The sequence below is a fragment of the Mustela nigripes genome, chromosome 10 (assembly GCF_022355385.1).
Source record: "Mustela nigripes isolate SB6536 chromosome 10, MUSNIG.SB6536, whole genome shotgun sequence".
Taxonomy (NCBI): Eukaryota; Metazoa; Chordata; class Mammalia; order Carnivora; family Mustelidae; genus Mustela; species Mustela nigripes.
In genome coordinates this window covers 40,653,082-40,758,497 of record NC_081566.1, presented here as the reverse complement: position 1 = coordinate 40,758,497, position 105,416 = coordinate 40,653,082, and the positions used below count along the sequence as shown (strand labels likewise).

General features: G+C 49.8%; 4 protein-coding genes across 11 annotated transcripts in view; 2 read left to right on the top strand and 2 right to left on the bottom strand.

The window, feature by feature from the left end:
• Nucleotides 1-14,475: 14,475 nt before the first annotated feature.
• On the top strand, nucleotides 14,476-16,507 carry MYOG (myogenin). The gene is made up of 3 exons (XM_059414081.1): nucleotides 14,476-14,946; nucleotides 15,703-15,784; nucleotides 16,386-16,507. Exons 1-3 carry the CDS (start codon nucleotides 14,476-14,478, stop codon nucleotides 16,505-16,507), a joined length of 675 nt encoding a protein of 224 aa, XP_059270064.1.
• Nucleotides 16,508-21,661: 5,154 nt separating this feature from the next.
• On the bottom strand, nucleotides 21,662-70,664 carry PPFIA4 (PTPRF interacting protein alpha 4). Of its 6 annotated transcripts, none has more exons than XM_059413134.1 (31): nucleotides 70,505-70,664; nucleotides 58,016-58,635; nucleotides 54,695-54,796; nucleotides 54,174-54,338; nucleotides 53,799-53,873; nucleotides 53,480-53,569; nucleotides 52,715-52,906; nucleotides 52,263-52,409; nucleotides 51,875-52,009; nucleotides 49,661-49,802; nucleotides 49,355-49,503; nucleotides 48,994-49,056; nucleotides 48,234-48,325; nucleotides 46,073-46,181; nucleotides 44,307-44,515; nucleotides 42,579-42,819; nucleotides 42,109-42,144; nucleotides 41,760-41,893; nucleotides 41,292-41,458; nucleotides 39,152-39,245; nucleotides 38,612-38,693; nucleotides 38,151-38,351; nucleotides 37,380-37,442; nucleotides 36,730-36,756; nucleotides 34,899-35,074; nucleotides 31,214-31,311; nucleotides 30,374-30,549; nucleotides 28,146-28,214; nucleotides 24,472-24,646; nucleotides 24,230-24,335; nucleotides 21,662-24,007 (listed from the first exon to the last, which is right to left on the bottom strand). In XM_059413134.1, exons 2-30 carry the CDS (start codon nucleotides 58,247-58,249, stop codon nucleotides 24,277-24,279), a joined length of 3,702 nt encoding a protein of 1,233 aa, XP_059269117.1. In that variant the 5' UTR covers nucleotides 58,250-58,635; nucleotides 70,505-70,664; the 3' UTR covers nucleotides 21,662-24,007; nucleotides 24,230-24,276. The 6 variants fall into 6 exon arrangements, with proteins under 6 accessions (XP_059269117.1, XP_059269120.1, XP_059269119.1 ...); XM_059413137.1 differs by having other exon boundaries at nucleotides 49,355-49,486; nucleotides 49,719-49,802; XM_059413136.1 differs by having other exon boundaries at nucleotides 52,715-52,891.
• A 2,584-nt stretch (nucleotides 70,665-73,248) lies between these two features.
• Nucleotides 73,249-87,576, bottom strand: TMEM183A (transmembrane protein 183A). Of its 3 annotated transcripts, none has more exons than XM_059413131.1 (8): nucleotides 87,361-87,576; nucleotides 87,075-87,164; nucleotides 86,045-86,212; nucleotides 81,175-81,334; nucleotides 80,040-80,220; nucleotides 77,310-77,390; nucleotides 75,621-75,776; nucleotides 73,249-73,953 (listed from the first exon to the last, which is right to left on the bottom strand). In XM_059413131.1, the coding sequence occupies exons 1-8, from the start codon at nucleotides 87,467-87,469 to the stop codon at nucleotides 73,768-73,770; spliced, it is 1,131 nt and encodes a 376-aa protein (XP_059269114.1). In that variant the 5' UTR covers nucleotides 87,470-87,576; the 3' UTR covers nucleotides 73,249-73,767. The 3 variants fall into 3 exon arrangements, 2 of the variants coding, with proteins under 2 accessions (XP_059269114.1, XP_059269115.1); XM_059413132.1 differs by having other exon boundaries at nucleotides 81,175-81,331; XR_009406653.1 differs by lacking the exons at nucleotides 73,249-73,953; nucleotides 75,621-75,776 and adding an exon at nucleotides 78,180-78,340 and having other exon boundaries at nucleotides 77,309-77,390.
• A 15,235-nt stretch (nucleotides 87,577-102,811) lies between these two features.
• LOC132025995 (alpha-1,3-mannosyl-glycoprotein 4-beta-N-acetylglucosaminyltransferase C-like) overlaps nucleotides 102,812-105,416 on the top strand; it is a 5,423-nt gene continuing 2,818 nt past the window's right edge. Inside the window, exon 1 of the mRNA XM_059413951.1 lies at nucleotides 102,812-102,821. Within this exon, the coding sequence (XP_059269934.1) occupies nucleotides 102,812-102,821 (10 nt within the window). The remainder of the gene's footprint in view (nucleotides 102,822-105,416) is intronic.

The window sequence follows — 105,416 nt, the reverse complement described above, 5'->3', positions numbered from 1 at the left end:
GGTCCCACTAACAATAATAAACGGTAACTAACGCATTATCAGCCGACTGGGTGCCAGGCACCAAGCTAAGTGTGTTATTATGCCCATTTTCCAAATGAGAAAGCTGAGGCTCGGTGAAGGTAAGTAACAAACCTAAGGCTTCGCAGCTCTAAGTGATGAAGCTCTCTGTCTGGCATCCTGGCTTGTGCAGGAGAGAAGAAAGGTCAAGGGTCTGGATACCTTCCACAGTCACATCAGCCCTTAGCCACCTGAAAAGGCAAGACCACAAGGGATTGAAATCTGGACCAGGAGCTTTGGTGAGGGTGGAAGGGGACAGTGAGCTGCCAGAGCCGGGGGAGGTACCGATGGGGGGCTCTGAACGATGTGTGTGTACACGTGTGTGTACACGCATGCGTGCATGGTGTGTAGGTACACCCAGGTGATCACTCAACTGGAGACAACGTGATTCGACATAGAAGACTTTACATGTATACTAAGTGAAAGTTTCCGGGCTCTGGAAGACAAGGCAGGCAGGCTGCTGAAGTCCAATATGGCTTACCCCACCCTGCCATCTGTCCCCTTAGGCAAGTCACTTCCTCCTCTCTACTTCTCAGTTTTTCCTCTTTAAAATGAGACAGTTGGTCTGAGATTCTTCCCAGCTCTGAACATCTATGCAGCTATGGTTTCACTGGAGTTAGCAAGTGTGGGGGAGGGGGAGGGTTAGGGTGGTCAGAGGTGAAAAGTCAAGCTTCTGGCTACCAACCTCCATGGCCAAGAACCAACCCTGCCCGAGGACAGCCAGCAAGAGCAAAGCAAAAGGAAGAAAAGTCAGAAAGCTTGTCTCCATCGGCTCCATGTGGCAGGGAACGAGGCACCATGAGCATCGCCGATCATGCCAACACCCACTCCCAGGGCTGCAGGCACTGGTGCCAGGTGTGCCCGCCAATGGGTGGATGGCGTATTCCTAAATTCATGACTCTGGGAGCGAGGCTGTCTGTCTCAGAATAAGCAAATCCCCAGGCAGCTCGAAGCAGCTCACCATTTCTGCAGCAGCCCTTTTGAAGGTCAACGCGCCCGACCTGCTGTCTCAACCTGTTTACAATTCTCTGCCCCTCTGCACGACATCTTCACTTTTCCCACTTTTCCCACCGGCACCCAAAGAGCCAGGAACCCACCCCAGGTCACAGAGTGTGAAGTCTCTGACATTCAGGTCAGCCCAGAGAAGGAAAAATGGCCCAAACTCTCAGTCTGTGCTGAAGAAGGGACTTGCTTTGATGACGGGGGCTCCATTGTTTAGCTCAGCTAATCAGTAAGTATGTAGTGAACGTCTACACGTGCACTTGCCGACTGCCTACTGTATACCCACTGTAAAGGAGAGTTGCTCACCACGATCACCGAAGGCTGGAGTCTGAGGTAGTAGACATTCATGGAGGAGACCGTCCACCAAATCTGGAGTCGGCCAGGCTGGGTTCTAATCCTGCCTCCACCTTCTATCAGTACTGTTAACAAATATCTTAACCATGACTCCCGGTCTGAAAATTGAGGTAATAATACTTACTTCAGAGAATTATCGTAGGGACAAATAGTTCGTGTGTATAAAGCGTTTATCACCGTGCCTGGTAAACAGGAAAGTCCTAAATGGTGAGGTACTTGTTGATGATGACCTAGCAATGAAGTCACATTGTCCCCCTGAGTCAGTCCTGCTCTGGCCCGGGGTACTTTCCCTGACCAGCCCATGCCCACCAGGCGACACGAGATGGAGAAGGCAGCTGGGGAATTTAAGAAAACATTGCTCCTCACCCCTGGGCCAAGAAGTGTGAGCGCTCACTAGCCAACAAAGGAAACAGTCTCTTTCAAAAATCTGGTTACAGCCAAGAAAGATGAGAAAGAGGCAACTGGGGACTTGGGAAGCCAGACACAATGTTGGGAAAGCAGCCCTATTGAAAGACAGGGGTGGGGAATGCAGGCCAGTTGGGGGAGGGCAGGTGCATGAGTTCCTGTCCCAGTCCGAGCCCCTGACCCACTTCCCAGGGCCTCCACTTCCCCAGCTATAAATGCAGAAAAGCAAGGCATAGGCTGAGGGGAGCCATGGCTAGAGACCTGAAGTCAGGGCTCCGTGACCACTGTGGGGGAGCCAAGAAGGGCATGGCACGTGTGAGTTAGTGAACTCCATCAGTGGTCTGAGGGTGCAAGGCTTGGCACTTTAGGAATGAAAACAGCCTACAGAGGAGAAGTCCCTGGGCCTGGGAAGCAAGCCCACCCAACCCCACCCCTACCACCAGGAGGCCATCTGCTTTCAGACGCAGAAGAGCAAATGGGTCCTGCCTTGGGCTGGCCCAAGCCCCCACAGAGAGGGGAATGCAGACAGGCAGTATGGCTCAGGAAGAACACTCCAGGCCCGGAGGGCAGAACGCAGTGTTCCCACAGCCCGCTATTCGGGGAACGCAGCAGATGTATCTGCCCCAACTCCAGGGAAACATTTGGCTTCTTGTCTCACACCAACTCACTGAAGAGGATTGTGAGGATGGGCCTGGGGATAGACAAACAGAAGAGAAGGTCAGAGAAGAGCAAGGCAGCCCAGCCAGGAAGCCAAGCACCGATTTCTTGAGATCCTTCTAGAGGGCTCGAGCAGGGGGTGACAAAAATGCCAAAGCTGGAAGGAACCTTCCAGAACACTGAATCCAATCCCCTTGTTTGAAAGATCAGGAAACTGAGGTCTCTAGAGAAGTCAGCATAGGACAGTGGAAAGAAACTCTGGAGTCAGAGATGGGAACTCATCATTTATAAGCTGCGTGATTTGATTCAGCTTCCTTAATTTCTCTGAGTCTCAGGTTTCCCCTTGTAAAACGGGGACTCTGTCTTCACTCCACATACTTGTGAGGAATGAGTGAGGTAATGTACTAGGACCAGTTAGCACTGTGGCCAGAACAAGGTAGAGACACAGCAAATATCAGCTTCCATTTCTCAAGGCCATGGAGGAGTTAGCTGCAGAGCTAGGAATCAAATACAGATGTCCTGACTCTCAACCCAGTGAAACACCATATTCCTATCTCAGCTACAGAAAAGAGTCAAAGACAAGACATGCTTATGATGTGCCCTGAAGGGGGGAGGGTGAAGTGATGTTAGAAGGGATTTTCTCATGGCCGAAGCATGGGAATGCATTACCAAGGGTTCCATTTTGGGAGCTCATTTAAGTGTGTGCCTTGCATGGATTAAAGGCTGGGAGTGAGCTAAATGTCATCTCAATGACCTGTTCAGCCCACAGATGTTAGAATTCAGCTTACCAGAAGCATAGCTGGTTACACCACTCCCCAAGCCTTGCCCCCAAAGAAAGGAACAAATACTCATTCATTCATTCAAAAAACATTTATTGAGTATATGATGGGCCGGAAGAAACAGGTTTTCTAAAGAGCATTTCGTCTGTGATTAAAACAGTTTCCAAGATATTAAATGAATAAAAGGTCGCACAACTAGCAAGCAGCAAAGCCGGATTCAGTGTCATCTCAGGCCGTTCTTTACCACATGCCATTCACACCTCCCGTCTTCTGATGGAGAGAGAGGAATAAGGTTGTGCCGAGGGTTGATGACCTCAGTGGTGGACGTGGACAGAAGGTCTTGGGACAACTCCTGGTTGGCCCCTTCCTGAGGACAGAGGTAGCCCTTGGGAGCTATCTTGTGACATCATTCCAAGAGTTGCCCTACTCTCTCTGGGGGCCACCCTGCCCTGGGTAGGAATCTGTCTACATGGTTCCCTCAACAGGACCCCTTCATGCACCATCCTTACCTCCTGGGAGCTCCCCTAGGCCTGCCACATTCACGTCCCTGTCCTGAGAACAGAGGGGCAGGCAAAGAAGGGTCTGTGGACACAGACACAGTTCCTATTTAATGGTAGAGACACATGTTGTGTCCTTGGGGAGTCCTCTGCTCATTAGGGAAGATGGAGCTCCTCTCCCCAGAGGGCTCCCAAGATGATAGAGTGATAGAAAAAAACACTACGGCTGCTCTCAGGTAGCTCCCAGTCCAATGGAGGAGACAAGGACAGAAGGCAGGTTCAATAAAAATAATGAAGCTAAGTTAATTGAGTAGACACTAAGTGCCAAGTGCTTTATGAATATGAACCCATTTAATCTATACAAAAATTCCATGAAAAGGTCCTATTTTTATCCTTATTAAAAGAATTAATAAGTAGAGGCACAGAGAGGTCAAGTCATTTATATAAGGTCACAAAGCTCAAAAGTGACAATGCCAGGACTATAAGCCAGGCAGTCTGGCTCAAGGGTCTCTCAAGTAAAAGACCAAGAAAAAATAAGCCACTGAGCAGTGCTGGACAGTCTGAGGATACTTTGATTACCGTGGATTCCAGGCGACTAGACACAGTGGGTCTGGTCTGAGAAAGCTATCTGAGGAGCAGTGTCTGAGAGCTTGCTTGGAACGGAAGACCCGGGGATAAGGTTCCAGAAAGGTCTGAAGCAGAGAGCAGGCTCACTGAGATCAGGATGGGGGAACCAGGCTGGGGGAGCCAAGATGGGGACAGTAGAAGTAGGATCCCTGGAGGAGAAAGATCAAGAGCACTTGGAAAGAGATTGGATGGAGCATCTGCACAAGGCCAGTGAGCCTGCCATGGAGAGAGCTGGCTGGGGACGGGAGCCCCAGAGCTGAGAGGAATTTTTGGGTGGGGAAGAGCACGAAGAAACCTCCATTGTGAAACTTTCCATAGGGAATGTTCTTGAGCACTGAGCCTGGAGGTGACTCTGGGGATGGGCAGCTGAAGAGGAGGCAAGCAGCCTGTCAACAGCTCAGCCACACACTCCTCCATCCCAGGCCGAACAGGGCTCTCCCAGCACAGAGGTCTCTGGGGCATCCATTTCAAATGGGTGCCCGTCTCTAACTAGTTGAGTGTTGAACAACATAACTGAGTGCAAGCTGGGCTTTGGCATGAGACGATCTCAGTTTCTGGCCCTGGCTTTACCATTTACCAGCTGCCTACCCTCTCTGGGCTCTGGATCCTCATTGGCAAAATGGTGACAAGAGTAATGATCTCATGGGGATTATTGTGAGAATTAAATAAGACACAATTTATCTAGCAGCACAGGACTTGGCAGAAAGGGCTCAATAAGTAATGACTCAAGGGTTCTCTAAAAGTTTAATTTCCAAATATTGGGGGATTTTCGAGAAACTTCTGTAATTGGTTTCCAATTTAGCCACTGCAGTCAGAGCATATGCTATTTATTGTGGTATTTTTAAATCTATTGAGACTTTCAGTGGCCCAGCATATGACCTACCCTGGTCAGTGTTCCGTATGCCACTTACTGTTACAAACGTCAGTTGGCAAATCGATGGAATGAATGAAGACTTCTATCTCCATATTAATTTTACCTACTTGTTCTGTGAATTACTGAGAAAGGATCTTTGATATCTCTAATGAGGGCACCTGGGTGGCTCATCGGTTAACTACCCAATGCTTGATTTGAGCTCAGGTCTTGATCTCAGAGTTGTAAGTTTGGGCCACAAGCTGGGCTCCACGATGGACATGGAGCCTACTTTAAAAATAAAATGTTTTTTAAAATGAAATTTCTAACTGAAATTTGGGGTTTATCTAGTATTTCTTTCAGTTTTGTCATTTTTTGCTTCGTCTATTTTGAAGGTCTATTATTAGGTACATAGACATTCAAAAATTAATATGTCTTATTGATGCATTATTGACCCCTTCATCATGTAATGTTTCTCATTATCCCTAGCAATGTTGCTTGTCAGAAATCTGATTTTCCTGATACTAATACAGGCACTCCATATTTCTTTTTCAATTTTTTGAGATTTTTTACTTTAAGTAGTCTCTACACCCAACATGGGGCTCCAATTCACAACCCCAAGATCAAGGGTCACACGCTCCACTGACTGAGCCAGACAAGCATCCCAACATTTCTTGATCAGTGTTCCCATGGTATATATTTTTCCATCATTTTACTCTCAATTTATCTGTCTTTACATGTTAAGTTAATTTCATATAGACAGCCTATAGCTGGATATTGCTTTTTATCCAGTCCTACTAATTACATTTAATACAGTTAGAGATAAAGTTGGGGGTAAATCTACCATCTTGCAAATTGTTTTCAATTTGTCCCATCTGCTCTCTATTCCAGTTCATCTCTTTTCCTGTCTTCTTCTAGATTAACTGAATATTTTTTTAATATTCCCATGTATCTCTATTATTGGTTTATTAGCTATAGGTCTACAATTTATTTTTTAGAAGCTCCTCGAGTGTTAACAATATGCATCTTTAACTTCTCACAGTCTAGCCTCGAATAATACTATACTACTTCACGTATAATTTAGAAACCTTAAAACAGTATAATTCTATTTCCCACCTCCCATTCTCTGTGCTACTGTTCTCATAATTCTATTCTTACATTATATATCCTATAGCACATGGTTACTATTTCTGTCTTAAATAGACAACTATCTTTTAAAGAAATTTTTAAATTTCTTGGGGGTGGAGTGTCATCCTTTACATATTACTCACATGCTTAGCACTTCTGATTCTCTTCATTCCTTTCTGAAGATTCAAGTTTCCATCTTGTATCATCTTCCTTCTGCCTAAAGAGCTCCCTTTAACCCTTACTAGAGTGACTATCTCCTAGTGATAAATTCTGCCAGCTAGTCTCTGTCTGAAAAAGTCTTTACTTCACTTTCATTCTTGAGAGATATTTTTATTGGGCATAGAAGACTTGGTTTATAGTTTTTTCTTTCCTTAGCACTTTAAAGATGTTGTTCTGTTGTCTTCTGGCCTTTGTAGTATCTGATGCTAAGTCAATACTTTTTAAAAACTTGATTCTCTTATTTATAGTGTGCCTCTTTTTCTCTGATTGCTTTTAAAATTTTCTCTTTACCACTGGTTTTTGGAAATTTGATTATGATGTGTGTTGGTGTAGATATCTTTGTGTTTATGATTTTGGGGGATAAATGATTTTGATTTATGAGTTTATAGTCTTCATCCAATTTGGAAAATTTACAGCCATTATTTCTTTCAACATTTTTCTGCCCCTTTCTGGGACTTTAATTACCTGTATGTTAGTCTCCTGGATACTGTCCCATGGATCAGTGCAATTTTTTTTTATATATTATTTTTCTCTGTGTTTCATTTTGGATATTTCTATTGCTTTGTATTCAGATTCAGTGAACTTTTTTCTGCAACATCTAATTTGCTATTAATATGGGATGTATTGAAGGTTTGTGTTCTCCCCAATATTCAAATGTCAAAGCCCTTTGTGTGATGTATTTGGAGATGGGGCTTTGGAGAGGTAATTAGGTCATGAAGGTGAGTGCATTGTCTGATGGGATTAGTAACCCTTATAAGAAGAAACACCAGGAGGCTTGATATCTCTCTGTATGTACACACATGCCCTGAAGAAAGACCATGTGAGCACACAGCAAGAAGGCAGCCATTTGCAAACTGGAAGAGAGCTCTCACCAGAACCCGACCATGCTGGCACCCTGACCTCAGACTTTCTGCCTCTAGAACTGTGAGAAAATAAATTTCTGCTGTTTAAGCCATCCTGTCTATGGTATTTTAGTATGGCAACAAAAGCAGACTAATATATAATCTTATCCTGTGAAATTGTAATTCCTTTTTGTATCTTCTAATTCTCTCTTATGTTCATGTTTCTCTTTAAATCCTTAAACATACTGAGCATATTTATAATAGCTCTTTTAATGGCCCTGCCTGCTAATTCTATCCTCCTTAGTATTTCTTTAAAAAAAAAGAAGAAGAAGAAGATTTATTCACTTATTTGAGAGAGAGAGCACCTAAGCACACACACAGTGCTTATGAGAGGCAAAGGGAGGGAATCTTCAAGCAGACACCACGCTGAGTGAGGAGCCCAACCTGGGGCTCCATCCCACGACCCTGATCATGACCTGAGCCAAAATCAGGAGTCGGACACTCCACTGACTGAGCCACCCCTGTGCCCCCCTATCTTCCCTATCATTTTTTTAAAGATTTTATTTATTTATGTGACAGACAGAGATCACAAGTAGGCAGAGAGGCAGGCAGAGACAGAGAGAGGGGGGAAACAGGCTCCCTGATGAGCAGAGAGCCATATGCGGGACTCTATCCCAAGATCCTGAGACCATGACCCAAGCCGAAGGCAGAGGCTTTAACCCACTGAGCCACCCAGGCACCCCTTCCCTATCATTTCTTAATCCATTTCAATTGACTCGTTTTTCTCTGCAGGTCACATTGAAACAAAACCTTTAGAGAAGATAAGGGCTGATGGGATCGAGGGCACAGGGAGAGTTCCCAAGTTTCTGCAGTTAACAGGTGGCCAAACTATTTGCTGTTGGCAGGGAAAACAAAAGTCATCACTTCCATCTTAAAGACAGAAAAAGAAAGCCCAGGGCAAGAAAGGGACTTGCCTCAAACCACACAGCTTGGGACTTGGCAGAAGAGATCCTATCCCCCACAGCCGGCCACCTGACTTTCTATCCCAGAAGGCTCCCTTTGTCTCAGTCTAGAGGCTGGGCCACTCCTGCAGAAACCGAGGAAAAGCTGGAGGTCTGAGTTCCACAGAGGGGAATGCAGGGAGGGTCTTCCAGCACATTCTGGAAAGGGGTGGCTGTTGGGAGAGGTATTGGGGAGGAGAAGACAGAGCCAGGAGAAAAGCAAAGGCATCTCCACCCAGGCAGCAGCTGCTCCCAAATATGTCACAACTTGTCAAAGAGGCAGAAATAGAAGCTGTCCATGGAGTGGAAGGGGGTGGGGCAGCTCTGAACCCACAGGGAGGGCAGAATGTGGGGGAGTATTAGGGCATTAGAAGGGAAGGGGGCTAGGTGGGGGAGCTCAGTCTGGGGGCAAGTATGACAGATACATGCCAGCCAGTTCGAGGGAGACTGAAATGAGTCCCGAGAACCCTCTGGTTGCCTTTCAGGGAAACTGAGTTTGGGAGTAGAAGTGGAGATGGGAAAAGAACAAAAAAATCCAAGGAAACCTGTCCTCTCTCACCCTACAAGTCCATTCTCCTGGGCCAGGCTCGGTTCAAACCACTATCCAAACAGTCCCACGCTGACCCTATGAGTACTTCCTCCAGACCCACAGGCTGAGTCAGAAAAAGAATGTTACCTCTGAAGGGGCCATTTGAACCATTCAGATCAGCATCTTGATTTACAAACAGGGAAACTGAGAACCCGAGAGGAGAACTGGCAGCAACGTGCCCTGCCTCCTTATCCACGGTTCCTCCTTCCACTTGCCCTTAACTTCCCCACAGTATTTGTCTCCATCCGGAGCTGAAGGCCCAGCTCACACAGGAACATGGAATACTCATAAGAAATCCTCACCCCCATTGTCAAAGGCCCCCAGGTTCACCCAGCGACACACTGTGCTGAAACCCGGTGTGGTTATTTTTAAACCTAGCTCTGTGCTTTGTGTCCACCAATCACCACCCCCAGCCCCCCCCACCCCGTCCCTGGGGACCCATTCCCTTCCGCCTCCAGGCCCACACCTTCCCCCACCCCAAGGCCAGAGATTCTTGATAAATGAGCCTGGCCCTGAGCTCCAGATTCCAGGCAGGGACGGATTTCCCAGTGGTTATCTGATGCTCAGTCCTCAATGGAAACAATGTGCGGCCTCCGGAGGCCTAGGGCCCCCCCTGCTCCTCACCTCTCAGCTGGGGCGCCCATCTGCCTCTAGACCTCTCCTCCTGTCTCAAGCCCCCAGCCTTCCTTTGGGCTAGTGCCTTTCACTCCCTTCACCTGTCTTCATCTCTCCACGTCTCCCTGACTCTCCATTCCAAGCCTGGGGCCACTCCAGTCCCCTCTCTGACTGCCACCTGGAAATCATGTACTCACATGAAGTATGTTCCTTACCTGTCAGCCTCAGGGAGGGAGAGGAAACACCTGGATTCAGCCCCAAGGCCTAAAATCGGGCCATCCAAGAGCCGACACCCTTCAGACTTCTGATACTGGTGCTCTGTGCACCCTTGGACAAGTCTGATCCAACCTCTGGGCCTCAGTTTCCAGCTTGTAGAAGGAAGAAGGTGAACCAGCTAATCCTTCAGCTACCTCCCAGCTCTGACATTCTATGATTCTGTGATGGGTTCTCACCCTGCCATGAGGCTACTGCTCCCCAAATAATCAAGCTGATTTGTATGCCACATTCATGCATCTAGGCCCTTGAAATGTACATACATTCCTGCCACCCAACCCCCACCCAGTTCTCATCCATAACATCCAGAGACCCAGGCGAAGAAAACAAAAAATGAGGTCTGTTTGGAGAAGCCTGAAGCCCCCACCCTTTCCAGATTCTTCTTTTTGCTTCTCTATTGCCAGGCACTTGAGACTCCAGAATGGAAAACTTGCTTTGATGTTGGCCAAGCAACATGGAAGCCCAGGTCAGCCCACCTGTGAGGTCGGCAGGGACTGGAAGGGGCTAGGAATCAGAGAGTAGAACTAGGAGTGTAGCAGAGGGGGAAGGAAGGATCCGCCAGGCAGGGGAAGGGGATTTCTGGGCATTTGGAAACCCAACCATGCAGATGAGATCAGTCCAGCATGCAAACAGACAGAATTGAGTTGAGACAGACAGTGTGGGGGCACAAACAGCTTAGCCCTGGAGCCCCAGCCAGGGATAAGGGCTTCTTCTGGAGGGAACGGGTTGGATGGAGGAGGCTACGGTCGGGGCAGGGGGCCCTGTGTGCCCAAGCCAGCAGGGGTGGGGATTAGGGCCCGACGCCCTGCTGTCAGGTTAGAGTGATGGATCACCGCTGGTGGCGGAGCACAAAGGCTGTTCTGTGCTTGGCACCAATGTGTTCCCATCCATCAGAGGGCAGCCTGCATGGGGTGGGTGAGTGTGCAGGGGAGGAAGGCCGAGCCCCGAGATGCGGCTGCTCCACAGCTCAGCTATGAAAGAGGAACAAGGTGGGAACCCCCACCAGGGTTTTGAGGTCAGAGATGCCTGGGCCACCCTAGCTTCTCAGTCCTAGGAGGGTCTGTGCCCCCCAGCTGGGCCCTGACATGGTCCTTGGGCCACTTACACGGGGCAGACAGATACAAACACATCTACAGACAGGGATTCACTGAAACCCAGGCACAGAAGACCACCCTAACCTTCCAGCCCTGCCCTCACCTTTGGTTAGAGACAAACATTACACACACAAGACCAAACTCACACCTGAACCTAGGAGTGGCCACTGAGCCTGTTTCCCGCTCCCACCCAGGTGCAGCCCCAGCCCCAGGGAATGACGCAGAGTGGGCTCCTAGGAAACCGGGTTCAGCTGAGAAAGGGGGTAGTTCATAAACTCTTTCTCTGGATTATAGCATAGCACTTTTCCAAACTACTCTTCCGCCAGCAAACTTGGCCCACTCTGGTTAGAGAACTTCGTGTACCCATGTCCCTTACTCCACTGTGACTAGGCTGCAGGCACAAAGACCACATCTTATTCACATCAGTGACCCCAACATGCAGCACAAGGTGTGCGATACATATTTCTTGATTGAAAGAGTGAGTGAGTAAATAAATACACACCTGGGATGGGGCCAGGTTTTCCCCCCCTGACTCCTGCTCTTCTGGTCCCCTGGAGGCGGTGACAGCCAGGGTAATAGCCTGGGAGAGAGGTCAGGAGTGGAGAGGACAAAGCAAGGAAAGGGTCTGATACTTATTGGGTGTTTCCATGTTCCATGTTCATTACTACGATGACCATTCCCCTCTCACACATAGGCCTGCACACGCACAACATCCCTCTGCCAGCTGATCCCCACACCCTCTCCTGGTGGAAGCTATCTCCCCTCAACTTAGTGGGTTGCTCCGACCTTCAGCACCTCACTCCTGGATCACTGCTATGGTTTTCTATGGGGTCTCTTTGTCTCAGCTTTCGAATCTGCCCATGTCCAGTTGGGCCCCCTCCCATCTATACAGACTCGTTGGATCGCCTACTTACCGGAACCCCGAGAGCCACACAAACCCTCCACCCAGAGCTCCCTTCCCCTCCTCTCTTCTCTTCTAAATCCCACCTGTTCTCCAAGAGCCAGCCCAACACTCTCCTCCTCCTCAAGCCTTCCACAGAGAGCAGACTTTGGTGATTTTGACTTTCCATAAACTCCTGAAACGCTAGTTGGTGAGCCCACTCCTTTGCGATCGATCACGGCCCCCATGTTTCCTGCTGCATTAAAATAGCGCTCTTACATTACAATCTAACATTCACACTTGAGTGTCCATGCTCGCCAAATAGATAGTAAGATCCTGGAAATCAGAACAAGCCCAGCTTTCCTGCTTCCATTTTTAGAGGATGTGAACACACTGTTTAGGGGCAAGGCAGACTGCATCCCAAAAGGACCAAAGGATGCAATTTTTTGGTTTCCATAGTAACTTCCACATCACTTCTTTCCTCAGGGCTCATAGAACTGGGGTGTAAACTGAGGCAAGGTTTTTCTTTTTTCTTTGCTTGGCGGGATGTGTTTTAGAAATAGCACTTCTTCTTCAGCCCAGCTGGTCAAAGCAGAGTCAAAGCAGGGTTTAGAACCCAAAGCACCTCCAGCCCCGACTTCTGTCACATTGGAAAGACCCAGAACCCAGTGAAGACCTCACTGCTTCCCTCAACATGCTTAGGGGTTTTTTTTTTATTGCCCCACCTCCTCATTTCTGTTCCCTACCCCAAACAGACACCAGCTGGAAAGCCAGCTCCTTCAAGCTCCATGTAGGGCTCACCTCCTCTAAGAAGTCCTCTCTGAGGGGCACCTGGGTGGCTCAGTGGGTTAAAGCCTCTGCCTTCGGATCAGGTTGTGATCCCGGCATCCTGGGATGGAGCCCCGCATCGGGCTCTCTGCTCAGCGGGGAGCCTGCATCCCCCTCTCCCTCTGCCTGCCTCTCTGCCTACTTGTGATCTCTGTCTGTCAAATAAATAAAATTAAAATCTTTAAGAAGTCCTCTCTGAGTCCCCAGCACCATTATTCCACCTCTTATCGTCCTTGTCACCGTTTGGAACTTATAACATCAATCTCAAATATCAAGTGGAGGAGGGACCAGACTTAGTCCACTGGTTCCCAGAGAAGAAAACAGGACCAAAGGATAAAAAAGGGAGCACATCACAGCACAATCCAAAATCCAGAAGGCCTCCCCATGGCCAGAGCTGCACATCAGTGGAACAGGCTGCCTTGTGAGCCACAGCTGGACAATGGCCACCTGTGAGGGGGATTCAGACATCACAGGTTGGCGAGAACTAGTTAACCATCAGGGTCTACTAATGCTAAGGTCCTAGAGGTCAGAGACCCTGCCTGGAGCATCCCTGTAATTCTTCAGCCCTAAGATTGTGCTTGTCCACTGGTCTCTCAGGCGAGCCCACAGTCTTGGGAGGATTGGTCCTCTCAGACCCCAAACCCTCTGCTGAGAGGTAACCACGGACTGAGAAGCCTAAAGATGGAGTAGTCCCTCTTCCCCCTGACATTTGAGACCTACACGTTACGTGTAAAACTAATGGCTTAGATGAGAAGATGCAGAACCACGCCAGGTGGTCGAGGAGAGGCGAGATTCAAAGTGAGTCCGGCGGGCTCTGCTTTCTCCCCCTCCCACCCACCCACACCAAGCAGTCAGGAAAGGCTGGCCATGGGGCAGGAAACAGAGTTGAAGAGGCAACAGGGCAGAGAGATGATCGGGAGGGAGAGAGGGAGGAAACAGAGGGTTTCCTAGATCTTGACCTTGCTCCTCTGGGAAAGGTGGCAAGGGGTAAGCCTGTAAGTCCTCATTCTTGCTCTGCCCCTGACCAGCTGTGCTAAAGGGAAGACTTCTACCGACTCCTGCCAAAAAGATCAAAAAATTCTCCTTGCCTCCACTTCCCTGTTACTGGAGACCTATGAGATACAAGACGTCCAGGCTGCTTTAGAAAGCCAGGAGCTGAAGTCATTTTCCTCTCCAGGTTCCTTCTTACCCCTGGACGTGGAGCCCCCATACACACCCTGAATTCAAAGCGGTCTCGTGCTTCCGTCAGACGGGGGCTGGCTGAGGTGCTATCAGGAGGGGACGGACACCTTGACTTCTTCAGGCCCTTTCCAGCCTGAACCCTGCCCTTCCTTGTTCCCTTCCCCCGGCTCTCCCCCACCCCCACCGCACTTCTCCGGGACTGGCAAGGAGAAACCAGGCAGGCCGCCCAGCTAGGAGTAATTGAAAGGAGCAGATGAGAGAATGTGTGTCCTCCCCCACCTCCCCTGCCCCACAGGGGCTGCTGAGAAATGAAAACTAATCAAATTACACCGACGGCCTCCCTCCCCGTGCACAGGAGCCGGCCCAGGCTGGGGCAGGAGGCTGGGTGGGGTGGGGCTGCGGGGAGAGGGAAGGGGAGTCGCATCTAATCCACTGTAAACGTCTTGATGTGCAGCAACAGCTTAGGGGGGGCTCAGGTTTCTGCGGCGTTGGCTATATTTATCTCTGGTTCCATGCCAGCGGGGAGGGTTTAAATGGCACCCAGCAGTTGGCGTGAGGGGCTGCAGGAGCTTGGGGAACGAGTCTTTTCCGACCCCATGGAGCTGTATGAGACCTCCCCCTACTTCTACCAGGAGCCCCACTTCTATGACGGGGAGAACTACCTGCCCGTCCACCTCCAGGCCTTCGAGCCGCCGGGCTACGAGCGGGCCGAGCTCAGCCTGAGCCCCGAAGCGCGAGGGCCCCTCGAGGACAAGGGCCTGGGGACCCCCGAGCACTGCCTGGGCCAGTGCCTGCCGTGGGCGTGCAAGGTGTGTAAGAGGAAGTCGGTGTCGGTGGACCGGCGGCGCGCGGCCACGCTGAGGGAGAAGCGCAGGCTCAAGAAGGTGAACGAGGCGTTCGAGGCTCTGAAAAGGAGCACCTTGCCCAACCCCAGCCAGCGGCTGCCCAAGGTGGAGATCCTGCGCAGTGCCATCCAGTACATCGAGCGCCTGCAGGCCTTGCTCAGCTCCCTCCACCAGGAAGAGCGGGACCTCCGCTACCAGGCTGGCGGCGGGCCCCAGCCAGGGGTAAGTGGCTGTCCCACCCCGGCTGCCCCGGGGGCAGGGGGCACAGGAGACCCTGGACAGCCTCATGACCCTTGGGGGGGGGGGGGTGCTCAGTCGGAGGGTGGGAGCAGGTGACAGGTGGGATCTTATGGGCCGGTCCCTTCGTCAGAACGGGGCTGTCCAACTGACCTCTGGTGTGCCTTTGTCCTTTCCGGCCAGGTTAAAGGCAGTGGGTAGAAGCAGATGTGGAGGGGGGTGGCAGAGGACTGAAGAAGGGGATCCAAAAGCAAGTCCAGAGTCAGCCTGGGTGGGAGCAAGGGTTCATCACGGTGCCTGGGGTTGGGGTCTGAAAGGCACAGCCAAGGACCACTTTGTACCCCCACCCCACGCCATCCTGGGTATGTGGCTGAGTGGAGAGAACACCTACCCAGTGGCTTTCCCAGAGCCCCAGCCGACCCGCACCTGCTTCCTCCATCCTTATCCTAGGGTCAGGAAAACCTGGGACCCCTTTAGGCTGGGTGTCCTGTGAGGATGGACTCACCACCCTGGATGGAGGCCAGGAAAGGCCTGGAAGCAGGGGCTCTGTGGTCAGGCAGGAGCATGAAAGTTGCTGCCTATGAAGATCCTGAGGCTGGGGGCTGCCCTGGGCTGGAGCGCTCCAGCCTGTGGCCCACTGTCCAACCCCACAATGGGAGCTTTCACCCCGTGGAACTGGACAGAAAGACATCACCAAAAATGGCCCATGCTCTGACCTTGGGCCTTCACCCTGTCTTGCAGGTGCCCAGCGAATGCAGCTCCCACAGCGCCTCCTGCAGTCCAGAGTGGGGCAGCACCTTGGAGTTTGGCCCCAACACAGCAGGTAAGTGAGACCCTCCAAACCTTGGCTCAACCCCATCAGCCTGTCTCTAGGCCCAGTTGTCTGCTCCAGTCCTCTTCCCTTGGTGTCTCCAGGGAACGGCTGAACCCACGGTCCCAAACGGTGGGCCGGAAGGCCCTATGTCTCCTTGAGATCTTGACCAGCTAAGGACTGGTCTAGGCCTCCTGCAGCTCCCCAGCCCATGCCTGGGGCCTGACCTGCTCCATGGAGAGGAGAATGTCCCTGCCTCAGGGGTCCCTGGGAATCGCTGAGTCAGTCCTGCACAACGGGGCCAGCACAAGGCAGTTCCAGTCTCCCAGGAGACGCCGTCCTGGCCCCACCATAGAGTAGCTGCTTTCAAATTCTAACCCAACTAGGGGAGTTCAGAGAGGAGGCATATGTGTTCAGTGTACACACACACACAGATACACACGAGCGGGCGCGGAGCGCTGGGAAAGGCATGGGCTGGGGAGTAGGATTCTTGAGTTTTGCTCACCCATCTGTCCGGGAAAACCTGCGCCACCCCCAAAGAGCTCAGTCCCTGTCCTGGATCTCGACACCCCCTTCATCACCCAGGTAACATCCTCCCTGCTTCTCCGTACAGATCACCTGCTCACAGCTGATCCTGCCGACGCCCACAACCTGCACTCGCTCACCTCCATTGTGGACAGCATCACAGTGGAAGACGTCTCTGTGGCCTTCCCGGATGAAACCATGCCTAACTGAGACCGTCTGCCAGGCCGGGTGTCCGTGGGAGCCCGCACGCTGGCCACAGATGCCACCGCTCCCGCAGCACGGGCTTCCTAAGCCAGGCTGTCCTGATGCCAGAAAGCCAGCCCCGGGGCTGCCGAATGCCAGAATGTCCCCTTCCTCATCCATATAAGGTTAACTCACCACCCAGAGAGGGAACGGCTACTCTCCTGTAGCTGACCCCCTACAGCAAGGAGCATCCTGTTTCCGGGGAGATGAAGCAGGGGACCAGAGTGCCCCTCGTGTGTGCCCCATCTCAGGGGGCAAACTCAGGAGCTTCCCTTTGTTCATAATGCCGCCAATTCCACCCCCTTGAGAGAAGAGGTTTGAGAGCCGGAGACAGTGTCCTGGCCAGCACGAGCTGTGTGCGTCTCCTGTTCTTGTCTCTTCCCAATGCCAGTGGCTGGGCTGGGCCTGCCCTGAATCGAGAGAGAAGAAAGGGAGAGGAACAACCCTCTGTTCCCAAGTCCCTGGGGGGCCAAGCTTTTGCAGTGAATACTGGGAACCTTCCAGTGGTTTTATGTTTTGTGTTGTTTGTAAAGCTGCCATCTGACCAAGGTCTCCTGTGCACGAGCTGCCAGGGACAGGCAGGGAGGGGGGCAGGGGCTCTTGGGGTGATTTCTTTTCTTAACTAAGCATCGTGTGGTTTTGACGTTGTTTTGTAATTTTTTTTTTTTTTTTGCTAACTTATTTGGATTTTTTTTTTAAAAAATGAATAAAGACTGGGTGCTAGAAGAGCGTCTGTGATGATGGGGGCGTGCCCGCCCCTCCTGCCCCTGCCCCTCTTAGGTGCCTCCTAAGGACTGGATTTAGTGGGGCTTCAAAAGCAGCTGAGGCAACTATCTTGCTGTGGTCACCAAGTCCTGGGAGCCCTGCTCCTGTTACCCCTATGAAGGAAGCTGGGTGTGGTGCACTAGCTGGGCAAAGACCAGATCCACAAACCCCTCAAGGCCTGGAGAAAAGCCTGGGCCGCGATCTGTGGCGCGCTTCCTTATTCACGGACATGGCAACAGTCTACGTGCTCCGCTTTCAAGCCCAGGGGGTCCCACCCCTTCCAACTAATGACCATGCTCTATGCCCAGCGCTCATCCCACAGCCAGCAGGCAGAGTTGTGGAGAGGGAATTTGTGGGTTTCCCCTCCCTAATCCCTGCCTCCTCTCTGGTGTGACATTACCATGAGCCCTCCCAGAAAGTGGGAGGTGAATAAATCAGCCTGAGGGAGGTCAGACACTGCCACTTCCCTGCAGGCCAACCAGCGTGTCCCCTCGCCACACCCTTCCATCCCTCCAAGCTGAAGAGGATCCTGGCCCCTGCCCACAGCTCAGAGGATGAAGGTGGTTCTGTGGGGGACGGGGCGGGGGGAGGGCCTCACAAGGAACAATCAGCGGAAGAGAAGCTGGGGTTCTCTTCGTGGGATGTTATCTTCCAACTACAGGCTGAAGGGAGAAGGTGGGTGGAGAATTGAGATTCTGGACAGAAATTACGTAACGACTAGCTGGGGAGAGAGCAGAAGCTAGAATTTGAATGGACCATGAGCATCTACTAAAAATTTTATTAACTCCAACTGCTTTAGGCTAAATTTGTCTGATTTACTGCAAATTACAAGTTTCAGAATCATTACAGGAGTCTGGGGATTTGGAGCGTGATATATTCTAGTCCCCACTCAATTCTTCGGGGTCCCTGACAATGGGCTTTGCCCAGTTTGACCCCCCAGGCTCTGGGATCCATTCTGCACTTGCTCTGGGCTCAGCAGGGCCATCTCCCCCACATCTGCCCTCTCACCTTGCTCCTGAAAAGGGATGTCAACCCCCTGCTCCCAGAAGCTCTGCCTAAGGAAGAGAAGGGCAGAGCAGGCTCACAGACCAAGGTGAGGGTGCAGAAGGGAGCCCCGGGGCCCATTTGTTTCCAACCAGTCAAAGCTGGGCCTGCTGGGAGTCACAGACTGGCTTCATTGCCCCATCTGTGGGATCTTCTTGCGTTTGTGTCCCTGTGTTTATAATCTTACCTTCTCTGGAAGGGCCGAAGAGGAATACCTACATCATGTGCAGGACCCTCAGCATCCCCTGACTCACTGCCCTTGGAGACAAGGAAAGCCACAGGCCTGGGTGCAGCACCTTGGCTCTCGAATCTACACTCAATCCCTCACTACCCACTGAAAACGCTGAACTCCACATTCAAGGCGGCGGGGGTGGGGGGGGCGGGGGGGTCTCCCTCAAGTTCATTTCCTCTGTCCCTGCTGCCTCCCAAGCTCCCAGATGGATACAATCCCACCAGTCACCCTGCTTCTCACTGGGGGCCTAGGAGCAGCCAAGGACAAGCGTACTCGTCTCTGCTACACAGCTGACAGGCTCTGGAGTGGCTGGATATATTTTTTTAAGCTTATTCTTCTTCGCTTATCACATCAATTGGAAACTGAGGCTCTTATCCCTAGCCTGATAAAAATGAACAGTCCTCAGCAATGGCCATCAGGGTCAACATTCCCGACCACTGTTAGCGGTGGCCATGGTCTACCTATTTCTTCTTTGGTCTTTAAGTCCTTAAGCCTCCCACCAGAGCAACAAGGTGCTGGGATCTCACAGGTGTGAACAGCAAACTTTGCAAACAGAAGCTCAACCTCAGCCATTATTTGCACAGAATACACAACTGTCATCAATGCGCTGAGCCTTTCCCGGGCTAGATGCTTAGCCTTCCCAATTAAATTACAGATAAGACTCCAATTAATGAATAATGAGTGGTAGTTCTTTAGGGAAATTAGCTTAAATCCAGTCTCCAGTGGAAGTACCTGCAATGAATCAAACCCGGTTAATCAAATGTTACCTAATAATGGACTTCAGGGAATCCTCTAGAACGTAAAGATAAGAATTACTCAAGAATTGGCGTACTGGTTGTCTGTGTGTAAACAGGGACTTCTCAGAGCGTTTAGCTAATTAGCATGAACTGCAGAATGCTTCCAGGACTAGCTGTTGTTTCCAATACTATGGGTGGCTTAGGTATCCAACTTCTCAGTCATCTATCTGGCAAACTGGAAAACCTTTTCAGTGCTGCCAGTGTAGTAGCTGGTTGGACCAGCTGGAGAGGGAGGTGGAGGGGGACAATGGAGGGCGAGAGAGGAGCCCTCTCAAATCAGGTGTCCCTTTCATGAATAAACCGTATCACCAACATGCCCCATCCCCCTATCACCAACGCGTCCTATCCCTTGGACTTGTCTGACTTCCTGGCTTCTGGACTCCAGGCTGGAGCTGGGATGCCTGGTGGTACACCAGAGCTGAAGAAGGACTGAAGCTTCCAGGTTCAGCTGGAGTCTTGGCTAAGGACCCACAGCCCAGGCGTGGGTGGGAACCCCCAATCTCCACCCCACGACAACAGTGGCTGTGCCTCACCCCCCAGCCACAGGCAACCACTAGACTCAGGCTCTTGGCCTCTCACTCTGCTTGGAGCATTCCTAAGGAAGGCAAAGGAAAGTGTTCTAAGATGGAAACCTAGAATCTTCTTTCTTTTCTACAAATATTGACAGAAAGTTCAGCGTGTCTACAACTAAACCTACATTTCCCCACATGCTTGCTCCTTCTACCTTCCCCATCCCAGTGGATCCAACACTGGGAAATAGTTTTCAGTCCAAAAAAAGTTGTTCCGATTCTTTCGGATCTTATCCTGCAGCCAGCTGGTCACCAAGGCTGGTCAGTTCTACCTTTGGTCATGGAGTGGTTGGGAAGGGAACCCCCAGAGGCTTGCAGGCACTAGGCCAGCATATTCCCTCCTCTGGGTGCCCTCCCTGGGTCACAGGTTGCCTTGTCTGGCTCCCATCCTGTCCCCTGTGCCTACGGACTCTGCCACCCTGTGCCATCGGTGTCTGGAATAGTGATAGCCTTGGGAAGGATACGGTGTTTTACACTGCTCTGAAGTGTAATTTAGGTGAGCAGAAGAAACACAGTCCAAAGAAGACCATAGAAGCCAAGTGACACATGAGTGTGGGTTTGGGAAAGGGAGCTAGAGGAGGCTGAGCCAAGGGACAGAGGCTTGAGCTCACTTAAAACAGAAGCAAAGAAAAGAGAGAGAGAGAAGCAAATAACACTTGGTAGGCAGTCCTGGCTTTAAGTCAGAAGTTTTAACATATATATTGTAGTGAGGACAAGGCACTGCAGTCAGAAAGCCTAGTTCTGGAACCTACATCTGTCTCTGACCAGCTGTGGTCTCAGCCTTACAATTTCCTGTCCTGCAAAATAGCCAATAAACACATCACAGGGCTGCAGAATTAAATGAGCTAATACGTTGAGCATCCTTAAATGGGGTCTGGCACACAATAGTTCCCAGTAACTTTTACTTTATTTAATAATAATCCTCATAAAAAAAAAACCCCGAGATAAGATTGATTCATTTATTTACTCGAGTGTGTCCATCTAGGGATCACGAGATCGGTAAGACAGACCCAAGGGGCTTCCTCACAGCTCCCATGGGAACGGACGAGGAGAAAGCCTGCAGAGCATGGTGGTGTAGAGTGCCAGCGAGCAAAGGGTTGTTGCTTATGTAATTCTGCTGGGGAGGAGCTGGCCATGCCTCCCCTCTGATGCTCTACGTGGGTCTGGAAGGTTCATTGCTGCAAAGGAAGGCAAGAGGCATTCTTGTTGCCTTCTGGTGATGGGGTTGGGGGTCAGACGTTTTGGAACTCTGTGGACTCAGACTGGTGAGGGAGGGGACACTGGAGCCAAGTCACAGGCAGCCTGTCATACCATGTGGAGGGGATGGGCCTCTGATCCACAAGCAGTGAGGGCTGCTGCAGCGTGAGCAGGCGGGGATCGAAGCAGGGGCACAGTGGCCCTGGAGGCCAGGAGGAGGGCGGAGCTCAACAGTGTGAGCAGAGAGGAAGAAGAGGAAGAAGTGCAAGCCCAGCATCGGGGCTCCTCACTCCTTGTCCTCAACTCCCTTGACACAAGCAACCTGAACATAAGCTTCTCTAGCAGCCCCATGGGTAGGAAAATAAACAGAAGGTTCCTGACTTGATGTCTTTAAAACTCAGATGTTTACTTCTCGAGGGAGCACATTCCCTGAGGATGATGAAGGAAGCTGGACAGGTCTGCTGAGGTCTAAGTTGAAAAAAAAAAAAAAAAAAAGACCAGAGCCACGTGTAGGCTGTCTTAAAACCAGGTTGTTTATTGGTACGTACACACGCACACTCACACTCATCCACACCCACACACCCACTCCTGATGCACTGAGCCAGTACAGTACTGAGAGGGGTACCGACGAGATACACGAGGCTGGCGAGGGGGGCGTTCAGGGTACTGGCAACAACTTTCCAAGTAGAAAATACACTGACTGTGAGGCAAGAGAGACACCAGGACAACAGCCTTCTGGCACTGTATGTGCCAGTTCTCTTGCCCCTCACCTCCCTGCAATACTTCCCAGGACGCCCTGAATAGACCCAGGTACCTGGGCAACCATGACAGGGCGAAGGTGTAGAGGAGAAGCTGGGGCTGAGTCTCTCACTTGGCTGGTCCATCAAAAGTCCCCTGCCAGCAGTCAGATGGCCTGGTGGTCCCCACCTCCACCAATCTTAGGAATCTAAGGGTTCTCCATAATCTCAACCTCCATTACCCAGGAATTGGGGCCTTTTCCCTCCATCCCACTCATTTTCTGCTCAAGAACGCCTCCAGCTCCATTTGCAGTCGACTGCCGAGCAGGGAGGGCAAGGAACAATGAGGGAGAACAGAGCAGCTGGTGCCGTGCCCACACCCGGGAGCCCACTCGGCCCCAGCACGGGTGGACATCTTCTCTACTGAAAAACAGCTCCAAGCCCTGGCATTGCCCCAGGCTCCATCACTCATTCTGGCCAGGGTGCTCAGACCCGCTATCCCACCTGCTAGCCGAGCCCCTGCTCAGAACCCATGTCGATCAGGTTGCAAACCAGCTGCTCAGTCACCTGTAGGACGGCTCAGCACTGGCGCTTCTCCAGGAAACTGGCTCCAGCTACTCTTCCCCTCCTCTTACTGGGGTCTATCAACTCACCCTGAACTTGGGTCTCAAACACTTCCAGGCATTTTAGCAGGATGAGGAAGTGAGTGAGGAGGAGGGATTTCTTGGGAATGGCATTCCAACCAAACCGGGACCTGTACCCCCAAGCCCCGGCTGCCACCACGCTGCTGAGGAAAGCAATTAAAATGATGGAGGCTGGCAGCGGTGGAGGGGGTGGGGTGTCTCTGGAATTTCCGGAGGAGGTGGTCCCTGCACACCAAAAGTGCCCTGAACCAGCGGTAGGTGATCCAGGGACAAGCAGGAGAGTGACGGCCTTCACCAACAATGGATTTCCTCGTCCTAGGACAGGACTCACGGAAGGGAAAGCTTTATTTTCTTCCCAAGAGATCCGGAGAAGAAAGCTTCACACTACATTTTCCCAAATCCGATTTGTAGCTCAATGTCTCTTCAACCCACCCATCATGTATATTCTTAGGGGCTGGATTACTAAAGAGGTGGGCAGAGGAGGACAGCAAGGGAGGGAACACTGGGAACGGAGTGGGCAGTGCACAGGTAGCTCTCTTCTGTCCCAGAGCCAAGACCCCACACAACCCCACCCCCCACCAGCCCTGCCCCAGCAGCAACTCCTTATGGCTGGGGCAGGACAGGACACCTTCCCCCTGCCTTTGAGGCTTAAGGCTGATACAGGCACTTGGCTGTCCCTCCAGCTGACCGACCTGAACCTCTCACTGGGTGGAGGGCTGAGAGTTTCCCCATCCTTAACCTTGGCTCAAAGATCAGGAGCCCGTTTCTCTCAGATTCATCCTCAAATCACGTCTGGGTTTCATCTTAAGCGAAGGCCTGGAATCACCACCTTAGCCTTTCTCCTCCCCAGCCTCACCATCCTGAGAGAGTATGGGGCCTTCTGCAGCCCCTCCCAGACCCCAAGGAGGTCCTGGAGACAGGAGGTGCCCTGGTGGAGATGAGCTGGGGAAAGGTGCGATCCTGGGAGTACTGAAACCAGATGTCAGACAGCTGGGATGTGCACGTGGACGGGAAGGCCCCACGGCCTGAGCAAGGCAGAGTCTGAAGTGCCATTTTCTTGGAAGGGCCATCCCTAGCCCCTGGCACCGCATCCTGGTCTCTGGCGGAGGTCACAGTCCAGACCAGGCTAGGTCCAGAAGAAGGAGGATGAAGTCACACCCGGCCCTGGGCTGCTGTCTTCCAGTCCCTTCTGCAGAATCCCAAGCATGGACAACCCGGACACCCAGCCACAGCCACAAGAGACTTACAAAGGGCACACGGTGGGACTCAGGGTAGTGGGGTGCCGAGGGGATGGAGGAGTATATTCTGAGGTCCAGGGCAACTGGAAAGTCACGGACGAGACCAGGAGTTGTAAGAAGATGGGGAACGAGCAGGAGGGGGCAGGGCCGGCTGAGCCCACTCAGCTGGAGGACGCTGCCCCTGGGGGCCGTGGCTAGTCCCGGAAGGCGGAGAGCATGTGTCCGTAGAGATAGTGGGAGCGAGCTGAGAAAGAGAGGGAGAAAGAGGAATTGCGCGGTGAGCGGGGCATCGTCTCGGCCAGGGATGCAGGCGAGCAGCGAGCTTGCAAAAGCACCAGGCGCCCCGGCGGCGGCGGAAGCGGGGTGCGGCGGGGGGGTACAGCCAGGCTGGAGGCAGCGCGCTCGAGCGGGGGGCCGGCGGCAGCGGCGGCGGCGGGGGGCGTGCGGCCTGGCCCGGCCCACTTACCCCGCGCCACGGGCACACCCCCGCGAGGGCCGGGGCGGGAGGGGGGGTCAGCAGGAGTAGGTCCGCACCGTGGAGGGCTCCAGTCTCGGCGCGCCCGCCGTCCCCGCTGGCAGGAGTCGGCGGCCGCGGGAGAACACAGGGCGGCGGTTAGTGCGCGCTCGGCGGGGCCCGCCCGCCCGCCGGCCCGGCGGCAGCGTTAGTGCAGCGGCGCCCGCAGGCCCCTCGCGCGGCCCGTCACTCACCCTCCGGCGTGACCTTCTTCGGCGGCGCGGGCGGGGGCTGCAGCGGCCCCAGGCTGGCCACGCGGAAGGCGGCCGGGAGCGTCTCCGCCGAGGCGCCGAGCAGGCCGCCGTGCGGCTCCCGCGGCCGGAAGCGCTTCCTCCAGGAGGGCGCGCGTCGGAACACCTTGTCCTCGCCCTGCACGTGACACGCGGGGGCCGTCACTCCCTGCTGCGCGGAGGGCCCCCGCGTGTCGCTCCTGGGGCTGCTGCGCCCGTCCCGCCCGGGGACGGCGGGGGGCAGGCTCACCTCCCCCACTGGACCCCGGGCTTCCGTCTGTCAGATGGACCGGGAGGAGGGTGACAACGCCCAGGGGCCCTAACAGGCTCTGAGGCTCCCCGTCTCCAGGTGGGGTGCGGTCCCCGCGGTCGGACCTGTCACCGTCGGGCAGCCTCCTGCAGTTGAACTGTTTCCCTGCCCGCCCCGTCATCTCAACCTGGGCTGCGGATGCCCACGAACCCTCGCCCCCACCACTTAGCCTAGTCCGTCCCGTGGGAAACTGGCAGCGGCCAGCCCCCACCCAAACCCTCCTGCCTCCACTCTGGCTTGGGCCCCGGGCGCTGGAAGTGCACCCATTTTACTAGCTCTGTGTCCCTGGGCAAGTTAAGCGACCTCTCTAAGCTTCCCTTTCTGGAAAATAGGAAGGATGTTCTCTGCCTTATCTCTTTGACTGGCTGCCTGTCCCTAGTGGGGTCCAGTGAGATCACCTTAGGACAGTGATGGATCAGGTGAATGACCCATCAGAGGCAGGCTGCTCCAGAGGCCTCTGCGCTCTGCCAGCTGAGTCCCTAAACTCTGTCTGCCAAAGGGCACCCAGAGCCATAACCCTACAGGAGGCTCCTCCACACAGGCCTCCCCAGCTCACCCTGATGAGCCCACTTCCACCCTGCTTGGCAGCCATGTCTAATCTCCCCCCACCCCCAAACCAACCCCTGTTGTCAGAACTGGGGCAGGCCGAGAGCTGCCAGAGGAGCAAGGGACACTAACCCATCAGTTCTTGCCTCAACAGCCCCTCCCCGCCCCCAAGCCTTTGGGGTTTGCTGCTTGTGCCCTGAAGAAGCCAAAGGCTCCTATCACTTCTTGGCACCATGGACCTCTGTCCCAGCACTCACCCTAGTATCATTTTTCCATTTACTTACGATCTAGCAATAAGCTCTCCCTCTTCTTTCCCCTCCACCCTGCTCCCTCAATGCTCTCCCTCTTTCAAATTCTATGCTCCAGGGGACAGAGACCATCATCTTTTTTGTTCCAACCAACGTATCCCCAGTTGCAAAGGTAGTGCTTGGGAACAGTAGGCCCTCAATAAATATTTGTTAAATGAATGGATGGCAGCTGGCTTCCTATGCAGGCACCCCACCCGTGAGTTCATCAGGAACCTTCCTCATTGCTTCTGTCCACTCCATGATCCTCCCCTTAACCTAGCCCAGAGTGCATTCCCTCTTTCTCTCTCTCTATCTCTCTCTCGCTCGCTCTGTCCCTGCCCCCCCCCACTTCCACCTTCAGCCAACCCTAAGACACATGTCTGTATCACCTGTCCCCTAATAGATGTTCCTCCTGCTCCCCTCCTCTTTCCCCTGGAATTCTGCTCTCCATGTCAGGGGAGAATTGGATGCAACCCTTGAAGCTTGAGAGGCGGAAACAGAACCAGAACAGACAGAGAAACAGTACAAGAGACAGCTCAAGGTTGCTGAGGCTGTACTAGATGTCTGGCCAGGAAGCACTGTCCATGGATCTCTGACCTCCCCTGCACCCGCCACCACCAAATCCCACCTCCTTCCCATTACCTTGACTTTGAGCTTCCTGCAAGAACCAGTCCTCTGCAGTCCCACACCTAGTTGCATCCCAGAAATCCCTCTGTGCTGCCAAGATGACATCATCTACTCAATATTGAGCCCAATGTCTCAAGCCAGAGAGGCTGGCTAGCTCTGCATGCTTCTAGGAAGCAGCAAGATGTAGGGGAGAGAACAGGACTCAGATACTTTTGTTCCATCCCTGCTCTGCCACGCATCAGCCTGAGACAGCAGGTAAGCTACACCTTTGAGCTTAGTTCCTCATCAGTCAGTCCCATGAGGTAATAACCCATCCCCCATGATGACTGTTAGCGTAAAATGAGATGTCTGTCACCACTATACCCCTCTGCCTGGGCCAATGCCTGGCCTAGATTAGGCCTTCAAAGAATATTTTTATAAGGACTGAAGGAATAAATAGCTTTCTAATTAGAAAGCCCCACGCTAAGGTATAGAGGTGTCATTTTTCTAAGCAGCATCAAAGAAAGCTAAGATCCTAGGTGTGTGGGGGATGAGAGGAGGGTCCACACAGCAGAGGCACTGGCAAAATTAAGATCTCTGGGAGCAGGGACAGCTGGTGAGGTCTGGCAATTTATCTCCTTGACAGGAGTACATACACACACGCATACACACGTATATTATATGTGTGGAAATAACATGCTCCAAATGTCAAGGTGCCTCTGTGAAGAAAATACCCCTCCACAAATTCTGTGTATTGTTGAGTGTGTCCTTGTTACTGGAGCAGAACAGCCAGTCCACAAAGTTGGCCTCTGGCCCTGTTAAACCCAACTGAGAAAGACTAATTGATATGTAGTGGACACTAAAGGTGTCCCAAAAAAGAGGTCCAAAAGTCCAAACAGAGGCACTGGGTGGGGCAGGAGGATGTAGAAAGGGAAGCTACACAGACCTTGAAGACAGAAAGAAACAGATCTGATTGAAGAGGGAGACGTTACAAATAAATAATCTGGGTTCTTTTTTAACTGGTCTGGACCCAAGGCAGCCCAGCCCGACCTGACAGGCAAAGCCAAGCAAGGCTGGTGATGGGAAAGTAAGTAGGGAGGAAGGGAGGGGGAGGAGGGAAGGGGGGAGGAGGGCTGAGGAGGGGCCTGCCTCTTCAGGAAACAGGGATCTTCTGTGAGGCATCACCACTGGGAGGGAGCATTACAGTTCAGAACGCCCAGGGCCCTCCGGACACAGTCCAGCCTAAACTCAGGGAAAGGCCTGATGAAACCCAGGGGAAAAGGTTGGCTTTTCACTGACCAGGGGGGCCAGGAGAGGAGAACTTTAACGTGGCTGGAAGGTAACTCAAGAGAGGAACCGCAGAGGAAGCAGCACTGAAACACATCCAGGCCCGAGTGTCAAACCCCATGGCCAAATGAGCAAGCACACGCTTCTTTAAGGACCTCGGCATAACGCCGACCTCCAAACAAACACTCCAGCACGGGATGGGAATCCTGAGAAGCAGGCTGGAGTCATGCTGTACCAAAGGCACTGAGAGATGGGGTCTGAGAAATGAAGAAAAGGATGTGATCCCAAAGAGATGGCCTTTGAGGGGAGCTTCCGATCCTGTGTGGTTAGGAGCGTGGTGGGGCGCAGAGCTGAAAGATGCTAGATGAAGTACAGTACATAGGAGCCTTTAGTTTTTGTACAAGGAGGTTCATGGAGACTCTGCTAGGCCTGGCCGTGCGCCTCTCCCCCAGCTCCCTGACTTCATCCTCATCCCCTCAGCTCTCCTCTCCTAGGCCACCCCCCAATCATCAGCCCAAGGAGAGCACAACTCATGAATTTCAACCCAACGAACCAACAGTGCCTAAATCCCAAAGGCCCTTGATTCACAGCCAAGTACTCACATCATCCAGCTTCCGGTCTGTGCCCAAGGCCAACAGGTTGTTGAACTCTCTTTCCATCACCTGGCGTGCCTGGAGTCCATAGGGTTAGAGGTGGAGAGATGGAAGGGGTAGAGTTAATGACCTCGATGCCATCTTGCCCCCCGTTAGGGCCCAAGAGCAGAGATGGAGTATCCAGTGCATTCAGCCCATGAGCCCTAATACTGCGCCTTCACACAAACCTCAGCGCACTCTTGGAAGTGAAACTATAAACCTTAGGATTCTTTCATACAGAGCGCACTGGAAAACTGTAACTGTGTACAAAGTGGGACCACAGAGCGCGTGGCCTCACACTCTGTCTGTATGGGAAAAATCATGCCTTGCTCCCTTTCTGGAGGGTCAGTAAGCACGTAGATCACGGAAAATAAGGATTTAGTTTATTTAAAGAAACATATTTCATAAGGTTCCACATCAAAACTTTAAACCAGGAGGACTGCTCAGGCACAGACATTAGTGGCCCCTGGGCTGACTAGTGCCTCCAGGCCTGGGCTCGGCCTCCCAAGAGCGTAACTCAGCAGGAGATTTGGGAAATGCCAGGAACAACAAAGTTTTCGAAACTGCCACCAGATACTTTTAACCATTGCTGATGAAGAATTCCACATCGGGTCTGCGGCCACTTTCTCTAAGAGCTGAGCGAAGTGGACCCGTCAGAAAAACCAGAAAGGTCAGCAAGCACCAGAGAGGTCTCCCGCTGCTCTGTGCAAAGGCACTGCTGACCACAAAACCCGGACGCATTTAGAGACAGGAGAACAACAAAGGAGAACAAGCTCGTTTCTGGGTGGAAAACAGCAACCACAGAGCTTCCTAAGGACCGCCTCTGTCAGTCTTGAGAAGGTAATGTTCTCTTAAGGGACGGGAAGGGAGAAGCTTAGTCCACGTCCACGTACCCGGATGACATCGCTCCTCTGGGCAGTGGGAGGAGAAGCTGACAAAAACTTCAGAGAGGTCTCCCCAGGCTGTGGGAGCAGGCGAGAAAGCCGAGGAGGTCCGAAATGGGCACGCACAGAAAAACCACGGGGGACATGGGATGTCAGCTCTTCTTAGAGAACAGGGGATCTGTGCTCTCCGTGCTGACTGGTTGGAGGGGTCACCGCAGAGGGCCTACGGGACACACGGGTCCTGCATGGCGCCCGATATGCCCAAAAGGCCAACTCACCGCGCCCCCCGCCCCCCGGAACTACGAGCCAACACAGCCGACCCTCACACGAGCTAACACGCATCTGCTCCCAGAATAGCTTGCGCGGCTCTGGCGGCTGAATTTCAAGAGGCCTGACAGCTGCAAACAGTCCAGACAAGGGCAGCTAAAATGATCAGGGCATAGAGGCGCGTCTATATGAGGAAAGCCTAAAAGAATTAAGACCACTCCGTCTGGAGTGACAAAGGCCTGGGCCCTGAGGCAACACAATCAAAAGTTGATGAAATGACAAAAGGTGAGGCCGGGTCAAACCCCTTCAGTCAGGAGGAGGCAGCAGCCTCCCTTCCCCTGCTGGGAACCCCGACTGGGGCACGTTCAGGACAAATAAAATCAGGAAGTACTTTGCACAACAGGTAGTACTTCTCAAGTCCATCACCCACAGGAAGTTAGAAAGGCCAAGCATATAAATAGGTTCAAGAGAGTTTAGATAGAGTCTTGGATGGCAGCCCCATAATAACTATGAAATGTAATTTAAGGAGACATCTCATCTTTTGAGCTGTTGACAGGGAGACAGCCCTGGCACGGAGAGGCTCTGGGCCGTATTCTTTGGTATATTTAGCTTTCACAAGCCTGGGGGCCCAGGAGCAGATCCTCAGGGCAGGAGACAAAGGAGATAGTGGGCTCTCTGATCCCCTCAGACCCGAGGACTAGGTCCCCCTCTAAGAAAAAGGTCAGAAAAGTAGAGTGAGGGAAAGATAGCCGCAGAGTGTCAAATGCGAAGATGGGTTCGGGAGAGGAAGCGGGGTGCCCACGGTGTCCATGGCAGGGCTTGGGCTGGGTGGGCTTTGTATGTGAAGGACACTGGTTCTCCCTAGATGCCTTGGTTATGCACCGGGACCACTTGGAGTTTTGAGGCCATCATGATTCCCCTCTGAAACAGCCCCCCTAGAACAATCCCCCAACAAATCCATAAACTCATGCGCAGAAGCAGGAGAGAGCCAGAGAGTGGGGCAGAGCAGGGAGCCTGAGGTTGAGACTGAGAAACAAGGATGCCCACCTGGGTGTTCTGCGTGGGGATCTGGAGGACCAGGGCCAGCGTGTTGTGGTCAAAGTTCTCGTCCAGGGCCAGCAGGGCCCCGTGCACGCCGCTTTCCTGCAGGTTTCCTGCGTAATCCCGCAGCCCGATGGACTGGACCCAGTGAACCACCTGGTCATTGGTCCAGACGAGCACATCTGGAGGGGAGAACAAGAAAAGGACCAGGAAGAGGCAACAGGTTTGGCCACACCCCCTCCAGGGACAGAAATGGGGCTCCCTGGATGCAGAGCGCCAGTCTGCCGCGCTTTCTGTCTTTCGTCCGTCTTCCCTGGCTGATTCTCTTAGAGAACCAGCCCCACCTCCCTCCACCCCTGCCAGCCCATAGGATTCAAGGCCAGGCCAGCCGGCTCCTAGCTGTCCTCCCAGAGCCTTTGCCTGGGCCCTCTCCTGCCCCCAGACTGGAACGGTCCTCTTAGTTTTCCACCTTTGAAGAGTCTTCTAAGACTTGCCTCTCTTTCCTGCCCACTGCCGCCCAGATCACCAAGTTCCATGAGCGCGTTCCCATACCAGTTTCTAGCGCTGTCCTAGGGGAGTCACTGCGTTTGTCCAGTTGGTGGCCACTGCTGGGGGTAGGGGGTGTTACGGCTGACTGAGCAGAGACTATTTCTTCACCAGATGCAACATCCTTTGGGCAGGACTATGTCTCCCTCTTCGCACAGACTGGGGCTGAGGGTCCTCTCTAGCATTTGGAGCTTCCCTGAGGCACAGAATGCCTCTTCTCCCCACCACTCCCCCAGGGCAGGGAACAGCGAGGCAGGATCCTGCTCCCCGAAGGCTGCCCGAGGAGCCTGGCCAGCTTACCCTTGATCTCGTGCTGGCTTTCCTCCCGCCGTTTCTCCAGCTCCTTCCGGTCATAATTCAGCCTCTTCAGACACATGATACCATACTGAAGACTGGTTCTGCAGGCACAGAGCACCCCCTGAGCCAAAGTCTCCGTGGGGCCACATTCCTGCCACCTCGACCCCACATCCAACACCAGCCCCAGCACGTCCAGGCCTCTGTCTCTCAGCTCCAGGAGCCCCCAGCCCAACTGTGCTCCTCCTTCTCCCAGGATTTACACGTGACCCAGCCCAAGGCCACTTCCCCTCCTCTGCCCACCCCGGGTCCCCCCTTGCAGCCAGGGTATGGGTCTGACTGATGGAAAGAAAGTTCCCTGAATGAAGCAACATCCCCCCCCCCCCACTCTCTAGGCATTGGAATGGCCCTACAGATATGTGACCCATACAGATAGGACCCTACAGAAAGATCCCTATAGATATTTCTTTGAGTCCCCATTTCACTCAGAGTCCTGACAATGACCTATCCATGCTACACGATTGGCCTTGGACACTGACCCCTCTGTTCTTCCTCAAACACAGTAGGCACACTATGCCTGCCTATATGCCTCAGGGCCTTTGTATTAGCTGCTCCCTCTGCCTGGAACATTCCTTCCCCTATCTGTTGCATGGCTCACCCCCCCACCGCCCCGTCGCCTTTAAGTCTTTGCTCAAATGTCATCTTCTCCATTCAGTGGTTCCCTTCTCCACCTGATTTAAGATGGCAACATTGCCACCATGACCGCAGCTCGTACTCCCAATCCCCTTTACCCGGCTCTAATTTTTTTCCTAGTGCCTTTTATCTGTTAACATACTATATATATATATACACACACACAGTACAGATGGATGGATGGATGGATGGATGGATGGATAGATCCTTGTTGGTCTCTCTCAGTTAGAATGTAAAGTCCATGAGGGGTGCCTGGGTGGCTCAGTGGGTTAAAGCCTCTGCTTTCAGCTCAGGTCATGGTCCCAGGGTCCTGGGATCGAGCCCCGCATCAGGCTCTCTGCTGAGCAGAGAGCCTGTTTCCTCCTCTCTCTCTGCCTGCCTCTCTGCCTACTTGTGATCTCTGTCTATCAAATAAATAAATAAAATCTTTAAAAAAAAAAAAAAAAGAATGTAAAGTCCATGAGGGCAACATGTTCTGTTCATGGATATGTCTCAAACTCCTAGAATCGTGCCTGGCACACAGTAAACACCATAAATGCTTAATGAAGGAGATGAAAAAGTTCACAGAAAATACTAAGAGTACCTAACCAGTACCAGGTGCAGAGTAAGCATTCAATAAATCATAACAAGCCAGAAGGACGCTACGGAATCTGTAGGCTTGAAGAGACTCCACGGGCCACCAGCCCAAGCTCCCATCTCATGCAGACGACACCTGTGTAGAATCCTTCTGAGTAGTGTGAGCTCCTCTGAGACAGGGAACTCACTACCTCTCAAGGCATCTCATCCCACCTTTCATTAGTGTTCTTCCTTCCCTTGAACCTGCTTGTCATTCAGTCTCTCTGCGCTTTGCCATCTATCAAACATAGGAATAGACATTCCCTCCCAACTCTATTACGGAGGCCATTGCCTTGTGAAATTAAATCATGCTGCCTGCTCCCTCCTTCTCTCCCCTCAGCTCTCCCCAGGCAGCCCTGCTTCCTAGAACAAGCCCTCAAAGCTCACAGAGACCACTTCTAGGAACTCTTTTCTGACCCAAGGCAACCAGTCATTGCTCAGGCCCCTGGTTTAAGCCATGGTCCACTGGAGGCAGCAGGAGCACACATACCTCCTGATTGAAAATGCCTTCTGTCTACTTTTGATCCCACTTGCTATCATTTTCTGTCTAATTCTTAGGGCTTTCAAAGCCGTTGCATTGCATGGTGAAAATTTAAAGTCAGATCAGCCTGGGTCTGAATGCCAGCTATACCACTTCCCAGCCTGGTGGCCCTCAGCACATGGAGATGTGGCCACCTCTGTCCCACAGAGCTGCCACGAGCATCACAGAGAACAGTGCACAGACGGGCTTGGCCTAGCCCCTGGAGCATCCAGGCGTCCAGGCCCTCAGCAATGGCACCACGATCAGGAGAACATTGTTGATGACCGTGTGTGCTGGTTCTCCTATCAAAACAGCTGGTTCTCTAGGAAAGCCACTCAAGAGAACACAATGTTCCAAGGAAAAGAGCTGAGACTCTCCAGGGGCCTGGGCAGAGGGTCGTCAGGAGGACCTCCAGAATGCTGGGTGGGGCCGGCCTGACTGATCCCCTACCCCACCAGGCTCATGTCTCCCAGCTCAGCAAGAGGGTTCCCCTCTTCTCCCGAGCCCTATCCATCACTGAGGAGGGAACAGGTGCAGCAAGGCCTGGCAGCCTCCTGGACAGAGACAAGAGATTCCAGCCCTGGGAAGGGGTGGGGGAGTGCCAAGGGAGGTCACAGTAGGGAGTTCTAGCATCACGGGCTCTGCAGAGTAGTGGCAAGAGGGCTGGACTCAGTTACCATCCCTGATGCTCCTTCCTGTGCCTCAATTTCCTTCCCCGTGAAATGGGGAAGCCAGCTAATCCCTTCCGAATTGAACCTTCCCTGGTTTATGAGTCAGAGAGACCGAGAAACATCCGCAGACTCCCAAGAGAACCTTGAAAAGCCACACGCTCCCAGCCCCAACATTCATCACATTATCCTCTCATTCTCCTGGGTCTGAACACCAGCTGTGCTACTATCCAGCTGAGTGGCACTCAGAGCACAAGAGCCAGGGTCATACTTCTCCTGCAGGGTGGCCGTGGGCATTAGAGGTAAAAGACAAAGAACGTGGCTGAAATAGCAACCTGTGTGATTTGAAGCTACGTGTTAAAAAGCCTTCCCAACGACGGTCAAGCCCTAGATTTTACCACCCACCGGGCTCCCCAGCCCCAGTGCTTCCTGCAGTGAAGCAGGTCCACAGCGAGTGAAGCAGATCTGAAGACCGCGTCTACCTGCCGTAGGAGGGTGGCTGCCACCAGCTCCAGCTGGCTGTCTCCACGCTAGAATGTGTCAACACATCTTCCAGTTTTTAAGAGAAGCCAGACATCCAGAATTTTGTGGAAAATTCCCTAGTGCTTAAACACTGGCAACTAAATCCATAATCTTTAAAATACCGTGTCAGCCCAACAAAACACAATTGTGGGGCCAAAGTCTGCCCACAGGCTGCCAGTTGGAGACCTCCGCCGCAGACACATGTGAACAGGAGAACTTGTAGCAAGGGGGAGGAGAGCCTTGGATGGCATCCTGTACCAAACGGCGCGAGCTCGAAACCGAGAGGCAAGGATCCGGGATGCAAGGAGCACCAGGGTCCAGAAAGACCTTTCCTCTCAGCTTGGAAGGAAATCAGTAGACATGGAAGCGGGACCCTGGTTTCGGGCAGAGGCTTCCTAGAGTAAACAGAGAAACCTGGGCAGCCCAAAGGCAGAGAAACGAAAGGCAGACCTAGGAGGGAAAGCTCCAAGGATGTGAGGCTGAGCAAGAATGACTTCCTGAGTCTTCAGGGCTGGAGGGGAGAGGACCAAATCCTCCCTCACGTCGAGGGGGGGGAAGAGGACCTGGCTTTTGCAAGGGGAAGACCCGTTGGCACCCACACAGGCCACAGGCAGAGCCGGAGGCAGCCACGTTCCTGCAGACAGAGCCCCCGGGGCCAGGCTCCCCTGCTCACCGGTGGAAGCTGTCCACCATCTTCAGGTGAACCCGCAGGTCCTTCTTGGTCAGGTGGTCCAGCATGCGCGCGTCTACCAGGCACTCCATGAAGTAGCTGCGGTACTGGGGCAGCCCCAGGCTGGGCAGCCAGTCGTTCCCGATCCACTCGTGGTTCATGTCCCCATAGGCCAGGGTCTGGAGGAATAAGGCAGAGTGTCTGTGGGGGAGGAGGGCCTCGCCAGCCGGCCGCAGCTGGCGTAGCCTGTGGAGGGAAACGGCCCCCCAGCCGCCGCAGCCGCTTATGTTCACTGAGAAGCTGGGAGTGGGAGGAGGGGGAGGGGTTTAAATGGTACTTTTTAAGACCTCAGAATGATACGGCTCCACTCACGGATCGATTATCTACACTAATGAACAGAAGCAGCTATCCAGGCAGCAGATAATACGGAGTCCTTCGACTCAAGAATGTATTTGCGGTGGTGTGTGGCCGACCTGCCTTCCTGCTTCTCCACCGGCCTCTAGCCCACTGAGCCCAGGGGACAGGCCGAGTTACAGAGGGCAGAGCGGCAAGGAAGGAAAAAAAAAAAAAGCTGATCTCACTTGGGAAACTGGCCTCCCACATCTACCCGAGAGTTAGGAACAGACTAAAGTCAAAAGCCACAGGGGATGGTCTGCACTTGCACTCTGAGCTCTGGTGTCCACTCCAGGAATTCCCCAGCCCCTCTGTTTGCTGCTTTCGCCAGCACTCTCTGCACATCCCAGCCGCCCCCGTCCACCCGCTCTGTTGTCACCTCCCGCCGACAGCAGGGACTCCTCTGGCCACCTATTCTTAGAAAGACTTTAGGGGGGCACCCGGGTGGCTCAGTGGGTTAAGGCCTCTGCCTTCCGCTCAGGTCATGATCCCGGTGTCCTGGGATAGAGCCCCGCATGGGGGTGGGGGTGGGGGTTCTCTGCTCTGCAGGGAGCCTGCTTCCTCCCCTCTCTCTCTGCCTGCCTCTCTGACTACTTGTAATCTCTGTCAAATAAATAAAAAATCTTAAAAAAAAGACTTTAGGAAGAGCACCACTCCCTCCCTCTGTTTCCTTACCTTACTTCATTTTTTTTAGATTGAAACACTGATTTTAGCTTTTAAAAGTGAAAGCATTATACATATAAAAATAAACGTAGCATAATATCATAGTATAGCTTCGATATTAAGCATAAAGAGGAAGGTAACATCAATGGACACCAACCACACCACCCCATGGCTGTGTCTGCCCCGTGCTCGCCTTCCCCGTCCCGTCCCCTGCTGTCCCTCTAGAGGTCATTGCTATGCTGAGGTTCTATCACGCCCTTGCTGGAAAAAATGTTTTTACAGTTTTTCCAATCACCAATGTGTATTTCTCTAAAATTATATATTATTATGTTTGCTTGTTTTTGAGTTGTAGTATAAAATTCTATGAATCTTTGGGGCTTAGATTTTGCACTTGACATGATATTTGCCAACTCAGTGAATGAGGAAAAGGTCTTTGCCCAGGTCACCAGGGGTTCCCCTTAAAGGGGACGGGGTGAGCACGAGGACTCATGGCCATCTCAGTCTCATTACTCCCAGGAAGAGGGGAAGAGGCAGGTGTGCTGGGGACACGGCCCTCTAAGGCGGCATCTGCCATCCTGAGAAACCAGAACAAGTAGCTCAAGGGGAACAAGGAGGAACGGGGCTTCAGCAGGATGAGAAAACCCGTCTGGGACCTTTCATGCAAAGAGGGGACATAAACAGACTTGGACTTGGGGAGTCCTGCTGGGCAAAGAGCCCGTGGGGAGAACACTGTCCTGAACTCCTGAGAGGTGGCTCGGGACAGAGAAGGGGATCTTACCTGAGCCCAGCTGCCCTCCTCACTGTCCTAGCGGGAACGAGTGCAGCGTGTCAGGGGAAACAGGCAAAGTCAAGAAAGCTGGAAGCATGTACCCCTGGCCCCATCAAGCAGAGGGAGCAGACACCCCAGTGGCTGGGAAGGGGACGAGGAGGAGCTTGTTGGGTGGCAAGACGGAACACAAGGTGTCTGTGCTAGTGCAGGGGTCTGTGTCTGCGCTGAGGGCAGAACAAATGTGTATGCGGCGAAAACACACTCCCATACCTTGTAGGCTTGGCTGGGAGCCCCTCAAAGGGCCAGGCTCTCCCATTCCCTGTCCCCCAACAAGCATCAAGCACAAGGACTCTGCAGCTTCAGGCCCAGAGCTGGGCAAAGCACTCCCTATTCCCAAGGCCAGCTCTTCTCCACTACAGCGCACCAGTGGCCTAAGGTGAGTTCGGGGCCCCCTGGGACGGAACCCCCAGCACCCACTAACTGTACCCATTCCCACTCCTTTCCCAACCCACCACCTGAGAACAGAACCCAACACACATCAGGATATCAGTCTCGTATATAAACCGACTGCCACCCCCTCTGACTTCCCACCACCTTCCCGTCATCCTTGTGGGGGTCAACAGCCCCAACCCAGGCCCAAGGCCCAGGGCCAGACTCACTGTTTTAGTGGGTGTTGCCAGAGTTTCCATCTCTTCGTGCGTGACCCAGACATTCCCGGAAGACTGTAGGCAGAGAGGAAACCTAGCAGGTCCTGCATGTGGGTCCCCAGGGTTCCCTGGAGGCTGGGAACCCCAAGGACAAGGACTAACATCCCTTCCACTGAGTCCTCCCACAGGCGCAGCCCCAAGCCTCGCAGACTGAGGCTCTGAGCACCTCCCCATATCTCTGCAGCAACATTGCTTGGCACAGGGCCTGGCATCTCAAAAGCTTCACAAACATTTCCTGAATGAAGATGGATGAATGGCGCAGATCTAGAATACGGGCTGATTCCAATCAGAGAGATGCATGGCCGTGAGCGACTTTACTCTGAGAGTCCACGGACTAGTCTGCAGTCAGACAGAGAGGCTGGAGGACCAGGACAGAATTCACAAGTGCCCTACCCCTCTACATCCCCAAGTCTGGTAACCACGAAGAACCCCTGGAAGCCCCACCCTTGGAAACTGGGCCCGGAGATCTGCAATGGTTCCCAGAGTGGGAATAGGGGGATGGGGCCCATGTGTGGTACGCAGGGAACCAGGAAGGCAGGGAACGAGGCTGCTGGGATCCTCCTGGTATCAATGTTAGCCCCTCCTAGAGATCAGATGGAGCCCTTTGAGGGACTGGAAGGGGCAGGAATCAAGGCTGCCACTTTCCCAAAGGCCAATGGGAAACTTCGCAAATTCTACACCAGGACTTCAGAAAATGCCCTGCGTGAGGGATAGGCCACTCACGGTCCTGGAGGTGGGCGGGGCAGAGGGGCTGGTCAGCGACACCATCTCCTGGATGGCCAGCCGGAGCTTGAGCCGGTGCAGGGCATTGCTGATGCCGATCTCGCGCTGGATCTCTGTGTCCGACAGGGCCGACATGATGGCTCCACTCTTGACGTTGGCGCGGCAGGCGGCCACATACCAGGCGGGCATCCCCACCCAGAGCTGCAAACATGGGCACAGGGGGTAAGTTCAGCCCTTTCCCCACCTTCAAGAGCTTGATGATATCAAGAAACAAGGGCCAGGCCTCATCCATAGTCTCAAAAGAGCAAACACGGTGCGGAATTTAGGAATGTAGCGATGACAACCACCAAATGTCTTTCCTTCCCATTTTACAGACGGAAAAATCTACAGCCTGAGAAGGTGAGGGGATTTTCCCAATATCACATAGGTGATTAGTTTCTGGGGACAAACTATAGGCTTACCTCCAGCCAGGAGACCACAGTAGGGCCATCCCATTGGGCAAAGGGCATTCCTTTTCTGCGGGCATCTTCAAGCAGCTGGTGTCTTGCAGGAAAAGGAAGAACAGACTCACTAGTCTCCTTTTCTCCCAACCATACTTACTCCTGAGACTGCAGGATGTGTTAAGTGCACTCTCACAACCCGACTCCCCACCACTAGACTGCTGCCCCTGCTCCGTGCTGCAAGACACGGGCAGGACTCCTCTCCATCCCCAGAGGACAAGGGGCTCCGACTTTGCACATGGCCTGACCCCACAGACATTTCGGTCTGCTCTGTCAGAGATGCACAGGTCCTGGGTCTCTCTCCCCCAGACCCCCAGTCTCCTTCTTCCTTGGCTCACCCTCAGAATCACCTCCCAGTCCCGCTGTGCCCAGGTGCACTGGGCCAACTGAGTTCAGAAAGGGCCTGGCTCTGGCTCTGGCTGCCTGAGCTCAGTCCCACGGCAGGCCAAGAAAAGGACAGTGGGCAAGGGGCTGGGTTCCCCCCCGGCCTGTGGCTCTTACTTCTTCTTTAGCCGCCGGTCCTTCTCTGCCTGGGTCCCCAGCTTGGCAGGCACCATGGGCTCCTGCAGACCAAGCTCGGAGTCTGTTAGCATAACTAGAAGGAAGAGATGGCATGTGAGCCAGGCCCCTCCTTCTCCTCCCTTGGCCTGGGCCAGGATTGGGGAGCAGACCCGCAGGAGGCTCCTCAGCATTTAATAACCCAGGAGGCCTAATGGGACAATCTATCACTCCCAGAGCCTCTGCTCAATGTCCCTACATCCCGGTGGCCCCACCATGGCATCAAATGGGTCACCCGGACCAGAGAGTCTCCCCTGGGGAGACTCAGCCCTGGAGGCGTTTTCCAGCCAGATGGACTGAGGCCTTCCTACTCCTCCAACAGCAGAATCCTAGACAGAACATAACTCTCCTCCAAACCAGGGTGCAAAGGAAACCCACAGAGCCATACATGAGTCTACTCCGGGTTCACAGAGGATTATCCTGACCTGGCTGGGGGTGGGAAGACGGGCACACTGAGAGCCGTGTGCCCCTCAGCCTCTTGCTCAGGGAGCAATCTTGCACAATCCCCATGGGGGAGCATCCCTAGCTCTGTCTTCTTCTATTAAGGATCCCCCGAACAGACGCCAGGCCCCTACAGAGTTCACAGCAGGTGCCACATCTTAGAATTCATCACATTCCCGTCCCTTCACCTAGAGCAGCTGGCCGTAGGTCCGGGGTGACCCAGGAAACAAGGTGAAATGCCGTCTCAGGGTCCGGCATCACTGTGGTGCAGGGAGCGTAGAAAATCCTAAGCCTGCCCACAGAAGATCTCGTCCACAGATGAGCCCTTCTCAGCTCCCTCCCAGCGCCCTCTGCACCTGCTCCACCACCACCCCACCCCGCACCCCTCAGGGCTGGAGGCAGGGTGCTCCCCCTCCTTCCCCACCTAGACAGAGGTACCTGCTTTCCCTCTTCCTCCTCCTCACTTAGCTAGCTGGCTTCTGATTCACACCTTCTCTGAGGCAAAGGAAGGTCTAATTATGCCTCTGGGTTCAAAGGTTCCTTTTTTCTAGTTGATCAGGCCTTCCCCCAGCATGCCATTGTCAATGCCCCTGCTGCCTCCCGGAGAACTTCTCCAGGCCCTTCTGAGCCAGCCCACCGAGGGTCCACAGCCACTTCCTCCTTTCTCCCAGCCTCTGTCTCCCCCACTCTGAAGAGCCGCAATCGCATACAGAGCTTCCACTCCCAGAACCTGCCTCCCCCAGACCCCCAGACCACTCACACACAATTCTTCTTGGCTTGGCTTCTTCCCACTTAGCCTCCCAACCTGAGCCCAGCAGTTGCCTAGTAGAGGAAGCCACTGCAGGCATCCCTACCACTCCAAGGCTGAGTTCTGCATTCCAGAAGCGCCTGAAGCACACTGCTATCCTAACACTGTTCTGGAATCATCTCTTTCCCTTTTCCCTTTCTATGAGACACTGAGCTCCTGGAGAGAATGGCCAACACTAAGCCTTGTATACAGTAGGTACTAAATAAATGTCTGTTGAACAAATGACTGAATAGATGAGGGAAAGAGGAGGAAGGACTGGAAGAAAGGAAAGGAAAGCAGGAACAGGGGAAGGCGGAGGAGGACAGCTGACATTTACTGTGTACACACCAGGTGCCAAGCACGCAACAGAACTTTCTATTAGAACATTTCTATTTCTATTAGAACTTTCTATAGAACTTTCTATTAGAACTTTCTATTAGGTGGTAATGCCACTGCTGCCAAGGATTTATGCGCATGTAGTATCTATGAAGCCATCAAGAGGCATTACGACCTGTTGCATCCTGGAGGGCAGATGCACTAGAAATAAGTTCTAATCAAGAACCGAGTCCTCCCAAAGGTCCTGAGCACAGGACGTCAGAAAACCTCCGAACTACAAGAAACCTCAGAGGTCCAACCTCTCACCCCGGGCAGGAATCCCTTCCACAGCATTCCAAGAGCCACCGTGACACAGCTCTCGCCCACAGCACCTGCCTCTCCTCCCTGGAGTCGAGACCTGCGTGACTGCAGCTTCCACACACGGGCCCCCAAGAGGCCAGCGCAGGAGGCCAGACCCCAGGACTCCCTCCTGCTCTGGCCCCTCCACTTGCACCCATTCGCTAGGACGTGGACAGACACCCTGGCCCGTGGCTCCATCCCGGCTCAGCTGGATCAGCCGGCCCTTCTCCTTCTTCCCGAACAGGCGGCCGATGGACGACTTGATGCCCTTGCGCTTGGCGCCCTTGTGCAGGGAGTCCTGGCTGCTGTTGCTGCTGCTTGGGTTGCTGCCCTGATCCTCCAAAGCACTACAGGAAGACAGCCAGGAGGGGGCGCAATGAAAAGAGACAGGCTTTCGTTACACCAGGAAGCCTGGAAGTGAGACCTCAGGGAGAACTTACAGGCAAGTGTCAGAGGTTGGGGGGGCGGGGGGTGACTAGAGCAGGTGACCAAAGGAGACACGGGAATGTCCTTCCCCGATGGTGTTTCAAACAGAAGTGAGATGTTCAGACACCTGGATACGGGAGACTCTGTCCCTCCAGAGGCAGGGGGAGAGATGAGATGACCTTGGGGTAGAGGGACTCGAGGTGTGGGACCTGTGCCACTTACCTTTTGCCTTCTTCCTGGCTCAGGGCGGGATGGCCAAGCTTCTCTAGCCGCAGCGTCCTGGGTGAGGAAGGAGGAGAAGTCTCACATTTTATGGTGGCTTTATCCTCTCGGTTCTCTTCCCGAGACACTGGCGACTGAACAGACAGTGAAGCCGTCAGGGGATAGAGGGAGAGATGTGGGGCCTGCCTACCCAGCCCAGACGAGGCAGAGGAGCTTGGAGAAGTGCAGTGGGAAGACTGGGGGCCTCTCTGAGCCCAGACTCAGACTCAAGGGCCCAGGGGAAAGAAGCCAAAGGGAAGGGCCTGGGAGAATTCACCCGTTAGTACCTGGGTCATCGGGCAGCACTCACCAGCAGCTTCCTCCTATGCTTTCTTAAGTCACTGGGCTGGAAAAGAAAGTACAGGGTAAGCTCAGAATCACCCTCCAGATGCCCGAAAATCAACCCCAAAGGAGCCCAGCGGCCTTAGGAGGAGAAGGTAGGATTCAGTGGCCTAGAGAGAACACCACAGCTGAAAAAAGCCAGCCTGGAAAACTAAGTCAGGGCTCCCTCTGTAAGAGAGGGAGAGGTACGGGCAGGAGCTGAGGTTCTCGCTCTCTGCTTCTCCACAGGGTTGAGGAAGACATGACAGGCCCCAGCCAATCCCAGGAGGACATGTTGGTGACCGGACATGCTGGGGTCCGTGCCCAACCTGGGAAGAGGACACCAGGCCCAGCCGAGAGGACTGAGCCCTACCAAAGCTTCTCGGCAACCCTCAGCCAGCCCCCAGAGCAGAGCCCAGAGCCGACTGGGCTGTTCATCAACTGCCTCCAGACTCTCACCAGGGTCATGACCCCCATGCGGTCCAGGTCCTGGGCAGCACTGCGGGAGGTAAGCTTCGGCGTGGAGCGGCCGCTGAGCGGAGGGGATGCGCTGGCCAGGGACAGGGCAGTCAGAGAGGTGGGGATGGAGCCGCGCTTACGCAGCTGAGTCAGGTTGAGGGCCTCCATGCTGCCGCTGGTCACTCGAGTCTCGATTTCCTCAGCACGCAGCTCCGCAGACTCCTTCTCTTCCTGGATCATCCTGGGACCAGACCCAACCAGACACTGTGTTGGTCCCCCCACATCCTCTGCAAGCCCAGCAGGAGGGGCAGATGCAGGTACCGCATCCCCCACCCTGGGACCCCAGGCAGCAGGCAACGTCAGGGGAACCCACACTGTTTCTGGCAGGCCTAGCGGACACTGCTCGATCTTCCCCCCCAATAGCTCGGAAACATTTCTCTGTCTCAATAGATGACTTCACGTAACAGAATGTGAAGGAAGGCATTTAGTCAGTGGGAATCAAACCATTCCGGAAGGCAGAATTCTTGACCTATCACTGACTAGGCGGGCCACCCGGAGTCAGACGCTCTGGCCTCAGTTTCCCCCTAGACCCAATGTCAGGAGGGGCCCAAGCCAACAGGTCCCAAACCTGGGTCCTTTAACTGATGCTGACCCCTGATGGAGTTTTCCCTCTTCCAAGAAAAGTGAGAAAACCCATGATCATTCTGTATGTGTGGACGGGGAGGGGGTGATCACAGAGGCACATGTCTTTGTTCCTTCACACATGTGCACACGCATACATGCATTGATGTGACAATGCTAACTGTCCGTTAGGAGCCAGACTCGTCTTTATTCTGAGAGTATGTCTTTCCAGTGTGAGGGATGTGAAAATGTCCTTTCTTTTGCAGAATGGTTGTGATAGGAGACAGTAGTTACCTTTCATGTTTTCCTTTCCAGAATAAAAGCTGGCGGCCCTATGTTAATATCCTTCTTTCCAGTGTGTGTGTGTGTGTGTGTGTGTGTGTGTGTGTGTGTGTGTGTGAAAGAGAGAGAGAGAGAAAGATGTCTTCTTTTTAACTGGTCTGTGAAATCCCAAAGTGTGGAAACTGTGGAACCAGATGTCCCCTACAGCCCTCTAGGCTGAGGCACACTGGCTCAGATTTTTCCTTGCCGCTGGGCATAAACATTCATAAACCTCCTATAAAGGCAGGGTCAAGTACATGTCTTGATCCCATGCCCTGCCCCCGGTTTCTGTTTGACACCTCATTAGGGATGGGAGGAATATTACAATACATTGAGTGTAGACCTGAGTTTAAATCCCGGCCCTGCCACTTACTGTATGGCTTCGGGCAAATCACTTAACCCCTCTGGTTGCTGGTCCCTTCTCGGGACAATGGAAATAACACTGCCTCCCTCAGAGACTGTGTTAAGACTGCCAGGGGCATCTACAATGTTCTCCCCCTGATCTGGCCTCAGTCAGTGGGAGCTCCAGTCTCAAAAGCAGGTGCTGCGGGAACGCAGTCTCCCCAGCCCCGGGATGGGAGATGAAGCCCGAGAAGTCAGGCTGAGCTCTCACCCCTCTTGGTCCGGCATGGGGCCTGATGCCCCGCACCGAGTCCCTAGACTAGGCACTCAGAGGTGCAGTTAGAAGAGGCAAGCAGATACACAGAGAAGTTGTCCTGCGGTGCCCCAAGCTAAAGGGACCTCTGTCCTTCAAGGCGCCCACAGGCCCTCTGCCCCAGCCCGAACCTGATCTCCTCATTGATGGCATCAAGTTGCTCCTGCAACATCATGGCCAGGGTCTGGGCGTCCGAGTGGCCGCTGGGGGAGACAACATCCACGGAGCCCACCAGACCCCCTGGCTCATCCTCGTCCACATCAGAGATCTCGGGGTCACTGTCAAAGGCAGGGGCGGCGGTGGGGGCCAGTCCCCCAGGCAGTGGAGAGGGCTCCCAGTCCTTAGCAAAGGAGGGGGGAGAGTAGTGATAAGACACACCAGGCAGCTGAGGAGTCGGCCCCTCCCCACCTATCCCAGCAGCAAAGGCTCCTCCCAGGGACTCGTTAGAACTTAGAAGCGCAAAATGTCAAGCCCCACCCCAGGCTACACACAAAGTGAGTACCTGCACTTTAACTAGTTTCCCAGGTGATTTATTTGCCACTAGAGTCTAAGAAATACTACCCCCCGTTCAAGGAGCCAGGTAGCAGAATGGTTAGGAACAGATTCCAGAGAGAGCCTGTCTTGCTTTGGAATCTGATTATTAGCTGTGCAACAGTGGTAGAGTTGTTTAACGTTTCTGTGCCTCAGTTTGTTCATCTGTAAAATGGGGATGGTAACAGTACCTACCAATGAGGTAGGTAATCGTGAGAACAGAGTAAGGACTTTAGCACAGTGTCTGAACAAAGTTAGCACTATGAAGGCTACCCCTTTCTACGAATACAAACTCTCTAAGAGTAATTAGATCCAGGGGACAAGAGAAGCCAAGCAGTCCTGTCTGACCGGCATCTCCCAGGGTTTCAGCACGTCTCAGGACGTACCCAGCCCTGAGAGGCGGTGGTCTCAGAAGTCACGCTACAAACATCTTCGGTGGACAAAGGCCCAGAAGAGGAAAGAGCACAGAAGGAGGCTGAGCGAGCCAGAAGAGCGGGGGGCAGGAACAGAGAGGTATACTAACCCCACCCTCTAGGACCCAGACCCACAAGTTTCCCTTAAGGCTCTTTTCTAGGCACCTGCTGTGTTCTTGTCAACAGAGAGAGGAAAGGGTGAAGGGAGAAAGAGACGCCTTCAGATTGTGACCTCATCAGAGTAGGGGTTACCTAAGGGCAAAGAGGAGTCCTCCCCCATCAGACTAGGAGCTCCCTCCTCTACCTGTATCTTGTAGTGCCTTAGAGCAAGCCGAGGCCCTGGGCCCAGGGCACAGTGTGCTTAACCATTCTGGGGTTAAGAGGGAATCCCGTTTCCCCAGATAAAAGATGAGGTCAGTCCTCTGCTATCCTTTCTTTCCTGCTCCCCCCACCCTCAACCCCCATCCCCCAGGCAGCAGGCTCAGCAAGAATGCAAAGCTGCTTCTCAGAAAACGTCAGGTGCCATCCCCAGGGCCACTTAAACCTGCCATCCCTCCCTCATCTCCCCCATAAACCACAGCTCGTGTTCCAGAAAGCCGGCCAATTCCACCTCACCCCTGCGTCTCCCTCCCTGACCACCAGAAGCACACGCTCGCACCCCAGGCACACGTGCACACGCTTCAGTAGGGCCTCAGGGACCGGCTGGCCGCCCGCCAGCCCCGACCACTTGCCCACCAGGAGGCCAAGGCGAAGGGGCACAGCTGTCGCAGCTAACAATGGCCCCAAGCCCCAGGGCTGCAGCTGTTGTCCACATGGGGCGTGGGGGTGGGCCGGGAGGGGGAGGATTTGCACCACACGCCAGCCGTCTGTGAAACTGGAGCCAGGCACGCAGCCGAACTGACCCCAAACTCCCCCAGGGGAGAGCCCTCCACACTCACCCATCCACCCCTCACCTTGGCAGACTCGTCCCGCAGGGCTGAGTAGCGGCGGTGCAGGCCTGAGGGCACGTGCGTGGCTGTGCTCAGGGTGAACCGCACATCCCCTGCGCTGCCCATGTGCGACCTTGAGTGGTTCAGGGGGAGAAAAGACCGGCCCTGAGGACTGGAAGCCCCAGCTCACACCCACTAGGGCCCAAAGAGTTAAGGGATCTCTGGCTTGGTGATGAGAAGTCTTAGCTGGCAGAGAGCTACTGTAAATGGTTTAAGGGTGGCTGTATCAACAAGAGATTCAATTTATTCTCTGGTGACCCAGGTATCAGAATGATCCAGGCGAGAACATTCTAGGGGAGAGGCTTTCCATTTAACCGAAGAAGCACCTTCAGATGGTAAGATTTGGTTTATGATGCAACTGGTGACTTTTAAAGAGCTGAGCTCCCCATCAAAGAGGCATGCAAGCAACAGCTCTTGGGCCATCTGACAAGAATGGATTTTGCAAGGAAGGTCTCTAAAGGTCCTTTTAATCCCAAGGGATTCGTCCTCTCCCAGCAACTTCCCTTGGGTTTCCCCATAATCTAGACTGAGTTCCTGGCTGAAATTCACCCCAGGCAGACTCCCTATCCCCAGGAAGCTTGGGTGGGGGGAGGGGGGCTCCGACACTCTTATCAGAGACATGGACTAGAAAAACCACTTTCATGCCCCCTGGGTTTATTCCAACCCTAGGATTTTAGAATCCCAGTAATGAGGCTCTGGAAGGTGTGGATGCCTTCCCTAGTGACACTCCTCCCCTATGATGCCTTCCGAAGCCTTCCCGGTTTGAGGGGGCTCAGGGCAGAGGGACAGGGCAAGCCTTTAATGGATAAGGTAGTTGCAGGGAAAGGGGAGTTTCTGCTTATCCCCCCTTCTCTCTAACTCAGTCCCAATTCCGTGATAGGTCCAATCTTCCTATGGTCAATGCCAAGAATTCTCAACCATTAAGGAAAGCAATCAGAGGCAAATAGCTCAGTGTACTCAGAGTCATGAGACGTATTCATTGAGGGCTGGGGCGGGGGGGGGGGGGCTCTCTTCGGAGAAACCTACGGGAAGGAAGAAGTCAGAGAAATTCCAAATACTATTCCCTCTCTCTGTTTCCTGCCTGTCTCCATATGTCCTAAACAAAAATTCCTGATGAACTTGAAGGCGGTACTTGTGTGTCTACCACCCCAGACACCCACAGGCTTCCCCTTCTTCAGGTTTAACATTCCTTTCCCTAATGCAAGCCCAACCCCTCCCCACATAGATGGGCATGTACACCTTTCCTGTCACCTCTCCTCAGGGAAACTGATCCCTATTGCCCCAACACAGCAATAGCATAACTGAAGGAAACCTCAGAGACTCCCTTCTGTGAGATACTGGTTTGGAGAGAAAACAGCCCGGACCCACAGACCTTGAGGGGCATCGCCTACTAGTGTCCTCAGTCTTTACCCTGCCTCTCCAGGCAGAGAAGTGGAGGCAGGACTAAGGTCTGAGTTCAATGCCAATTAGCTCACAGAATGTGGAGAAAAATCCAGAAGTTCCCTAAAACATGGACCTAATTCAAGCATTAGGTGAACAGCGCCACTCTCCATCTCTTACAATGTTTTCCAGGACAAGGGAGGTCACAACCATGACGTGGCATCTCAACTTCCAACCATAAGGAAGTTCTGGAGCCTCCTCACGTCAGTCCCTCGTGCTGCCTTGCTGCTCCCTGCCTGCTGTCTGAACCTAGGTGGTCCTGAACTCTGAAGCAACAATCCTCCAGAGCTCTAAAGATGGTGTCTCCAAGGAAATAGAATGAACCAGACACTCTCCATGAGAAAGTCCTGTGGGACATCAGTGAGCAGCAGGTAATTCAGCACACCCCTCTCCAGGGCATGTCCTCTGTCAAGGAATCAGGAAGCACAGCCTGTGTCCCACGGCACTGGGGAAGGAGCATCCTGTCTTTACTTGCCTCTCAGCATCCCTCAGAGGACGGGTGCTCCTTCTATGCGGCCCAAGTGAGCTAGGTGATTTTGACCAAGTTCTGGGAGCCTCAGTGTCCCACCATGGATAGGAGGAGGACCCTGAGGTCCTGGGCGCTCTTTTGGTGGGAGGAAGTCTCCTTCCTCAGGGTCCATCCAGGACCCCATCCCAGCACGCCCAGCCTCCCGCGCTCCAGTACCTGGAGTGGACGCCATCCACAAACGGCCCCCCTCGACCCTTCAGCTGGTCCACCTCTTGGCGCAGCTTCTCAATCTCTTCAGACAGGCGGCCCTGTGCCAGGCAGACCCGGGGTGGGGGTGGGACCAGGGAGGGACGGAGAGGGGAGAGAGGGACAAAGAGGACAGCAGAGTTGGGGAGAAGCAGAAGAATGTACTGCAAGTCCAAAGCCAGGGGCCCCCGGCCAGGCCCACAGATGACACCAAGAGAAGAGGTCCAACTGGAAAGTGAGCAGAAGGGTCGGCAGCGGGCAGGCAGAGGGGCAGGGCCAGGAGAGGGTCTGTCTTGGTAAGGATTCTACTAGAATAGGTCTGATGAGCCCTCACCACTACATAAATGCATGGCGGTGGAGGCTCGGCAGCCGAGGGGCGCGGGGTGCCCGCCCAGACCTCACAGACGTAGCTGAGCCAGGGCCAGTGACCAGTCCTCCCAGAATCACTGGACTCCTGCCTCACCTGGTTTGAGGCCCCATCAGATCTTTCCCTGGGCCCTGCCTCTGCTGCCCCCGCTATGCCCTAAGCTTATGGCCTCCGTTTCTTCTTTACATGTGGGTGGTGACGCATCCACCGTGAAGGGCTCTAGCGAGGATCAGCGCAATCCCGTCTGTACACAGACTAGCGTGGTGCTGGGTGGCAGAGCAGCTGCAGGAAACACAGGCGTGTTCCTTCCTCACCGCAAGCCCGGCCCTCCCAGGCTGGCGGGGCGGCCCAGCAGCTGGGTACCTTGTGATGGTGCTGCTCCTCGATCTGCCGCTGGGAGCTCTCCAGCTCCTGGATCAGCGTGTTCTGGAGGAGAACAGCTGGGAGCTAGCGACCCCGCCCTGGCTCCTCCACCCGATCTGGCTGGCGCCTTCCCCTCCCTAATCAGCCCCCATCTCCAGGCCAGACCCCCCCCTCCTCGCCCCTCCTGCTCCTCCCTTCCCCAACCTCCCCGACGTCTGTCCACCGAGGTAGACGTCCCAGACGCGCCCCGCCCCTGACTAACCTCTTGCAGCCCAACTCCTCCCCTCGGCTCCACCCACACCCTCGCCACGCCACGCCCCGGCTTGGAAGCCCCGCCCACCAGGCCCGGGACCCACCACACCTTCTCCTCCAGGGCCGCCATTCGCTCCTTGAGGTGCAGCTGCAGGCGCTCGTTGGACTCGCTGAGCAGCCGGTCCACGGTGTCTGACAACCGCTTGTTGTGGTCCTCGTTCATCTTTTCCCGCTGGCGCACCTGCAGAACCAGCACACCTGGTCCCAGGTCACCCCAGGGCCACCCATTCCGGCCTGGTTCCAGCCCATTCACCTGTCCCGTACTCATCCTCCAGAGCCCCCCTCTCCAGCTTCCCAGGACCACCGCCCGCGGCCCCTCCCAGCTCCCACTCCTCAGGCCTGTCCACACGCCAACCTGGGAGGCTGCCCTGGGGACAAGGAGAGGGCCTGCGAGCCCAGCCCGGTGCCCTCACCCTCGCCAGCTCCTGGTTCTTCTCCTCCAGTTGCCCCTCCAGCTGCCGCAGATGCTCCTCAATGCTGCCGTGCCTTTCTTCAGCCTGGAGGTGGGCATGGGTCAGTGCATCTCCAGATCCCCTGACCTACTGCTCAGGCCCCACAGCCCACAAACCCTGTGCCAGCCGGCTCTTCGGGGCTCAGGGCCTCAATACCAACAAAGCCCAACCCTCCGCCTCCCCCCGTTGGAGCAGAACTCCACCATCAGTACCCTTCTTCCCAAGCCCTCTCTACTCCCTGCCAGGTGATCTCCACCCACTGCTTCCTGCTCCTGGGCCTGCCTTAAAACAGCCCGGAGCTGGCAGCCCAATGGACTCCCCACTTCCAGAAAAAACTCCACTTGAAAGTATGAGCTGCCATAGGGGCGCCTGGGTGGCTCAGTGGGTTGAGCCTCTGCCTTTGGCTCAGGTCATGATCTCAGGGTCCTGGGATCAAGTCCCGCATCGGGCTCTCTGCTCAGCAGGGAGCCTGCTTCCCTCTCTCTCTCTCTGCCTGCCTCTCCATCTACTTGTGATTTCTCTCTTTAAATTAAATCTTTAAAAAAAAAAACAAAGAAAGTATGAGCTGCCATAAATCTCCTCCACGCCTCCAGGCAGATGGACCTGCACTTTAACATGAATGCAAGCCAGACTGCCTGGGTTCAAATCCCGGCTCCCTCTCTTCCCAGAGGTGTGATTTGGGCAAGTTACTGGACCTCTATGTGCCTGAGTTTCCTCCACTGCAAAATATGGGTAATCATAGCATCTCTGCCCATCGGATCACCATGAAGACTACATGAGATGATCCATGGCAAACACCTAGGACGCCATAAACACTCAGCAAATGCTGGCCATGGTTATAACCCGCCCAGGCAGAGGGGGTCCCCTTCCATTCCTGTGTCTCCAGAGGCGGAGATCCCATGTCTCCGCTGATAAGGTATTTCAGACTAGCACAGACCTTAGTCAGGAAACCCCTCCTTAAAGCCCCTACTATGACTCATTTGACCATATGAAGCCCTGCAGCCCATCCTGTCCGGTCTGGGAAGCTGGGAACGGGGCCAGCCCAGCATCACGTGGTGTCCTCCACCACACATCAGCCCAGCACCGCCTCCCTGGGCACAAGAAAGACCTCACACACCGCCAAGTGCAATGCTATCATCACTGAGATGATGACATGATCAAAGACATAATGATACAAATGCCTGATTAGGGAGGGAGGGACTTTTCTCAGGTTACGGAGCCGGTCGGTGGCAGAAGCAGACTTGGTCCTGGGTTGACCAACCAGCACCCAGGCTGGAGGCTCTGGCCACGGAGCCCCCAGCTGTCACACTGGCACAGCGGCCAGCCTCTATCCTCCAGAGGCTTTGGAGCCTGCTGCTTACTCAGTGCTGACTTCCTTCTCTCCAAAGCTGGTGGGAGGGTCGCTATGGGGAGCCCACGTGAGGCCCCCCCATCAGCATCCAATGGGGTGCAAACACTCAAAAAGTCTCCTGATTAGCCCACTGCACATCTAGGTCCCTGCATTTACCTAGCTCTGCCAGATCCCACGATGACTTCAGCCTGCCTACCTCTTAGAAATGATTCCTCCATAAAGTTAACTATCCATCAGGTACAAATCTATTCCCCTTTATGAATCCTCCACCTGCAGCCCTCAAGCAACCAGAGCTAGTTTCTAGATCCAGAATGCTTCCGTTTGACAAAGAAAGGTATGACCCCCCCCCTACCCCCCCACCTCCCCCCCCCCAACCTGCTCTGACCCAATCTCCTCCCGGATTTCATCTTTCCAGGGACCAAGCAGTCCTGATTATTCCAGTCCAGCCCCCAACGATAGCTAGTAGTGACACAATAGTGTCAACAATCATCAAAACACGTTGCATCGGCAACAGTTTCATCTACTTCTCCGTGGACTTCTGCAGCCCTTGTCCAGGGACCGTCACTTCCTTGAGGGGTGATGAGGGCAGGGACGACTCTTCCAGCAGACAGACACAGACGGTGTGTTCCTGGAGGCAGGCGGTGACGGGCCATTTCCTGGCTCCCAGCCCTGGGTGCCTCCCACTCTCTCTGCACACCACATCAGAGCTCCATAAAGCTCCGGAAGCCGAAACAGAGGCAGAGCCCTGCGCCCTGGGCCCACTTGCCTTGGTGAGAGCTGCGATCCTCTGGGCCAGTTCGGCCTCCACCTCGGGCAGCGTCTCAGCCTTGCGCATGGTCTGCTGCAGCCTCTGCTCTGCGGCCTCCAGCAGCTCCTGCAGGTGCCGGGCCTTCTCTTCACACTGGCGGGGATGGCTGGGAGTCAAGAGGGAGCCCCAAAGCCTTCCCCCTACCCCGTCCCTGCCCCGGGCCCTGCCCCAGGAGAGAGCAGGTGACAGGCCAGAGAAGCCAAGGATAACCGGGTTCTTGGCTGCCCACAAGGAGACCTGCAGGACCCCCAGGCTCCGGGGCCCCCGGGGTAGAGGTTCCAGCATCATCACCAGGACCTCCACGGTCAAGTACAATGGCCGCCCCCGCACCAGTGGGAGGAGTTACCTGGCGGTGCAGGGACTCCTTATTGGCCAGCTCATTCTCCAGTTTGTCATTGAGGTCATGGATGGACGTGGCCTCGCGCTGCGCAGCCAGGTAGCGCTTCTCGAGTGTTGTGATTCTCTCCTCCATGTCTTCCTTCTGGGCCAGAGCCTGGGGCAGGAGAGGAGGGCATGGGAGGGAAAGGCATCAGCTTCTCTCTGCCCCAATCCTGCCTGCACCTCCTCACCAAAGCCTGACTGCCTATATCCTCCCCATGCCCCCCTGCCAGTTTCTGACCTTGACCCAGCCTTCCTGCTATGCCTCCACACAGTGGACCCCACCCAGTGTTCCCTCTTAAACTCCCCAGCCCCAGCCTGGCCTCCCTCCACACCTAGGGCATTCTAGCAGCTGCCCTCCAGAGTGCTGAATGCCTGCACACTGCAACCAGGTGGGGGCAGGTGGGGGCCCGAGCTCACCTCCCGGAGGTCCCGCTGATGCTTGCTGCTCAGCTCCTCCGACTTGATGAGGTCCCGGCGGGCAGTGCCCAGATCCTCCTCAAGTTCAGCCACTGTTGCCGTCAGGGTGACCAGTCGCTCCCGAGCCTGGTTCAGCTCAAAGTTCTGCTTCTCCAGGAGCTCCTGCAGCTCCTCTACCTGGCCCGTGTCATCCTCCGGGGACAGTGAGCCGTGAGTCAGTCGTCGGGCCCAGGGTAGCCCACCCCCTTGGCCCACCCCAGGGACGGCACTCCCAGAGCAGATCCCAGCTCTGCCTCCAATGACCGTGCACACCTCTAGCAGCACCGGCCTTCCTCGGGGCCCCAGGAACTCGCGCCAGACAGAGACCAAACAAAACACCCTTGTTCTCCTGTGTCTCTTTTGAAAAACCGTAGTGTCTAGTTTTACCTGCTGTCTCAGAATCTTGTCACCCGGGAAGGGGCATGATTAGGGGAACAAAAGCTCGGGGAGAGAGAAGGGATCGGATCTGACACTGACACACACAGTGCCTTAAGGATTCCAGCACACAACAGAGTAGGCGCCTAGCTGCATGTGGGGGACACACATACAAAATCTATCGATTTCTTTACGGGTGGGGTAGGGGGAAGAAGGAAAGAGACCTGGGAATATTGGAGAAAGCCCCGAATTTCACTCAAGCGTTTGTTCTCCTGAACAAACGCAGGGTGGGGCCCTCACATCCCGTCTGGGGACAGCCCTGCCCCTGCCACGCAGTTCCCCATGACCCACCTTCCACAGGCGCTTCGGTCCCCTCTCCACGGTCCCCTCCTCTTCCGCCACTCCATCGCGAACCCCGGCCCCCTGCTGCAGGGCAGACACCTGTATGGAGGGCACAGCCCCCAGGGTGGTGAGTCAAAGAGAAGAGAACTTCCGGTGTATTCCAGACCCTTCTGAGTCCCCTGCCTCCTCCCAGCCTTGCATTGGCTAAGGGTCTCCAGCCATGACCGTGGGAAGAAATCCAGTGCAGGAGTGAGTGGGGCAGAGCAGTGAACCCGCCTCAGCTACCGGGAGCTGCAGCCTACAGGTGGAGGGCGGGTGGGCGGCTCACCTGCTGGTGGGCCCCTGCCAGCTGCTCTTCCAAGGTGGTCACTCGCTCCAGGGCTGCTCGGAGCCGCTCCCGCACCTGCCCGGGGTAAGGGGAGATGGAGGAAGACACAGGGACCCCACGGGACTCCGGCTGCAGGAGCCTGGCCTTGGTCTACCAGCACTGGGGCACGAGGCAGAGAGAGGGGCCTGCCAAGAGGCCCATCTCCGAGAGGGAACGGAACACTGGACCCGGGAATAAGGCTGGTGGGAGGAGGGGCTGGGGCGAAGCTCGAGGGCAGTTTTCCCTCAACATGGGGTGCAGAAACCGCAGAGGAGGGACGCGCATTGGCGAGGCCAGGTGGTGGGGTGGGCCACGCGGCAGGCCTAGGCCGGCTACCTTCTCATCCAGGGCCTTGTGGTGCTCAAACAGCGACTTGAGGGCCTTCAGCACCTCCACCTCACTGGACACCCCTGAAGGAGACTGGGCCTGGCGCTTCACCACAGTCATCCGCAGCGACCGCTCGTGGCGGGACACCAGGCACTCCAGGTGTTCCAGGAGCAACTGGTAGGGCATAGGGCAGGGCAAGAGGGAAGGCTGTGAGCAGTGCCCCGGGAGCTAGAAGCAGGACCCCCGTGACCACTGAGAAGACATGAGTAGGGCCGTGCACCCCCTTATTAAAATGTTGAAATGCTTCAGGTTGGTGAACAGCTGCTGCCCCAAGCCAGCTGCTCCAGCCTCTGTCCCAAGACCCAGACGTTCCCAGGGCCACCCTCATCTATGGGGGAGAAACCTAGGATCGACCCCAGAACATAAGACAGGAAGAGGTCAGCATGGGGCCGGGGATGTGCCTGGCCCTGGCCACGCCCTTGGTCGGAGGTTCACCCCACAACACACACACACCTGGTCACCCCACTTACCCTCGTGTTATTCCGCTCTGCTTTCAGCTCTGATATCTCTTCCTCCCTTTCTAGAAGCTGCTCCCGACACATGCTCAGCTCCCGAGTTAAGGTGGCAAATTCCTGAAAACCCCCAAGACCCCTGAGTGCTCGGGGATTTGCCCCCTAACCAGTGCCCTGCATGCCCACATCGGTGGTGGGACCTTCTCACCCACCCCTTACTTCTGGCACCTGCCCCCAGAAAAGTCCCCATCCATCCAAACCACAGTTAGCATCCGTGCCCCCAGAGGGGTCCCCATCTCTGGGTCCTCCATCCACTCCAAGTACACATTAGGGTATGAGGGGACAGAGGTGGAAAAAAGAGTGAGAAAGTCAAGGAATCTGGTCTGAGGCCCCTTCCCCCTCCAGCCAACAACATAACCCCATTATATCCTGCCCCCTAGTTTGTATTTCTGCTCAATGACTTTATCCTTTAGAAACAGATGGAGGGGAGTCTCACCTCTGGGTTGGCAAGGCAAGGTCCCGACAAAGACTGGTGGATATTAGATAAGGAAGAGAGGGGGCTTTGAAGCCAGTGCCCCAGGGAGCTCCCTCCCACGCCCCCGCTGCCAGGGCTTTCCAAGAAACGGGTGGCCGTGAAATAAAGGGACTAAAATAAGGACCCACGTATGTGGGAGCAGGAGAGCCTGCAGACCTGCCTGGTCAGCCATGCGGCTCTAGTCCACATCCCAGGGACCCCCACTTTCTTAGTCCAGGGCTGCAACCTGGTGCCTGATGCCAGTTCACTCGCTCTGACCTTACCAAGTATCCATGCTCAAAGTGTCCCTTTGAGGAGGCCTGTCCCCACACTGTCAGGCCCAGACACACAGAGACACCTTTCCAGCCCACGCTTCTCAGTGAGGACAAGCACACAAGGGTGAGAGGCTAGCCCCGCAGTTCCAGGTCTATTGTGCCCTACTTATTCAAGCAGACATCATCTCATTCCAGAAAAGTTTTCCAAAAGGTGGCCCGAACTGTGGAGGGTCTGGGAGGGACTGAACAGCGGCTGCAGCCCTCTCCTAACTGAAGCCTCCTTCCGTCCACCAAGGACTTGTGATTGAAGGAAGAATTCCAAAGCAATCCCCTCTTATCACTCCAGCTTAGGCAACAGGGTCAAGGGCTGTGGGAAGTGGCCAAGGGACCCAGGGATGCCAGAGCCTGAGAAGCCTCAGATCTCTCCAACCTTGTTCCTTGATTATTGCCTTTCTGTCAAGGCCATGGCCAAAGGTGGCCAAATATCTCACCAGCCAGGCATGGCCCCAGTGGTGCTCCCCTCCTTTACACACACACACACCATGCACATGCACACTCAAACACATTCACTCTCACGCCCACTCACACGCATTTCACACTCACACTCACACACATCATGCACACATGCACACGTACATATACCCAGAGACGGAACTCAGCACATCTCTAGCCCCACGCCATTGCGCCACCACCGAAGGACCCGTGCTCTCCTCCCCGCCCTTCCCTGGGCTCCCCACCCGGACGGACATCTGCCTCCTCCCCAACTCTAGCCCATTGGACACACTGCTGCCAGGACAGTCTCCCAAAGCAAGGCATTGTCCACAACACAGAATATAAGCCCTGAGTATCCTGTTTTTCAAGCTTCTCTTTCATGGGCTCCTTTCATACATCATACATCACACATCAGCCCGGGTCACCTGCCATGTCCAATCACCAGCAAACTGTCTTGATTCCATACCTTTGCTCAATGGGCTACGTCCCCCTGGAAAGCCCAACTCTCTGTCACCAGGTGATGAAATCACATCTATCTTTCAAAGTCCATCTCAAAGGATACGGGTCCTGGGGACCTTTCCAGACTCCGCAGAGGAAGGCTGTCTCCCTGCCCTGAACGCTGTCTGGAATAGGGCTCAACAGCACCAGCTTAGGAACCCATCGTTCAAGCACAACTACCGTGAACATCTACCATGTACCAGGTCCTGTGATGCTCCCTGGGGACACAGTGACAAGAAAGATATAAGCCCTGCCTGCCTACAGCTCCCAGCATAGGGCTAGACTCAAATCCCAGCTCTGCCCCATTAGCTGTGTGATCTTGGACAAGTCACCTAGCGTCTCTGAAGCTCCACCTCTATCTGTAAGATAGAAGCACAAGCTTCCTCCCCTGTTGCTACGAGGATCAAATGAGCCAATGTATGTAAAGCGCTTACCACGGGTCTGCCAAAGGCAGCAACTTTTAACACTGATGCAGTTTAAACGACCGTTGGGGCCACTCTTCTCTTCCCCTACCTACCTGGTCTTCCAGTCGCTCGGCTTTCTATCTATCTCCTTTCTAGTCTGTTGGCCCCAGGGGCAGGGCCTGGCTCCTTCAATCTATGGCTTGTTCAGGGCCTCCTGAACCTTGTCCTCCTGCAGGACTCCATATCCCTCTCCATCAAGCACCACCAGACTCTGCCCCCACCAGTTCTGAGCACTGGGCAGGAGAGTCCTGTGGTCCACCTGGGTTCACCCTGATTCTTCTCCCCACACGCGGGGAAACGGTGGACGTATGGCTCCTCACAGCTGCCTCCCCGGTCCAGGCAGCAATACACACACACACGCACACACACAAACACACACGCATGCACGCACGCACACACAGGCTGGGCAACTGGCTAATCTCCTCAAGCATCACCTTCCATCACTTGTGAAATAGAAATGATGGCGGTAACAGTAGCAACTTCATAGCTGCGAGCATTGAGCGAGGCCAACTGCACACGGAGTGCTTAGTACCCAGAAAACACAGAAATGGTGACTTCATTGCTAGCAATGGTGGTATTGTTGATTAAGGAGCCTAAGAGAGGTGTCAAGATACCTGGCTTCTAAATCCAGCTCTGCCTAGATTTTCTACGTCGTGCCTCTTGTTCTTTCCATCTGTGTGATAAGAGGTGGACTAGATGATCCTAAGACTTCTCCATTTCCACCCTCCGTTTCCCCACCCACCACCTCCGAGAATAGGGCACTGACGAGGCACAGGCAAGGCAGAAGCGTCTTTCCAGTCTAGGGTGCCACCTGCTGGCTGCATGGGCTCACTGCAGTGGGCAGCTATGGTTGGGTTTTCTTCCAGCATCAAATTCCATCCATTTCTCTGGGTGAAACCAATCCCAGGCCGAGGAGCTTGGAAGTGGGAAAGGACTTATGCAGGCAGATGAAGGGAAGTTAAAAAATCTGTGAATTCCATTTGTTGATATGCAAATGGTGCAGATAAACTGAGGGCCCAGAGCTCACCGGGTGCTGGGCTCTGCCAGGCTAGGGGAGAGCTGGGGATTGAGGGAGGTGCGGACCACCTGGCCTTACCTGGGGGAGGGCGGAGTTAAGGTGGCGCTGGAGCTGGTCCCGTTCATGCAGGGCATCCTGGAGCCGGCTCTGCGTGGCCGCCAAGGTCTCCTGACTCTCCCGAAGGGACTCCAGCAACTTCTCCCGCTCGTCCAGCATGTTGACCATCAGCTGCTCAAAGTTGGCGTCAGCATCGGCGCCGTGGGGGGGCCCCAGAGGGTCCCCCTCATTGATTGTGGGCATCACCTCACACATGGTGGGGGTGGGCAGGGCCTTCTCAGCGGCAGGGGATGGGACGGAGTTCACAGGGTTGACACCCAGGGCATGGGTCTCTGAGCAGGCGGCACCAGGCAAGTGGACGGGTGGGCAGGCGCTTCTCCCATGGCATCAGTTGCTCTTGCTCTGGAAGAGGCCTGGTGCCCGGGGCACCCCTGTGGACTGGAGCCAGAGGGTCAGGCTTAACCTCTCAGGGCTGGGGCTGGGTGCCCTAGGTCCCCAGACAAGCAGGCAGCAGCCGAGTGTGGCCATGACAGGCAGACAGAGCAGGGCTGGAAGAGGGCCCTCCGCTTAGGCTGAGCGCTGGAGCCTGGCCGAGTCCCAGCTGGGTCTAGCGACACCCATCGTTACTGGAAGGCAGTGGTCTGTGGAAGAAGAGGCTGCCGTGAGGACCAGCTGAGTAGAGAAGGGCATCCAGGGGTGGGGGTGGGGGCACAGGACACAGGACCTGGACCAGAAGGTGGGGGAGGAGAGCGAGGTGTTGGCGCAAGCCCCTTCTCCAGGCTTACTCACTCAGATGGCGCCTTGCTCACTTCTCCCAAGGAATGCACATGCCCGCTGCCTGCTGTAGCCTCTGCCTCTAGCTCTCCCCACCCCCAGCTGTCAGAAGTGCAGCCGCAGTGGAGTGGTTCCCCACCCACGTGGCTCACTGGCCAAATATAGAAATGATTCAGTCAGTGGCAAGGGAGCAGGCTGCCCAGAGTCCTCCTGAGACCCGGGGGTGGGAAAGAAGAGTGGGCGGATAGGGTCTCTGCCTCCACCATAGCCTTCTCCCCTGCACTTAGGCCAAGGTAAGCACAGAAGGGGTTAAAGAGCTCTTCATGGGCAGGGGTCCACTAGGGTCACAGGAAACAGGGGCAGGGCAGCTCCTACCCAGACCACTGACATAGTCTGGTTCCTCAAAAAGGCACAGGCTGGGCACAGGGGTGGCAGACAGCCCTGACCGGCTCCAGGCCCATCATTTGGAAAAGAGGCTCTGGTTCAAGTCATCCCCACTCCTGAAACCAGGCAGACAGCAGGCTGCCACTCTGAATTTGTGGCCCATCACCTCCGCGTTGGAGCAAGACCTGAATGAGGTGAAGGGACCCAGGGTCATGCGGGGGGTATGGGGTGTTGCTTTCCTGATGTGTACGGGCCCTGGCTCGTGGCTAGACATCTTCTCCTTCCGTGTAATTGTCTATGGCCATCACCAGCCAGGGCGGTTAGTGTGTGCACAGCCTGGCTCCAGGAACCCCTGGAACCTGGCACAGGGAAGCCCAGTGGTCAGAGCAAAGGAAGGTGTGCTGGGGAAGGCGGCTGCAGCTGGGGATTTCTCTGCCCAGCATGGGCTTCCAATACCCCTGCCCGCTGCTGGAAGGCTACCACTTTAGTCGGTTTTCAGAGGAAGCTGTCTCAGAGCTCCTGCTGCATGAGAAACAAGATGGGAGCAGCCAGCACAGCCCTAGGCCCAGAGGAGACACTCCATATACAGTGCTTTCCTCCCTTCCCTCCCCTCCCCATTTGGGAGACATGGGGACAGCGTCTTGCCTACCCCTTAGGTGGCCAGCATGGGCGACAGGCGGATTGGGACGGTCAGGGAAGAGATAGGAGGTGTCAGGACCCAACATGAGAAGTCAGACCCTGGGCAGCACCCAGCCTATGGCAGGGCTGAGCCCAGCAGGGCAACCATAGAAGGGCCATGCCCCTTCCACGTAAACCTGACTGTCATCTCCCTCGCCACCCCACCCCCCACCAAGTACTCGGGATCTAGGTAGAAATGGAAGAGCAAGAGGGAGGCTGGGGGGGCGCCTGGGTGGCTCAGAGGGTTAAGGCCTCTGCCTTCAGCTCAGGTCATGATCTCAGGGTCCTGAGATCGAGCCCCGCATCGGGCTCTCTGCTCAGCAGGGAGCCTGCTTCCCTTCCTCTCTCTCTGCCTGCCTCTCTGCCTACTTGTGATCTCTGTCTGTCAAATAAATAAATAAAAATCTTTAAAAAAAAAAAAAAAAAAAAAAGAGGGAGGCTGGGGAGCCTCAAGCTAGAGCACAAGCTTGAGAACTCCTGAGCTCATCACCACAGCCCTTCCCAAGGGGCCCAGGCTTTCAGGCTGGCCCAAGGGTGTGCCCACACACGCACATAGGCAGACACAGAAACCTGGGGACCTGGGACCTAAACATGTGGCCACACACCTGCTCTCGACACAAACTGGACACAGACACTAACCCAGGGGATCCTTTCCCTGAGCTGGACAGCCACTGTGGAGGGCAGTGTCCCAGCAAATCACAGAGGTGAAAAGTAGCCCCGTGCTCTGCACCACCCCCCACCTCAATGTCCCCGCCCCCCAGAGCAGCAGGGGGTGGACAGGACCCGGCTGCCAGCCCAGTCTTGCCAGGACTGACAACTCACTGATGCTGATAACAGCCATTCCTCCAGTTCTCCCATCCACCCTGAATGCTCTGAGCTCTGAGGCTGACAGCCACGATGCCGCCCCCCACCCCCAGACCTCTCCAAGCTCACAAGCGGCCCGGCCGTCATTCCCTCCCACGCCCTCACCCCACCCCAAGAAAAAAATGAGAGAGCACGAGGGAAGGCTAGGCTGAGGAATGGGCTCCTGGGGGCAGAATCTGCCCTTTGGAGAAGAGCCATGGTGTGCTCAGGAGCTCAGGGGCCCAGGAGCCACCTCAGCCCAACAGATCCCGAGCATCCTGCAGGGTAGTGGAGAGGAGGGAGCCCAGAGTTGGGACTCTGGACAGCGAGGCTGTGGTTCTGCCACAGATCAGCAGGATGACCTTGGGCTTGCCACCGCCTACTGAGAGTTCTGCTGTCAGATGGAACCCACGACCCTTGTTTGGCCCACTCTCCAGCGGGGAGATCACAGATAAACAGAAAGCGGCGCAGGATTGCAGGGGTGTGTGAAGGACCATCAGTGGTGTGCAAAGGCAGGCCTGTGGAAGGGGTTTGGAAGTTCTCAGGAAGGGAGAACAGACCTCAGGCCGCCCGCTGTGATGTGCTAGCTATTTGGTCCAACTTGGCCTCCCCAAATCCTTCTGGTCATTCTGGCAACAGAGAAGCTGGCTGTGTAAGCAAGGCCCTTTCCCAGCCTCCCTCCCAGCCGGGTGCCCCTGTGCTTCCCCTTGTGAAATGGCATCGTGGAGAGCAGGCTGCGGATGAGCCCAGAGGGCACTGCCAGGCTCGATGCCCCAAGACGGCTGCCCGAGACTCCCCCACCCCAGCCACGGCTGGCGCAGCGAGGAGAGCAGAAGGGACCCCCCCCCCCCCCCCCCCCCCCCCCCCCGCCCCGGCGGGGCCCGCGGGGGGGGCGGAAGGGCCCCCCCCCCCCCCGCCCTGGTCCCGCCGGTGCAGGGAGCAGAGCAGAAGGGAGCTCGAGGGCAGCCAGGCGGGGACACCTGGCTCCTTCTGGCTCCGGGGCCGGCTTTAAATAGCGTAATTATCATCTCAGCCTCACAGAAGCCTCCTCGACTCCTGCACAATTTCTAAGTAACACTCCCAGGTCCTGATTCTGAGGTGACAGCTACCAGCCCCCAAAGTGAGCATTTGAGGGGCTTTGCCAGCGAGGAGTGTGGGCAGGCTGTGAAACAGAGGGAGAGGGCTCCAGAGAGAGCAGGCGTGAGGGTGAGTGTGTGTGCATGTGGCAGGGGTGGGGGGGTGTCAGACCCACACCAGGTGTCTGGGCTCTTCTTGCCAGAAGAGGCAAATCAGAGGCCTCTCTGGCTTCTCAAGAGTCACCCCCATCTCTTCCGCACAAACAGGACGGCTGTGCCCTGATGGACCTGATGCTCTGACCAGCCACACACATGCACACACGTAACTGGCTGGCTCCCCACGGCCCTCCCAGATGCCAGCTGGGCCCCACCTTGGTGAGGGAGCTCCTGGAGGGCACAGCCGGCGGCCCCGTGGGGGCCAGAGGGCCAGGGCGAAGCTGGCTGCCGCTGTGCCCGTGGGAGTGGGCCTCAGGCTGGAGGCCCTGGAGCGAAGCGGTAAGACAGGCGGGCCCTGCGCCCACTGGGCCAGAAGAAGGGAGGTGGTCCTCCGGGAAAATCATACCAATTATGAGAGCAGCTCTGACTTACTGGCTATTGACCCCAGGCCAGGCTGTCCTGCATTCACCTACTTTAATTCTCACAGTCCCTCGTAAGGAAGACACAGTCCTTCCCCCTCCACAGACGTGAGGACGGGGTCTCAGAGTCATGTACCCGAATCTACAGAGCTGTGAAGAGGAAGAACTCGGATTCTATCCTAGTCTGTCTGACTCCAAGGCAGGGAGAGGAGGTAAGAAAGGGCAAGAGAGACTGCGACTCCTTCACGATTTCTCACCCTCGCCCAAGGGCACCAGAGGTGACCCATGTCCAAGGCTTCAGCCACCATCCATCCATCTAAATCCCTCCCCCAACCCCATCTCCCCTAGGGGCTCCAAACAGAGTTGTGAGCAGTCCCCTGAGACCCGCACACCACACCACATCCCTCAGGAACTGAGGACACCCCTCGGCTCCCCTCATCCTGCGGGGTTTCCAGATACTACCCTCCCAGGACAATGACGTCCAGCTGCCCACCTCTCCTTCCCTCTAACCCAGAAGCTTCTCCTCCTCCCGTCCCTCTCCCTGTTCAGCCCACCACCCCAAAAAGCCTTGCCCTCATTCCTCCTCTCCTGCGAGAGCCCAGTGAGCTTCCTCCCCTGCTCACTGTCCTGCTCTTGGACCACTGCTCACGAGTCCTGGCATCTCACCCAGCCTGCCTCAGTCTCCCCTTCCATGTCAGCCTAAGGCACTTCCGATCACCCTTCTAAGCCCACCTCAAATACTACTTCGTCCATGGGGCCTTCTGTGATCCCCCCAGTAAGATCAAGCCTTCCACAGACCCAGCATGGTCTTTTACTCTTACCTCCCTCTGTGATACATCATCTCATCGGAAGACCCGGGGCTAAGAACCATGCCCTACTTACCTTTGGATGCCCCAACACAGGGGTCGTAACATGCATAGAATGGAACAGACACATGTAACAGGGTTGTTTCTGGACAGACCACCCCTGCCCAAGTTCCCAAAATAGTAAAAACTGGCTCAAGGCCTGGGAATAGGTTCATTTATCTTGCCTTCTGAAAATGAAACCTTCTGGAGAGCAAGACAGGGGCCACTCCTGCTTGGCAAGGCAGACTGTGGAACAGGCTGATGGGTCTGAATGCTGGCTCCTCCACTGACCACCACGTGGCTGGGAAAAGATGCTTAATGTCTTGGAGCCTCAGTTCCTCATCTGTGAAATGGGGATGATAGCAATGCCCACCTCAGACAGCTGATTTGAGCTGATTTGAGGATCACTGGAGTTCATGGACACAGAGGGCTGAGATCACGGCCCAGCGCTCAGGGTTGAATCCGAGCACCTCAGGCTCCTAAGGCACCTCCAGGCCAGGCCCACTTTGAACATACTAAGAAAACTAAAAATCTGTATTAGCTACAGGAAGCTACAGGTTGCCCAAGAAAACCTCCCGGAAAAGCTCTCCTGATAGTTTCTCATGGCTGCAAGAATCCCTTCAAAAGCACACAGTTTTCCAGGCCTCCGAAAAGACCAACAGTGAGACTTTACCTCTCTGGGCTTTGGGTTCCCAAATCTGGAAGATGAAGGTCCTAACACACAACATGCCCTCGTGGTCTTCTAGGTTGTCATGAGGGTCAAAGGGGATAAGACAGAAACTGATCTGAGGAGTAGAAAATGCTACCCAAGGACCCATGGGCACCGACGGCCACCCAGGGCCACCATGTCCTCATGCCGGGCACCTTCAGGTAGGCACAGGGAGTGAGGTCTCTATCCAACAGGCTCCCCTGGGCCTGTCTCTGTGCAGCCCATCTCCCCAGCTGCTCCTCACACGTTAGGTATGGGTCACTTCTTCCCGAGACATGGCCTGCCATTTGGGTGAGCGTATGACTTACTGTCCAAACCAGGCCCTTCCTAAGAATCAATGGAAGCACTGTGAACACTCACACCAGGACACAGGTATAAACTGAGCCACAGCTGCCTGTATGGTCACCCTCACTATCACCACCCCAGGGGGACTAATGTCAAAGACTAACGGAGAAAGGAGGACTGAGAGTCTCTTCTAAACACTGCTTCTTCTAAAATACCCAAAAGTGGAGCCATCGCAACTACCTCTTTAAATGAAGACGGGACCAGCGCCTGGGTGGCTGTCGGTTAAGCATCTGCCTTCGGCTCAGGTCATGATCCCTGGGTCCTGGGATCAAGCCCCGCATCAGGCTCCCTGCTCTAAGAAGAGCCTGCTTCTCCCTCGGACCCTCCCCTGGCCTTCCCCCTGCGCACTCTCTCTTTCTCTCTGTCAAATAAATAAATAAAATCTTTAAAAAAAATAAAAGAAGACAGGATTTGCAGACTGAGATAGTACCTTTAGGGCCTGCCTGGGACAATACCTGTGGGGACAATACCACGGCAAAGGGGAGGCAAAGGCAAAAGGCCCTGAACTCCCTTTTCTTAATATAATCTCATCCGTTCTGAATCTGTCGATGTTTCTGGATGTCTGATTAAGGTCTCATTTGTATAAAAGGGCTCCAGTCGAAAAAGCATCATACATTTACGTACGGCTTCCAGAAGGCTCCCATTAAGTAAACACCTGCTCCCTCAGAGAGTCAGCACGTCAGTGCCACAGGACGACCAGCCCAAGAAGGCTGCACAGGTGACATGGGAGGGTCTACTGACTCCTTCCCACATTCCAAAGGGCTCCCAGAGATCTCAACCAACCAAGCCTGCAGCCCCGGAACACAGCGCACGACTTGGGCTGAAATGACCTCATTAAGTTCAGCAACCCTGGAGGACTTCTGCTAACCAGAGCCATTGGTCAACACTCATACGTGCCTTTAAAAATTGTTTGCAAAAGAAGAAACAAAGTAATAAATGTGGCTTATCTGGAGAATAAAAATCTTTCAAAACTAGGGGTCAAAATCTATAGGCCCAATATGATTCTTCTGGCATTGGGGGAAAAAAAAAAAGCTCAGAAGTATCCGAGTTAGTAGATGAGCCTCTAGATGAGGGAGCTGTCCTGGAGCAGAAAACAGAGCTGCCCACATCAGGAACACGAGAGGGAAGTACTGACCGGGGCCAGGGCATGGAAGGTCCAGAGTACTCAGAACTGCATCTTCATGAGTGTGCCTGGTGACCAAAGGGTATGGGGAGGGGGTGATTATCAAAGAGAGAGAATGTATGTGTATTGGGGGGGGGGGGCATGTGCATCCATGCAACAGTGTGTAAGAGTCATGATAATGTGTGGTGTGCAGGGACGGCCATGGTCACGAGTACGGGGCCCCGCGAGCAGATGCATGCACAAAGAGCGGCACGTATAATGGTGGGTATGTACGCATAATGGCGAGACAGACTGTCTGTGGTCATTTGTCAAGAGCTCACGACGTAGGACTATGGTCATGCCAACGTGTCGTGTACGTAGAATCAAGAGAGTGAACGCATGTGGCTACGTAAGCACATACACCTGGAGTCATGAAATCGCGCATGCTCAGAAGAGCACGTGTGTGCCATGAGAGCTTCCGCGCGTGCGCGATCAAGAAGGAGAGTCCGTGCATGCGCAGTCTTGAACCTGTGTGAGCGTGTGTGAGAGAAGAGGGAGGGATGGAAAGGATAAAGAAAGAATGAAAATCCCATTTGTTCCAGGGGCTCTGACCCAAACGAGAGCCAAACATTCTGGGTACTCCGCAGTTGGCCTGGTGGGAGCCGAGGTCAAGGAACAGCACCCAGCCCACTCTTCTGACTGCCACCCATCCAAGCCCAGGACTCCCTGTGCATTAGAGATGGCAGCGGTCACCCCCTGGATCTCCCGGCGTGTCACTCCTCATAAAACAGCCCAGACCAAGGTCCTGGCCTGGTCCCCCTCCCCGAGCCTTCCACCCTCAGCATCCTACAAGCCAGAAAGGAGAAGGGGACTCCTCTTCTGGAGTGGCTGCCAAGGACCCCTACCATCCACCGCCTACCCCAACCCATCTCTTACCTAGAACTGCACATTCCAGCATAGAAGCATCTTCTCCGAGGTCACCTAGGCCAATCTCCCACACAGTGTGGAAGTTCCTTCCACACCTCCCTTACACTCAGTCTTTCTTTGATTATCCTTCAGGAACAGGAGCTCCCTGCTAAATGAGGAAGCCCTCATTGTCCTAAGGAAACTTCTTCTACCACTGAATGGAAACCTATCTCCCCTTTGAAGTGACAGTTATCTATCTGAAGACAGTAGCCATGAAATCACGCGGGCAGCATAATTTATCTACAAGAATCCAACTATCTTGGGTGAGCAAAATAAGCCATAAAAGACTCTAATGCAAACCAGCTATTTCATTCCACACTTAACTACAAAATTATATTGTATGGAAGTATTCTTTTTAAAATCACTGTACACATTACATAATTAATATGTAATGTATACTACATCTGTACGGTAACATTATTGTTCCACATTAGAAACCTACAGCCTTATACCATGCTATACGGGAGACCTGGGGATTTTCACTTTACCTACTACTATAGAATCTAATTCTTCCACTGAGATGTACCACCACCATACTAGGCCCCCAAAGGCTGCTCTGCTCCAGGTTAAATATTTCTAGTGTCATTGAATTCAGGGAATCAGAAGACAGACCTCTTCGATTCAATACAACAATTAACCTATGGAGTAGATTTCCTTAATCTAGTGCTAAGAATTGTCATGGACACAAGAGGTGGGTAAGATATGCTGTCAACCCTCCAAAAGTTTATGGTCTACTTGAGAGAACACAGTTAGAGTGGCTCCCCGGCCACCATCCAGGGATGGTGCCTCATTTTCTGTGATCTCAGTTCCCAGCAGTCAACCACTGATGGAAGCAGAAGATCCTGACACATCAGAAGGTCAACAGTAGCCTATCCCTACATCACGGCGCCCACATCATTCTCCTCACTTCATCCCATCAGGGAGCCATTTTATTATCTTTTTTTAAAATAAAAATTTTATTTATTTATTTGACAGAGGTCACAAGTAGGCAGAGAGGCAGGCAGGGGGGCGGGGCAAGCAGGCTCCGCGCCGAGCGACAAGCCCCATGTGGGGCTCGATCCCAGGACCCTGGGATCATGACCCCAGCAGAAGGCAGAGGCTTTAACCCACTGAGCCACCCAGGGGCCCCCATTTTATTATCTTGTATCATCGCAAGAAAAAGGGGGAGGACAGTAAGATAGTAAAGAGAGTAGAGAGAGAAACCACAGTCTCATAATTTTTATTATAGTAAATTGTTATAATTGTTCTATTTTAGTATCAGTTATTGTTGTTAATCTCTTATTGGGACTAACATATAGATTAAACTATCATAGGTGTGGAGCTTGGGGAAAAAATAGGATCCGAGTACACAGGATCCAAGTACTACCTGTGGTTTCAGGCATCCCCTGAGGGTCCTGGAATGTATCCCCTGCAAAAAGGCAGACTGCCATCCCCACGCCATGGTTCAAAAGCAACAGGGAGTAGCACATGACCAAACGCCCAGTCTCTGGCACAACCTGGGGGTCAGCACAGAGAACCACTTGGAGTATGACCAACTGAATTTACTGGTGGCGGTTTCTCTTCCAGCTCTCTCAGAATGAAGCAGCCTCAGCCAGGGCCTCGAAGCCCCACAGGCAACAAGCTGCTCTGTGTTAGAGTTGATTTCACCCAAAGGAATAGAAGACACTTGATGGGGGCCGGAAGGGGGGGTGGTCTGCAGTACCCAACCAAGGCTCTCTGAAAGCCAAGCAATGAGCTGGGCAGCAGTCATGTTTCCTGTGTAATCGCAGAGCCACTGCCAAGGAGAAGAGGGCCATCCTCAAGCTCTGCCCAGCCCAGGAGTTTCACACCATGCTAGCTCAGAGCTCCTTCTCCCACTATACCCACACCCCCACCCTTAGCCCTCATGGGCCCTGCCCTCAAGGCATTCTCAGTTCCCGTGGGCTCCTCCCAGCACAGCAGAGACTGAGGGGCCCCTAGAAGCTGCCCCTCTCACCACGGTCCATCCCAGTACTTTTTACTCTCCTGGCCATCTGAAGTGCCACGCTCCTGTGAGCCAACACAGGATGCCCTCCAGAGCTAATTATAGGTCAGTGAGCTAGCAGGCCAGAGGGTGACAGATGGTGTCTTCATGTGGCTGCGATACACACCGCCCCTCCCTCTGACCTCCCCTTCGTTTCTCCAGGTCCCATACCTGGGACCTAGACGCTGAGGCAGCTGTCCGTGCTGTGGTCCCCCCTGCTCCTTATGAGCTCCTCTCCAGGACACACATGCCACATGCAACTCTGTGCCCATCAGAAGCTACACCTTGCTCTACAGTGACCCATCCAAGGGTGCAGAGCCCCATGGGAGAGTATCCCTGGCAGAAAAAGGCCTCAGCTAGGGCCTCCATACCCTAAAGACCCTTGACCCCAGCTCCCTGACCCACTGGGCTTGAACCCTGGCTCCTCCTCCTCCCCTCAGCTCTCACCCTATTATTCTCAGAGGCTCTGAAAGGACCCACTGAAGTCCCTGATGACACCTGCCAACTCTGAGATTCCAGCCATCAACTCAGAAAAGAGACCGAGGAGCCCAGCTGCCTACCCTGCCCCTCCTCCAATCCCTCCTTATCACCCAAAGACCAGACCTCATATACGCCGCAGTTCTGACATCATGACCTGCTCACCAGCATACACCCAGCTCAACCGGACAAGGTTTCACTTCACACCCCCTTCCCCCACACTCTTCTATCTTCCAGAGCCCGCATCTCCCACTGTGCCAGCTGTTCGCTACATTCTTAGCCCCCAGTAACTACTGTGCTACTCATCATCTCATTATTTTGAGAAGCTGTTTCTTTCAGGCAGCCTTCTTGGGCGTCAGAGTCTTAGAAAATAGCGAATTCATTCAAACTGTTCCTTTTGCTAAGGCAGCTTCTCTCGGGACTACCTGGCCAGTTAACAGTGGTAGGGGGTGAATAGGTTGGAATCCAGTTCGGACAGCTGTTTGAAAGCACGTGGACAGGGCTCTGCCTTTTTATAATGTAATAGCAGATGTAACAAAATGGGGAGTAGGGGCTGTTAAGAGAGTGCCTACTGTGTGTATCTTTCGGCTGCTTCATGGACCTAAATTGCCTTCAGAAGACCCACCACATAGCATGGTGTTTGGCATATAGTAGGTGCCCAATAAATGTTTGCTGAGTATTGAACAAACTACTGGGTATCAGTTCCAACACCTCCGGAAAGGAGGGAAGTCCCTGAAACCTAGCTACCAGAGGGGCCCCCTAAGCTCCCACCAGGAGGGGATCTCCATGCTAAACAGAGCCTCCTCCTTAACCACTTGCTCACCACAGAACAGCAGAACAGCAGCCCCAACTCCTATATCCCTCTAATGGATACTACCAGCATACCTCTCCTCAAAGGTGACATCAGCACCTAATGGCACCTTCTCCTGGAGCCCTCCTCCTCCTCCTCAAAGAAAACCACCCACACATTTCCAAGTCCTCCAAACCGACCTCTCTCTTCCCACCCACCATCAAACGCTGCAGGATCTATACCGGAAAACACCAAAACACCCCTACTGCGTGGTCCAAAGTCAATTCCCTACTCCCACCCTCCCAGTTCAGGAATCTATTCCAGCCCTCTTTTCCGGTTGCGCCCACTCTCACCCCCACCCCCGCCAGACCTCAGTTTGGCCGCTCCTTCCATCCCATCGCCCTAGCACTGCGGAGACGGGGGCATTTCTGGCAGAGCCTGAGACTGACAGTTAAGGAACAGAGAGCTAGCGACATTAATAAGGGGTGTTAGCAGCAACGCGGGAAGGATTAAGACCCCCGGTAAGCGCGAAAACCTCAGCACCTCCTGTGTCCAAATGAGCGGAGCTGGCCCAGGAGCTAAGAGGTGCTTTTTCTCTGACTCTCCAGGATGGTTAATGGGGGCGCAGTCCATCAAGCTCCCACCGGGAGACTTGCCAACTCAGCCCCCCTCATCCGAGGCTGATGGAGCTGAGGTCGGACTCCACGCCCTCCCGCAAACCGGGCATCACCCCCCAATTCTCACCCCCAAGGGCACAGGGCACTGCAAAGGCCGGCGAGGAGCGGCGGAGGGAGCAGCATCTATGTCAGCCGCAGGAGACACATCCGGAGTAAAACGATGCTGTTTTCCAATGCGCGCTAGACAGAGACCCCTCCCCAAAGTGGAGGGGAGCTGGAGGTGGGAAAAGCGGCATCCTTTCCCCACCCCATGTTCTGGACGCTCACCTGCCTGCAGTAGTCGAAAGACAGGCTGCTTAGCTGCGAAGAGGAAGGGAGCCGCCCCCCACCCGGGGAGCCCGATGCGTCCTAGGGAGCAGAGCGGGCGCGGAGGTAGCTAGCTGCAGCCTCCGCCAGCGTCGAAGCGCCCCGCCCCTGTCTCCCGGAAGGCCTCTGGCCCCACCCCCCAAGGGCGGGGCCTGGTAGGCTCCCTCGAGGCCACGCTCCCTCCCCAGCACGTGACGAGAGCCACTGCACGCCATCTTGACTTGGCCTGGAGAGTTGCGCTGGGGTGGCTGAAAACCATTTTACCCAGGACGACTAAAGTTTCGGGGCTCAGTGGCGCCCCCTCTCCTTCCCAGTGAGGTGCAGCACATGTACTGTTCCTCCATTTGACCTCCACCCTTGTTCATCTAACCACTTGCTCACTAAACTGACCTCGGTCCTGGCCTTATCGTTGCCAACGGTCTGTCACCCTTCACACCTGCTCTCTTGCGCCCGTTTATTACCCTTCTCTTGGTAGCATCTGTTTCTTAAGTGGAGAATGTCGAAATCCAGATACATTGCCCTAGTGTGCACTTGAGTGAAATTCAGGCCCCTGGCTGTGCTAACACTGTTACTAGAATATGAAATGTTTGTTATATATACATAGTATGAAGACAGTCTCAATGCCAGATTTCTGACAAATTTTAGTTAAATCTCTCCATTTTCCTGAATTGCTCCTTACCCTGTCCTGTGTGGCTATTAATTGCATCTTTCCCATCTGGTTTGTGAAGTGTCATCACAGTGCCTACTCAATCCTTTACAATACCCACTAAGCACTGCTACAAGTGCAAAGAATTTTTACATACACACAATGTGTACATATTTATAAATACACACGCAACAGTTTCTACAACAAACACTGTACATAGTTGAAATCGGTGGCACATACAACCTTTCATGTATTTTTTTCTTTCAATAAATTCACCAACTGGCTTAGTTTCCTTGTATCTTCAGTAGAAGGCAGGAAATTTTGAGTAATTCTGATTTATTATAAGGGTAAGAAATGGAGCTAAATTTGTGTTATTTTGTTTGACCCTGAGAGCAAAATCAAGACATGTATTTTTAAAAGTGAATATTACAAAGCAGATTTTACAAAAGTAGTCCAGAAGTTCCAATTCTTCTCCATGTGGTTTGGGGTTCTTCAAAAGGAAATCTGAGACACTTCACACATCCTTTCACTAAAATGAATCATCCTAGAAAAGGCAACTCAGTCAAAGCAGAAGGAAGGCAGAAGCCATGATAATACACTTCACCAAGTGTCTGTCAGTATCATGCTAAGAGAACAGCTGAGATGACACCTAATACTATACCTATCATCATAAAGCTTAATATAAAAACTTAAAAGGATGAGTCGGAACACAATTATTAAACCAAATTAATTTCACTCCCCCTTTAAAGGTAACTCTCAAATGGGGAAGGACATGGATCCACCAGAATAATTCCCTTCTACTTCTAGGTATCTTCAGTCCAGGGAACCAGAACTCTGTGCTTCTCTTCTTCTGCCTCAAAGAAGCAACTTTTGGTTGTGAAAGGTACTTATTGTCCAAGGTGCTTACTGTCCTTGGGTTCTTTTATTGTTTTTTTATCATTTACTTGCGCAGATTCTGATTTTCACTGACCCAGGCTCACTTTCCATGTAAACAGCTTTTAGTACCACCCTCAGTGCAGGAAAAACGTTTAACTGCTAGCAGCTGTATTAAGCAGATGCTTCCTAAGAATATTCTTTAAATAACAGGGGTTAGGGAGGATGATTAAGGAAAAAAACACGAATTTTACAATTTGGTTTGTGATAATAACTGCCCCACAAGATTTTCATGTTCTAAGAATATTATGTTAATGGCCATCTCATGGCAACATCCAACTAATACCCAGCTCACTGGCTAACTTGGAGGGCTAAGGAGGGAGGACAAGTGGCAAGGTTATCTCCTTAGCAAAAAGAAAATAAAACCAAAATCCTACACCCGGTCCTCTTCTCAGAGTACACCAGCTACAGCAAGCCCTCTAACAGGACATTAGCATTTCTGCCGGGATGAAAGGCCTGTGGGCACAAAGGATGATGGGCAGCACAGGGCCTGGCAAAGCAGAATAAGGTCACTAAGTGCTTATAGTTCAGGAGGCTAGTTTTAACATGGGATGCATTCTTTTTTTTAAATGACCTTCAGCATAGTAAATGCCTTTCTAACAATTCAATGAAAATATCATTGTGCTTCTTATCCTTCCTGCCTTTCTTGGTTAGTTTTACAATTTACTTAAAAACATATCATTTCAAAGACTCATCAATGTTATACACCCTTTAGACTGGTGAGGGATAAGGTATACCACAATCAAATTTTTATTCACCCTTTTACTTTCTTATCTATGTACACTCTGCCTGCCTAATCCCCTTTGCCACAATCTACCACAGGGAATGAAACTGAACTTTTTAACTGTGGTTTAGCAAAAAGACCTGGCCATATGGCATTGGGTAAGTCACTGATGCAGTTTTCTCAACTACAGAATGGGAAGAGCATCCCTACCTTGCAGGATCATGAGAATTAGAGATATTTCACAAAGCTCCTGGTATAGTATGAAGGGCACAAAGTCATCATCACCATCACTATCAAACCTCATGCAAAAAAAGAAAAAATCCTAAAATCCAAAATTGGAAAAAGAATATTTACGCAATAAATATCCAAAATTATTTTTAAAGAAAGATACACAAGTCAATCTTATAAGATTCTGAAAACCCTGTCACCTGCTTTATTTCTGGAGAAGGGTAAAGGGAGAAGAGAAAATATTCACTTGAATTTGAGGGGCAGCTTAATGGGAAACAGCAGTAGCAACAATTTCAGGCCTCAAAGGCTCCTCTCTGATCACAAGGGAATGCTGAAACTTCCTTGTTCGGAGATGGATGAGTTTAATTCTTCCCTACAGCAAGATCATTCATTTTTGCTGGGATAAAAGAATAAAGAACAACAACTCAATAGCACCAAATGGGGTTTAACACAGAAAATAGGGCCCGGTTTCTCCTTTCAAATGCAAATTTTACATTAAAATATGTTTATAAATCATAGTTGTTTTTCCTCTTGATTCTATCCTTCTCCTTCCCTAACAGGAGCCCCGGGGGAACCGGAAGAGCATGTGCATTATTAACCAGATATACAATCCAGACACCCCTTCCAAACTGGGATCTGATTACTAATGGACTGGCCTAGCTCAGGGCTGCCCTCAGGGACAGGAAGCAGTAACTATGCTCTCAGGGAGAACGGATACTGAGGATGCCACCAGTCAAAGAGTCGAACGCTGTGCACTGGGTCCAGGATGACTTGCACACCCTGTTCGCTGCGCAGTTTCTGACCACCATGGACAGGAGAATCTTGGAACACCAGTCTCACACGATGATGCCGCATGTCCGTGCTCACATTGATAGTAAACTAGGAGAAAGCAAATTCAGTACCCAAATTAAACAACCTTGTTTTCCCATGGCTCACTCTGAAACAAGGCAGTCTAGATAAAATTTACACTAGGCCACAAAATGAAATTCTTCACATTTAAACTATGCTAAAGAAAGCCTCTTCAAATGGCTGAATAAATTAGGATACATGCACATAGACTAGCACTGAAACCAATTTTTTAAAAGTGGGTTGGAACTATACAAAATGACTTGAAGGGGTTCTGATGAGATATTGTTGAGCAAGTCAAACAAGATGCATGAAACATACATCTGATCACGTTTTTGGTAAAATACACCACAAATTCTCTAAATCTGTTTATGTATATGCTGGTCTGAACAGAATTCTATGAATATGAAGTCCATGGAATAGGGGTATATAACTAGGTTACTAATGTGACTTAACCTAGAGGGAGGGGTGAGGTGCCTAACAACCAAAACAGCATAAAAGATATAATCTCAATTAAACAAAATTATTTAAGAGAATGGGTATACAAGTACATAATAACAGATACATGAAAAAACAGTTGCCAAAAGGTAAAAGCCTAGGTCACCTTTACTTTTTCCATGTATTCATGTATTATTTAAATTCTTTCCATGAAGCATGGATTATTTATTTCACCATTAAAAAAAGAATAAAGCTGGGTGCCTGGGTGGCTCAGTCCATTAAGGATCTGCCTTCAGCTCAGGTCATGATCCTGAAGTCCCAGGATCAAGCCCTGTGTGGGCTCCCTGCTCAGTGGGGAGTCTGCTTCTCCTTCTCCCTCTGCACTCCCCACCCCAGCTCTTATTCTCTCCCTCGCTCACTCTATCTCAAATGAATGAACAAATAAATAAATAAATAACAAAGCTATTTTCAGAGCAGAGTGGGAAACCCCACGTATCTCTGAGCATAAGCCTAAAGGACAGGGAAAACAAACTGCATACACTCTCAAGTTCTCGACCCAGTTAAAATTTTTAAAACCCTAGAAAATATATCAGAGACATATTTGTTATTTACTAATCTAGTTCTTAGCTAAGACGTGAATAGTCATCATCACATAACGGACAGAGCTGATCACCCTACATTTTAGTATTCCACTTATGACACCAGAAGCAAGCCTCAAGGTCCTGACATATAGTGCTCATATATAAGCCTCACTATTATCCCTGAAAGGATAATGTTTCTCAAATATTAATCATCACTACACAGAAGATGCAAAAACATTCCCTTTACTGTAAGAAGGAAACAGATAAAATATTCTCAGATATAATTAACTCCATTCCAGGGGCGCCTGGATGGCTCAGAGGGTTAAGCCTCTGCCTTTGGCTCAGGTTATGATCTCAGGGTCCTGGGATCGAGCCCCACATGGAGCTTTCTGCTCAGTGGGGAGCCTGCTTCCCCCTCTTTCTCTGCCAGCCTCTCTGCCTACTTGTGATCTCTGTCAAATAAATAAATAAAATCTTAAAAAAAAAAAAAGAAAAAGAATGAAACATCAATTTAAAAAAATAATAACTCCATTCCTAATGTACAAGTCTGCTTTCAGAATTTTAAAAAAACTATTCTTCAAAGATTTTCTCCTCAGTGGTTAAATTTACAAATTTCTTTCAAAACCTAGGTATAGTGAGAGTCTACAAAAGAGCTAAGGATGACAATCTGTCTCCACTTACCAGGGTAAATATCATTCCCATGACAATTGGAATAAAGATGAAATTGAGCGTGGTGACCTGTAGTAGGCAGCAGTCCTGGTCTGGGTTGGTATGAACATCTTCATACTGAATGGGAGGCTGCAACCCTCCCACACACTTGCTCTTTAATCTAGGGGACTAAACAGAACCGAGAATTACTCAAACGGCTTAGAGGAAATACTGATAACTCCAAGACTCCATCATCAGTGAAAATTCTACCGTTCTCTTTATACACATATTGGTTTCTATACAATTCAAGGAAAACCTGCCCTTGGAAAGAAAAGGATACATATTTGGATAGGCAATGTGGTAGTGAGTATATGCTTCATTTAGATGGTAGTTCCTGCTATCCGGCAAGAAATGAGAGCTTATAGTTCTATCAGAGGCTCCCCAATGTTTGAATCTGTGATCCCTCGTGAATCTTCGGACTCCAAAGAACATCTGCTGCACAAAAGGGCAGAAGCAGAAGTGGCCATCTAGCTCTACGCACCATAAATAAAAGAACCACAAGTCTCAGAACTAAAGGAAACCTAAGCATTCACCTTCCTGTAGTTAGTTAATTCCGCTCTCAGCTTGAACCCTGCTGAGATGGCCCTACAGCCCCTTCCCAGAAAGATCCTATGGTGGACTTCCCATCAGCATCTAATGGACAGCACATTTGATAAATCATATTAAAAAGCAAGAGACTAAAAACCAAAATTCTTCCCTAAAACCATGTTTATGAAAAAAATCAATGGAAAAATATGATTTACCTTAATTACAAATTTATCTTAACTTGCTGGCCATCAAGTGAGGGATAACTAACCCTATCTGTAATGGGTCTCCCCAGTGAGATACTAAGGAGGGGAGACAGAAGGACAAAAGGAGCTAGTGAGGATAAGAATAAAGACAAGCAAAGGAGATCCTCTGTGGCCAAGATCTCAGGTACAGTCCAAGCAAAAGGCAGAAACAGAGTAGAATACTATCTAGTCTTCTTATAAATAGCCTCCTGGCAGTGGTCCCTTTCCTCATAACTTCCCCCAAACGGCTTCAGATATAAAATCACATCAATTTTTGTTGTTTGCAAATATGTTTGTTTTGAAAAACAAAAAAGTTATAAGCAAATAACCTCACTGTATTGCTATAACAAGTTTTCCCCCTTTTCTCACCTTTAGAAAGTCTTCAACTATACAGAACGTTAATAAAATAGTAAATAAATTCCTGTATAGCCCCTACCATTAGATATTTTGCCAAATTTGCTTCTTCTCCTCCCACATTTCATTTTATGTAGAAAATGGTGGAGGGGGGCAAAGTCATCTGAAAGGAGCACTGACGCTCCACCCCTATTCAGCATGAATAAGGAATAAAGACACATATATAACCACAGTATTGTTATCACACCTAAGGAATTAACAATTTCATGTCATCTAACATTTACAGAATACTTAAATCTCCTGAATTGTCCCAAGTATCTTTTATAGCCCTTTGTTCCCTGATCCAGTCCCCACTCATTCAGCTTTTACACTGCTGTGTCTCTTTCATACAGAACAATTCCTTTTACCCTTTCTTTTCCTGGCACTTTTGTAAATGTCGATGTGTCCTATTGGATTTTAATGAGGCAATGTTATGCCTAATGAAATTTATCAGAATAACATATTACCTGAGAAACAAAGAGAACATATGACTACATACCTGTTTTTTGAACTTAAAGTTGAACTCCCACATTGGTTCCTGTCTGTTCCCAACAATCTTTCTGCACCAGAAAAGTAAGCACTGTAAGAAAATAAAAATAAAATAAGCCAAAGATAAATAAATAAAAGACAGAAAAGGAAAAACTCAAAATAAGGAAATAAAAAATAATCAGTAAAAACCTGTCTGACAGCTCCAAGGCCAGCCACAGCCCCATTGCTGAGATTTCACTTTGGCACAGATAGAGAACCCCCCCAATTTGACACTGGTGCAACATGAAAAGAGACAGTCCCAGGGCTATTCCGTAAAGAGAAGAGGGACCGACATAAGTCAACCTCAGATGCTATTGAGGGTAACCCCCACTGTTCTCATCGTTAAAAAGACAGAATCAGGGCGCCTGGGTGGCTCAGTGGGTTAAGCCGCTGCCTTCGGCTCAGGTCATGATCTCAGGGTCCTGGGATCGAGTCCCGCATCGGGCTTTCTGCTCAGCAGGGAGCCTGCTTCCCTCTCTCTCTCTGCCTGCCTCTCTGCCTACTTGTGATCTCTGTCTGTCAAATAAATAAATAAAATCTTTAAAAAAAAAAAAAAAAAAAAAAAAAAAAAGACAGAATCATGGTCTCTAGAGACTGGGACATTCAGCAAGCCACTCCTCTATATGAAAATATAAGGGCAGCCAGCTGCCACCAGGCAAGATGATAACAAAGCCATACGGCAGGCAGAGATGGCCGTTCCTGGAACAGGAGCAAGCCACTCAGGACCTTCTGGGAGCAGAGAGCCTGTGTGAAAACGACAGAGCTGGACTGAATTCGGTCTAGAGTAAGCCCCTCCATGAAAGTCAGGCTACAGCTAGGGTTAACACAAGAAGTTAAGTACCTCCCAGGGGATAAGGGGTGGGTCGTCCGCCGTGCCAGCTGTCCTGCCCTTCAGACATGCCCTGTACGTCCTGCTGTTCCATCAAAAATAATGGGCTTGGCTTTAAGGGGCAAATACTTCTGCTGCCATCACAGCGGCTCCAGTGTCCCATACAAGCTATGCTATTGAAAAGAGAGAGAGGGAGAATCAAATACGAAAAGCTGGAGTCCAGGAACCTGGGACAACTTCCTTTAGGCATGCTGCCAACTCCCTGAATGCCATGCGATCGTGGTTATACAAGTGGCAAGGCCATGCATGGGACACCTGTCACTGCAGGTCCCATATCCTCTTCAGAGATCTCTAACAAGGCACAAAAGCAGCAACCAGGTGGCCTGGGCTTACTGCCTGGATTACGACCTTAGTTGTCACCACCTTGGCTTTTTATAATGTACTTTAAAAAAAAAATTCATAAACAGTAACATGAATATGAAGACACGGGTACTTCTGATTTAGGCAGTAGCACTTGCATTGTGCACTGGAGCCGCTAGGATGTGTCAAGCATGAGGAGTTTGCCCAATGCTGCCCTACTCCCAGCAACTGATTCATACCTGGCATGGTTAGCTTTGGGATGATCCCCACTTCATCATAGTTGGTCTGATACTATCATATGTTTCTGAGGGAGGGAAACTGCAAATGTGAGATGATACACTGTCCACTCATATTACTAGCAGAAGCAGCTGCTGGGTGAAATTCTACTCGCCCCGCATTTTACTCCTGCCCTAAAGCCACCAGCTAGTGTGATATTAAACTGAGATCAGCCCATGGCCCTGACCCTCTCAGTTTGCAACCTCTGAAGGAACCCTGATAATCTTGAGACCAATAGGACCCTACCAATCAATATGTATCAGGTAGAGTATTACCACACTGGAGCCAAACTAGGGGAGAAGAATCATTACAGAACATCCAAAACACAAAAACAAAATAGAAACAAAATAGAAGAGCAAAGAAAATGCTATAAAACACCAGATTTGGGGTAGGAACAGAGTAATAAAAATTACTCATTAACTCAAAAGATAGAAAATTCAGACAATGGTATTAGTTGAAGGAGAAACAGGCTGAGACATCAACTTGCCTAAGTAATCATATCTGTTGTATGGTCTAGCTTGGCAAAAGTGGGTTCATTGGATATTTCGGTTATGGAGAAAAGGAGAAAGGGCCAAAGGTTAACAGACTGATTTACAATCAAAAGAATGCCAAACACTTGAATACAATGTATGAATACAAACTACTGGGGAAATCCCAAGATATAAGATACAGCCTAAGACACAGGAAGAATTTTAGAGAGTTAAAATCTGTGAGTGGGAATACCTTACACTGTCCGAAATGACTTAGCCCAGAGCTTAGCAATAGTGGGCACTTAGCGTATGCTGAAGTCCATGCCACAATCTTTTAAAGAGGTCAACAAGAAAGAAGAATCCCAGATATCAAGTCATGTTAGAAAAAGAAAATTACTAAGGTATTCATACTGTATCTTTGCCTCATGATTTATAGCACCCTGAAAAATTAACAGTTTCCATCTACCATGTGAGTTGTGTTCTTCCTAACCCAGACCATCAAAATCATCTAAAGTACATCCAATGTACAATGCATGAGAATAAATTAAAGAGAATCAAGAATATGCTAAAAGCACAAGAAAGCTTTAAGGTAAAGAGAAGAGAAGCCAGCCCAGCAGAGCAGAAATGTCTTAGAGAGAAGTGAAACCCTGAAGTTTACATTAGCCCCCTGGCAGCCCTAGCCCTCCCCATCAAGGAAGCCAGAGATAAGCTGTATTAACAGGTTCACCACATCATTAGTTAGGCCCCAACAATAATTCGCACTTACTTTGGAATTCTTTAATGTGCTGGGAGTACTTTCTGGAATGGCTGGATTTTTGGAGATTCGAGCAGCAAACGGCTCGTACATATGGTATAGAGATCGGATCACACACGCCCGGAGACAGCGCAGCTTCTCCATTGACTCTGGTCGCAGGCGCAAAGGCAGAGAGGCATCCAGCGTGTAGTGCCTGAAACATGACACATTACTCCTACCAATATGTGACCTGTCTCCCCTGCTCTAGCTCAGTCTCCCAGGACTCCTGGTCTCTGTATGAACTTAATTACAGTATTCTACTGGCCAATAGTTAGCTTGGCCCCAGTGTTCTCTCATACATACACACACACACACACACACAATCACCACCTCCTTCGTTTCTCAGCTACTTTTGCTTCTTTGCTATGCAAAACCCAATTCACATAAACCTTTTAATCCTTCCCTCCATCCATGTTAAAATTTTAAATCCTATTTTACTCTAAAAAATGACAAGTCTCGGACCTGACACCAGTACAATATACTTCAGTTGCTCAAAAGGAACGTGTACTGAAGAACCAGCAGGTTCTCCACCACAGGTCTGGGCAAGTTCTCTACACCATTCCACTTCCAAGTCCCTTCCTACAACATCCTGACTGACAGTTTATACTCTTCATTACACTTCTGCACCCGGTATCAAAAGCTAGCTGTCTGAGTAACCCTATCATTCACTCCCTCCTCACCACTATGACTATACGTTCAGCAGTGTAAGTACAAAAACTCTATATACTTCAAGATAACTACCCAATAAGAAATAACTAATCTAGTTAGAAAGGTTAAGTACATAGGCATCTGCAGCTTTTGGAATTCTAGCTAAGATGAACTTCTGAAGACAAGTCAAACACAGCTTTTTAAGACTTGAAGCAAGACTTTTTGCTCAAAGAGGATACTGGATGGGGGAAGGGGACAACCATAGGGAAGACAATTACCTGGACGAATTAATAATATCAAACTTAAATTAGATAAGGGCTCAAGGAGTCCAAAACTAGGCTCGTGCCCAGGCATGGAATAAAGGAAATGAAAAGAGGTCACCATCCAGGGAGCAGCTCCAAATCACAAACAGCAATGAAATCAGCTACACAGATAACAGAGTGAGTCTCTGTGGTCGCACCTTCGGTACAACCTGGTCCAAAAGGCAGCAGTGCAAGTGACAGTCCAGGCATTCTTACAAATCAGGGAAAAATTCACAATGTCCTCAGGACGGATATAGGAGGCCAGCAATAGCCAAATATCCATGGGATACTCTTCTCCTCCAGCCCCGTCCAGGTCTTCTGAAACAGGAAAAAAAGAATTATACATCTGACCTTCAATTATGTACACACTAAGGACCCCAATCATCTCAATTCTCCCAGGGCTTGCACAGTTAAGAAAACAGTTTTAAATAGCCTCTCAGTCCCATGATTTCCTGCTTCTTCTAGCTGCTGGAAACTTTTGTTTCCTATTGTCCAAGTGACTGGGTCCCATTCTTCAGGCCTTTCTTCAACTATTATTCACACACTATTTTGAAGATTTCAAAGTTTTTCAAAATTTTGCACACATTACTATCATTCCATTCTAACAATTCTTCAACAGAAATAAGGAAAATATTCCTTTGCCCTTTTCACTAGTAAGAAGATATAACCTCACCACTAGTTAAGGTAAAAAGACCCAGGGTTTCTACTCTAAATTCCAGCTTTGCACCATAAACTCTGCCCTGATTTCCCTCCTGGTCCCCTTCCACCAAACACTTTCTTCAGTTCAGTCATTTAACACAACAACTGATTTTAAGATGGTATGAGGAAATGTCAAAGTATAAGCTCAGTAAAACATCCGGTATGTTACGGTATATTTTCATTACTCAATAAATGCCTGTAGACATTTCTTTCCTTCTAGTTCCTCATTTCATGTCAGTTTGAGCTATGACTCCAGCCACAGGGGTTCAGTATTCACAGATGCCCTGTGACAATGTATCCCCACCTGCTCCTCTTTCAGACTTTGTTAGGGTTCATTCTCTTGACCCTGAGGTCCACTGGGTGTCTCAGGTTCAAGTTAAAATCTCACACACCATAAATACACTTGCATCTGGGCAAATCCTACTTCTAACCTGTAATTCAGACCTACTTCACAGAACTATCCAAAAACCAGCTTTCTTCTTTCTGTTTCCTGGGCAAAAAGACACTACAATACCTCCCCAAAGCTGCCTCTACTTTTCAAGCTAATGGCAGCAGTATCACTCAGTCAGGTTATTGCCCTCGGTTCTTCATAAGTCTAAAACGACATCCTCTTTTCTGGTTCCTAATCTTCCCTGTAATCTCCAGTGACCACTAAAGGCTTGGTCCTACCAGGTTTGAGCCCCATCTTCTCCCACATTAAGTCTCTCTCTGAAAGAGAAGGTAATGACTATCAGTCTTTCTCCCACTGAGATCCTTCAGGACTTTTACATAGCAGAGTGCTATTAAAAAATGTTCTGTCTTTAGTGACATAACTCAATAATTACTGATGAGGAATAATTGTCAGTGTTTTAAACAACATTATTAAGAAATTTCAAAATTGAGATGCCTGGGCGGCTAAGTCAGTTAAGCGTCTGCCTTTGGTTCAGGTCATGATCCCAGGGTCCTGGGATCGAGTCCCACACTGGGCTCCCTGCTTAGCCAGGAGCCTGCTGCTCTCCCTGCTTGTGCATGCACGCTCTCTCTCTCTCTCTGACACATAAATAAATAAAATACTTTTTTTAAAAAAAGGAAAAGGAAAAAAAAATTTCAAAATATAGGAAATGGAATCAGTAAAACTCCACAGACATAAACCATGAAGGACAGAAAGAACTTTTTGATAGGTACAGGTTAAGAGCAAGAGTATTCCAATTGAAATAAACAGCTAACAGGAAGCCCAGATACTTAGAAAAACAAAATACATGTGATAGCAATAAAGAGACCAGTTTAACAGGATTTTGATGCTATCAAGAAATTACCGTAAACTTTTTTAGACATGATTGACTTTTTTTTGGTTGCTAAAGAGTATCTGTCTTTTGCAGGGAACTGCCAAAACATTTAGAGATAATAATAGGATACCTGGAAACTATTTCAGAATAATATACAGTGGGTGTGTTGGAGTTGGGGAATAGTGTCTGAAACAAAAATGGCCATGAGTCAGTAAGTGTTAATTCTGGGTAAGAGCTAGATGGGACTTCTACTGTATTTGTTTCATTAAAAAGAAGCTAACAGATAGGGGAAAAAACAACCAGTCTGACTAGAATAAAGGAACCTAATGGGAGTAAAGCAGAGCAAACAACTAAAAAATGAATTATAGCTAAAAGTCTGTAAGCCAAAAATCATATATCTGATAAGCAACTAGTATCATGAATATACAAAGAATTCCCACAATTCAGTAACTGAAAGATAACCTGAGTTTTAAATGGGCAAAGGAGGGCACCTAGGTGGCTCAGTAGGTTAAGCACCTGCCTTCCGCTGAGGTCATGATCTCGGAGTCCTGGGATTGAGTCCCACGTCAGGCTCCCTGGTCGGCAAGGAGTCGGCTTCTCCTTCCCCTCTTCTCCCCCCGCTTGTACTCTCTTATAACCGATCTCTCTCTCAAATAAATAAAATCTTTTTTTTTTAAGATTTTATTTATTCATTTGAGAGAGAGAGCACAAGAAGGGGGAGAGGCAGAGAGAGAGGAAGAAGCAGACTCTCCGCTGAGCGGGGAGCCCGACATGGGACTCGATCCCAGGACCCAAGATCGTAACCTGAGCTGAAGGCAGACACCTAACCATCTGAGCCACCCAGTCATCCCTCAAATAAATAAAATCTTTAAAAAAAAAAAATGGGCAAAGGATTTGAATAGACATTTCTTCTTCTCTTAAGAAGACATACAAATGAGCAACAAGCACACATGAAAAGATGCTCAACATCACTAGCCATCAAAGAAATGCAAATCAAAACCATGAGATACCACAAAATATCCACTAAAATGGCTATGATTTAAAAAGTCAGACAATAACAAGTGTTGGCGAGAATGTGAAGAAACTTTGACTCTGAGCACATTGCTGGTGGAATGTAAAATGGAAACCTCAAAAAACACACCAGCAGGGTGCCTGGGTGACTTAGTCAGTTAGTTAAATGTCTACCTTTAGCTCAGATCATGATCGCAGGGTCCTGGGATTGAGCCCCATGTTGGGCTCCCTGCTCAGCAGGGAGTCTGCTTCTCCCTCTTCCTCTGCCCCTCCCACTGGCTCATGCTCTCTCATGCTCTCTCAAATAAATAAATAAAATCTTTAAAAACACATACACACTGACAATTATTCAAGAAGTTAAACTAGAGTTATCATGTGATTCAGCAATTTTACCCCAACCCAACAGAAATGAAAATATATATCCATGCAAAAACTTGTGCAAGAGTGTTCAAAGCAGCATTATTCAAAATAGCCAACTGAAAAAAACACTGAAGGACTGATATATCCTACAAAATGAAAGAACTTGAAAACACACTAAGTGAAAAAAGCTAGACACAAAAGGCCACATATCATGTGATTCTATTTATAAGAAATATCCAGAAGAGGCAAATCTATAGAGACAGAAAGTAAATTAGTGGTCAGGGGCGTGAGTGAGGGGGAGTGGGAGGGTTGAGAGAGAATAAGGAATAATGCTAATTATATAATTATATAATTGTCTAGAGTAACAGAAATGTTCTAAACTTAAATCACGTTGACAGCTGAACAACCATGTGAACACACTAAAACCACTGAATTGTATACTTTAAAAAAATGAATTTTATGTCAATGAAGATGTTTTAAAAGTCTGGAAACTATTCTATGGAGTGTGCCCAAAAACAAAACAGAGCGAGAGAAGTCTCTAATAGCATGTTGATGATGAGTAGGGATTTCAAGCAAGAAATTAAAAAACAAAGAAGTGTGAGGAATATCAGTATTAATTTTGGCCTTCTGGAAAACAATGGTTTCACTGAAAATAGCTGGCATAATTGCAAAGTGATGAAAGTTCATTAATTATCAATTATTTCAATATATTTCAGTAAATACAAATGTCTGTTATCTGACTCTCAAATACAGGTAAAAATTCTGGTAGATCTGAGACCAAAAATACATCTATCACTTACTATATCAGCTTCCCCTAACTCTAGCTGATCACTGGAACCAGATTAGCTTTAAGAATAGCTATTCTGGGGCGCCTGGGTGGCTCAGTGGGTTAAGCCGCTACCTTCGGCTCAGGTCATGATCTCAGGGTCCTGGGATCGAGTCCCGCATCGGGCTCTCTGCTCAGTGGGAAGCCTGCTTCCTCCTCTCTCTCTCTCTCTGCCTGCCTCTCTGCCTACTTGTGATCTCTGTCAAATAAATAAATAAAATCTTTAAAAAAAAAAAAAAAAGAATAGCTATTCTGGGTACTAACCCAAGAAAGTCTGATTCATTAAGTCTAGAGCAAACCACTGCATGAAGGTTTGGCACATTATATACTATTAGTTTATTTTTCTTTGTTTCCTTTGTGTGAGTTTTATTGCCTTTAGGTATAAAATCACATATTTTTCTATTTCCCACAGTATCTATTAGACATAAAGCAGACACTAATAATTGCAGAGCACTTAAAAGTCCATAGTAATATCTAACTCCAGCTGAAATGAAATCGGTTATATGCAATCCACATACTTGGGAAAACTTTTTTTTTTCACATTTTTTATTTCCTACCTGTTCAGAAATCCAGAAATGTAAAGATTTTTTTGTTTTCATGTTACCATATGGGTTTTCACCCAATAATGACATGTTCTCAAAGAATGGCTATTATATTCGAGTTTAGAGCTCCAGAAATCTGACTCTGACCAACCTCCTTTCTTCTTAAATGTAGACAAAACAGAAAGCCCTGGTATATTAAACCTGTCCCACTACTAAGATCCAAACCCTGGTTCTCCACTGGTATCACCTCTTAATGCTACTGAAGTGAACAGCTTCAAGCCATCACCACAGACAGGACTAATTCAAAAGCAAACAAGCCCTATACCTTTGTGCCTCTTGCTTTTCTTTTTTCTGGAGACGGTTCTCTCACGGATGCTCTCCTCCTGGGCATCCATCTCATCACTGCTGTCAATGATGTCACAGGGCTCACCAACCCCAGAAAGAGCTTCCACTGCAGGAACCTGGGAGGCTTCCAAGCCACAAAGAGATTTTACTAGAAGAAAATAAGGGGAGAATGAGATGGCAGAGTTCCATCCAGAAATACAAATGACTTAAGACAGGATGAGGACAAGGAAAAAAAGTGGGGGGAAGCAATAGTGTGAGTGAGTCTGCTGTAGAAAGGTTGAGAACTAAAAAAGACATTTTAGTATTTAAATACTAAAAACTGGAAAGCAATAAACAAACTGACCCCAAAGTTGCAGAGATTGACTCCTTAAAAGTGTCAACTTCAGACCTGAAGAAAAAGGGAGTGCATTATTCTCCCACTATAAGCCCTGCAGGATAAAAACAAAAAGTGAACCCTATTCTCATTTGTGTGAGTTCTGAGGAGCAATGTTTAGAGAAAATGAAGCCAATCTGGCCCTGTTCCTAAGCTGGAGACTAGATGTCATAAAAGCACAAGTCTCGGGAATCTGTTGAGTAAAAGGCTTGAAACTTAAGAAAAACGTTGAGAAAAGGAAAAGCATACTTCACGGTTATTTCACAAAGAAAGCAAATTGCAGAAGAAGTGGAGAATATATGTGAATGAATCACAGGAAAAAGATGAATAACCAAGAAAAAAGCAGTTGAAACTACAGAAGAGAACACAAAGGTTTTTCTTTTCTTTCTTTTTTTTTTTTTTTTTTCCATGCAAAGACAGAAATGAAGTATTTCTGCTACAGAAACTGCTACTGCTCTTGGCTAATCCTCCCGTTCCCCTCCTCCGAATACACGACGGGCCACTGAAGACTGCAAACACGTTCACCGGAGGATGCCCAAAGGATTTTGCAAGAAAAACACTGAGGCGGAGTTCCAGGAAATAAAACACCTAGTTCTGCCTTCCCGGCCCGAGTCCGAAAGACTCGTCGGCAGCCTACCTTCCTGCTGCACAGCATTGGCGACGGCTTTCTTGACCCGTCCAGACCTCACGACCGCCGGATCCGAGTTGGCATAATCCGCCACGGTCACTGAAATACAGCAACAACCCTCAAAGGAAGAGGCCTTCGCTCCGTCAGCGCCCTCTCCGCCAAGACCTCCGGCTCCTGCAGGTCCCCGGCCTCAGCGCCCTCCCGTTACAGGCAAGCGAGCGCACGCCTCGCCGCTGTCCAACCCCCTCCCTGCCGCCAGCACCCAGCCTTTCAACGCCCCCGCCCCCTCACCCACCTCGTCCAGAGCAGGCGTCGTGGGCCCGGAACTTGAGTCGCTTCCCTCTCTTGGGCATGGCGACCGTGTCGGGGCGAGGCCGGCCTAGCAGGCCGGGCCCCCGGGCCATGTCTTGGGCCGGAGAGCCGGCTCCGGGAGCCGCGCGCCAGCTCCGCCCGGCTCAGCGGCCATCCCGCACCGGAGTCCGCGGCTCTCGCGAGGACTTAGGCCCGGGCCCTGTGTAGCGTTGGCAGTCCACGCCCCATTCGGAAACCAATCACCGCCTGGCCTACGGAGTACGTCATCATCCCGCGCCTATGGATTACCTGCCCCGGGGTTCTGTAGGGAATCGACCTGTGTGTGGATTGCGGTTCTTCTGGGTAGTGTGGGATTTCGCTGCACGTCGTGTGAGGTGATTGGTGTCTCAGACCTGGATCCCACGCCCGCGCTGATTAAAACTGAGTTTACACCCTGGTCCCCAGGATTTTTCAGCTACTGCCTCTGTCCACACACCGGGTTCGCTTCAGCACCCAAAGGTCCGTACGTTGTCGCCTTGGTGCTTGCTGTTCCAACATGAGTCTGTAAAGAGCCCTCACTCTTATTTCTTATACAAAAGCCATAAAGTTCTGAGTTCTTAAAATGGAGGGAGGGGTTCTTAAAAGTTTTTCGATGGACCACCGTCCTCCAAACAAAATTCTAGAAGGATCGATGGGAAAAGAAAATTGGCATTCCTTTGTGTTGGGAGAGGAAAAAGTCACAGCGTAGGTTACGGAACTGCAAGGGAGCAGGATCCTGGACGGGTAGCGTTAGTACGAATAAGAAGCTATTTCTTGTTATGAGTTATGTTCTTTGTCCTTCTCACTTCCTTGCAGTTCTCAAAAGGTGCTGGTCCGGTCTTGAGAAGCCAGACATCCAACCTGCTGGACCCACCCTAAGATATTTAGGAAACTCGGGGGGGGGGGTTGTTTTTTAATATTTTTATTTATTTATTTGACGGAGAGAGAGAGAGCACAGGTAGGCACAGTGGCAGGCAGTGGGAGAGGGAGAAGCAGGCCCTCCGCAGAGCAGGGAGGCGGTTGTGGGACTCAGTCCCAGGACCCTGGGATCATGACCTGAGCCAACAGCAGACACTTAACCAACTGAGCCACCCGCCTGCGCCCTAGGAAACTCTTGTTTTTAATGCGATTGCGTAATACATAAGAGTTCATTAGGAACAAACCACTATCCTAACATTGTCCTAATAGGCTTGAATCAATTAGGAATTATAATTGGAACTGAATATAATTGATTATAATTGTGAACTATTCAAATTTAATTTACCTAAAGGCATAACATAAAACAAGGATCCAATAGACTGTTAACTAAAAATTGTTGCAAATAATTTTCCATGTGTACATAATTCATGTTTGTTGTCAAGTTCAAAATGCAGCTGATAAGCACTGAGAGTTCTCATTTCACAACGTTATCAATAAAAAATTAATAAGGCCAACGTTCATGTAGATTTCTGCTGATGTGGCACTTTGCTGAAAACACTCAGGGATCAGGACTCCGGAGGAAATCAAAGGTGCAAAAGATTTAAAAAAAACGTCCTATTAAAATGCTGTCACTGTTGCAGACTTAAAGGGTTTAACTGAAATGTTCCCATTTTCAACGGTGTGCACTACTACTTTAATGCATTGGAATGAAAGAAGTGCTAATCCCAAAACTGTTTATTTCACCTTTCAAATTTTCAAGAATGAGAAATAAGGCCCCTCAGATCGTTAAGTCCTTTGGCCACTTTAGTGGAACAAAATACCTATAGGTCTTTTATTCCACTTTTTATTAAAAAGCAATAACTTTTAATTAGTACCACTGTTAGCTTCCAGATCCAAAACACAGGTTCTTTTTAGAAAGACAAGTTGTAAACATTACTAAAAGAGCTGTTGTATCTAAATGCAGGTAGCATGTAGCTATTAACCTAGTATTAAGAAGGAAGGAGAATGTTCTAAAGTCTTTGACCTCAATAAAGTGGAAAAATTAAGGACAATACATGAATATAGAGAGCATTAGGATGCTATCTTTCTAAGTTACATCCATCCTACTTTGGGGATATGAAGTCATCCTTTATTTTGGGCTAATAGTGAATGATAGTGGTGGTGGTTAGTTTTCTGAGGTCCTTTCTTGTCAAAACTTAAAAGTGGCAAATCTATGCTATTTATCAGAATCTTCTTTTAAATTTTAATAGCCTATGAAGTCCCAAGCCTAGGAACAGTTGTTTTGGAGAGACTGGAAGACTGTTCCTTCTGATTTGAAGACATACATAATAGTAGCATTTCCTGTTGGAAGCAGTATAAAGCAATATAAAAAAGTAATAAAGAGTGTGCATTCTGAAGCCAGACTTACTTGGGTTCAGAAAATGTCTCTGCTTTATCCATGTGACCTTGGAAAAGTTATTTAATCTTCCTGGGCCTCAGTTTCCTGTCTATAAACTAAAGATAATGATAACTCCTGCTTCATAGGGTTTTTGGAATAATTGAGTTAATCCATGGAAAGTATTTAAAATAACACATAGTAGTCTCTCAATAAATGTCAGCTGTTGTTGTGGTGGTAGTTAAAATTTTAGTGCTGTTTATATTTAAAGGCACCTTAGATGACGAAGGTCCTTTTTGCTTCTGTATGAAGAGAGAAATTGAAGCAAGACATGCATTCTAGTTGATTAAAATGCTAGAAGACTAGCTGATACTTATTGAGTACTTACCATGCAGTAAGACAGTACAGAATTCAAACTCAGATTATCTGGTTTCAAAGTCCATATGTTAAATCATTGCACCATATTACCACTAAAATGAAGGGAGTCATATGGAAGCTTTGCCTTTAAATGATATCAATAGCCTAAACAGATGTGGAGTCAAACAGTCGCTGAGAGGGGGAAAAATATATAGGACAGAAAACAAATGAAAGGGTACTTAATGAATTTCTATGGTGTGCCAAAGTCGTGGACAAGGTACATGAACAATCTGATTCAAAAAATAAGATTCAGTGCCACTAGAAAAAGTATATTAACTTAAATTTAGAGAAAAGTACTTATGACTAACTTTTTATATACTTTATTTAAAATATAGTGTGTAGTAAAATAGTTTAAGATGGAGGGGTTTTTTTCAGTTAAAAATAATAATAAATAGAGTAGTCTAGTAATGAGGAGCTCAGTTTCTAGAAGCAGATGTCTAGGCTTAAATCCCTGTTCCTCCTCTTAAAAGCTAATGACCTTGTAGGTGAGGAAAAAACTTTTCTTCTACCCTCTTAGGTTCTGTTACTGGAGTCTTGCAGATTAAACTGACAAAAGACAGATTAATGGGAGGAAAAGATCAGTTTATTTACATATTTACATGAGAGACTCTAGTGATGAGTAACTCAAAGAGATTATTAGGATTTGAGGTTTATATACCATCTTAATAGGTGAGAGGGAGGAGGAACAAAGCACTTAGAGGAAAACAAATGACTTTTTGGAAGGATAAATGGATTTTCAGAAGAACAAACAGGAAATAAGTTTGTGAAAATGGTTTTCTATCTTGGTGCAAGTGGTCTTTTTGTCTCCTTCAGGACCATAAAACTTCCCTAAATAAAGGATTTAAGGTAGGTTTTATTCTCATTCTTTTTCATTCTCGTTTTCATTCTATTTCATCCTTATCCTTCCTTCTGGGAGTAGATCTGCCCTCAAGAAGAATTTATGGTAGTTTTATTTCCCAGAAGTGATTTCTTTTAGTCAGGTAAGGGAAGTCTAAAAGGCCTTTTCTTCTGCAGCTGTTGAATCTCAAATACCCTTACCACAAAGTGGCATATTTGGGGGTGGCATATTCTGTACCCTTAACCTTGAACAAATTACTTAATCTCACTAACATTCACTTTCCTTATCTATAAAATGGGCATAATAATGGCACCCAGTTAATAGAGTTGTTATGAGGATTAAATAAGATAATATATGGAAAGCTCTTAGCTCACCATCTGGAATACAATAACAGCTTGATGAAATTAGTTATTATTTGCTACACTTCAACTAGAAATTTACTGGTTTGAATCAGTAGTTCTCAACCTTGATTGCCCAACAGACTCCCTTGTAGGATTCATGAAGTACCCCTAGCCCCACAACCAAAGGTTCTTTTTCAATAAGTCTAGGGCCTGGGCACCCACTTAAAAAAAAAAAAAAAAGACCCCCAGATAACTTTAATGTTCAGCCTAAATATTGAGGTTTAGATCAAGAGTGAACAAACTGGGGCACCTGGGTGGCTCAGTGGGTTAAACCTCTGCCTTTGGCTCAGGTCATAATCTCAGGGTCCTGGGATCGAGTCCTGCATCAGGCTCTCTGCTTGGCAGGGAGCCTACTTCCTCCTCTCTCTCTCTGCCTACTTGTGATCTCCCTCTGTCAAATAAATAAATAAAATCTAAAAAAAAAAAAAAAAAAAGTGAACAAACTAGTGGCTACCAGACAAATGTGTCCCATAACGATTTTTGAAAATAAAGTTTTAGTGGAACATGGTCACACCTATTTGTTCATGTGTATCTGTGGCTACTTTTACTCAAATCTAAGATATTTACTGCTAACACCAAGTTTGTCAATTCCTAGTTTAGAATGAAGTTGCTGGGCAGCCTATACCACACGGGGGCAATACAACCTCATTACAGGATCAAGATTTTAGGGACCATTAAACTTGAAAATTGCTAAACTAAACACATCAGGATTATAAAAATGAGTATACTTTTCCTATCTATAAGTTCTTTTCTCTAGTTTCCAATCATGCATAAGTCTATTCTGTATTGAAAACATCTATGCCAGAGGTACCTGGCTGGCTGTCTTTACAGCATATGATTCTTAATTTCTGGGTTGTGACTTCGAGCCTTGTGTTGGGTGTGGAGATAACTTAAAAATAAAATCTTAAAAAAAAAAAAACTATGCTAGATACTGATCCTTCCTCTGTCTACCATTTATGCCTAGTAAAAAGAGGTTTTCCCCATGGCCTTTCTTTAGCACCTAGTCATTTCTGGTGTCTTTGAACTCTGGCTTCAAAGCTCATTTGTTCATTGAAGGTTATTCTGCAGGATCACCAATGAACTCCTAATTGTATTTTCTGAGTTCTCGTTCTTGTATTTCTATGGAGATCCCATCCTTCAAACTCTCTACTCCATGGCATTTCACATTCTCAGTTCTCTTGGTATCTGGCCACGCTCACAGCTAAGAAGCTCTTTGTTCTTCTCCTTTAACCTGTATTCTCTTAATACACTCAGTTTAGGATGGGTATCAGTCCAAGTAGGTGCACTACTTTATTTTTGTAAGTTGTTATTATCCCTACAAACTTTGAGAATTGGGTTGCTAACTTGCTAAACCATGGTTTAGTACAAAATGGGACAAGATAAGAAGAAATTGATACTAGTTGAAGAGGTTTGATCAATCATCATGCCCAAAAGGCAGACCACATTAGGGGGTGGACACAACCTTCCTTAGCTTCATAAGCCCACACTTAGTGACTCAGTCAACTTTGAGGGCTACACTCAAGTCTAACCTCAGAGACCTTTATACCATTTCCTCCCTTAGGGAACATCTGCTCTGCTCCTTTCTTCTGAGTAACATAGGAGCCCCGTGGGATGCCAAAAAAAAAAAAAAATGAACTGCATTGCGACCTGTAAACACTGTACTTGCAACTTACTATAATTAGTTCCAAGCTCTGAGGATTACACTCAAAAATTCCGAAGGCCACCTCACCCTATAGCTACTGCCTAACTACTGTTACCATACCAGAAAATATTACTGCCAGGCTCCCACTCAGTAATTCTTTCTTTCCACACACTGCTATAGATGGAACACTGTTCCCTGGATACAAAAGTATGAATATGTCATATTTTTGTTATGTTTTATACGTGGCAGGATAAGTAGAGCCAAATAACCGTACCGGTCTTTGTATTTGGTGGCCTCACCCATACAAAAGGCTAACAATGTCATCCATAGATTGGGGACAAAGTAGGGATGGTGGTTATTTATTAAGCCAACTAATTGTTTCTTCCTTCAAATGATAAAATAGAATGGGCCCCTTTTCAGGAACGCTTGTACCAGAGCTAAGACAAAGCTATTGAGAACCATGGGTTTAGATTGGGGCTCAGCATGGGTAGATGGGAAATAGAGGTTATAACCACACAGAGCTAAAAACAGCAAGCTGTACCACTCAGTGAATGCTAAGAATAAACAGAACTACCGGGAAGGGCTTTGAGGAACAAGTCTTAGCCATATGGGGAGAGTTGACAGCTCCAACTGTACATGTGGGAGAATGTTGAAATGCCGGCCACATTTCCCCTGGACCTTCAGACTTTGGCTCAAACCTACAACCACATTATTACCTAAAATACCTAAACCTTCTACTTAACCTCACCCCATCAGCTTACATCCTCTGCAAATCAAACCTCCCCCTATCCTGCCTTGTTATCAGAAGCCTAGATAAATAAATCACACACCAGGGGAGAGTGACGTGGAGGGGGAACTCTACCTTTAGTTCCTGCTCTACCCATGGCAAAGAGGCCAAAGGCTTTCCATCCCTGGGTTCATCTACCTCCCATAACCTGAGCTCATTGAGATTACCTGGCCTAGGCTCAAAGGTTTGACATATATGCTTTTTGGTAAATAATATTATACCAAACATTTTACTAAACCAAAGCCAAATGAATAGGTAACTAGTAAAGCTGTTTGCTACCTCCTCTTATTCATGTTGAACTAAACTATAGAACAACATGATGGGCAGCACCTGGGTGGCTCAGTGAGTTAAGCCTCTGCCTGCAGCTCAGGTTATGACCCCAGGTTCCTGGGATCAAGCCCCAAGTCCCCACATAGGGCTCTCTGCTCAGCAGGGAGCCTGCTTCCCCTCCCCTCTCTGAATGCCTCTCCACCTACTTGTGATCTCTCTCTCTGTCAAATAAATAAATAAAATCTTAAAAAAAAAAAAAGAACAACATGATGGTAGAAGAGATTTTTTTTTAAGATTTTATTTATTTATTTGACAGAGAGATCACAAGTAGATGAAGAGGCAGGCAGAGAGAGAGAGGGAAGCAGGCTCCCTGCTGAGCAGAGAGCACGATGTGGGACTCGATCCCAGGACCCTGAGACCATGACCCGAGCCGAAGGCAGCGGCTTTAACCCACTGAGCCACCCAGGTGCCCGGTAGAAGTGATTTTGACAGGCAGAGGACTTAGTTAGAATTTCCGAATCTCCTAGCTTGCAGTCAGTAGCCTTTTTGCCAAACTTACTCTCATACCAACAGAAAACCTAATGAACTGATTTATACAGAAAGGATTTTAAGCAAACCTGCACAAAGACACAGAACATGCCATAAGAAAAGAACACCTTGCTTAATTTGCTTCCAGCACACAGTATACATTCATGGGTGCCCAAGAAACTAGGAACTCCAAAACATAAAGGGTTTTTGCCTTCTCAGCACAAACAATGAGAAAGCACACGATATATAGTATTTTATCCTTAAATAGGTGATCATTCAAAATCCCAAGATTAAATCCACTAGGTTAGCCTGAATAGTAATGTATTAAAAATATTTTTCGGGGCACCTGGGTGGCTCAGTGGGTTAAAGCCTCTGCCTTCAACTCAGGTCATGATCCCAGGATCCTGGGATTGAGCCCCGCATCGGGCTCTCTGCTCAGTGGAGAGCCTGCTTCCCCCTCTCTCTCTCTCTCTGCCTGCCTCTCTGCCTACTTGTGATCTCTGTCTGTCAAATAAATAAATAATATTTTTAAAAAATTTTTTTTCAAAAATAATGCTTTTTTAAGAAGAGGTTTCTCCTAGAAACAGTAGAACTACATCAGGATCAGCAAAAGATATAGTCCTTTTAGCAAAAAGGACTGCAGGGGTTATGGACATTAGGGAGGGTATGTGCTATGGTGAGTGCTGTGAAGTATGTAAACCTGGCCATTCACAGACCTGTACCGCTGGGGCTAAAAACACATTATATGTTTATTAAAAATTTAAATTTTTTTTTTAAAAAAGGACTGCAAACATAAGCCGAGGGGCTGATTTCTACATCTATCTTTTAGGTAAAGCACATCACTTTCAACTGATTCCCACCACCAAAACTATGATTTTCCTAGAATGGTGGGCAGAAAATAGTATCTTCAGAAAACTTAGGAAGGGACAGCTAGTTTGAGTAACATAACATTCCCAAACACTCAAAACTACCGCACAGCTGAGCTACCAGCGCTTGAAAAATTGAAACGCTTGCCCATGGGAAAGAGCTGTGAACATACAAAAGATTCATACAAATCCTGTCTCTGGCATTTGGGAGTGGGGTTTCAGCATGTGTGCTGAGGAAAGTGGCTCCCAGGTAGAATATTCAACCTCAGCTCATTCTGAAGTAGCCTGATTCAGAAGCACCTGGGACAGTTCTCTACTCTGAGAGGTGTTCTAGAATTACAAATACAAGAAGATAGTTTAGAGGAAACCGCAATCCCTGAAGTCAGGTTTCAGGCCATTAAAGGTTTGTTTTTTTTTTAATTGAGGTATAATTCACACACCATAGAAATCGTCCTTTTAAAGTGTATAGTTGGGGGGCACCTGGGTGGCTCAGTGGGTTAAGCCGCTGCCTTCGGCTCAGGTCATGATCTCAGGGCCCTGGGATCGAGTCCCATGTCGGGCTCTCCGCTCAGCAGGGAGCCTGCTTCCCTCTCTCTCTCTCTCTGCCTGCCTCTCTGCCTACTTGTGATCTCTCTCTGTCAAATAAATAAATAAAAATCTTTAAAAAAAAAATAATAAAGTGTATAGTTGGGTAGGTTGTTGTTGTTTTTATCATATTCACAAAATTGTGCAACCACCGCCAGCATCTAATTCAGCACATTTTAATCACCCCCAAAAGACACAATTTTAATTACCAATTTTCTCTATTCTCCCTCTCCCAAATCCCTAGCAACCATTAATATACTTTCTGTCTCTATAGATCTGCTATTCTGGACATTTCATATAAATGAAATCATACAATACGTGGCCTTTTGAGTCTGTCTGCTCTCACTTAGCGTGACGTTTTTAAGGTTCATGCATGTTGTAACATGTATAAACAAGCACTCCATTCCTTTTTATGGCTGAATAACATTCTATTGCATGAACTATCTTACTTTGTCTGTTATCAATTGATGGACATTTGTATTGCTTCCATTTTTAGGCTATTTTGAATAATGCTGCTTTGAACATTGATGTACAAGTTTTTGTGTGGACGTATATTTCCATTTCTCTTTGGTATATACATGAAAGTGGAATCACTGTGTCATTTGGTAATTTTTTTTAAGATTTTATTTATGGCGGGGTGGGGGGCACAAGCAGGGGGAGTGGCAGGCAGAGGGAGAAGCAGACTTCCCACTGAGCAGGGAGCCTGATCATGACCTGAGCTGAAGGCAGATGCTTAACCAACTGAGCCACGCAGCCCATTTGGTAATTTTAACTTTTTGATGAACTGTCACACTGTTTTCCTAAACAACTGTACCAGTTTACATTCCCAGCAGCAGTGTGTGAGGATTCCACCTTCTCCACATCCTCACCAACACTTGTTATTGTCTATCTTTTTTATTATGGCCATTCTCGTGGGTATGTGATTGTGGTTTTGATTTGCATTCCCCTATTGACTAATGATATTGAGCATATTTTCATGGCTAATAAGCCACTTGTACATCTTCTTTGGTGAAATGTCTATGAGAATTCTCCATAAATGGGTTGTCATTTCATTGCAACAGTTCTTTACAAATCAGTTTGGGGAGTATTGTTATGTTAATAACATTAAATCTGCTGTTTTCTTTTTGACTCATAATACTTAACATTAATGAACAGGTACAAATTCATATCTTCCAAGATCTATTTTGCTGTCATTGTTAGCCTAATCCTCTCCCAGCCTACTGAGCTGTAGATGTCCAAAGCAATCCCATTGGCTGGAGGTAAAAGCCAGTGTTGCCGTGCTCTGGATGACAGAAAGATGATTTGCACGAATAGCCACTAAACCATTAGTTATTTCCTGTACCTGACCTCCCTTTCCTGCTCTGTAGTCCAGAAACATTTCTTTAAAAGACAGAAAATCCATAAATGGAAGTATCCTGTCAAATATGCCACCAACCATTTCATCCTTATGGGGTTGTAATGTGAAAGTCACCAGGTTAAATCCATGAAGCCTCCAGCAGCTGTTTGTTCATATGCTTCTCTATCTAGTAAATATATTTGTTAAAAGTAAGCTATATGGGTCACCTGGGTGGCTCCTGCCATTGGGATTTTGGGTAATTTTTTTATTCTCTTTTTTTGGTAATTAATCCAGTTTTACATTGAACATGCATTGTATTTAAACTTGGGGAAAACACCAATAAAACTATTTGGGGGGGGGGATTTTTATTTGGAGAAAAATGTGGCCCAGTCCACAGTCCTGGATCTAGGTCAGAATCCCAGGAAGCTGGTATCAGAACTTCCTCACCACTTCCCCAGGACCTTCACCAAGGATCTGGTGTTTGGTGTGAAGTTGGAGGGTAAACAGGCCCCTTTGAGGGAGAACAATGGTTGTCAGGTGGAGTGTCACCTGAAAGCAGTGACCAACTTTGTCTTACCACAGAGGGTGCAAATTCTGGCCCCAACCCAGCTCCCCTAAACATGGTACTTTCTTCTTCCTGACTTTGGAGAAAGTCCGGAACTCTGAAGAGTTGTGAAGCTGAGTTCCTCTGCACTTCCCAAAAGAAGTCTCAGAACTACAGCTCCAATAAAGGTGAGGACTTTCATGTGTTGTGGCTGAAACTTTTATATATATGAATATAGAAATACAAATAAATGTGTGTGTATATATATATATATGCATACATATATATATATTTAATAGACCTATAAAGGAACAGTTTCTATGTTATTGAAGTTAAGTCAGTAGAAATTCAAATTTAAAAAGTTGTAAGTTTAGGATGCTAAATATAATCCCCATGGCAACCACAGAGAAAATAGCTATAAAATACACACAAAAGGAAATGAGAAGATGATTAAAACATTTCGCTACCCAAAAAAATCAACTAAACACAAAAGTATATGGTAATGCAGGAAATAAGGGACAAAAATACTGTAAGGCGTTTAGAGAACATGTAACGAAATGTCAGAAGTCACTCTCAGGAGTAATTACTTTAAATTGACTAAACTGTCTAATCAAGACAGATGTTGGCAGAATTGACTTAAAAAACTGATCTGGCATCTGGGTGGCCCCGTCAGTTGAGCATCTGACTCTTGATTTTGGCTCAGGTCCTGCTCTCAGGGTCCTGGGATTTGGGCCATGATCAGACTCCACACTCAAGGCAGCCTGCTGGTCCCTCTCCCCCTGCTCCATCCCCTCTCGCTGCCTGTCTCTCTCTTTCTCTTTCTCTCTGTGTTAAAATAAACAAACAAACAAATAAATAAAATCTTTTAAAATAATCTGATCCAACTGTGCTATCTATGTGAGACTCAGTTTTTTTTTAACTTTTTTAAAATTTTAAGTAATCTCTACACCCACTTACAAGGCCAAGATCAAGAGTCGCATGCTCCATTGATTTTTTTTTTTTTTTAATTTAACAGACAGAGATCACAGGTAGGCAGAAAGGCAGGCAGAGAGAGAGGAGGAAGCAGGCTCCTTGCGGAGCAGAGAGCCAGATGTGGGGCTCGATCCCCGACCCTGGGATCACGACCCAAGCTGAAGGCAGAGGCTTTAACCCACTGAGCCACCCAGGCGCCCCGCATGCTCCATTGATTAATCCAGCCAGACTCCCTGAGAGACTCGCTTTACACCCAGAGACAAACAGGTTGAAAGTGAAAAGATGGAAAAAAATATTCCATGTGTATACTAAGCAAAAGAGAAAGGTGGCTGAACTAATACCAGACAAAACAGACATTAAATAGACATTATAGCAAAAAAGTTTATAAGAGACAAAGAAGGGCATTTTAAGAGTTCATTAAAGTGTTCAACACAGCAAGAAGATAAAATTGTGAACATTTACATACCTAATAACAGGTCGTCAAAATATAAGCAGCAAAAACTGATGGAATTGAAGGGAGATATAGACAGTTATACAGTAATAGTTGAAGAATTCAATATCCCACTGTCAATAATGAACAGAACTAGACATAGAATAAGTAAGGAAATAGAGGACTTAAACTGCACAGTAAACCGACTAGATTTAGCAGGTATTTCAGAGCACTTTACCCACCAACCACAGGATACACATTCTTCTCAAGTTCACATGGAACATTTTACAGGATAGATAAATCAGGCCACAGATTAAGTCTCAATCCATTTAAAAAGATAGATATCATACAAAGTATCTACTCTTGACAAAATGGGATGAAGTTAGCAATCACTAACAAAAAGAAAACTGGAAATTTCACAAAATTGTGGAAATTAGCACACTTTTAAACGACCAGTAAATCGCAGAAGAAATCACAAAAAAAATAGAAAATAGTTAAACGAATGAAATTAAAAATAAAACGTGCCGAAATTTATGGGACATAGTGAAAGCGGTTCTTTTTTTTTTTTTTTTTTAAGATTTTATTTATTTGACACAGAGAGAGAGATCACAAGCAGGCAGAGAGACAGACAGAGAGAGAGAGAGAGAGAAGCAGGCTCCCTGCCAAGCAGAGAGCCCGATGCGGGACTCGATCCCAGGACCCTGAGATCATGACCTGAGCCAAAGGCAGAGGCCTTAACCCACTGAGCCACCCAGGCACCCCTGAAAGTGGTTCTAAAGGGAAAGTTTATAGCTATAAATGCTTACACAAAAAAAGTAAGAAAAATCTCAAACCAATAACCTAACTTTACAATTCAAGGATCTAGATCTAGCAGAACAAACTAATCCAAAGAAAATGGAAGGAAGTAATAAAGATGAAAGCAAAGATCAATGAAATATAGAAGAGATATCAATGAAACCAAAAGCTGGCTCTTCTAAAAGAGCAACAAAATTGAAAATCTGTTAGCTCGATGGATGAAGAAAAAAAGAGAACACTAAAATTACTAAAATCAGAAATGAAAGTGGGGACATTACTACCAATTCTACAAAAACTAAAAAGTATAAGAGAGTACTATACTGGGCGCCTGGGTGGCTCAGTCAGTTAAGTGCTTTTAGCTCAGGTCACAATCCCTGGGACCTGGGATTGAGTCCCACATAGGACTCCCTGCTCAGTGGGAAGTCTGCTTCTTTCTCTGCCCCTCCGCCCTGCTCTGCTTGCTCACTCTCTCTCTGTCAAATAAATAAGTAAAATCTTTTTAAAAAATGAACAAAGACCTTAATAGACATCTAGCTAAAAGAGATATACAAATGACAGATAAGCATATGAAAAGATGTTCCACAACATATGCCATCAAGGAAATGAAAATTAAAACAACAATGAGGGGTGCTTGGGTGGCTCAGTGGGTTAGGCCTCTGCCTTCGGCTTGGGTCATGATCCCAGGATCCTGGGATCGGGCCCTGCATGGGGCTCTCCGCTCAGCGGGGAGTCTGCTTCCCCCTCTCTCTCTGCCTGCATGTGATGTCTCTCTCTCTCTATCAAATAAATAAAATCTTAAAAAAAATTTTTTAAAAAAACAACAACAACAATGAGAAATACCATCACTAACCTATTAGAATGGTCAAAATCTAGGACACCCAACAGCACCAAATACTGGTGAGGATGTGCATCAACAGGAAATCTGATATATCATAATGGGGATGTAAAATGCTACAGCAACTTTGGAAGACATTTTGGTGTTTTTTTTTACAAAAAACCTTTTTTTAAGGTTTTACTTATTTATTGGTGAGAGAAAGAGAGAGAACGCGAGCACAAGCAGCGGGAGCTGCACTCCCTGCTGAGCAGGGAGCCGGACACTGGACTCGATTCTAGGACCCTGGGATCATGGCCTGAGCCAAAGGCAGACACTAAACCGTCTGAGCCAGTCAGGTGTCCCAAAACTAAACCTACTCTTAACATACAATTCAGAAACTGAGTTCCTTAGTATTTACCCAAAGGAGATGAAAACATGTCTGCACAAAAACCTGCACGGGGATATTTCTAGCACCTTTTTTCATAATTGCCCAAACTTAGAAGGAACCAAGATGCCCTTTGGTAGGGGAATGGTTAGATAAATAAACCATGGTACATCCAGACAACAGAATATTATTCAGTGCTAAAAGGGAATAAGCTATAAAGTCATGAAGAGACATGGAAATACCTTAAGCGCATCTTACTAAGTGAAAGAAGGCAGTATGAAAAGGCTACTCACTATGCAATTCCAAATATAGGATGTTCTGGCAAAGACAAAACCATGGAGAAAGTAAAAAAGATCAGTGGTTTCCAGGGATTAGGAGGTAGGGAAGGATGAATGGGCAGAGCACTGAGGGTTTGTAGGGCAGTGAAAATACCCTGCAAGATACCATAATAATGGGTACCTGTCATTTATACATTTATCCAAATCCATCAAATACACCATTAAGACTGAACCATTATGTAAACTATGGGCTTTGGGGAACAAAGCTGTGCTAATGTAGGCTCATCAGTTGAACAACACACACTGATGAGTGATGTTGACCACAGGGGAGGCTATGCCTGTGTAGGAGTGGGAGGTATGTGGAAAATCTCTATATCGTCTTCTCAATGTAGCTGTGAACCTGAAACTGCTCTTTTAAAAAGTCTTTTTTTTTTTTAAAGAATGCTACTTACATAAGTAAACTGTATACTATAAACTTCCTTGATTCATGAAAAAAAATTACTGTCAAATGAAAACTTTTCTTGATACTCTATAAATTGCAGACATCCGATATACGTCCAAGAATCACAGACTGAGAAAGAGCTCTACAAACTCCCAGCCCCAACACCATGAAAGATTTTCTATGGCTATTCATTGTTATTGCAACAGTAATGGTGTTCCCAATCTGCTTTTTCATCAGGGAAAATCCCTTTGATACTACAAGTTTCCTATCTTTGGTGAGTACCTGAGTACCAGAAACTATGGATGGGGCAAAGTTAAAATCCCTTGACTAAAAAAAAAAAAAAAAAAAAAAAAAAAGATGATCTAATTATCTATTTGTGTGAAATTGTCACTAACACTGTAGACACTCAAAGAAGAGAAAAGATAATGAATTTGAGGACTCAGCATATCATTTTTCTTTGATGGAGAAAATAAGGGATGTGGCACTCCAAAACAGGGAATTTAGGGTTGAGGAAAAAATAACACTTACTTAATACTTCGGCAAAGTTGGTTCTTTTTAAATAGCAATTGATGAGACATAAGGTACTCTGACAATTACCATATGATCTCTCTGATATGAGGAATCTGAGAGGCAGGGTGGAAGGTCATGAGGGGGAGGGAAAAAAATGAAACAATATGGGATGGGGAGGGAGATAAAGGGTAAGAGACTCTTGATCTCAGGAAACAAACCGAGGGCTGCTGGGCAGTGGTGGGGGGAGGGATGGAGGGGCTGGGGGGTGGGCAATGGAGAGGGTATGTGCTATGGTGAGTGCCATGAATTGTGTGACACTGATGATTCACAGTGGTAACCCTGAAGCAAATAATACTTTATATGTTAATTTTTTTTAAGATTTTATTTATTTATTTGACAGAGAGAGATCACAAACAGGCAGAGAGGCAGGCAGAGAGAGAGGAGGAAGCAGGCTCCCTGCTGAGCAGAGAGCCCGATGCGGGCTCGATCCCGGGACCCTGGGATCATGACCTGAGCTGAAGGCAGCTGCTTAACGCACTGAGCCACCCAGGCGTCCCTATAGGTTAATTTTTTAAAATATTCTCTTTGTTTAGTAAGTTTCCCATTTTAGAAAATTTCCTTCAGTTTTAAAGTTACATATCTCCTCCGGCCCACTTTATATGGTAGGATGCCGAATTTCAGAAAAGTTAAGTCATCTATCGAAGCCAAGAAAAAGTCTCAAGAGTTGAGAAAATTGCTCTAGAAACCAGAAATGACAAGAAAAGGGAGAGTAGTAAACGAATTTGCAAGAGTGAAGTGCCACCTAGAGGAAAGAGTTTAGATTGGGACATCGGGGTGGAATTACCTTCTCTCCTGTATCTCTCACACTTAATAGATGTTTTGCCCTTCAAGGAACCCTTATCAAGCTGTAGTCATAGGGAACCCAGGAAAGCTAGCGAAATTCCAGTTCCCTTCATCCCAAGACCCACAGTTTATACAAGAGCCCCTCGTGTAGAACTTCTTTAGAGAATAAGGAAGAAATTGAAGTCAGCCCTGAGCAACCTGCCCTGTATCCTAGAGCTACTTCATTGTGTCATACAAAGAGAATCCACTCAACTATTATTCCCAAAGGGCTTGAATAATAGAGCTGAAACTTACTTTCTTCTCAGGAGGAAAACAAGATGGTAGCTTGGCAGAGAGCCCGGATGCAGATCAACCCTGGCAGAACAAACCACTTGGAAACCTTCAAAAATATGCAGAAAAAGTTAGAACTGTTCAAAAACATAAATGCCCAAATCTTGATTGGAGCTCCTCCTTTGAAAAAAAGTGAGTGTATGCACAAGAGGTATGGAACATGCTGGAACAGGTCAGACAAGAGTAGAGACAGAAGGCAGTAGGAAGGAAATGGACCTATGACAACATTTGATACAGTGGATCACTCTTCTTTTAACATTCTTCAATTGCTTACAGAATTCCAAACTCTTCTGGTTTTCTTCCAGCTTCACTAGAAGATCCTCAGATCCTCAGTCTCTTTTGCTGGCTTATCTTCTCTCTCCATTGCCTAAATGCTGATGTATCCTAGTTCTTGTCTAGACTCACTGTCTTGGTGACCTCATCTAGTCTCACAGCCTTAACTACCATCTGTGTGCTGTATGGCTCCAGTCTAGATCTGACTGCGGTCCTCACCGACTTCTGCAGTAATGGTACCTCTCTTTCCCCTATCGCTGGTAACCGTGCTAGCATCCATTATGAAGTCTATGGCTAGAGACTATGTGACTTTTATCTGTCAGCTCAACCAGGACTTTGTGATTCTCTTCACTAAACAAGCTTCATTCTGGCATTGTGTACCCTTCTGAGGTCCAGCTATGGCATTCATTTGATCCCCATATGTTGTGATGGTATCTGATAAGAAAAAATAAACCTTGTGACAGAATAACCATTAACTGACTCAGATACTTTAAGAATTCAAAGGACAACACAAAGTTATTTATTGTCAATAAAATAAGATTAAGTTCAAGAGGGCTTAAGCTTGTTGGTCTTAAAAATACAAAGAACTCTCAGCAAGGAAAAACTACATTTTTGTTTAAGTGCATTTTTGAATTGAATGCATTTTGAAATATCTGTCTGATCCCATGATGTGTTTTATCTTATTCTAAAAAAAAAAATTTTTAGGGGGCGCCTGGGTGGTTCAGTGGGTTAAGCCTCTGCCTTTGGCTCAGGGTCTTGGGATCGAGCCCAGCATCGGGCTCTCTGTTTGGCGGGGAGCCTGCTTCCTCCTTCCTCTCTCTCTGCCTGCCTCTCTGCCTACTTGTGATCTCTTCTCTGTCTGTCAAATAAAATAAATAAAATCTTTTAAAAAAATTTTTAATAAATAAATAATAAAATAGAAAGAAAAATTGGGGCACCTGGGTGACTCAGTGGGTTAAGCCTCTGCCTTTGGCTTGGGTCATGATCTCAGGGTCCTGGGATCGAGCCCAGCATTGGGCTCTCTGCTCAGCAGGGAGCCTGCTTCCCCTCTCTCTCTGCCTGCCTCTCTGCCTACTTGTGATTTCTCTCTCTGTCAAATAAATAAATAAAATCTTTTAAGAAAAGAAAAATTACTAAACTTGTATTAATTGGGCTCAGGACCCAACTTCAAGAGACTACTTGCCTAAGATAGGACAATTTAAACATCAATAAAATTTCTGTGGTTTGAATCATAAAATTCATGAGTTCATATGGATACAAAACAAACAAACAAACAAAAAACCAACCAAACCATTTTGCCACAATTGGAAAATGCTAGGCAACCAATCATTATTTTGAAAGCTGGTGAGTAAAAGGAAAGAATCAAATACTTATCTCATTTACCTATACGAACTATACCACTGGGTAACCAAAGAGGAGATTAGGGGAATTTTCACTTTATA

What these genes read in the sequence shown, in the direction of transcription:
- TMEM183A (XM_059413131.1), bottom strand. Translation starts at nt 87,469, where the DNA reads ATGGCCCGGGGGCCCGGCCTGCTAGGCCGGCCTCGCCCCGACACGGTC. An exon ending in ACTTTAAGTTCAAAAAACAG is followed by an intron (nt 75,777 to 77,309) that starts GTATGTAGTCAT and finishes GGTTCTGTTTAG; the next exon opens with TCCCCTAGATTAAAGAGCAA. An exon ending in TGGGAATGATATTTACCCTG is followed by an intron (nt 73,954 to 75,620) that starts GTAAGTGGAGAC and finishes GCTTTCTCCTAG; the next exon opens with TTTACTATCAATGTGAGCAC.
- MYOG (XM_059414081.1), top strand. Translation starts at nt 14,476, where the DNA reads ATGGAGCTGTATGAGACCTCCCCCTACTTCTACCAGGAGCCCCACTTC. An exon ending in GCGGCGGGCCCCAGCCAGGG is followed by an intron (nt 14,947 to 15,702) that starts GTAAGTGGCTGT and finishes CCTGTCTTGCAG; the next exon opens with GTGCCCAGCGAATGCAGCTC. An exon ending in GTTTGGCCCCAACACAGCAG is followed by an intron (nt 15,785 to 16,385) that starts GTAAGTGAGACC and finishes TTCTCCGTACAG; the next exon opens with ATCACCTGCTCACAGCTGAT.
- PPFIA4 (XM_059413134.1), bottom strand. Translation starts at nt 58,249, where the DNA reads ATGTGTGAGGTGATGCCCACAATCAATGAGGGGGACCCTCTGGGGCCC. An exon ending in TGGCGGCCCTGGAGGAGAAG is followed by an intron (nt 49,057 to 49,354) that starts GTGTGGTGGGTC and finishes GTTCTCCTCCAG; the next exon opens with AACACGCTGATCCAGGAGCT. An exon ending in GGATGGAGCCACGGGCCAGG is followed by an intron (nt 39,246 to 41,291) that starts GTGTCTGTCCAC and finishes TCTTCCTTCTAG; the next exon opens with TTATGCTAACAGACTCCGAG.